This window comes from Phascolarctos cinereus, unplaced genomic scaffold (genome assembly GCF_003287225.1).
Source record: "Phascolarctos cinereus isolate Bilbo 61053 unplaced genomic scaffold, phaCin_HiC Scaffold_9;HRSCAF=440, whole genome shotgun sequence".
Lineage (NCBI taxonomy): Eukaryota > Metazoa > Chordata > Mammalia > Diprotodontia > Phascolarctidae > Phascolarctos > Phascolarctos cinereus.
Window position 1 is genome coordinate 250,274,250 of NW_027556402.1, and position 143,786 is coordinate 250,418,035.

At 42.4% G+C, this 143,786-nt stretch overlaps 5 protein-coding genes across 9 annotated transcripts; 2 read left to right on the forward strand and 3 right to left on the reverse strand.

The window, feature by feature from the left end:
* Window positions 1-18,215: 18,215 nt before the first annotated feature.
* Window positions 18,216-42,870, reverse strand: LPXN (leupaxin). 3 transcript variants are annotated; one of them, XM_078148236.1, is made up of 9 exons: window positions 42,624-42,870; window positions 35,502-35,644; window positions 33,861-33,907; window positions 31,560-31,659; window positions 26,803-26,970; window positions 23,242-23,418; window positions 23,053-23,134; window positions 19,563-19,711; window positions 18,216-18,853 (listed from the first exon to the last, which is right to left on the reverse strand). In XM_078148236.1, the coding sequence occupies exons 2-9, from the start codon at window positions 35,505-35,507 to the stop codon at window positions 18,584-18,586; spliced, it is 999 nt and encodes a 332-aa protein (XP_078004362.1). In that variant the 5' UTR covers window positions 35,508-35,644; window positions 42,624-42,870; the 3' UTR covers window positions 18,216-18,583. The 3 variants fall into 3 exon arrangements, with proteins under 3 accessions (XP_078004362.1, XP_078004361.1, XP_020831850.1); XM_078148235.1 differs by lacking the exon at window positions 42,624-42,870 and adding an exon at window positions 38,642-38,778 and having other exon boundaries at window positions 19,593-19,711; XM_020976191.2 differs by lacking the exon at window positions 42,624-42,870 and adding an exon at window positions 38,642-38,777.
* Window positions 42,871-43,669: 799 nt separating this feature from the next.
* On the forward strand, window positions 43,670-82,902 carry ZFP91 (ZFP91 zinc finger protein, atypical E3 ubiquitin ligase; the record flags this gene model as incomplete). The annotated part of the gene is made up of 11 exons (XM_020976163.2): window positions 43,670-44,142; window positions 50,681-50,712; window positions 69,475-69,684; window positions 69,873-69,909; window positions 71,146-71,247; window positions 71,950-72,084; window positions 74,423-74,473; window positions 74,748-74,826; window positions 75,268-75,382; window positions 78,570-78,669; window positions 79,023-82,902. Coding segments are annotated over 11 exons (1,845 nt in total), but the record flags the coding sequence as incomplete, so codon positions are not given.
* Window positions 82,903-83,993: 1,091 nt separating this feature from the next.
* Window positions 83,994-87,215, forward strand: CNTF (ciliary neurotrophic factor). The gene is made up of 2 exons (XM_020976132.2): window positions 83,994-84,534; window positions 86,060-87,215. Exons 1-2 carry the CDS (start codon window positions 84,421-84,423, stop codon window positions 86,549-86,551), a joined length of 606 nt encoding a protein of 201 aa, XP_020831791.1. The 5' UTR covers window positions 83,994-84,420; the 3' UTR covers window positions 86,552-87,215.
* A 22,011-nt stretch (window positions 87,216-109,226) lies between these two features.
* Window positions 109,227-115,813, reverse strand: LOC110200708 (glycine N-acyltransferase-like). Its single transcript, XM_020976121.2, is given in 4 exon segments — window positions 109,227-109,669; window positions 109,672-109,841; window positions 111,591-111,765; window positions 113,609-115,813. Coding segments are annotated over 3 exon segments (579 nt in total). The 5' UTR covers window positions 111,704-111,765; window positions 113,609-115,813; the 3' UTR covers window positions 109,227-109,373.
* A 101-nt stretch (window positions 115,814-115,914) lies between these two features.
* LOC110200706 (glycine N-acyltransferase-like) lies at window positions 115,915-127,595 on the reverse strand. 3 transcript variants are annotated; one of them, XM_020976119.2, is made up of 6 exons: window positions 127,519-127,595; window positions 127,145-127,244; window positions 122,869-122,976; window positions 122,574-122,700; window positions 121,489-121,663; window positions 115,915-116,530 (listed from the first exon to the last, which is right to left on the reverse strand). In XM_020976119.2, exons 2-6 carry the CDS (start codon window positions 127,220-127,222, stop codon window positions 116,062-116,064), a joined length of 957 nt encoding a protein of 318 aa, XP_020831778.1. In that variant the 5' UTR covers window positions 127,223-127,244; window positions 127,519-127,595; the 3' UTR covers window positions 115,915-116,061. The 3 variants fall into 3 exon arrangements, with proteins under 3 accessions (XP_020831778.1, XP_020831777.1, XP_078004348.1); XM_020976118.2 differs by having other exon boundaries at window positions 127,145-127,240; window positions 127,519-127,589; XM_078148222.1 differs by lacking the exon at window positions 122,869-122,976.
* Between the last annotated feature and the right edge of the window lie 16,191 nt (window positions 127,596-143,786).

Here is a 143,786-nt window from a genome sequence, read left to right on the forward strand (position 1 = left end):
TGAGCAGCCAGACTTCAGAAAAACATGGAGAGATGTGTATGGACAATGCTGAGTGAAGTGAGCAGAACCAGGAGAGCATTGTACACAGTAACAACCACAATGTGCGGTGACTAACTTTGATAGACTTAGCTCTTCTCAGCAATGCGAGGATCTAAGACGACTCCAAAATCTCATGATGGAAAATGCCATCCACATGCAGAGAAAGAACTATGGAGTTTGAATGAGATCGAAGCATACTATTGCTCTTTTTTTCTCTTCTGTTTTGTTTTATTTCTTCTTTCTTGTGGTTCCTCCTGTTGGTTCTAATTTTTCTTTATAACATGACTAATATGAATATATGTTTAATAGGAATGTATATGTAGAGCCTATATCAGATTGCATGCCATCTTGAGGGAAGTGGGAAAGGAGGGGGAGAAAATTTAAAACTCAAAAGCTTATGGAAGTGGTTGTTGAAAACTAAAAATAAATAAATTAATTTTTTTAAAAGGTATATTTTAAAAGAACATGGGACCTTAGAACTAGAAGGGACCTTTGACCTGCTATGTTTTATGTTCTAAGCTCCCTTTCAGTTCTATCATTCTATGTCTTAAGGTCTCTCACAGCCCATACTTTGTATTCTAAGGTATCTTCTAGCTCTGACGTTTTATGTTCTATGTTTTGAGCTGGAAGGAACTTTTGATGCTGATTTAGTCTAGGCCTCTCAATTTACAAAAGAGAAACTGAGACCCAGGTAGAAGGCACTTTGTCCAATGTTCTCCCCACTCTAAAATCATAAATGAGTTTATATCAAGAAGGAGCTCTTTTATCAACTGGTTTCCAATTGTTTGGTAGAATTAACACCCCCTCAAACAAATGAAGTGTCTGACAAGGATGCCTGATGTCCATTATGTGAGAGATGGCCTAAAGTGCAGTTCCCTCAGGCCTAAGCCCTGAGTTGAGTTTCACCTTTCTCAAAAAACCACGTCAGCACAAGCAGTTCCTGGTTGTTCTGCCTCCTGGCGCACGCATACATCTAGTTCCCAGATACGGGTATGTTTGCTTCTATTGGGCATTAGTTGCCGCGTTTAGATTGTACGCCTTGAGTAGCCAGCCAATGGGGGAAAGAGGTAAGAGAGTAGGAGGGGGCACAAATTATGGCTATAAAACTTTGCTTCTCACAGCCAGCTGGCCCACTTCCTGGCTCCTGCTGCTTCAGCAGCGACAAGGGCTGTGCCCTTTCTCCTGAGAAAGAATAAAGACCTTTTCTGATCTCTAATTCAGACTCCCAACTCTTGATTTCGGTGGTCACTGTCCCACACAATTAGATTAAAATTATATAGCACTTCACAGCTACAAAGCACTTTGAGTGTGATATAATCAGAGAATATTAAGAAGATAAATCACCTAATCCAAACCTCTAATTTTACAGATAGGGAAACTGAGACCCAGACAGATGACTTACCCAAAGTCACACAGCCAGGTGTAGTTTCAAGACCTTGATTCTAGTCTCTGCCACTAAATCTAATCCTCTGTACAGTGCATTGACTTCCTACTTTCACACCCTATTTCTTCATTTCTTGATCCTAATAACAATCCTAGGGCAGCTAGGTGACTCAGTGGATAAAGCACTGGGCTTGGAACCATGAAGACCTGAGTTCAAATACAGGCTAGATGCTGACTATCTGTGTGACCCTGACCAAGTCACTTAACCCTGTTTACCTCAGTTTCCTCATCTGTAAAATGAGCTGGAGAAGGAAGTGGCAATCCACTCCAGTATCTTTGCCGAGAAAACCCCAAATGTGGTCACAAAGGGTCAGACGTGACTGAGTAACAACAAAATAACAGTCCTGTGAGATAGAGTAACGTACATATTAATAACTGAATTTTACATGTGATACTATTTGTCCTGAAGCTCCCCCTTGCTGCCTGCTGTGAGAATTATTAAGGGTTTTAGGAGAGGGGAGCAAAAGAGGAAGCAACATGACAGTGAGATTGCAGAATGATGGTGAAGATTAATGAGAAGAAAAATACAGGATGCGCATGAGAAAAATGGCCCCTTGTGGGGACTGGCTATTCCATTCATCATGTTCTAGAATGAATGAATGAAGGAATGAATGAACGAATGAATGAATGAGGTATTTAAGAACACCTACTATGTGCTAAGTACTCTGCTACATGCTTGGAATACAAATAGAAAGTGAAACCATCTCTGCTCTCAAGATGGTCATACTCTGATGGGGGGAGACAATACATACTCGAGACTTCAGTTGAAGGGCATCAGGAAAGGCCTGGAAATCTTAAGGGTCCATAAACAGCTTAGATAAGAGTCCCAGGCGGGTCTGTAGGGTGTAGCAGCAAGACAGATGGTAAGACCCAGAGGCCTCTATGAGACAGTGGCAGGTGAATTGGCCAGGCACAGTGTCCCTCTATGCTACTGAAAAGACTGTAGTGGATGACTCACGGTTCATCAGAGCAGTATGCACAGTCATGTCCTCTCTGCTTGGCAAGGGGGCCTGAAAAAGCCTGGTCCACCACTATTGAGAAGTGGGGATTCTTTGCCCCCTACTGCACAAAACGGGGAGGAATAGAATAGAGAGAGGATGCTGGGGGCCAGGGCAGCGTCTTTTATCTGTGAAGGTTATATTTCCTGTTACCATCTCATCACCGGACTTCTCAGATGAGAAGCCTCCCACCCCCTCCCCATTTACTAGGGCCCTGAGCCTTCCATTGCCTGCTGAATGCAGTGTGTCCCTAAGCAAAGGCTGCTGGGGGCTGGGTCTCCCCCATCTGCCCCAAAGCTATCCTTTCCATCTGTACTAGTACAAGGCCATTTCTACCTCCTGCTTCCAGCCAAATCTCTCAACTAGGATATGGAGAACTGGGTGTATCTTATTCTGGTCCCTCTGAACCCCACCCCCCCATGACAGAGAATATAGTAAGTTTATAAGTAGGCAGTATAAAGAAGAAATAAGATTTGCAAAGGAGAACCTGGAAGTCGCATACAAACTGTCTCAAAAATCAAAGCATAATTTACAAAGTGTATCATACATTAACTAAAATTCACATCTTGGTAATATGGGCTGAATCAGCAGAAAACATCCGGCTGGAGCAGCTAGGTGGTGCAGTGGATAGAGCACCAGCCCTGAAGTCAGGAGTACCTGAGTTCAAATCCAGCCTCAGACCAAACACTTGACACTTACTAGCTGTGTGACCCTGGGCAAGTCACTTAACCCCAACTACTGGAAAAAAAAAAAAGAAAACATCTGGGTGCTGCTTCTCCAGGTTTCTGGTCCTATGATTTGTAAATTCCACATATGTTCCAGAGCAGGTGCTGATAATTTTGAGATGTTGTAGACATAGTAATTTAAAAGTTTTACCAACAACTTGGGGATGATTTGAATATGTTAATGAGCTAACCCCAAGGTCACCTAGATAAGAATTAGTCTCTTCCTCAAAAAACCCTACGAAACTGAGACCTCAAACTCCTGTGGCCAAGGATGCTTCTATCCCCATCAAGTCCACAATGCCAAGTGCTCCCCACCCTACTCCATGGTTCTATGAGTAATATTGTCTGCATCTCCCCATCCTGATCCTCTTCCCCACACTGCCTGCCTATCTTTCCCATTCCACCCCCTCACCATTTTGTCTCAGTACCCTCAGTGTCTAACTGAGGTGTGATTGCAGCCCCATTTCCCACAGCCATAGTGGGCTTTCCCGGCTAGTGCCCAAAGAATTGGCCGCGCCTAATCCTATTTCATAATTTCATTATCAGTCCCAGAACCCTTCAATGCAAAGAAGATCAACACTCCCTTTGACTTCAGGCATCCCGTGTCCTGCTGTACCTGTTTTTTGAGGACAGAAGAGTGGTTTTCTCCACTCGATGAAGAGCCTTCTCACACGTGCTAATAACCTTCACATCCCGGTGACCTCTGCTGTCCTGTAGCTCGTCATCCAAACCCCGTGGCCAGCCTCCTCAGCCTTTCCACCCCAAAGTTTCACCCTCACTCCACCCAGCCCTTTCACTGCCCTCTGGAATGCTTGGTGCGTAGGCAGCAAACTTCCCTTTCTCGTACAACTTCTCTTCCCCCATTCCTCCCATCTATTAGATTGTCCTGAACCTTGTCTTCCCTCTTATGACGCAGTTTCCCTGGCCACCATTGACAGTACTGGCTGCACCCTCTCCCGTTCTCCTCGGCTCACTTGTTGAGGAAGGGGAGTAAGAATGTTCCTCGCTCCTCATTGCCGCTCTCACCTTCTCCTTCCTCCAGCACTCAGTAGCCTCGCTTCCTTTAAGGTTGATGATATTCGTCTCTACCACCCAATCAAAACCCTGGAGCTATTGTCTGCAGATTCCCAGATCATTCCCCTTCTCCTTTAAAGATGTGGACATCTGCTTTACAATTTTCCTCCCCTCCTCTCAACTCTTACCTCACACTAGAGGACCTCAGCATTCGCGTTGATTCTCCCTCAAATATTCTAACCGCTCAGTTTCTCAATCTAATAATCTCCCATGAGCCACTCTACCGCCCTGTCTCACACACAGTTAGTCATATCTTTGATCTTGCCATAACCCAAAATGTACCACTTCTATCTTCATACTAGGGGCAGCTAGGTGGTGCAGTGGATAAAGCTCTGGCCTTGGAGTCAGGAAGCCCTGAGTTCAAATCTGGCTTCAGATACATGACACTTAATAGCTGTGTGACCTTGAGCAAGTCACTTAACTTTGCCTCACTTAAAAAAAAATTCTAAAATCCCCTTCTCAGATCATAATCTATTGGCTTTTTACCTCCCCTTTGTCCTTCCTTTACATAATCCTTTTCTTCATCCACTCTATGACCTCCAGTCCTTTGACCCCTCAATTTTCTTCCACGTCATCTCCACTGTCAATTTTTCCTCTTCTTCCCATCTTGACTCCTTGTTGAGACAATTCAATTCTACATTTTCCTCCTCTCTTGAATCCCTAGCCTTTTTATTATATCACTGATTACCCTTAGCCAAGATCAGCCTTAGATCACTCTCATCCTTTGTTGCCTTCACTCCTATGCAGCTGCTTCTGAATGAAAGCAGAGAAAATCACCACCACTGCTACTACATAATCTCAACTCGGCTTCCACTGCTGCTAGGCCATCCTGCTATACTTTCCTTATCGTCTCACTTTCCACAGTGGATCTTCCAGTGACAAGGCTAGTCCAAGGAGAGGCTGAGACTGGAAACCAACTCTTCTTACTTCAGATCCACAGACTCCTATCTCAGTCTCAGGTGCCTCATCCACAATTTTTTTAAACCAAACTTGTGCCTTCTTCGATGTAAGGAGCTCCTAGTAATGGACTTCCTCCACTGTAACTTATGGTTCATTCCATAGAATCATACAGTGTTTTCCTTATGGAGACCTGGAAAATGAGTGACTAGCTAGTCAACCATTTTGGTGCATTGGTGTCATCAATAAATATAAAAGAAGACTCTTTTCTAGTATCTCCAACCCCATCAAAATAGAAAAGAGTGACAGAGGATTTCTTTTTGAAAGGAGATCTTAAAATCGGTTTCCCTGTTATATAGATGAAGTTCATCTCTACGTGACCCTCCTTATTCTGTCCCTTGCTTTATATATTCCCCAGGTTCCAAGACCACAAAAACTCAAGGTTGATTGGAAGGGACCTATCTAGTCCAAATCACATTTGAATGGGAATCGCCCTCAGCCTCTGTTCTTCCCCATCCAGGCCTCCTTTGGAGAAACCATCCCTTTTCATGGCTTCACGTCTGGGTTGTGGCTGCTGAGTCATTTCAGTCACGTCCTACTTTTTGTGACCTCGTCTGGTGTTTTCTTGGCAAAGACACTGGAATGATTTGCCATTTCCTTCTCCAGATCATTTTTACAGATGAGGAACTAAGACAAACAGTGACCTGGCCAGGGTCACAAATCCACATTTCTGGCTCTGTCCTCTCTCTGGAGTTCAAGTTCTATATTTCTATCTGCTTTTATTGATACCCTACTTAGATAGACCATCATCGCCTCAAGCTCAAACTGTCCCAAAATGAATTCATTATCTTTCCCCCAAAATTGGCTTTTCTTCCCAGGGTCACTTTATAGGATTAGCAAGCATAACTCAAAATTAGCCAAATATGACTTCAATTTTTTAATATACTTATAATTTCACTTGTGTAGGCACTCTCAATGAGAAAATTCCTTTAACAAAGGTAGTCTTTCCCAGCTCTGACTAAGGGTACTACTGAGAGATTATGAGCTTTATTCAGGTTTATATAACCAAATCTATCAGTGGTAAGACTTGAACCTAGTTCTTTCTTGAGTCTGCCTTCTCTATTCAGTTGGGCATGGGATCTCTCTATCTGTTAAAGGAATCTTCCTAAAATAACCTTTTTTAAAAAAAAAATCATCACCCAAAGAAATTGGAACACTAATTAACATTGTTGGTGGAGTTGTGAACTGATCCAACCATTCTGGAGAACAATTTGGAACGATGCCCAAAGAGCTGTAAAATTCTGCATACCCCTTGATGCAGCAATACCACTATTAGGTCTATATCCCAAAGGTATCATTAAAAAAGGGAAAGGACCCACTTGTACAAAAATATTTACAGCAGCTCTGTTTGTGGTGGCCAAGAATTGGAAGCTGAGGGGATGCCCATCAATTGGGGAATGGCTGAACAAGTTGTGGTATATGAATGTAATGGGATACTATTGTGCTATGAGAAATGATGAGCAGGCAGACTTCAGAAAAACCTGGAAAGACTTACATGAACTGATGCTGAGTGAAGTGAGAAGAGCCAGAAGAACATCGTATACAGTAACAGCAACATTGTACAATGATCGAATTTAATACACTAAGCTCTTCTCAGAAATACATTGATCTAAGACATATTCCAAAAGACTCATGATGGAAAATACTATCCACATCCAGAGAAAGAACTACGGAGTCTGAATGCAGATCGAAGCAGACTATTTTCACCTTTTGTTTTGTTTTGTTTTTTCTTTCTCTTGGTTTTTCCCTTTTGTTCTGATTCTTCTTTCACAACATGACTAATGTGGAAATGTATTTAATATGATTGTACATGTATAACCTATATCGGATTGCTTGCCATCTTGGGGAGAGAGGAGGGAGAAAAAAGTTTGGAACTTGAAATCTTACAAAAGTGAATGCTGAAAACTATTTTTACATGTAATTGGGAAAAAATACCATTAAATCATCACCCAACCCTCTCAAGTCAATTGCTCCCCACTGCTTATAGGCTAAAGTGAAAATTCTCTCCTCTTGTATTTATTGTTCCCACAATCTGACTCTAACCTTCAGTCTTATTTTTCCTATTACCCCCAAACACCAATGTTTCTTCTGAATCATTATTCCTTCCACTCAATATGCCTTTTCATCTCCCATTTCCTTCTTTTTCTTCTCTCTGTTCCCTCTGTCTGGAGGGCCTTCCCTTCCTTTTATGTTTATCCAAGTCCCAATCATCCCTGGTATTGTGAAAGACATCATAAAAATTGAATTCAAGTCCTAATACTTGCTGTGTCAGGACAGCAGTGGATAGAACACCAGGCCTGGAGTCAGAAAGACCTGAGTTCAAATCCAGCCTCAGACACTTCTTAGCTATGTGACTCTGGCAAGTCACTTCAGTTCCTCAATCTGTAAAATGAGCTTTGCCAAGAAAACCCCGAATGGAGTCACAAAGAATTGGACATAACTGAACAACACTTACTACGTCACATTTCCTATCTCAGCATCACTGCCCTCATCTGTAATATTTCTTTCAGCCAAACTTGTGATTTGTTAGATGTAAGGAGCTCCTAGTAAGATCTTCCTCCACAGCAACTTACAGTCTTGGAGATTTCCCTAGGATACTGGGTGGTCAAAGCACTCCCTCAGCATTGCCCAGCCAGTAGGGGTCAGAGGCAGGATTTGAACTCAGATCTTCCTGATTCCAAGTCCAGCTAGTTATCTACCACACCAGGCTACCTTTCTCCTCTGTAAATGGGTGACAATAATCTACCTCTCAAGCTTGTTGTAAGGAAACTGTTCTGTAAAACTTTAAGTATCATCAGCATGGAAGCTGTGGTTTTTAAATTAAATCCTATCTCTTCCATAAAGCCAAGCCTCAGCATTCTGGTACCATATACCTCTTCCATATACCATCTTTATAACTCTTGTTGTCTGGACCACTTATTATTCCTATGGCCACCACAAACAGAGCTGCTATAAAAAAGATATAATAAAATAATAATAATAGTAGGAACAATAATAATAATAATAATACAACTTAGTTGGAGATATTACAAGAAGCAGATGATACTTTGTGAGGCTCTGGAGAGCAGAGCTTATATCTGAAACCATCTCTTTATATCCCTGAGTGCTAAGCCTAAGGCCGTAGGGATCTGAATAAATATATGTGTTTTGACTATCATGGTCCAATCTCTGGGCTGGGCTCTGAGGACAGGAAGGGAAACTCTGAACAACTTTTTCCCTCAAGGAGCTTCCATTCTACTAGGTTTGGTGATGATGAAGATATAAAGGCAAGAGCTGGTCACCACTAAAACTCCACAGGCCAAGGCCATCCCAGAATTCCAGAATTTTGAGTCTCTCCTACATCAAAAGACTCTATCATGGAATATTAGAGACAACATCAATCAACCAACCAGCATTTATTAAGCACTTCCTACGTGTGAGGCACTATGCTAAGTGCAGGGGATGCAAAAAACCAAAAGTGAACCATCCCTGCCCTCTGGGAGATACCATTCTAATGAGGAATGCACCATGAAGATATATGAGAATTTACAGATTATATATGAAACGGGAAGGGTTGTTGGAGCACCTGGAGGGATTGGGAAAGGGACCTGAGAGGTCATCTCATCCCTTTTGCTTTACACAGGGGAAATGGAGCTCATGGTTTCTTTGACACTTTGATGGATTTTGAGCTTTCATTACAGGGGTCAATGAGGGAGGATGTCTTCCATCAGCACGGACTATAACCCATTTGTGCCTTCTCATATTGTATGAATCTTACCCATATCTTTTTATAAATCCCCCCCCAGAATCCACCCAATACCCTGGAGGCCTTTAAAATTTTACAGCTGATATTAAAACATTAAAGCTGTTCATCCATCATCCCTTGCCCTCACTATATCACCAGGTCCCCTCCTTTTCCAGTCACAGAAGTCCTTGAGGATATCAGTCAGTCAGCATGACCGCTTGTATTGGTATGGCAGGTGACATGGAAGTGCAGACAGTGAGTGTAGAGCAATGCTGTCCAACTCATATCAAGGGGGCTGCATATTGACACAGAAAATGACAAATTAGCATTCTTTGTGTGGTGTTATATTTGTATTTATTTTAGTAGAGATTCCCAATTGCATTTTAATCTGGTTTGGGCTGCCCTCTGAGATCTGTGGCTTGTGGAGGGACCCAAATTTGATGCCTCTGGTGCAGAGGACTCTTTCAAGAAGTCTGACGATGAAAAGGAAGAAAGTTATGAGATGATGGTTAGAAGGAATAGCAGGATCATGTGAAAGGTTTTTTTAGGGATGCCAGAGATCTGGGCATGTTTCTAAAAGGGAATTAGCCAGTAGAGAGAAAAAGAGATAAAAGATGAGAAAAAAAGAGGGTATAAGCCTGTTCACAATTCCACAAGAAAGTCTCCGGCTCTCACACCAGGTAAAGGAGTTGAAGGGTTAGACAGATCCAAATACTGTATTACTTGTTTGCTTCATCTTTGAAGGAATGCTGCCATCTTGAGGTCATTTCAAGACTTTTGTGTTATGGTCTTTACTAGAATTGACTAAAAGCCCACAGAGATGCAATGGTCCAGGAAGGAGGAGTAAAGGCTTCTGGAGGACCCGGGTTCCACTTTACCATCAGACTGGGCATTTGGCTTAAAGAAAATGATTGGACTGGATGGTTTTGGAAGTTCCTCCCAGCTCTGGCTTCTGTGCTCAGTGTTCCAAACTTACTCTCAGCTCAGACAGGATATGTCTTATGTTCCAAGGTTCCTCAGCTCTGATGTTCTATGATTTGAGATGTCTCACACATCTGATATTCCATGTTCTGTGTTCTAATGTGCCTCCAATCTCTGACATTCTATGCTCTAAAGTCCCAGCTCTGACATTTTATATTACCAGGATAGAGAATGAAGCATAGCAAACAGAGGGTTCGCAGGCTTGATTTAAAATCAGTCCTCAGACACAAACTAGTTGTGTGTTCACAGGCAAGTCACCTTTATAACTTTATGAGATTATAGTCAATTAATCAATAAACAAACATTTACTAGGAAGCTGCCATGTGCCAGGTACTCTGATAAGGATACAAATATAAAATATAATGCAATCCCTATTCTCAAGAAGCTTCAGTTCTAATGGGAGGACAACAAATACATATAGAAGTACTTATAGAATAAATAGAAATAGAATAAATACAAACGAATGCAATGTATTTAAATACCAGGGAGTTGGGGGGCACGAGTAGTTGGGGAGATCAGGAAAGGATCTGTATAGCAGGTGATGCTTGAGTTGTATCTTGAATAAAGAGGGGGATTCTATGGGGTGGAGGGGAGAGGGAATGCATTTCAGCTATGTGGCAAAGCCAGTGGAAAGGCACAGAGATGCGAGATGAAATACCATGCGCGAAGAACAAAGGCGCCCTTTTGCCTGACTTGTAAAGAGTGAGACAGGGAAGAATGTATAAACAGTCTGAAACATAGGTTCAGGCCAGGTGGTGAAGACCTTTAAAAAGCAAATAGTTTATATTTTATCCTAGAATCGACAAGAAGTCACAGGAGTTTACTGAGTAGGGAAAGTCGGAGTCAGAGGCATTCGCTGTCCTACTCACCATAGCAAATGTTACAAACCTTTTCTTCTCTCGTAAAGCTTCCCATGCATTCTCTTCCCCAAACTCTTAGCTGAGAACCTGGCTGCCTACTTCAATGAAAAAAGTCATTCTCAAAGAACTCCTTCTTCTCTCCTCTTCCTCATCTCCTATTATTTAGACTTCTTTCATTGTTGTTGTTCAGTCACTTTTCTGTGACATCATTGGGGTTTTCTTACAAAACGAACTGGAGTAGTTTGTCATTTCCTTCCCCAGCTCATTCTACAGATGAGGAAACTGAGGCAAACAGGGTTAAGTGACTTGTCCAGGGTCACACAGCTAGCATCTGAGGCTGGATTTAAACTCAGGAAGATGAGTCTTTTTGGCCTAGCACTCTATCCGCTGTGCCACCTAGCTACCCTTTGAAGGTAGGACCTATGTTAATTTTATGTTCATATCCCCAGCAAGGAGCATAGGTGTTGAAATAATGTTGAGTTGAATTGTGTAAAAAAAAAAAAAAGAATCATGAATAATAAGGAAGATTGACCCCTTGGTTTATGGCTGCTTGTGGTCTTGGGGCTCAAAATTCCATCTCTCAGCAACTTTTGGAACTCCCATTAATGTTTGAAGCCCAAGGACCACAGCTTTCATCTCTTCCACTTCATTTCCCACCCACTTCCCAGAGGAAGCCATTAGCATTTCTGTCCCTGAAAAAGTCCATTGCACTGAGAAAACCTTGGCATACAAATTAGGCAGAGAGGTGCCACATCTCTTTAATTCAGACTGGCTGTTTTTTAGGCCAGCCCTCAGAAAGCAGATTGCCTTAGATTCTGTAAGCTCTGGAAACCAGTCACTTCTGGGAACTGCTTTTCAATATGTTGACTCAGTAGGAGATTATAGGCTCAAGCTCACAACCCGTTTCTAATCTATCGGTAGTAATTCTAACAGTTTTCATTCTGATCTCTGAAAGCTTTTCTGTTTGTTTGTTTTTTAAGAATAACATGAAAAGAACTCCCTGTGTGTTACAGGATCCTTCTTGTTAGTTAGGCCTCATTCCCCTTGCCTTCTCTGCCACATTTGACACTGTAGATCACCCCACTCTTCCAAATAGTCAACAATTAATCAATTAGCATTTAGTAAAAAACCTTCTATGTGTCAAGCACTGTGCTAGAGAACGGGAATATATAAACACAAGTGAAATCATGCCTGCCCCTTAAGAGCCTACCATCCAGCATTATACATATGCAAGTACTCACAAAATAAACACAGGACAATTTTGGGGGAAAGAACTTGCATCTGGGAAGACTGGGAAAGGCTTCATGTTGGACATGGTGCTTGAGCTGAAACTGGATGCAAATTCTAGAAGATTTTAAGACACAAAGACACACAATTCTGGGAGTATATCCCAGAACTGGGGAAAGAGTCAGGAAAGGGAAATAGAAGACAGAATGCTATGTATACAATCAATATGAAAGGAAACAAGCATTTATTAAGAACCTACTACGTGCCAGCGACCATGCTAAGCACTTTCCAAATATTATCTCATTTGATTCTGAATCCAGTGGAAAGGCAGCTTGACCACAGTGTGGATGTGACAAGGCTGGAAACGTAGACTGGGTCCAGGTGATGGAAGGCTGTAAATGTTATACAGAGAGTTTTTTTTATTTTACCCTGGAGGCAAGAAGACCAATAATAATCACTAAGAGCTAACATTTCCATGGAACTTTAAGGTTTATAGAGCATTTTATATGCTTTTTTTCCCTTTGATTGTTGCATCCACCCCGTGGTTCCTTACAGAGAGCTTCTTCAGTCTAGCTAGGGGAGAAAAAATGCTGCTTGCATCCATTCGTGTACATCACATCCTCTACTCCCTTCAGCTCCCCTTTACTCTCTTTTTCCTACATTATAAAATAGAGAAAAGGATCTTTGATCTTGTTGGCATAGGGAATTCCCAGTATGGAGCCTCTTTTCACCCCAGAACTTAGCACAGTGCCTAGAACATAGTAAGCATTTAACATATGCTTGATCAATATTCACTCATCCATTCATTCATCCATTCGTCACAGATTTTAACCCTTAAACACTGAGAGGGGAAGTGACTTGTCCAGAGTCATACAGCTATTGAGTATCAAAGACAAGATCTGAATATAGATTTTCCTGACTTGAAGGTCAGCACTCTGTCCATTATATCATGCTGCCTTTACGTTAATTCAAACATTTCAGTTGGGTCCGACTCTTCATGACCCTATCTGGGGTTTTCTTGGCTAAGATACTGGAGTGATTGACCATTTCCTTCTCCAGCTCATTTTACACAAGAGGCACTGAGATAAACAGGGTTAAGTGACTTGCCCAGGATCACGCAGCTAGTCAGTGTGTCTGAGGCTAGATCTGAAATCAGGAAGATGAGTCTTCCTGCCTTCAGATCTGGCACTCTATCCACTATACCATCTAGCTGCCCCAAAGTTCAGTTTACTTCTTTTAAAGCCTAATTTACTTTATAGCCAGTCACAATACAACTTCCTAACCAAATATAACATTTAGTTTACATTCTTCTCCTAACTCTCCTCATCCCCCCATATCATGCTTCAAAGTCTAATTTGTAGTTTGTATTCATTACTTCATTTGAATCTAATAGCAAACACCTGTGGGGTAGCTACACAAGGTATGACTAGCTCCATTTTACAGATTAGAAACTGAGGCTCAGACAGATTCCATGATTTGTCCAGTCTCACAAAGTGTCAGAGGCAGGATGTGAAGCCACATCTCCAGTGAACTTTCTTCACTACATCATGTTGGTTCCATGCACTGATTGGTTGGCCGTGTCCTTTATAGTCAAAGAGGACCAAAATGACCTCAGTCTATGGGGGTCAATGTACAGTGTGTGTGACCATGGCTGATAAGACCAATATGAGCTCAGAAGGCTCTACCAACATCAGGCACAAATAGTGGGCATAAACATTTGGGAGGGAGCTGTCTCTAAATTTGTACATCTCATGTTTCTTTTGAGCTACTGCACTTCTGCTTTGCTCATAGAGCCCAGTGCCTTCTTTGATGTAGGCACGCCACGCTGGAAGGTCATGTGCCAGTGTCTCCCATGTCCCACAGCCAGTTCTAAAGTTCTTCAGAGGGATCTTGCATCCTTGTAATACTTCTGACCTCTGCATCAGTGCTTGCCTTGTGTGAGTTCTCCATAAAATAGTCTTTTAGGCAAACGTACATTTGGCATCTGAACAACATGACCAGCCCATCTCAAAGTTGCCCTCTCTGCAGTAGGATTTGAATACTTGGCAGTTCAGCTCAAGAAAGGACCTCAGTGTCTGGTACCTCAGTGTCCATAAGTACCTTCTCTTGCCAGATGATCTTCAGAACCTTCCTAAGACAATTCAAATTGAAGCAATTCAATTTCCTGGCATGGTGCTGGTATACTTTCCAGGTTTCACACATACGCAACAATGGGGTCAACACAACGGTTCTATAGACCTTACATTTGGTGGGCTGCCTAATACCTTTTCTCTCCCACACTTTCCTTAGGAGCCTCCCAAACACCAACCTAGCTCTGGTAATGTGTGTGTCAACCTCATCATCCATGGAAATCCCTAGAAAGTATGCTGCCAGGGATCTGGATTCCTAAGCATCTGTCCAAGTAGCAGGTGGAGAATCCCAGTGACTAGCTCAATATTTATGCATTACCAAGATAACTGATGCTTCTCTGCCTAGGTAGCTAGGTGGCTCAGTGGATAGAGCAATGGGTCCAGAGTCAGGAAGATCTGAGTTCAAATCTAGCCTCAGACACCTCCTAGCTGTGTGACCCTTGGCAAGTCACTTACCTCTGTTTGCCTCACTCGCCTCAAATATAAAATGGGGATGATAACAATACCGACCTCATAGGGTTGTTGTGGGGATCAAACAAGAAAATGCTAGCCCAGTACCAGGCATACAGTAGTCACTACACAAATGCTTATTCTCTTCCTTTCTCTCTCTCTCTTCCCCCTTCCATTATGATCCACCTGGGGGTGAGCCATTGAAATAACATGCTGGGCCTAAAGGGAAAAGGGCTTGACTAGTAGGGGTGGGGTACTTGAATGAATTGTACAGAATGCCACACTGCTGGATCAAAGCACAAGACTGGTAGTACAGGAAGACTCATGGGTTGTTGACAGCTACCTCCATACTCACTGAATCAGTGTATTGTCAAGGACCTCAGGAGTTATCTGTTCCAACCTTACCCTTCCTGGTTACTTTAGCCCATTCTCTTCTGGCCATCTTGCCAGCTCCACTGTCTCTCTTCTGGCCTGCTCCAGATTGCCCTTGACCTTCCTAAAAATGTAGTGCACAGAGTAAAACATCAGTACTTCACCTGCAGTCTGATCAGGGCAGCATGAGGAGGAATGACCCCTTCCTTCATTCGGGACACTAGGACTCTCTTAACATCGGATCATAGATTTAGAGCCAGAAGACAACTAACAGGTCATGGCATTTGACCCTCTCATTTTACAGATGATGAACCTGAGGCTGAGGGAAGTTAACGATTTGCCCAGGGTTACACATCTAATAATGTCTGAGGCAAGATCTGAATTCGAGTCTTCCCGACACTAAGCCCAGCTCTCTATCTACTTCATCATCTAAACTAGGATAGCATCAGGTTTTTTTTGACTGCTACATCAATCAAACTGTTGACTTATATTAAGCCTATAGATCACCAAAAAGCTCAGGACTTTTTCATATTAACTGTCATCAAGCTGTACCTCCCTTACTCTGCATTTATACAGTTGAGTTTTTGAACCCAAGCGGAGAGCTTTCACATGGTCTAAAAGGGAGTCACCAGGGGAACCCCTAGCACGGAGCTGGGCATCCACGATCTGGCTCCGCCGGCAGGGACACGTGCACAGCCCCCGATCCCGGATTCATATGCAGACAATCGATCAAGAGTCACCGGTAACTTTAGCAAACGGCCCTATAAAATGGCATCGGCCCATCTGACCTGTGGAGCCACTTTGGATCCTACACCATCCCCTATTCACGTCTCCTGCAAATTTGATATACGCGCCTTCTATGGCTTCATCCAAGGCAATGGTAAAAATACTGAGCGATGCTGTGCCAAGGGCAGTCCTTGGAACATGTCCCTAGACCCTACCCTCCAAGCTGATGTCAATGCCTTAATGCCCATTCTTTGGGTCCAGCCATTCCATCAGTTCCAAAGTGACCTAACTGTACAACAACAACCTCAATAGCTATTATTTCTACAGTGCCTTAATGTTTGCAAAGCATCTCACTCTATCCTCACAACCGCCATGGGAGACAGGTGTCATCCCCATTTTATGGGTGATCTATAATCTAATCCACCTCTTTTCATCTAATCCCCCCAAAAGAGCATACGTGATTTTGTCAAATGATTGGCTAAAATCTAAGAACTCTGTAAATAAGCATTCCCTGATCTTCCGTCTAGGTACCCTGTCAAAAGAAGAAATGACCCGGCTGATGGAGGCTGGGATGACTTCTGATGACCCCTGCTTCCCTTTCTAAATGTTTACAAATGATCCTTTTAATAATGCATGTACAATTGTGCCAACATTTAAAGTCAAGGTCACTTGCCTACAGTTTGCCGTCAATATGCTTTATTTTTTTTTTAATTGGCACATTTGCCCTTCTCCAGCTTCAGAGAAAAATATGACAAACCTGGTCCCCTGGAACTTTCAATAACCAAGGAAGTCACTGCCACGACTGTACTAGCACTTATCTACGTGTGACACCGCTGGTGGAGGTCGCCATATTGGATCTGTACCCAAGTGAACACAGAGAATGCTGGGATCGCTTGGAATTTGAACTGAACAAGCAAAGGTCCACATACGCTCGAGTTGCCAGTTCGCAGACCTGTTACCGTCTGACATGGTTTGGATAGTGTTGGAGAGAAGGAATGAACTAGGTGATTCCTATGGGTCTCATCTACAGGCCACATCCTATTTTAGACAGTATGGAAGAATAGTAGATGGGTACAGACAGCTAAAAAGAGGGTAAAAACATACAGTCCTACTTTAATCCCCAAGGAAGGAGCCTTCCCAGCTCATCTTATCATGAGGCAGCAAGGCAGAATAACTAGATAAGAGTGCTGGACTTGGGACGCCTAGATGGAACAACAGATAGAGTACTGGACCTGGAGTCAGGAAGACCTGGATTCAAATCCAACCTCAGATACTTTATGGCTGTGTGACCCTGCACAAGTCACTTAACCTTGTTTGCCTCCTTTTCCTCATCTGAAAAATGAGCTAGAGAAGGAAACAGCAACGATACTGTAGTATCTTTATCCAAAAAACCCTAAATGGGGTCACAAAGAGTCAGATGTGACTGAAATGACTGAGCAACAGATGGATTTGGGATCAAGGTAAGACCTGAGTTTGAATCCTGCCTCAGACTTAGAGCAAGTCGCTTAACTCCTCAGTTTCTTTCACGTGTAAAATGGTGCTAATAAGAGCACCCACTTCACAGGGTAGTGGCTAAGATCTAACGAGATAAAATACCTAAAAGGTTTCAGAAACCTTGAAGTACTGCAGAAACATAAGCTCTTAGCCTACTGTGAGAAGAATAGAGTCAAACAAGCCTCACCTCCCAGCTTCCCCAATTCTAACAGACCTCACATGTAGCTCAGTGGGAGCCCCAGGAAGCAGAGCTTTGTTTCTGGGTATGGAGTAAATTGATGAGTCAGGACTGATGGACTCAGACGTCAAAAGGAAGAGGAAAAGAACCACACACCCATATCTGCACGTACAGGGTACCTCAAAAGTCTAATGGCCTCAAACTGAACTGAGATTTGGGGTATGCGTATTTATGTGTATATTTGCTATATTTACAAGTCAGTCGATCCCAATTTAAGCACCTTTCTTCCTAAGGGGGTGAAATGAATCTCTCTGGGGCAGCTGCTGCTTCTGCAAAATTGGAGGTTTTCCAGATGACTCCTAGTCACTGCACGACATAGGCACGACACGAGCTAAGGGGCATAACGGCAATGTGCTTTGGAGCAGATTCCTAAGTGCCCCTGAACCCGCAGAACTCGCACTTTGTGTGCACCTGTCGGTGAGCATCCTCATCACTGTCCACCCTGTGCTGCTGGTAAGCTCCCTGAGGGCAGGCACTTGCTTCTTGTTGTCAGTGAATCCTTAGCAGCTTGACTGGCTGGTTGGTTGATCGATTAAATGGACAAAGGACACCTTCAGATTGAGCCACCGTACTTCGTAGATGTGTCCACAGTGGGGCCCCAAAGGTCCACCGATCCCCAAACGTAGCGAATGGAGACTTTTTCACTTCTTCTCATCCTTACAGGGCTTTCCTGCCCTGCAAACATGTGTTCTTCCCTTCCTTCTTCCTTTATTATATACTATATGAAACAGAGGAGGTGGGAGGAGGAGGAAGTGTAACTGGGAATAAAGCAAATAAATCACAACAGCAAGCTATTTTATTTTTCAATGAGACTGGTATCCAAGAGCATACAATTAAGAACTATCCCCCCCCAAAACCCCCTGCAATGTCTGAATTAGTCGAAATTCCAGCAGCCCCAGGAGCTATATAAAAGAGAGTAAAGTAAGTGAGAAAAGGTGGCCTTAAGGTGATCGGCATGCCTGACTTAGTCCCGCCCACACGGGTAATCTCAAAAACTAAATGCACCTGCCATGTCTCCTCACTCCCCCCCCCCCGGCCCTCCTTATCAGCCTGCTGAGAGGATCTGTGGGTTGTTTCACAGCCCCCTTCTCCTCTCTAGCCCTGGGTGATATCAGGAGGGCCCAAGGAGCAGGTTGGAGGTTGGAGCTAGAGAGGGAAGAGCCTAGTAAAGCATGGTTGACAATAGGCCTTGTCATTCTGCTCTCGGAAAATGCCCTTGGACAGCTGTGTCAGGCAGAATGCACACACAAAGTGCTCCGGATGAAACTTGCGCCCCATAGCGCTGATGCAGCGGCCAGTGATGGGCTGCTCGCACCCGTGGCAGATGGTTCCTCGCCGCTGATGGTAGTGCAGCTCACAGAAAGGCTGCCCGTTCAGCTCAAAGAAGGAGGCTGTGGAGAAAGCCTGGAAACAGTCCTGGAGACAAGAGAAAGAACATGCAGATGCTAAGAAGGGGCCACGTTTAACCATTCCCAGAAAACGGAAGCCCAAGGCTGAGAGCCCATAAGCCTATCAGGGGAACAGCTGACCTAAGTACCTAGGCAGTAGAGTTGAGGACATCATCTCTTAAAGAATACAGCAGACAAAAGTCAGGACTGGGGGTGGGGGGATAAGCATTTATATAGTGCCTACTACGTGCCAGTTACTGCACTAGTCACTTTACATATCTTATCTCGTTTGATCCTCACAACAGCCCTGGGAAGGAGGTGCTCCTATAATTCCCATTAAGAAACAGACAAACAACAGTTGAGGGATTTGCCCAGGGCCACTATGTTGTCTAAGGGATCAATCTGAACTCAGGTCTTTCCCACGTCAGGCCCCTTGCTCTGTTTCCCTATCACCTAGATGCCCATCAAGGACACTATCTGTCTATTCTCTTCTAGAGGGGCCTGTCTCACATGCAGATTTGGGGGGAACGCTGGGAAGAAAAGTGTTCTCTTTTCTGAAAGCTAAGTCACAGGATCATTAGATTTGGATTTGGACAAGGATATGATCCAACCGCCCTCATTTTACAGAGGAGCCCCAGACAAACCTGGTGATTTTCAGGTCATAGAGGTGGTATTCAAGCCCCTCCTTACTAGTTCCTATGCTACCTAATTCTCTCTAAGGCCCCAGGCTGACTGACCCCACACACGAAGCACTCAGGGTGCCATACGTTGTCCATAGCAGACAGGTAATTTTCCAACACAGGACGATTGCAGCCTCCACACTTGGGAGCAAACATGGCTAAGAAATCTTTCCGGCAGTATGGCTTCTTGTCCTTTTCATGGAATCCTGGGGAGACAGAGCCAAGGAGTCACTTCACCATGTGAAATAAGAGCCTTTACATTAAAAATCAAAATCGTCTGTGGTGTTGAGACCAGGTTAACTTATTCAAAACAAAATCAGTTGGCTGGGGGTGGAGACCTTTCCTCTGACAGTGAAAAAATCACACTTGATCCCTGCTATCTAGGTCTAGGAGGGCCTACTGTTCGCCACCGACAAGAGGACTGTCTGTCCTTTCCCACTATGGGGACTTGACTGTGATCTTCTTGGCTCCTGAAAGGATAACAAACGCCTTTCAGGCATCTTGAACTGGATTCGAGTAGACATCTTAAACTCAGTATGTCCCCAACCAAACTCATTATCTTTCCTCCTCTTACTTTCCCTGTCACTACAGAGGGCACCACCATCCTCCTAGTCCCTCAGGCTCACAACTCAGGAGGCATCTTGGATTCCTTACTCTCTCTCATCTCCCAAATCCATCTGTTCCCAAGGCCTGTTGTTGACACCTTTACAACTCTCAAATATTGCCTCTCCTTTCCTCCAACATTGCCACCCCCTAGTGCAGGCTTTCATTACCTCACACCTGGCCTACTGTATGTAAAAGCCTGCTGGTGGCCCTGCCTGCCTCACATCTCTCTTACACCTTAATTCAGCCACTAAAATGATTTTCTTGGAGCACAGCTATGACCAAGTCACTCTGCCCCTCTCTCCCACTCAATAAACTCTAGTGCCTTCCTCTCGTCTCCAGGAGTAAATATAAAATGTTCTATTTTGCATTCAAAGTATTTAATAACTAACTCCCTCCTACTCTTCCAGTCTTCTTCTTCTTCTGTTTTTTTTTTGGCTAGGCAACAGGGTTAAGTGACTTGCCCAGGGTCACACAGCTAGTAAGTGTCAAGTGTTTGGTCTGAGGCCGGTTTTGTGCTCAGGTCCTCCTGACTTCAGGGCCGGCGCTCTATCCACTGGGCCACCCAGCTGCCCCCCTTCCAGTCTCCTGGCTGTCCTATGAACAGAACACTCCAACTCTTGGCTCTTGGCATTTTCTCTCGATGTTCCCCATGCCTGGAAGGTTCTCCCTCCTCCTCTGGTCTGCCTACTGACATCCCTGGCTTCCTTTCAGTCCCAACTAAAATCCCACCTTCTGCAGGAAGCCTGCCCTCTCACCTCTCCATCCCGCTGCCTTCTTGTGTTAAGGTTTCCTATTCATCCTGTACATAGCTTGTTTGTGTTTATTTGTTAGCATGTTGTCTTATCAGATTGTGAGCTCCTTGAGAGCAAGGATTGTCTTTTGCCTCATTTTTGCATCCCTGGCACTTAGCCAAGTACCCGGTACACAGTAGGTCCTTAATAAATACTGACTGATTAACTGAACAACAAAAAGTATGGGAGCAAAACTGCAGCCACAAACATGGGCATGGCAAATACGGGCAAGGCGGCCGCCGTGTGTGGCGCCTCACCTTTCACAAGGTGCTTCAGGCACAAAGCCTTTCAGTGTAGGCCTAAGAGCCCCATTTTACAGATGAGGAAACTTGGGCTCTGCATGCAAAGTTTCACAACAGGCAGTCTCTCTTGCCCTTTACCTGAAAAGGACTATCAGAACTGAACTTAGCAGATCCCTTCATGGTCTCTGACCCCTGTGCCAATACAACTAGAAGAAAGCCACGCCAACTGCACTCCAAGTTCTGACTGTATAAATGAGAGAGTTGAAGAGATTTCTTTTCTCATTTTCACCTTTTCTATTGAGAGGAGAAGCCCACCACCGGCAGTTTTTTTTTTTCTCTTAGCAAATCTGGACAGAAGTGGGTAGAGTGAGCAAGGGCTAACTACAGTCTTGGGTAGAGATCCTCTCTTCTCCCCAGAGTCCTTGAACTATCCCCTGGGTCACTCGCTGATGTATTTCACAGTACCCAACTGACACGGCTTTGCTGAAGAGCAGCCGATAAATTAATACCATTTAAAGATTTGCTTTCTTTGTTACCTACTAGTGATGCCGGTTCTTAGATTAATAAATGTTTGTTGGATGAAAGAATGACTGTCCCATCGGATGCTTTCTTCTGGCATTTACTGCAGATACAAGAGGAACTCAAGCCTTCCCCTCCATCATACCAAAGAATTCCATAAATTTCACATGGCCCTAGTACTGTTAACAAAGGCAATTAAATTCACTGAGGTCTGCTATTAAGGTTACAAAAACCTGTTTATCATCACACTGGGCTTCTAACCAGTAGGACTGAACCATGCCTGGTAAATGACTATGAGGGTGAATAAAGCCACTTTTAACGTGGCTTTTGAAAGTAATGACTCAGTCATGTCAAATGACCCAGGAATGGCCCTCTGAGAAGCAGCTGCTCAAAAGAAAGACCCAGGAGTCTCAAGAAAGAGGCAGAGAAGTAACAACAGCCACTTCAAATCAGAAGAGTCTCAGGAGAGGAAGGATCAAAACTAATCAGCTAAACTTTGTGATGCCCCTACATTTAACAATGCAGCAAACTGAGAAAGTTTCAGCACTCAGCCCCTTGAGGCTCTCTCTGTAGCCAATTACCTCTGGAGGGCTGATGAGAAACATTGACAATTAAAAGTACCACAACAGGGAAAGGGGTGTTGATACCCAGCTGAGACTAAGAGCCATGAGGGAAATTAGTGAGCACCTGCAGGGCCAGGAGGGGAAACAGTGAAAAAGAAAGACGGGGATTCACTGTGGGCCTGCTCTCATGGGGCAGCACCTGCACCAGGGCAGGAGAGGAAAGGAAGCTCCAACCTTTAAGGGATGCAAAAAAGTACAGATGAAAGTGATTTCTCTGGAGGTTTAACAGTCAAGCGGGCACTGTAAAAAACTTCATTGTTTATGGTAAAACAAAACATGCTTCCGCTGCTAAACTGACCATAAAGTAGAGAGCTCTAGCTCAGGGCAGTCTTCCTGCAGGCAGGTCTGAATACAGACGTTCACAACAAGGGGCCAGGGGGACCTGGGCTCTGATTCCTGGACAGGCCTTTTGTGGCAAAAAGCCTCCATTTATAAATTTGTTATCATTGATTCTTGTAGGAACACACCACCCAAACAGAAATGAAGATGGTCTCTCCATTCAAATGAGGCCCAGTCTGGGAAAGGAGCTACAGGCTAGGGTCAAGACTGCAAGTTACTGGTAGGAATCTGGGAAGGGATGAACTTGAGCTACATGGCTCATCATGAAAACAAATCTGGCAGTCATTTAGGCCAGGCAGGCTTAAAGCAGGAGTTAGCACAAAGCTACCCTTGGCCAGCATGTGATGAGGATAAAGGAATGCCTGTGTTCTGTTCTTCTGCTAAATACATGCCCAGTGTCTGGAGGAATCTCCAGGGCCACACCTACCTTCCTCATTGAACACCTCTCCACAGCGGAAGCAGAAGAAGTGCTCTGGGTGCCAGGTTTGGTCCATTGCTGTCAGCACCTTCTGCAAAAGGGACATACACACACCCAGTGTCAGAATGTGACGATGCCACCACAATCCAGGTCTGCCTAGTTGGAACAGCGTGGAGGACCAGATGCATTCTTACTTACATCAAGAATGGGGGCAGCACAGTATGCACACCGGGGAGAAAAGAGCTGGTGGTAGTCCTTGGAGCAATATGCCAGGCCACTGCGCTCAAAGAAGGGGCTGCTGCAGCCGATTTCCTTTTTGCAGTGCGTACAGACAAAATGTTCTGGATGCCAGGTCTTCCCTAGAGCTGTGATCACCTGCAGTGGCAAAAAAGATGGCCAAAAAACCCCATGTATTAAATACCTACTATGTGAGAAGCACTCTGTGGAACACTAGGTTACAAAGACAAATAAGAAACAGGTCTGGTCCTCATGCTACTGGGATATGGCACATACACAGATAAGTAAATACCAGGTGAGCTAAGGAGAGAGAACATTAGTGGGGCATCAGGAATAGGTTCACAAGGAGCTGGCACTTAAGCTGAGACCCAAAATAGCCACTAAGCCTCCTCTAGGGCCTAACACAGGGGTGGGGGACCTGCGGCCTTAAGGCCACATGTGGCTTTCTAAGTCCTTGCTGCACTTAAGGATTTATAAGGCCACAGATTCCCACCCCTGGCCTAGAGACTCCACTTAACACAGTCCTTCAAAATGGTGAAGATGAGTCATACAGGTATCTGCTCAAGGGTCCTGCAAGGAAAATAGGAAAGAAAAATCTTTGCAGCAAGTTTCTCTGATACATGGCTTATTTCTCAAATATATAGAGAACTGAGTCAAATTTATAAAAATAAGAGACATTCCCCAATTGATAAATGGTCAAGTGATATGAACAGGTAGTTTTCAGAGGAAAAAAAATCAAAGCTGTCAACAACAGTCATACAAAAAATGTTCTAAATCCCCTGGAGAAATGCAAATTAAAACAACTCTGAGGTATCACCTCACACCCATCGGGTGGGCTAAGATGACAGAAAAAGAAAATGACTAATGCTAGTGGGGATATGGGAAAATACGTAATTTTATGCTAACATACTATTAGTGGAACTGTGAACTAGTCCAACCATATGGAGAGCAATTTGAAACTATACCCCCAAAGCAATAAAACTGCACGTACCCTTTGAGCAAGGAATAACTGCTACTAGCTCTATACCCCAAAGAGATCAAAGAAAAGGGGAAAAGGACCTATTCAAAATAAAAATATTTACAGCAGCTCTTCTTGTGGTGACAAAGAACTGAGAACTGAGGCAATGGCATTACAAGTTATGATTTATGTATGTGATGGAATACTATTTTGATGTAAGAAATGAAGAGGATGGTTTCAGAAAGACAAGAAGACTTACGGGAACTGATGCAAAGTGATGTGGGCAGAACCAGAACAATCTGTACAGTAACAGCAGTACTGTAAAGATAACCAAACGTGAAGGACCTAATAACTCTGATGAGCACAACGGCCCACCACAACTGCAAAGGACTCATGATGAAAAATGCTACCCATCTCCAGAGAGAGAACTGATAGACCTAGATGGCAGAATGAAGCATATTTTTTCTCCTCTTTTTCTTTTTATTTTTCAGAACATGGCTGATGCAGAAATTTATTTTGCATGACTTCATATTTGTAATGGGTTTGATATTTCTTGTATTCTCAATGGGGAGGCAGGGAGAGGCTGGAGGAAGGAAGAGAACCTAGAACTTAAAATAAAACAAAATTAAATTTAAAAATCTTTTTAAAAAATAAAGGATTCTGCAATCATTGGTGGCTACTCCTCTCACCTAACTTCCTCAGAAGGTCGCTACTTCACAGAATCGGGTAAAATGATGCCAAAATAAACATGGGAAACAAATGAAAAAGAAAATAAAGGAAACTCGGGAATTTTTTAATAAAGAAGGAGGATTTTCATTGCCAAATCTCAATTTGTAGTATGTAAGGTGTTAATTTTTAAAAAGTATCTGAAAATATACTTTCTAAAGTAACAGGTTAATATAAGAGAAGGAAAAACCAGATATAAAATCAAAGTTAAGGAACATTAATATTTAAAACCCCTCAAATTATAAAACATGTTGAGGAGGGAAGCATTCATTACTCAGGAGAAAAAACCCCACTGAGATTACTTAGCAGCATAGCAAAAAATAGGATTGGATCCATACTCTATAATAAGTTCCAAGGAGCTCAAAAATCTTACTATTCAAATGAATACCACAAGAATTTTAGAAAAGGAATGATATATTTATCCCAGTTGTGGAAAGAAGGGAAATTCATATCCACCAAACAAATAAAGGAAATGGCTGATGACAAAAAAAAGACTAACCTGACTGCATTTAAAATAAAAACTTAATACAATAAAAAGCAATGCATCCACAAAGAAAAGAACAGATTGGTGAAATCTCTGGTGGTAAAAAAGAAATCTGCTAAAAAGCTGACATTCAAAACCTCAACAGAATTGTCTCACACTTACAAGAGCAGTAGTTCACTCCTGGCGAAATGGCCATAGGGTGGGCACAAGCTGCTCCTGGCAGCTGCGGCTGCTGCTTTTTTTTTTTTTTTGGTCTGTGTATTCTCATTGCTTAGCTTAGGGCTAAAGACAGAATAGGGGCTCAATAAATACTTGGAGAAGAACATGGCAAACCACCCACTCCATCCAGTCCCAAGAAAACTCCAAATGGGGTCACAAAGAGTCAGAAACGACGGAAGTCAATGAACAACAACAGCAAATACTTACTGATCGATTAAAAATTAATGAACACCGAAAAACTCAGTTAGAATTTGCCAAGAATGAGGGGAAAATGCAAATTAAAACAAGTGAACATTTCATCTAAACAATACTTGCCACTTTGATGTAGGTAAGTGGGCTACCTAATGATGCTGCTGCTGAAATAAGAAGTACTATTACATTGTTGGTGGAGTTGTGAATTTGCACAGCTATGGTTACAGGCTTTCCCTTCCTCCACCCCTCCCAACAGTGAGGGAGAGGTGAAAGAAAGAGAAAGATTTTTTTCAATTGAAAAAAAATTTGAATTAGTATACCTTTTCTGGAAAGAAATCTGGAACAATATGCAATGAGTTATAAAACAGATCCCACATTTTAACCCAAAGATCCCAGTAGTAAAGGACATTGCTAATGGGAGGCAAGGAGTAACTATACAGAAATATTCAGAGTGGCTTTATGGGGAATAAGGCATGGTCTATCAGTTTAATGTCATATTATTGTACCACAAGAAGTTAGAAATATAAAGAACACAAAAAATATGGAAGCTTTAGATGAAGTGATCCAGAAAAGAGAAAACATTCATGGAGTAACAATAAACAAAAATAATAACGGAAGCAAAATCTGCTAATGTAAGCAGAAGATCAGAAAGGGACAGAGAAGCAAATCAAGTAGAATGTTAATATCTTGCTTAAGTTGACATATACACCTTGGGTTCATGGTTCATGTACAGTTATCTTCATTTTTGCTTATTTAAATGTCTTCGATAGCTATTCAAGGTGTTTTTTTTTTTATCATAAGAAAGGAAATCAAGACGAGGATAATCCAAAATGTTTACCTTAGAGAAAGCTCAGTCCTTGGTCACACACACACACACACACACACACACACACACACACACACACACGTGTGACTGCAGAGCACCAAGCCTGGACCTTCCTACCTTTCCAGCAATGGGTTTTTGGCAGGAAGCGCAGTGGCCCTTGGGGATGGTGGCAATGCCAAGGTCTTGCAAGTCCTGTTCCAAACCCCCAAGCATAGTGTCCAAGTTGGTGCTGGAATCTTTCTTCTTTGGCAGTGGCTCCTTGGGGCCGTCAGACTTCACCATGACCTGCCAGCAGGAAGAACAATTTTAAAAGGCACAAAAATCAGCAGCCTCATGTACTTTCATGTTCACAAGCCCATCCCACATCGAGATCCCACTATTACTTATGCATAAGAACTGGTGGAAAGGCTATCACCTAGGAAAAGTATTGAAAATAAAGGTGCCTTGCAGCAGCTAGGTAGCCCAGTGGATAGAGCACTGGCCCTGGAGTCAGGAGGACCTGCGTTCAAATGTGGCCTCAGAGACTTAACACCAGCTGTGTGACCCTGGTCAAGTCACTTAACCTAGCTTGCCTCACCCAAAAAAAAGAAGAAGAAGAGGAAGAAGAAAATAAAGGTGCCTAGAGTGGGTCCTTCTAGCCCTGATCTCTTATGATGCTATGTTCTATACTGGTACAGCTAAAAGAACATTGGCTTGGGAGTCAGAGGACGTGTTCAAATTCCACCTGTAACGCATACTACCACGGTGACTTCATTCTGCTGGAGGTGCTTGGACTAGATTTGCCTGAGGTCTGTTCCAGCTCTAGCTCTCTGATTCCATGACCTCAGAACCAGTCTAGTACCTTCCCCATAAACCATGTACACACAACCCCAAAATATCCTGGGATGTTGCTCCCTCATCTTAACAATCTACAATGACACCCTCTCTGTCCAGCCAGTCAAGTGCAACGGCAGATATGTAGTTTAGGGAAGCGAAAGCTAAGGCAAGGATGACAAGCATTTTCCATTGTCTGGAGGCCATGTAGAAGGATCCCAGAACTCAGCCCAAGGGCTAGGGGTTGAAGCAAGACAGCTTTCAGTTCAGTAAAAGGGAAATGGTGCCCAACCATGAAGACAGCAAGCAGGGGTGGCCTCTGTGACCCTGGGGGTATTCTGGGAGATGCCAGCTGATCATCCGTCAGGCAGGTGTCCCTGAGGAGGTTAAGGCCTCCCTGGATGAGCTCTCTCCCTTAACCAGCTCTAAGACACTATGAGGTAGTGGTGATAAGTGCAATGGATTTGGAAATCAGGAGATCTGAGTTCAAATCCTGGCCCTGATATCTACTAGCATGGAGAAGTCACTTTACTTTGCTTGATGATCTCATCAGCCCCTATGGATTTAATTACCATCTCTATGCTGATGATTCTCAAATCTACCTTTTTTTGCCCCAACCTCTCTGCTAACCTCCAATCTCAAACCTCCAACTTGACTTTCAGAAGTCTCAAACTGGATGTCCAGTAGACATCTTAAATTCCACATGGCCAAAACCAAACTCATTATCTTTCCTCCTAAACCCTCCCCTCCTCCTACCTTCCCTATCGCTGTCAAGGACAATACCATTCTCCCAGCCCCTCAGACTTACAACTTAGGAGTTATCTCGGACTCCTCACTATTTCTCACCCCCACCCCCATACCCAAACTGTTCCCAAAACCTGTTGACTTCATTCTTTGCAGTATCTCAGAAATACACATCTTCCTTTCTTCTGACAGTGACACCCCCTTGGTACAGCCCTTTGTCACCTCACACCTGGCCTACTGAAATGGCCTCCTGGGGAGTCTGCCTGCCTCAGGTCTCTCCCCGCCCCACCATCTGTTCAATCACCCATTCAGTGATTTTCCTAAAGCCCAGGTCTGACCGTGTCAATCCCCTTACTCAATAAACTCTAGTGACTCCCTATAATCTTCAGGAGCAAACACAAAATCCTTTGTTTCATGCCCAAAGCTCTTCATAACCTGGCCCCTCCCACCTCTCCAGTCTTCTTACATCTTATTCCCTTTTTACACTTTACACCACATATTCTTTGATCCAGTGACACAGGCCTCCTGGCAGTTCCATGGACAATATCCTCCATCTCTCAGCTCCAGGCATTTACTCGACTGTTTTCTCTACTCCAAATCCTGTACAACCTTGTGGGTTTTTCTCAGATCTACACTTGGCATGAGAGGTCTTTGAACAGAGGCTGGATGACTTCTTGTTAGAAATGCTGTAGACAGGATGTGAGCTCAGGAAGGGGATTGGCGTGGGGAGCTTTTTAACACTTAGGATTCCACAACCAGATTCTGCCCAGTAGGCCCTGTCATCACTAATATCTCACCTTTCTGGCCTTATATTTATTTATCCAATAAACATGTCATATTTATACCATGAGAAATGACATTACATTTGTCTATGTTGGAGTTTTGTCATGTAAGTCAGGATTTTATTTCCCCAACTGGCTCATAGGCTTCTGTCAAAGAAAAAAAAATCTTTTCTGCATTTTAGGCCCAAGTCTGCCAGAAACGACTTTGTGAATTTCACATAATTCTAAATGCACACATTTCTAGCACCTTCTCTTAGTGACTATTCCCCATTTATACCACACACAACTGCTTTGCACATAGCTACTTGCATGTTGTCACCCAACTGGAATGTGAACTCCTTGAGGACAAGGACTGTTTTTCCTTGTTTTGTATTCCCCAATGTGACAAATAGTAGATGCTTAATAAATGCTTGTTGCCTGTTATAGCTCAGAAAATGTCCAAACTGACAGTGCCCCACCCCACCCTTCACCCCACAACACTCCTGGACATCTCTCTACCACACGACAATTGCAGGTTGCACTGCAGATTAGCAAAGATGACCAAAAATGGCAATAGTCAATGCTGGAGGAATTGTGGGATAAGAGGTACACTAATATACTGTTGGTGGAGCTGTGAAATGGTACAACTGCTGTGCACAGCAACTTGGAATTATGCAAACAAAGTGACTAAAACGTTCATATCTTTTGAACCAGAAACCTCATTACTGGCCTCATACTCCAAGGAAGCCATTGACGTAAAGAAAATCCCCACAGACACTGAAATATTTATAGTATCACTTTTTGTGATAGCAAAGAATTGTAAATTAAGTCAATGTCCATGGGTTGGAGTACGGCAAAACAAGTTGTGGTACGTGAACGTCATGGAATATTACTAGGCTGCAAGAAATGATGTGTGTGCTGAATATAGAGAAGTATGGGAAGAACTACATGAACTGATGCAGAGGAAGTCCGAAAGAAAATAAAAGACATAATGACTAAAACAATGTAAATAGAAACACACACACACACACACACCCCAAACTAGAAAAACCACAAACCAAAAAAATCACAAGTGAGTGTAGCAGAATTGTAAAGATCAAGTAGGACTCAAATGAAGAGATGTGAGAGAACGCCTCACCCCACCCCTTGATGGAGGGTGGGATTTCCATAGGTGTTTCATATTGTACAGGTTTGGGGACTTTTTCAAGGTGTTGACTGATGGTACTGATTTCTTCTCTTCATTTTCTCTCTCCATTTCTCTCTCCTTTCTTCCTTCCTTCCCTCTCTTCCTCTCCCTCTCCCCTTTAAAAATCTCTCTCTCTCTCTCTCTCTCTCTCTCTCTCTCTCTCTCTCTCTCTCTCTCTCTCTCTCTCTCTCTCTCTCTCTCTCTCTCTTTTTAAAAAAATTACTATTTGTTACATGGAATGGCTCTTAGGGTGGGGGTGGAGGGAACTGGAGAAAACTCTGATGATGAAAAAAACATGACATTAATAAAAACTGAAAAATTTGTTTAAAATTTAAGGCAACATTTGTAGGAATCTTGAGCAAGGTGAAGTACCCTGTGTTAAAATATAGTTTGGGTTTATCATTCTACTGCATCTTAATCTTCTAAGGCTGTTCAATTCCTTCCTTGACTACTCACCTCAAGGACTGAAAGGGCTTCTTATTCTCTGTGATCAAGACCCTAATCCAAGGGCTCTTAACCTGAGGGCCATGAACTTTTATAAAATATTTCGATATTATGGGGCACAGTAGAAATACTCTTATTTCAAAATAGTTTCCTTATTTTATTTTATGCATGTAAAACCATTCTTCTGAGAAGAGGTCTGTTGGCTTCAGACTGCCAAACAGGTTCATGACACACAAAAAGTTAAGAACTCTTGCTCTAAACTCTTCTGAACAGAAAGGCTGCTACTGTCTCTAGCCAGCTCACAGGGCTGGTACTTTCATTTTCATTTATTTATTTTTCTTTCAGTGAGGTGATTGGGGTTAAGTGACTTGCCCAGAGTCCCACAGCTAGGAAGTATCATGTGTCTGAGGCTGGATTTGAACTCAGGTCCTCCTGCCTCCAGGGCCAGCTCATAGGGCTGGTACTTTCAGGAGATGAAGAAGGCAGGAATCCTGACTGGACATGTGGTCTTGTTGCCTTCCTTGGGTCTCAGGTTTTTGTTCTTGACCTTCTATACACTTTTCCAAAGGGAAAAGAAAAGTCTAGAAAGGACTTCAGACTAGAGAAACATGTATTTCTTGCCATTTTAAGTTGAATTAAAAGGAAGTTTTTCATATGTTTCCACGTTTCTTCATGCTCATGACTATTATCACAGTCTCTTTTTTGTAGCACACTAGCGTGTAGCACAGCTCTAGGGATACAATCCAGCACAACTGAACGGCTTTTGGTCTGGGACACACGGCTGGTGGCACATGAATGCACAAGTCACTCCTTGAAGAAGAATGGAAACCAGAATCTTTACAGAGGTCCTACACAGAAAGCCTACTTCGATCATTATGTATGCCACTGTTCATTGCGAAAGCCTGAGGGCCAGGGAACATGCTTACCTTGGCCTGCATCTGACACAGGTGAGCCATGAGCTCATCTAGCTGAGCGGCTGCTGAGGTGGCCTGAGGCAGCGGCCGGTCATCTGGTTCCTGAATGTCACTAGGAAGGAGAAAAAGTATCAAGAAAAGTCCCCACCGCCCAAATCACTACCAACTGCACTTTGAACTGTCACTTCTCGAGCTCAACATCTGACCTCTAAACAGAAAGTTTTCCAAAAAGAAAAAGTCAAAAAGATGAACTAAAGGCAGGCTGGACGTTCTGTCCTGTGCTTCCTTATTTGGTTTTGGTCTCCATTTGCCACTAATACAAGTGCCAAGAGCTAGTCTCAGTTTCACACAGGAAAGTATGAAGTGTCTAAAGGCCCATTTTCAACAGTGCTATGTAGTACTGAAAGGACCTTTCCTCTTAAAATGGCTTTCTCGAGGAAAAATGACTTACCAATTTATTACGTTTATTTTCTCTTCTGTCATTTTCATTCATTGATTCAATGAACATTAATTAAGCATATAGTGTGTGCTGAGCACTAGGTAAGGGACGGGTGGGAGGTAACATTTCTAGAAGCCATGGTGCCTGGCTTCATGAAGCTTACTTACAGTCGAATATCTGACTAGAACACAGAACACATAGCACTACTGAGCTCTGGTCACTATCCCAACCCTGTCATCGATGCACTATGTAACATAAGAAATTGTTCCACCTAAGTCTCTCTTTTGACATCTCTAAGATAACATTAACTAAATATGGTTCCTCACTCTCGCTCAGGGGTGAATAATATGGCTCTTTCTTATAAGAAAAAGACAAGAATACTTCCCATGGGGTTTGCTCCTAAAGGCAAACAAACAAGGTAGGAGGGACACAATGGATAAAACTATAAAGGCAAGTTTCTTGCAGCTATGTGAATAGGGACTCACTTGTGCAAATACCATTACCTAAAAGAGCCACATGAAGACCATATATCCTGTGGAGAACCACAAATACACATCATAAAAGTATTAAACTATATCCAAATATGCTAATGTTTTCGCCAAATATATTTTCACCATCTCCCTTGAACACAGAGAATTAAAAAGGTGGGAATTTTAAAATGAAGAGAATTATTTTATTATTTAAGAATAATTTACTATTAATCCTTCATCAATTGGTATCGAATCTAAGCATGCAAAAAGTATCTGAGAGGCTGATTTACAAGTGACATATTAATTTATATTTCTACTTAAAAGTCCCTAGAAATGCAGGTGATTAGATGCAAGTAGAAAACTACCAGCCCGGTATAGTCCCTGTCTTTAAAATGATGGCAAAGCTTTCCAGGCCCTTATTTATACCTTATTTCTGTTGCCTCTGATTTCAGGGTAACTAGGGGAAACAGCTGCCAAGCTGTTTCTTAACCCAAAAGAAAAACAATTCACCTAATTGCTTTTCTGCCTCACAGGTAATGGGGTGGATGGCTGTCTGTCTGCACAGGCGCAAGATGGGGAGGAAAATGTAACACTTCTTTCTAGCCTCATTTATTACAATGGAGGAAAAATAAAAAGGAAAAAGACCAACGGATCTTTGAGGTCCAAAGAAGCAGTAATAAAGACAGCACTGTGGAATAGATCAAATGAGAAATTCAGAATAGTCAGAAGATCTTGGTTTAAATCTCAGCTCTGTTATTTATCTCCCTCATGACCTTCAGCAAATTAGTTAACCTCTCTGAGCCTTAGTTCCATCAGCCTTGAAAAGAGGGGGTGAAAAATTAAAAGTAAAAATAGCAGTGTCTCTTCTGCTACTATAGGTACTCTAACACCTGTAAAGTAAAGCTTCTCATGGCATCACCGTCCAGCATTCCCGGTGCTACCACCTGCCTCCAGGGTAGGCTCCCACTGCCATGTTGCTCAAGCACCTTAGCAGCCTCACAGGCAGAACAACAAATAGCCGTGACTAATCAATAGGCGACATAGTCGGGCGGTGGGGCTGTGATCCAAGGATATCAAGTTTATACGCCTTGGCTCTCATACTGTTAGGCAAATCAGTTTCTCTCTGCTTGCTTGCCCAGAGGGGCACAGGAGAAGGGAATATCTGGCCAGCTCCCCATCTGCTAGGCAGGGCAGGACCATATGAATTCTGGAATTCCCTCTGCTTTTCCAGATCTGGAAAAGAACAGCTCTCACTTACCATTATGGGACTCTGCAACCTAGACCTGCTCAGAGATGAGAAATGGTGGTGAGACTATGATAAATGTACGATCACAGATATCATTATCAATCTACACATTCACGGCAACCAAAATTTAAATAAAAAGATCAATGAAAATAGAATACCTGTAGACATTGTCCTCTTCAATCTTTGTAGTATATATCAGCTGCGCCTAAGACACAGAGGTATGGCGAAAGAAAAACAAAACACCGCCATTATTTTGGCATTCATTGACTGAAATCATCTGTAGCTATGGTTCTAATTTCCTAAGAGAACCAACTGATGCCTCTCTCCTATGAGGGTCCTCTGTACCTCAAAGGAGGACTATTCCAATACAGAAAGCCCTTCCTTCTGGATAAGTAAAGAAGGCAAGGAGAGGAAAAAAGTCTGCTCATGCCTATCCTGTCCCACCTAGATTAGAATCATAGGGCAGTTAGTCACGGCTTACCTTTCTATAATAAATTTATCAAGGTTTTAACCCTCTGACTAGCAACCACCTGGAATAATCTTTGAGAATTGCTAACCTCTTCTTAAGATACATCTGAGAAAGTCCCTTTCTCAGATGAATGCACATAAAATCTATGTTTTAGGTTTTTGTTCTTTTTTTGGGGGGGGGGAGTTGTATATATCTGTGGTTACAATGGTTCAAGGAACTGCTAATGAGAAAACTCCTTCTGCCAATGAAGACTAGAACCTTCTCTGAAACTTTTAGTTTTAGCAATCTGCTTGGGGGTTCTGAGACGTAAACCAGAGATCACATGACCATTATAGGTCAGAGGTAGGGCTTGAACCCAGGGCTACTTGACTCTGATAACAGTTTGAAATTTACTAAATTATGATGCTTTTCCTACATTGTATATGTTATCTCACACAGAGGTTGCTCTTCCTTCCCCATCTAATATGGCTGACTCCTTGTGTAAGCTATAATCAATGCTGGGTTCAGAGAAATAGGGGAAGACTTGTATAAACTAATGCAGAGTGAAATGAGAAGAACCAGGAGTAAAATTTGCACAATAACACCACCACTGCAAAGACAATTTTGAATAACTTCAGAACTCTGACCACAGCAATGACCAACCATCATTCCAGAGGACTGATTACCTATGCTACTCTGCTCCTGACAGACAGCTGAGTAATGAACTCAGGGGAGACAATGAGACATACATTTCTGGACGTGGACAATTTGGGAATTTGTTTTGCTATACTATGCATACTCATTATAATGGCTTTATTTACATTTTAAAATGGTATGAAGAGAAAGAAAATAAGTACTTAGTTTCTTTACTTGAAAATTAAATTTTTAAAAATTCAGTGTATACTGAATATAGAGCTGTATCTATTTCTCTTTCAAACAGCTTTCATTTCAGGGTACATCCAATATTGGGAAGACCCCTATATTCTGAGCAATATTTCAAATATCTGTGATTTCTCTTATGTTACTACACCTTCCAGCACAGCACGTTGCAACTCCTCCCCACCTTATGGGGGTCAAACAACTTATTGCTGTGAGTGCCAACCTTTGTCACTGGTAGCCAACCCTGTGGGGCTGAGGCCTCTGCTCAGTCCTCAGGGTGACAGGCACACAGTTCATCACTGAGCCAACAGAGCCTGACGGGCCTTGCCGCAGCTTCTTCTTTGCTAGAACAACCTTCAAGGACTCAAAGTCACGGCCATGATCTAATGAGGCACTGAGGGAAGACTTATTAATAATCACGCACATGCAACCATTTCCCTACATGCCCAGGAAACTGAAGGAAAAAACTCACCGGCATGGGCTGTGAGTCCTCTGCGGCTGGACAGGCCTTGGCTGCTTCCACCACCTTCCCATCCTTGCTGGGTTGCAGGAGAGGTTCGGGATCCTCATTACTTTCCCCCAGGGAAGATCGTTCCAGTTCTTCCAACAAAGCATCTGGACCACCAAAGAATAAGCGACAAAAGACAGCAAGTAACACGTGACTGTCTTCTCACTAAAGCAGAACCTTCCAGCCCCATCTCTCTGGTCTACTCTCCCATCGTTTATTTATTGTGCTTCCTATGGAATGAGATCATGTTTATAAAGTGCTTAGCACAGTGCCTGGCATACAGCAGGCACTTAATAAATGCTTGTTCCCTTCCCCTTCCCTGATTCTATCCCAATATACATACGCTGCTTCTTCAGAGTGGACACTGGCAATGCTTTGTGCAGACCATGGCTGCTTCCTATTGTCTACTACCTATGGTTCCAATATTATAGTCCATGACTTCATTAATGCAATGAGCACTGATTTGGAATCTCAGACCTGGGTTCAAATCCCAGTTCTATCATTTACTTTAAGATGTCTTGGGCAAATCATTTCCCTTTGGGTACCTCAATTTTCTTAACTATACAGGGTGTCTCAAAAGGCTTAGTGCAGTTTAAGCTTTACTAGCTTAAGGAGTTTGGAAACTGTCAGAACTGTAACTGCCCCAGGCAGTAATAACACTCTGGATCTTTAGCTGAGCAGGAACAACAGAGCTTAGCACCTAGTTAGCAAGAATAATTAAAATTGCAAGTTTCCAGATGGCAGGCTGTGGGTGAACTTTCCTATCCCACTGTGTTCTGCTCTTTTCTCCTCCCTTCCCCTCCCACATTAAGCCCTGCAAGCTGGTGTCCCGGGATCTGTGACTCCTCGTCCTCCCACAAGGCAGTATCCCCAAGCCCATCACCTCTTGTGCCAAGTATAGATTGTGGTACCCCCAGGACAAAAATGTCTCCCTTTAGCTCTGGCCTACATGACTGCTGAGCTCTCTTTTAGCTAGGACACGTGGTGATCCCAGCAGAATGGCATTCCATTTTTCTTCCTAGTAGTCATATGGACTAAATAAGCCAAAGTGGGGGAAGGGTCATGGTTAGTTTGTCAATCCTGCCCATTTTTCCCAGTCTCAGGGCAATCAATGCATGAGTTTCAAGTCTCTGATCTCTAGTGGCCTTGTTCCTCTGGGCCCATCACTAAACTCAGTGTTCTAAACAACACTCAGATTTAAATAGCAGAGATGGTGCTGACTTGTACTGCTACAGGGAGTTTCCCCACCCAAGAGTTCCTCATGCCAGTGAAATCACAGCTGGAGTCCTTAAGCCCTAAACTTTACTGACTCCCCAAACATCACGGCTCCCCTCTTTCAATCTGCTAGCTTTGCTTAAAGGACGCATTAGTGATTCCTAGCCTCAAGACAGACTTTTATTAACAATGGAAGCCAGAAAAGCCCTGTAAAAGTATTTACCAAGGAGGGTGTACTAGGTAGCTAGTTCAGTATTGGGGCTGGGGGGAAAAGGGTAGGGTAGGAAAAGAGGGAGCTTCAAAACCCACCTCTGTCCCCAAATCCATTAAACCCAGCTAGTAGGCCTCAATCACCCTGCTTTCCTCTATGTCACTTCTTTTAATACATCATGTTCTCAGCCGGATTTCATAATTTCAGGATGACTATTTTCAGTATTAGCAATGAGGGGGGAGGGGAAAGGGGGCACAGGTTGGGAGAATGAAGTGATATAGCATAGACTGAACACTAGAACACGATTCTACCCACAACTTCTTGAGGTCTCATCAGTAGCAGCTGCTAAAGAACATGGTGGTTTGGGTTTGTTTGTTTTTTTAAATATCTATGGTTTCATTAGATCACCTACATGTTATGTGCACCAGATCACGATGGCAACCAAAGCTTGCTGGTAACCTAAAAAGCAATGGAGAGTGGCACAAAGAGTATAAACTAGCTGCAGCACTTTACATTTTACATGAGGAGCACAAAGGCTCTGTGAACGCTGGTAAAGGAAGTGGGCAGATCATGAACTGAGACTGAGAGATAGCAAAGAGACAGCCTGTGAGTTATACTGGTCCTCACGACATCCACTCCTGCCCACAAAGGCGAAGGCCTCTCGAGCAGAGAGCAGATTACCTATGGAGGATCAAGGAAAACAGAGACAAGATTGGCCCGAGTTCTTGTGGAAGGAGAACCCACCTAGGGATGCCAGGCTCAAAGAGCAGTATGTGGTCTTCTGGCATGAACAGCACAAGGTTCATTCCAAGTTACACAAAGGATCGTGGACTTCAGAGCTGGCAGGCAGGGACCTCAGAGCCACCCAGTACAATCTGTAGCACTGGATAGATGAGCAAACTAAGGCCCAGGAAGGTTGTCATTTGCCCAAGATCACACAGGTAGTAAATGTCAGAGGAAGGAGGTAAAGATGCAAATCCTCCTTTGTTCTCTTTCTTTTTTCTGGCGAGTTGGGGGTAAAGAAGGAGAAGGGCAGACTGTATCCATATGGGGAATTTCCAGTGTGGAAATTCCCTCCATTGGTAAAGATCAACAGTACAACATTAATTTATAGACACAGAAAATTAAATGACTTATCTACAGTAACACAACTAGTATGTCGTTGTAGTAGAGGCAAGATTTGAACCCAGACCTTCCTAAGTGCCAGGATAGTCCTCTAATCACTACACTATGCTGCCTCTCATTGTTTTATTTTTATTTCATTTTTACAACAATCACTATACTTCCTCTCCTTTTGTTGTCTTTTATCCCAGCAGCAATCTCAGCTCTACAAGGCTCTCACCCAATATGACAGGGAAATGGCTGGATGATAAAATCTCAAGCACCTTCCAAGAAACACACATCCTTCTGATATATTAAGGTGACCATTTCAATTCCACTTAATTCAAAAGTGCTTGTCAGTCTAGCAATCTAGATCCTCCAGCTGACCCACCATGACAAGGGGACGCCCAACACAACGTGTACAGTTCTTCCTGCTCTTGGGGTGGGGAACAGAAGTGAAAACCAGATCTTTCAGCTTCTCTGCACAACCTAATTAGCCTTCAAATAAGCCCATCTACAGACAGAACCCAAATTTTCATTCCCTTTTTGCTTCTTCATGGAGAAGCCCCCCACTCACCCAGTTCTTCCATCGTCACAAACCCAAGTGTCTGCAGTCTCTAACTCCAACAGGTCGGAGGGTTGGAAGACCACAAAGCAACTGAGACTGCATGAAGCACTCTCTAGTTCTTCTTTTAGTTCCTGTATTTGCTTAGCACTTCCTCTCTTTGATTCAATTTAGGGAGTTTTTTTCTACTTTTTTTATGAGTCACGTACTTTTCAAAGTATGGTTAGCAGTATCTGAAAAAAAAAATGTGACTGATGAAAGAGAGAGCTAATTTGGCCAAATGGCCTGATTGATAGGTTGGCTCTGGAGCCATGAGGAACCATGTCAAGGTTTGCCAATGACCAAGATCACAAGGAGAGAACTTGGGCTGGATTCCGTGCAAATGAATGACTCATGTATATGCCTCAAAAAGTCATTCCTCATTAACAAGCTTTATTCCAGTGCCACAAAACCTCAATCGCTGACAATGTTTGTACATGCTTGTATATAAACCATTATTATCTGTAAGTCTATTCTATGCCAACTTGATCTTCAGTTCATCAGGGCAATTGTGCCTCCCTTTATACCTCACTAGGACTAAAATGCAAAGAACAGACAATCTATTATTGCTAAAGTTTTTATGAATAGGAATAGAACGTGGATGGAAATTGGGGATTTCCAGTTTGCATTACTCTAAATAACCACTGGATGTCAGTGTTGCTCTAAGGAGCTTCAAGGAAATTCATCAGGAAGGGGATGCATTTATTAAGAATGAAGAAATGTTAATCATATTGGTGGGGAATGGACCAGCCCCAAATACTGCAAGGAAAATATAATTTTGGTGTTTGCCCTAAAACTTTGCATCTGGTCCACAAGTTAAGTGAATGATTTATATGAAACCCAGAACTGTATTCTGAGATACTATTTCAGCAGTCTTCCTGGATCCTGCGGCTTGGTTTTCTTTTGATTCCATCCCTTTGAGGATTTCTCCTTCTCTGATTAGACTTTTGTTGATAAAACTAGCCAAGGGCCAAGATAGGGGAATAATAGAAGGTATGAAAATGTAAGTTTGAGAGATGAGTAAATGTAAATTGTTTTGGTACACCAGGCAGCTCAGGTTTAACATAAACACTTGCTTGAGATGATTCTGGCAAGCAGCTCCTCAGGCTGCTTTCCGGTAAGGTAGACATGTAAAAACCACAGAAACAGGCGGCTCCTGGGAGATGAAGGAAGCTACAGAGGAGAGGGCCTGTAAGGGAGACCCAATTCCTGGTGCCTTCCTGCAAGGCGCCATGACATCGATCCCTCTAATCCAGACTCGATTCCACGTGCCTCCTTCCTTCTCCTAAGTAACCGCAAAGTTGAGTGATCAGGGTCTACTTCCCACTCACCTAGGCAGAGTACAGCTCTCATTTAAAGGAGGGTCCCTACAACAGATATAAGAACTCCTATTTCTCATAACAACTTTTGTAATCATTAATACAGGGACTAGTCCATTTTATAGATGAGGAAACTGAGGCTCAGAAAGGTGAATTGTGTTGCTTGGAGTTAGGAAACTAAGAATAAAGATTAACTTCTCCAGGAGACTCAGAATCTCAGGGTTTTAGAGTAGCAAGAGCCTTGCGGGTAAAAAAAAACCAACTCCCCCATTTTAAAGCTGAGAAAGCAAGCCTGAAGAGGAGAAATGAACCAAACCAAAGGTCACAAAGATAAGTAGAAGGCAATATAGAACAGTAGAAAGAGCCACTGAAGAGCCAGAAGCCAGAGGTTGGAGTTGTGTGCTCTGCTAGCAGACGGACCCTGGGAAAATCAGGATTAAAATTTAGTTTCAATGACCTAATCGGACTGATTCATTTAGTAGATGCCCAAAACGGCGAATGACATGGTGGAGTCACACACAAATAGTAAGTGCCAGAGAGGCTTTGCTAAGTGCAAAGCACCACCCCACCCTATGTCCTCTGATACCAAATCTGGGGCCCTTTGTACAGAACGGTACAATGGGGAAAACTGCTACATCACAGGGACCCCAGTCTGCCACAGCTGCCTGGGGCCCTGGCCAAGTTCCTTCCTCTCCCCTGGCTTCCTTTGCTCATCTGTAAAGTCAAAGGTTGGGCTCAGTAACTTCCAAAGCCCCTTCAATATCCAGCCGGAACCTGTGATTTCATTGGCAGAAGGAACTCCTTGATGAGCAAACCCCGATGCAGGCTGATCACTTCTCTACAACATAAGCCTCTCAAGCCGACTCCCCTAGTGCACTGAAAGGTCAAGTGACTTGTCAGTGTTCCATAGATATTGAACTCAATTCTTCCAGGCTCTGAGGTCAGCTGTCCTAGGTCAAGTTGCCTCTAATCTCTATATCCATAAAGTGAAATGATGAAGATGTTAATAGCAGTAATTAGCATTTATTTAGACAGCACTATGTGTTAAGTACTGCATTAAGAGCTTTTATTATCTCATTTAATCCTTACAACAACTCCAGGAGATAGGTACTATTCTGATCCCCATTTTACAGTTGAGAAAACTGAGGCAAATAGAGATTAAGTGCCTTGCCCAGGGTCACACAGCTTGTAATCATTTGAGGCAACATTTGCAGTCAGGCCTTCCTGACACCAGGCCCAGCCTCACAGAGTGCTTGTGATGCTTAAATCAGACAAGGTATATGTGAAGCACTCTTCAAGGTCTGACAGGGGCCTAAATCTAGCAGTCACCAGGAAACGAATCTCTCAAGTCTGAGACACATCAGGGTTTCCAAAATACTGCTCCTACATGCTTTTGGGATAGGTCATACAAGTATTACTTATCAATCAATATTTATTAAATACCTACTATGTCCCAGGCACTGTGCTTAGTAGCCGAGATACAAAAAGAGGCAAAAGACTGTTACTGCTCTCAAGAAGCCAACAGGAGAGGCCAGTCAAACAAAAATATACAAAGCAAGCTACGTACAGGGTAACCAGGAAATAATTAACAGAGGGAAGGCATTAGAACTAAGGGGGATTGGAAAAGGTTTCCTGTAAAAGATGGGATTTTAGTTGGGATTTAAAGGAATCTAAGAAAGTCAGTAGTTGGATATGAGGGAGAACGTTCCAAGCATGGCGGACGGTCAGAAAAGTAAACTGAGACTTGGAGAGGAAAATATGGCTACCCTACAATCAAAAGGGTGGAAACAGTACCAATCATCAATAGAGCCCCTCCTTTTAGAGATGGGGAAAACTGAGCAGGCAGAGCCAGGATCTGAAGCCAGGCATTCAAGTTCCAAGTCAAAACTAATTCTCCTGCACCAGAGGCAGCCAGGTGACAAAGCGGACAACATGTGGACCTTAGCGGTCAGAGAGACAGATCTGAATCCTTCCTTAGCCATTTATGAGCTGTATGACCCTGGACAAGTCACTTAACCTCTCTTTGATTCAGTGTTCTTATCTGTAAAATGTGGAAAATGATAGCATCCAGTGGCACAGCGGAAAAAGTGGTGGGCCTAAAGTCAGGAAGTTTCATCTTCCAGAGTTCAAATCCGGCCTCAGACACTTACAAGCTGTGACCCCGAGCAAGCCATTTAACTGTTTGCCTCAGTTTCCTCATCTGTAAAATGAGATGGAGAAGGAAATGGCAAACTGCTCTAGTATCTCTGCCAAGAAAACCCCAGGTGGGGTCTCCAAGGGTCGGACACGACTAAACAGCACTCCGCAGGCCGCGGTGACCTTCACCCGGGACAATCGTTGTGAAGCGCTTGGCAAACCTTCCGGGGTCACTGTTATTTCACGTGAGAGGTGAAGGGACAGAGACGGCAAGGAAGGAACTCAGCGGATGTTGGCAGGGCCCGGCGGGAGCCGGGAAGCCCTGGGTTCCAACCCCACCGTGTGATTTGGGGTGGGTTATTTAACCTCCCTGGCTAAATCTTCAATTAACGGAGGATGAGGATGGCAGAACCCCTCCCTCGCCCAAAGCAGGCAATGTTGCTAAAGCGCTTCGACAATCACAAAGCGCAATGTCAACGTCCGTTATCAGCAATAACTACCGCTTCCTCACGCTCCGGTCCAGCTCCTTGCCATGCACGCAGGCCAGAGAGGACCCCCCCCCCCGTGGCGAGGGGGGAAGAGGAGCCACCACTTCCCGGCAAACGTGTCCCATCCTCCATCAGCTCCGCCAGAAAAAAAGCCTCTTGGGAGCCAGACTGCATTTCCCATGGTGTCACGCTTCACAGACTCACTCCCAGAATCCTCCGCACAGTCCCGCTCTTCCTGTACCGCCTCCACCTACAGACTCCAGATTCCAAACTACACGCCCCGGGCTTCCTGGGCGAGGGGGGCTAAGCGCATGCGCCAGCGAAGAGGCGGGCTCGAGAGCCCCTGTGGCTCCGCCCCGCGCGGTGCCGCCGCCATTTTGATACGGACTTTCATCCTCCACCCGATGAGCTTTTTTTTTCTTAAAGGAGAAGCGACAGCTCAAAAAATTTACCCCCATCTCCTCGACAGAACTGGCAGAGCCGAGGGCAGGAAGATCGAGAGAACTGGAAGAGGGGCCCAAGGCCCGGACCGAAGGCCTGCCTAGGACAGCTTCCGTGGCCTAAGAAGTGAGGGGAAGGAGGGGTTGAAAGGGCCCCGGTAGCACGAGCAGCCCCAGCACCTCGAGGCGAGTGCGCGCGCAACCTCCCTCCGGAGGCTGGAGGAAGGAGAGCGCGGGGCGGGGCCTCCGGACGCGGGGAGGGAGGAAAAAAAAGTCACATTGGGACTGTCGCGAGACGCGGTCGTTTAACGGTGAGAGCGGGTGCGCGGGGGGAAGGAAACCTCGCGCGCTCCCCTGGAGTCGCCTCCTGATTGGCCAAAAGGAGAACTGCGGGGTGCGGGGCAGGGGGGGCGCGAAGGGGCTCCTCGCGGGGGCGGATCCCGGGGAGCAGCCGGGCTTCGCTGATTGGTCGGCGGTGGGCGGGCGCGCGCGCGCCGCTGGCGGCGGCCCGGCTGTGAGTGGTGGTGCTGGCCCGGGGGGGGGCGGGAGCCGGAGGGGAAGTGAGGGCCGAGCGTGAACCGGGCGGGTGGACGGACGGACGACGGACGGACTGACTGACGGACGGAGGGACCGGGGGAGGGGGCAGCGGCGCGGCCGGCTCCGCCGCCTGAGGAGGGCCGCAGGCGGGGACGGGCGAGCCCCGATGCCGGGGGGACGGAAGAGCCGCGACCCCCGGAGCAGCAGCAGCCGGAGCTCGAGCCTGAGCAGCAGCGGCCGGAGCAGGAAGGGGCGGAGGCGGCGGCGGCGGCCGAGGCGGCCCCGGAGCAGGAGCAGCAGCAGCAGCAGTCGCCGCCACCCGCCGCGTCGGCCGGCGGGGCCACCGGCACCCGGGTGCTGAGAGGAGGACGCGAGCGGGGCCGGGCCGCAGCAGCCGCCGCGGCCGCTGCCGCCGCCGCGTCCCGCCGCAGAAAGGCGGAGTACCCCCGGCGGCGGAGGAGCAGCCCGAGTGCCCGGACCGGGGACGTCGCGGAGGCGCGGCAGGAGGCCTCGGCGGCGGAGCCGGCCCCGGCCAAGAAGAGCTCCCGACTCTCGTGAGTAACCGGGGCTTGAGACGCTTCCCCCTCCTCCCCTTTCCCCTTGTCACCGCGGCCGGGCCCCCCCTCCCTCTCGGCCGCCGTAGTGCCCGCTCCACGTGACGGCGTGCTGTCTCTGCCCCCTGCTGGCGCGGGGCGCTCCCTGCCTTCCCGGCCCGGGAGGGATTTGACCTGTGCGAGCTCTTCTGCCTGCATTTATTTAGCGCTTGCTGTGTGCAAGATGATAAAAGGGAAAGAAGCCTCTGCTCTCACCGATCTTAGAGCCACTCTTGGGAGGGCAGTGCTTGCAGGCTCATGGAGAGAGACGGTGCGGAGAAGAGAAAGGGAAAGGCGCCGACGCGGCTGGGGGGGGCGGGGGAGGTGTCAGGAAAGGGGCGCGCGGAGAGGACGAGCTGCTGGCGCCTCTGGGGCTCATCGCCTTTTGCCAGCTTTTGAGCTGGAGGTTCCTTAGTCCAAGTCCCTAGCGTGGAGGCGGGAGGCGTCATTTATGGTAACTGTACCCTCAGTGCTCATCGGGGTGGTGCTTAATAAAAATGCTTGTTGAATGATGCCCGGAGAATTTGAAATAGTAGCTTACGTTAGCATGCTTCAAATGCTCTGCAGTGCACGTGTTATATCTCCGTTTTACTGCGGGTACTCATCGAGGCGAGGACCCTGGGGATAAGTGTCCCTCCAATTAAGGACTCCCCGAACGCTACTGCAGCATGTGACAGAGGGAGGGGGAGGATTTGAACCCAGGCTCTCCTCCACACCATACTGGTTCCTTGACTCTCCAGAAAAGAAACCCCCCCCCCAACACTGACGTCTTCCAGCCAGTGTTGTTTTCTCCTCTGTGGTGAACCTGGTAGCTCCTTTCCATAGCTCCAAATTTACTATCGCATGCCTTTTTCTCTCCTCCTGCTCTGGTGTCCAACTTTAGCGTTAGTTCTCTTCCATGAGATCTTACAGCCTTTTCGGTATTTCGCTGTAAATCCGTCCAGTATTTATTAAAAACCAGCTGGGTGCCCTGAAGTGCAAGCGGCACTTGGGAATAAAGTAGGGAGATGAAAACAGTCCTTAACAGCAGAGTTTACCCCAGTATACCGTCTTTTATTGTTGCTAGCCTCAGCTTTCTCAACTTATTTTAAACCTTAGGTTTCTGCATCTCTTAACTGTTAATGTCCACACTACTTAGTGTATCATATAGGTGCCATTTGATTATTCAGTTTTTTCAGATTTTTCCCAATTCACACTTCACTCCTCCCGTTATCTGAAGTTTAGTTCCATTTTTATTTTGACTTACTCAGAATTAAATTTTGTTGTTGTTGTTGTCAAGTAAGGTGGGTGTTAAGGCTTGATTTTTTTTTTCTTTCTAACTCAAATAGTTATTTCCAGGGGTGGAAACTACTATTAAAATAATACCTTTTCTTATTAGCTAGAAACTAAAGCGTGGAAGAAAAAAATGACATTGTCACCAAACAGGGCAAAAGCAGTTAAATGTCACAATCAATACCTTTATATTGAAATAATCCCCATTCTGTTACAGCGACATTTTCAGCTTTTCAAAAAGTTATTTAACCTAGCTGGTTAGAATAAAGTGCTAGATCTAGGGTCAGGAAGACTTAGTTCAGATCTGTTCTCACACTTAACTATGTATCCCAGGGTAAGTTACTTAACTTCGGTTTGCTTCTGTTTCCTCAATTGTAAAGTGAGGATAATATTACCTACCTCTCGGGATTGTAGCGAGGATCAAATGAGTTAAGTATTTGTATGGCACTCATCACATAATAGGCACTTAATAAGGACTTGTTTCTTGTCTTCTGGGCTTCATTTTGTTCATCTGTAAAAATGATGAAGTTGACCTCCTGGTTCCTTCTCAGCTCCCAAAACCTATGATCTGAAAAAAGAAAATTCAAAATGAAAAATTAACTAGTTGAAAATATAGGGAGAGGGGCAGCTAGGTGGTGAAGTGGGTAGAGCACCAGCCCTGAAGTCAGGAGGACCTGAGTTCAAATGCGGCCTCAGACCAAATACTTGACACTTACTAGTCACTTAACACCAATTGCCTAAAACAAATAAAAAGGAAAAAAAAATAGAGGGAGAGTCTTAGGCAAATTTATTTAACAGTTAAATGTTTCATGCTACCAAAAATATGAATGGAAGTAGTTGGAGTGTGCTAGACAGAAACCAATCTAGTTAAAAAAGAAAAGCATATTTGTTTCCAAAATGAGGACAGATTTAAAGTCACTGAATTAATGGGAGTGCTTCATCAGCTACTCATAAGTTATTTTTAGAATGGCATAACCATTTACTCTAGTTAGTACAGTTATTTTTGACCTTTTGTATCAGATTCATCAGAAATTCTATACAGACCTGTTTCTGAAATATGAGGAAATGATTTTGAAAAGATCCACCTCATTTCCTTCTTTACAGAAGAATTGAAATATTTCGGAGGCTCGTAGCTAAGTCCCTGGTGCAGAAACAGACATGTTATACTGGTGGTATATACAAGTATGAACATCACATCTTGCTAGATGTAGTTGCAGTTTTCACTTGGTAGTCAAAAGAGATTTATAGTTCCCAGTTTAGTCTCTTGGAATGGGGTAGGAGGAATTCCCACCTCCTTCCTTCTTTCTTTTACAGTGATGCCCAGCTTACAAACTCACTATATATTGCCCTCAGAGAATTGTCTTCATTCCGTTATTTAAAGTTTGGTTTTTGAGTCAGGTGGTATAAAAAAGTAAGAAACAATTCTTTTCCCATTCACTTCTTGAAAGTATCAGTATTGCCTTTCACCTGCCACAAAATATGTATTTGTTGAATTCTTTTTCATTAAACTTAATTCTTTTAATTAGAAAAAAATCTACTTCAGCTCTCTCACTCCAACCCTGCCACCATTTGAAAACAAGTGAAAAACAAAGCCCATTACAAAGATGTATAATGAAGCAAAACAGGTGCTTTAATTTTCAATATTTGCAGTGTACCAGTCCCAGAATAACTTTGGAGTGGTAACTGTATCTACTGCCACGATATCCATTTCTTTTAGTGGAGGATGCTGCAGCCAAAATTTTGAATTGTCTTTCTACTCATGAAAGACTCAGACAGTATAATTTTTTTAAAGTCCTGCTAAAGATGAATTGTGTAATGCTGTTTCTCATGCATGTTATTGCCAGAAGGGAAGGAGGAGTAGCCTCCATTCTGGTTCCTTATCTCTCCCTCTTATAATTCACCATTTCATAGCACAATACAAAAGAGTTGCATACCTGTGCATATTTTCTACATTATTTCAGCCTCCAGAGTTATCTGCAGAGTTGTGCTTAAAAAGGCTCATACTTGTAAAAGTTCCTTCCGCTAAGGCAAATCTTAATTATCATCTTAATGTTAATATGTAATATAAACCCTTGGTTTCTTGAGTAGGGTAGGAGAATTCTGATTAATCAGGAACTTTGGTTAATGGAAGGTGATATACACCACATTCATTTCACAGAATTAGACTACAGTAACTATACTATAACTTAATCTTTTCGTTCAGAAAAGTTTTCAGCACTTCTGAATCATGATGAACATCAATTGTAGGCATGAGATTGGGGGATTTGCCATTTCTGTAATTGAATTTGGAAAGTGAGGATATTTTCCCCCTTTTAAACAAATCTTAAATATCAGCTTGTTTATGTTTGTCTCCCTTTGTTGAAAGTAGATTGCAAAGAATTTGCAACTACAAATCTCAACCTAGACTACCAGTGAATGGAGGCTTCTGGTTATGAGGAGTGCATAATTAACCAGGTTTCATTATAATAGCGGTATTTAGATTTCTCGTTGCTGTCTTGATTGTTATTGCTTTACTTCGCTTATTACATTTCTAAAGAATTGTCCTCTTGGACTAACATGCTGTACAATTCCAAATATAGTAAACATTTAATAGATGGAAGGCAAAGGAAATTTTGAGATATTAGATCAGTTACTTTCTAAGATAATATTTAATTTTTGTATCTGAAATAAGAACTAAAATTGTGCAGAATTTTTGGTTGGTTTTAGTTGTATTCCCTTGTGGTGCCAAAATCATCCTAGTATTTTCTCTGTGTTGTGCAATGTGGGAATTACTAGAGCTATAAACTTCAGGTTTGGCAAGATTATAATGCAGAAAATCAAGCCAAGGTTTGAAGAATAGTTATGAGTACTCAATTGAGAAAAGCATTTGCTTTTAGCTTGACATTTACTCTCAGGTCCAGCAAGTCCAGTTGTAGGCTATTTGCCTGAACTGGAAGTCTTTTACTGTCTTTTCAAAAAACATAATGTTAACTATAACATGATATGTACTAGAATATGACCCATTTGCATGCATCTTCAGTAAGTGCTTCCCTGTGCTTCCTAATTCATTTAGGGTCCTAAAGACATAGACTTAGATTCATCGAGGGGCTTCTGTGGCTGTCTAGTCCAGCCTATTCATGAAAGGAATTTCTGACCTTGCACACCTGGGAAGTGGTGTTATCTCGTGGTGGCCAGCCTTTGCTGAAAGACCTCCCTCTAGGGGTGATTCCACCGTTTCTTGAGGTGACCCTCTGCTTTTAGACAGCTTGCATTGTTTTCCTGACATCAAGCCTAGATTTGCCTCATTGCAACTTTGACCCAGTGCTCCTGGTTCTTCCCCTTGGGGACAAACAGAACAAATCTGGTCCCGCCTACATGGCAGACCTTCCAGTGCTTGAAGAGACCAATCTATTATGTCCACCGGATCTTCACCTGAAGTTTAACATGTCCATTTCCTTCAGTGTGTCCTCATATGTCATGGACACAAGGCATTTCCCCATCCTGGTTACCTTCCTCTGGACATTCTCCAGCTTATCAATATCTTTCTTCAGTGATGCTCAGAGCTACACACAGTCCTCCAGATAAAGTCTGAGGAGGGCAGAGGACAATGAAACTCAACTCCCTGTTCTTGGAAGCCCTGCCCCTCTTGAACTTTCTTGGCTGCTCCATCTCATTGCTGACCCAGTGAGCTTGCAGGCCGCTAAAACCTTGAGATCTCTTTCAGAACAACTGTTGTCTCTGGCCTTCCTCTGGTTTGTAAAAGTGACTCTTGATATATGAAGGACTTGATATTTATCTTTATTGAATTTCATCTTAATAGATTGGGTTCAGTGTTCTAGCCTTTTTCTTCAGTATCATCTATTCATCAGTCATTTCAGTTTTGTCTGACTCTTCGTGACCTTATTTAGGCTTTTCTTGGCAAAGATATTAGAGTGGTTTACCATTTCCTTCTCCAGCTCATCTTCTAGGTGAGGAAACTGAGGCAAACAGGGTTAAGTGACTTGCCCAGGATCACAGGCTAGTAGTGCCTGAAACCAGATTTGAACTCCTTAAGATGAGTCTTCCTAACTTCAGGCCTGGCACTGCTCTATCTGCTAGGCCATCTACCTGCCTATGTCACCTATTAAAAGTCTTATTTACTAAGCATTGAGGCAGTAGCCTTTGTGCCTATAATTTTTTAACTTGTAAATGCTTATAATACACCTTTTCCATTAATAGAGATTTACAGAAATAATGTAATCTGTAGAAAGCTGAGAGATTAGGCTGTAGGAAACCCTGCTCAATATAAACTTTTAAAAATGTGTAATGTAGCTTCAAAATCACAACTATAGTATTATACTCTTTACGACTTGTGGGATAGTAATTGTTCTGGGAGGAGAGCTATGTCGGTGGCCATAAGTGATTTTATGATTTATTGCTTCTTATGTCAGAAAGTGGTGTTATGAATAACAAGGATGAAGCATGTTTAATAACCTAAATTATAAAACCATGGTTTGGCTGCTTTAGGGAAAAGTTGTTTAATTTATACGATCTCAAGTCTCCTACCCATCTCCACACACAATTATGGTGATACAGGCATTGAACCATTCTTGAAACTTTTTGGTTCTAAAGAATTATTTTTTAGTGCTTTAAATTTTAACGTAACATCACTCTAAGTGCATGGGGATATTTTGAGTCGGTGACTAATGTCTTTATGGAGATACATGGGGCCACTATCTTGATTACTTTTCTGAAATGTGTTAAAAGGCTTTTCTTTTTAGGTCAGCACAAACACAAAATGATTATCCAGCTACTCTTTTAAAGCAAAATGGAATTTGCTTATGTCATGGCTTTTCTTTTTTTCAGGAATTTGTTTGTAATATAAAAGTGTTTGCATTCATTTTTGTTAGATATATTGGCATTTGAAAAAAAACAACTGAGTGCTGTTCAAAAACATCTCATCTGCATTTGTTTAAAGTGCCACATGGACAGTACTACTTTAAGAGCTCCTCTCTGGTTGCATGTCTTGTAAAAAGCCATCTATATTTGAGTCGATTTGTATACGTGAGAGAACTATGCTCTGAAATTTCTGAACTATCATTGAAAAGGGATGAGTTAACCAACCACTTATGAATCCTAGTGATGTTTTCTTCAGTATAGTAGATAGATCATAATCTTATTTGGTTCCTAAACAGTGTAATATATTAATATCATCAATGAGGAAATGCAGAAAATATTCCACTTACATTTAATCCTTTGTTTCTTTCAGATACACAGAAAAAGTAGTGGCAACCAGTAAAGGTAAGACTTTATTACCCCTTTCTCCATGTGTGCTTTACTTTGATTAACTTGTAAGATGAGAGAAAGTTTATAATAATTCATTTCAGTTTCCATTTGAAGAGGCCTTTGCTTATTAGTTGAAAAGTGTCCTTTGTGCTGTAGTGGTTATTCGGGTGCCCTGCAGATTTAGACACGAGCCTCCTCCCTTGACAATAGTCATCCAGATAATCATTGGTAGGAAAACTTATCTCTTGTATGGCACTTTCCTTTTCTTTTATGACTTTGTTTGAAGAATTATTAGTCTCCTAGGTGATATGTCAGCTATCTCAGCATTAACATAAACTGTAACTAGAAATGTAATTTGAGGAATAAAGAAAGAAGAAAAAGATATCTTCATGTATCAAGCCAGTAAATAATTACTGTCCTTTTCTGTTCTAAAAGGTTAGCATAGTCATTCTCAAAGTGTAGTCCAGGGACCCTTAGAGGTCCCGGAGACCCTTTCAGGTGATCCACGAGGTCAAAACTAATTTTCTAATAAGGAGTCATTTTAATTCCTAATACTATAAATATCAATAGATAGCCACATAAACAAAAGCTGAAACATTTATTACTGTGATACTTTATAATATAGTAATAATTTACTATAATTTATTAGTACAAGGAACTGTACTAGATGTTAGGGTTACCACACAAGTGAAATAGTCCCTGCCTTCAAAGAGCTTATATAATGCCAGTAGAAGGTTTACAAAGTGATTAATATGTATCATCTCACCTAATCTTCATAATGGTCCTGTGGGTTAGGTACTACAGGAATTATCCCCATTTTAAAAAGCGGAAACCAAAGAGGCTAATTGTCCGGTATTTATTAGATGAGTCACTATATTAAGTTCTGGAGATACAAAGACAAAACTAAGAGAGTCCCTGCCTTCAAGGAGCTTACCTTCTACCAGGAAGTGTACATAAATATGTACATAATATAAAGGAATGCATTAGCAGCTGTGGGGATCAAGTATATATATCTTTGTGTAGAAGGTGACACTTGAAGAGCATTTAAAGGAAATGACATTATCAGAGATGAGCAGGAGGAAGGCAGTGCAAAGTTAGAGGTGGAGATAGAATTTCGTGCGTAAATAATAGTAAGACCAGTTTGGCTGGACCGTAGAATTCAGGAAAAAGAGTAGGTTATAATAAGTTTGGAAAGACTTCAAAGAGAGGTGTACATTTTGGGCACAAGGCCAATTGAGTAATTTGTTTTGCTTGACTCTGAATATTTATAAAAGTGGTGGCTTTTTTCTCCCCCTCAGTGAGGGAAGGGTAACTGAGAGGGACAGATGATAATTGTATCCAAAAACAACCTATGTTACCTGAAAAAAGAATAAATATGTAAAAATAGAACATCCATTTTTTAAAAGTAGTGCTAGTAAATTAGGTTAGAAAGGTGATATGATAAGATAGGGCTCAGTTGTGTAGGGCTTTAAGAGCCAGACTGAGGAATTCTGTTTGGTCCCAGAGGCCACAAGGGAGCATTGGAGAGCCAGTCTTGGTAAGTGAATTATCCAAGTTCTAACTGTAATCACCATATGGAAGCTCCTCTTTATTTCAAGTCTGATGTTGCCTGTCATTGAGCATAGTCATCCAATCGTCTGTCCATATATACAAAAGATGGGTAAGGACTCAGATTTTTAAAGAGTGATAACTTTATAATGTAATTGATAATAGACTTTGCAGAAAAGTCCTGGATGGATCCCTTGGTCTGAGGCAGTGTGGTGCAGGAGAAAAGGGGCTAGACTTGGAATCAGAGATTCTTACTTTGCATCCTTGGGCAAGTCATCTAACAATGTTGGGCCTCAGTTTCTTCATCTGTAAAATGATGGGGTTAGATTAGATCACTTTAGTGTCCCTTCCAGTTCTAGATCTCCGATCTGTCCTCCCCTATTAGTCATTCACTGGGTTCTCTTTGATGTCAGTTCTAATTGTTAAAGTACCTTAAAATTATATTGTTTCTCTAAAACTGGAAAACCAATAGGATATGTACTCATTCTGTGCTTGGGCCTGTTTTCCTCAGCCGCTTTTCATCACTTAAGAATTTAAGGTTAGTTCTGTGTGACCCTGGGCAAGTCACTTAACCCCATTGCCTAGCAAAAACAAAAACAAAAAAAGAATTTAAGGTTAGTTGACTGGCTTTTGAAGGTGCCTTCACCCTGTTGTTACCTTGTTCATGACATTATTAGCCTTGCCTTATGTTGAGGAATAAGGAAAGAAAAAGAAAGAAAAAAAAAAAGAAAGGAATAGAGTTTTAAAAATGAATGTCATTCCAGCAGGCTTGATTTTAACATGGATATACCATCACAGTTTAGTAGTAACACTTTATAATAATAAAGCATACAGAATTCAGTATTTCCCTCTAAACCAGAAAGTTGTTTAGTCGAGTCCAACTCTTTGTGACCCTTTGGACCATATTGTCCAAGGGGTTTTCCTTGGCAGAGGTAATGGAGTGGTTTCCTTCTCCATTGGATTAAAGCAAATGGAGGTTAAGTGATTGGCCTAGAGTCACACGTCTAGTAAGTATATGAGGTTGGATTTCAACTCAGTTCTTCCTGTCTCGGTTCTTCCACTCTATCCACTGAGCCACTAGCTGCCCTCTAAACCAAACCCTCTAAATTTCCTCTTTCTGTTGAGGAAAGAGGATTGTCGCCCCACTTTATCACACCAGAGTCACCAGTAAGTCTTCCCCTCTCAATCAGGCCATGTAGCCAACTAGTTGGTAAGTCTTACAGGAGTTTTACTTCTTCGACATCTCTTGCATTTGTATCAACTTACCTCTGTAAATATTGTTTTCGTTCACCTGGTAGAAGGTGAGGTCTTTGAGGGCAAGGATGGTTTTTGTTTTTATCTCTATATTCCCAGTGTCTAGCACTATGCCTTAAACCATAGTGGGCACTTAATAGCAGGTGTTGAATTGTTGAAACTTTACAACAAGAGGGATAAAAGAAAAATGCAGACTGAAAAACAGCTTAGAGTTCTAAAAGGAATGATTCCATGACCATCTTCCCTGTTGTTTTTAGCATTAGAAAATTGCTCTTTTGGGGCCGCTAGGTGGCGCAGTGGATAGAGCTCCAGCCTTGGAGTCAGGAGAACCTGAGTTCAAATGTGGCCTCAGACGCTTGACACTTATTAGTTGTGTGACCCTAGGCAAGTCATTTAACCCCATTGCCTAGCCAAAAAGCAGCAAAAAAAAAAAAAAGAAAGAAAAGAAAAGAAAATTGCTCTTTGCCTCAGAAATAATCACCATTCTTACTCTGTGCTTAGTTTGGACTGAACCTTCCCATCTCTGTTGTTAATGTTGTGACCTTTTCACTTGGGCCAGGTTTTTGATGTTTACAAGGTGAGTGTAGTGGAATTCTCTTTGGGTATTTGAGTATTTTTTTTTTCCTGAAAGGTCCAGTATTATACATTTTTAAGATGTTTTTCTGATTTTTTTGAATGTGCCAAAGTATGAAGCTTTAGGATTTTGGGATTATGTGGCCCAGTTTGCTCATTTTACAGAGAAGAAAACATTCCCGGAAAGGTTAGATGAATTACCGGGTATCATGTAAGTGAAGAGTGTGTCGAGCCAGAATTCAAACTGGGATGCTATGACTTCAACTCCAGCTCTTTTAGCATTGCACTGTATTCCACCTCTCACTTTTCATAAGAGAATATTGCTTTCTCTTCATCCTACATGTGCGTGTAATACAAAAACAGAATCTAGTTTAGTTGACATCTCTAATTTACAACATGTATACAGATCTATGTACACATGTGAGTGATAATGGAAAGCTTTTTCCAAGGCATTCCTTATGATCAGGATGAAAAAGTTCCTTTTTATTACAGAATTGGAATGATGAGGGGCAAAAACAGTATCATTCTTCTCACCTCCCTTAATAGGTTCTACCTTTGAAAACCCCTGAAACTTTGACTTGTAATCTTTATTTGCTTCTCTGGATCTCAGGTCTACTCATTTGCTAAATGGAGGGTTTGGACTGGTGATAATTAAATTCCTTCTGACTTCTTTTCTGTGTAAGTGAGGATTGTCTTTTCTGTCAGTAGCAGAACTTGAACCTCAGTCATTGACATAGCTCTGTTGGCAACTGTCTATCATATTGTGGTTTGGCTTTTGATTCTATCCTACCCTTTCAACTACAGCTCTTTGTCATCATCAAAAAAGCATTTATACTTGTCTCTTTCACTGATTTACGTTTTATCAATGTATGCAAATGGGATGCCTACTTTACATCATTAACCTTTACTTTTTGTTTGTGTTTTCTAAAGGAAAGCATTAGGTAATAAGGATATTGCTTGCATTAGCAGTTCTCTAGAAGGAATTATTTTAAACCTCCATTATAAAAGTGAGTATTAAGTCACTGCTTAGGAGCAGAGTAGAGTGGGAGATGGGAAATATAGCCATTCAGTAAAATTCTTGGTGGTGCTTATCTCAGACCCCAGCTTTCCGCCTCCGCAGCTCACTATTTCAGACCAATCCTACCCAGATGCCAGTTCAAGACCCAACTTCTTTATGTCCCCTAAATATTGTTTTTGAAGACCCGTCTTTGACATGTCTCTCTGTAGTCCATGGCTCAGACCCTAGGCAGACCATGCATACACCTCATAAAATATGAAGTCTTCTGATAGTTTTTCAACCAGTATCGAGTCCTGTAAGAGACCATTTGAAAATCATAGCTAATATTTAAGCATCATGTCATATCACAGATGTTATCTCCTGTCTTTCTGTTCCTAGCTACTTGGGGATTAAACACACCTCTTTGGTGTGTTTAAAAATTGCCCAGTGGGAGAATATGCTTTACAGTATTGTTTTTAGGGATACAAATGCAAAGAAGGCTAGGAATGCTTATAGTTGAAGTTCTGAAGAGTTCCATGTGTAGAGAACTCTGTTTCCCAGACACTCTGTATTTCTTTCCAGGGGGAGAATTGATTCCTTAGTTTCCCAAAGTTGTGCTTACAGGAAACCATTATGAACTAAGCTTAAGTGAAATTCATGATCTATTTTAAACTGCGCTTTAAGTATTTTGCAGGTTTCATTTTGTGAGTTTCAGAGTGTTGAAAATGTGGTGAACACCATGTGAAAAAGCAGAATGAGTATATGGCAGTGCCATCTTTCTCATCTTTGGTCATTGTCTTATTTCTTTAAGGTACATTACCAACAAAGGAAAGTAACTCTTGAGTCCCATAGCCAGACAGAGTGAGGCCAGAATGGTTTTCAGATCCAGCTTCTCACAGACTCTGGTCCTTCCATTGACACCCCAACCCCCACCCTCAGCCCCTTTCCTTGACCTCTCTTTACCTCTAGAACTTTGGGGTATTCTTTTGCTCCTGTGATTTCAGCTATGATAAATGTACAGCTATCATTCACCTCTTCCTAGGTCAGTTGTGTTCTAAGGTAAATGTGATAATGGCCCTGCCTTTGGTTTTCCCTTCTTCTCTCCTCTGTCTCCCTTAACATCTGGCTCCTCCAGCTTTATAAGCAAGAACCTTAATATTACAAAAACCTGAAAATCTTTGCAGCTTCTAGTCTGTATTCTTGGTGTTCCAGCTGGCCTTTTTGTAGCTCCTCAAGCCAGTCTTTAGTGTGTGCAGAAGTAATTTTCCTGGTGTCCTTTTTTTTCCCTTACCACGTTGGCAGACATGCAGGCCAGAATTTCTCCAGACCTTAGCTTTTTTGACTTGCTCTCTCCCACGAATTCGTTTCCTTTTGATGATGACCATCTCTAAATCTAGCTATGCTAGTCCACTCTGATAAAAAGACACACCCTTTCTCTGGGCCTGAACACATCACCTCTCCAGCTTCTTGTAGGACCTTGCTAGAGTCTGCACTCAGCTGACACTGCCATCGAGAATTCAGAGTAGCACTTTTGTGACTTCTGTATGGATACTAAATAGTTACTAAGTAGTGATAATTTCAGATAAGGGTGACTTATTGGATGGGGAGTTGGCCTGGGAGCCAGAGTGACTTGTATTCAAGTCCCATACTGACACTGCTGATTTACCCAGGGCAAGTCACTTAAACTCTGGATATTCTAAGTGACTCACTAAGAGTATAAATTGAAGAGAAAGTGCTGACTTTTGGTGGCACCTTCATTAGTGCAGGGAGGTTCGTTTTCTGGAATTTCTACTCCTTAACTTCAGAGGATCTAATAGGAATAATTCAAAACACATCTTGTAAATAACTCTAAATAGGACATTTAGGAGGAGCAGAGTTAACATCAACAAAGCATTGACTCAAATTACTGATGGATAAAATCTATGGCAATACTTCCTTCATTCCACCTATCCTAAATGATTGATTCATTGCTTTAATTACAGCTTCTCTAGTGGAGTTTAGTAGAAGGAAGTAAACTGGAGAATTTTTTTTTAATTGAGCCAGTAAACTTCCGTGGAAGTATAAAATTCCTTCTGGCAATTGTGCCTCTTTTGCGTTAATGACTGAAACTTTATCTAAGAAATTTCTTCACTGTATAGACCTGTTTCAGAGTCTCTCTATTGGAGATAATGTCTAAAGAAAAAAATACTGATTGAAGCATTCTTAAACAGAATGATCTGAGAGCATCAGAGATTAACCATACGTAATAATTAGCAAGTTTGAAATTGCTTAGGGACTTTTTCTGTTCATGGAATTGTTATTTACAGCTATTTTATGATAATAGCTTTTTAAAAATACTGGTTTACAATTTTCAAAGCGCTTTACAAATATCTCATTTTATTTTCATGGCTAAAGCATTAAGCAACTCTGAAAGCCAAAGGCATTGGAGCCACCAAGTCTGCCTTTGTCAGCTCCTTAACTCCGTGATGCTTTGCCCAGATTTGTTGCTGATCATAGAATGCTTATGTGTAGATTTGGGTGTCCTCTGATCTGAGCTGATCATTTGCCGGTTATTGGAATGAGGCTTAAAAAACAGGAAATGTGTTCAGAAGAACATGTGATTGGTAAATATATATATATATATCTTAGTGCAGCTAAAATTCACACAGAAGCCTGGATTGCCAAAGAGTTTGGAATAGGCTAGAAAAATAAATTACTTCGCCTTGTCCTCAGCCTGATTCTGACCCAGTTCAACTTAGATTATCAGCAGGAACCTTATGCAAATATCTTAGGAATTCTGAAATGTCTGTTTAAAATACGCGCTCACGCGCGCGCGCGCACACACACATACATATGCCAAAGAAAACATAATTTCTTAGGAAGTGTTATGACCCACTTTCTTATACAGCTGTTCTTTGAATTTTAATTTCTTTCCTGATCTGTAAAAAAAAATAAACCGAAGGGGTTGGTAGAAGTACTATAGGAATCTATAACTACTTTCAGTTAATGTGATCTTGAAGTGATTTTCTGATCTTTGCTATTCATACACCAAATAATTGTCCCCAGTCTTGTGCTATTGCTAGGGAGAACAAAAATAAGACATAGTCTCTGCCCTCATGGAGGTTGTATATTATCTCTTTCAGTAGTTGGGATATAAGATGTGTACTCAAGTAACCATAATGCAAGGTACAATGTAAAAGTGCAGTAAGCAGTACAAAGTCCCATGGTGAGGTAGAAGGAATCAGGGAAGGTTTTGTGAAGGTAGTATTTCGAAAGGTAGGCTTCTTAAGCCTTATTCGTCACCATGTACTTTTTGATCCAGTGATACTGGCTTCCTGGCCGTTCCGTGAGCAAGACACTCCATGTCGGCATTCCCTCTGGCTGCCCCATGTGTCTGGAATGCTCTCTGGCCTCCACTCCAACTACTAACCTCCCTGGCTTCCCTTAAGTCCAAACTACAGTCCACTACAGGAAGCTTTCCCTAACTAATAATTCCAGTGGTTTCTCTCTTCTAATTATTTCCTATTCATCCTTCTCCTAGCTTGCTTTGAATACATTCGTTTGCGAGTTGTCTCTCCCCCACCCCATTAAATTGTAAACTCCTTGAGGGTAGGGAATGTCTTTTGCTTTGTTTATATCCCCAGCACTTAGCACCATGAAACACTGAAGTAGGAAAGCTCTGGGACTTGTTCTAGGACAAGCAGTTAGGCCCCTTCGTCTGTTGTAATAGTTGAACAGATAGGTGGCTATCAAATTGGGGTTTTTTTTCTTAAAAGAAGGTAGGAAATATGGTTTGAGCTTTAGTATGGTTCCTAAGACATAGTGGTAAGAACTAAAACAAAAATCATTAGTTAAGTATGTGTGCAGTGCATTTGAGGTCAGAGGCGATCCTTTTCTCTCTTTCTAATTGATTAAGGACATGTGAGACATCTGTTCCTTTAATACCTAGTATTTCACGAGTGCATCAGAGTTTTTTAAAAAAATGACGTATGAGCTCCAGCCGGCCGTTGTTAGTCTTCCTTTCCTGCTAGGTGTCAGGGAAGGGCATCTTAAAGAAGATGGTATTTGAGATGGACTTTTAAAAAAAATAAAGGATTTTAGCAAATGATTGTTTATTGATTTAGATAAAGATGCAGAGATGAGGACCTTGCAGTCCACTGGGGCTGACTAGCTATGAGCATGATAAGAGGACAAAGAGACATCTATTTTGTCTTATATAGACCACTTGGAGGAGGAGGCTATTGTGAGATAAGGTTGGGAAAATAGGGTGGTGCTAAGTTGTGGAGGGCCTTGACTGCTAGGCTGAGGAATATGAACTAGGCTTAATAGATAGTTGAAGCTCCTGAAGATTTTTGAGTTGAGTGGTGGTGTGACTGGGTTCATGTGTAAGAAAGATTGTTCTGGAAGTGATATGAAGGCTAGCTTGTGAATAGAGGAGTAGGTCAAACTGGAAAATCTGTGTTAGAGTGATAGCAGTAGGAGTTGGGAGGGGGGGTTGTTTTAAGGGTGGTTCCTGGATGGAGAAAGCATGAAAGAGAACCCCAAGTTTATGAACGTGGGAGGCTAGGTGAATAAGTATTTGTCACTAACTGAATTGGTGAAATCAGGGAGGAGAAAAGGCAAGGCTTGTTAAACTTGAGGTTGCAGTTGGAAATCAGTGTGGAGGTGTGCTGCAGCTACTTTGGAGAGGTGAAGCTGGACCCTGTCACCAGGAGAAGTTACAACTGGAGAGAGACATGTTGGAGCCTAGGGTTGGAAGTTCTGGGAGTGGGGGAGATTTCCACAGAGTGGAGTATTGAGAGAGAAAGAAGGCCAAGGATAGGCCCTTGAAGTGCCTGCATTAAGGAGTCAGGAGATTAGAGGAGACGGTCATTTCCTTATATTTTAATAGTTCTTAATTGGCTACTAAGACCCTGTTTTTGTTTGTTTTAGTATAAGACTGAAATCAGCATATACAATAAGTGTATTTTTATATTTTTCTGAGCACTTGTTAAAAGGTTATGGGAAGAATAAGAAAAAATAAGAAAAAGAATTCTACTTGGTTTTTGGGTTCCTTCTTGGAATGGTTGTTGCCAGTGATTCTGAATCAGTCTGTTGTGTTCTTGGCATGTGGACCAAGTGTCTCTTTGTTTTTTAGCATTGTGAAAATGACTGGGTCTTTGATACTGATAATTAACAGGGCATCGAAAATAGCCTTAGTATTTTCTGATTCAGGGTTAAAACGGGACTTTTTACTGTCTGATGACATTTGTTCTGTAACTTATAAGGTTGTATTCAATTTCTGAATCCCTAACAGCCCTCATTGTTTTTGACAGAGTAGCGAACACCAAACATTTTAGTATTCTCTCATGTGATTTGTTTTTCTGCCTTAAATGCTTTTATAAAATGAAACAATAAGATGCTGAAGCTCATGGAATGAATGCTGGTTATATTATTTGGGGCAGTAATGTGAAATATTTTTTAAAAGGTTACTAGTAGTTCACGGTACAGCACTTTGAGATTTTTCTCTGGCCAGTGTTCCAAGGAACCAGTAGGGGTTCCTTGGTGTGTGTTAATCCTTAGCTATTTAAAAAGGAAGTGAGCATCCATCAGTCTCTTCTTATGTTTCTTTTTAAAAATTTCTAAATGTAGAGTTAAAATATTCAGAAAGTAAAATCAAAGGCTAAAAAATTTTAAAAGAATGAAAGGATCAGTTTTCCAAGGCATAGGAAAAGGAAGACAAATAATAAGATAGTATCATAGTCCAGCATTTTAAATTTCTTAATATTTACCCAACTGAAAGCCTTATTTTTTGATGCATAATCATTTCATAATTATGTCTAAAAGAATTATGTTTGTATTTGATATGTTTGTTTTCTTCAAACATTTCAGAAAAAAATATGCTTCAGTAATTAACCATAATATCGTCATTATGGATACTCCTCTGATAATAGATTTAGAGCTTTAAGGAGCCATTAGAGGTCATCTGCTCTAACCAGTCACTTTATAAATGAAGAAACTGAGGCCCAGAGAAATGAAGTGGCTTTCCCAGAGTCCTCAGGAGGGAGTGGCAGAGCCAGGAGCCTCCAAATCCAGCGCTTGTCCCACTATTCCATGCCCCTTCCACATCATAATCCCTTTATAACTTAAATGTATTGGGGAGTTTCTGTGGCCAAAAACCTTTCAATTTAGTTTGGTTATTCCTTAAACAATGGACTTTCTCATCCACAGCTAGGCTCATGTTTGAGGTTTTTCCAGCATTGCTGAGTCATAAGATTATAGATGGAGAGCAGGAAAAGCTTGTGTTCATTTTGTCCAGCTCTCTTGTTTTGCAGATGAAGAAACTGATTCGCAGAGGTCAAAGTCACTTGGTCAGGGCTTCCCATGTGGTCAGAAACAGAGCAGGGAGTTGAGACCAGGTCTTGTGGTTTCAGTGCCCTTCTCACATACTGGAATGTGCTCTCCTTTATCCTGACAGAGTCAGTGAGGACCCTGGCGTCGTATCCATGAAATGAGGGAGATGGGGAAAAAGGATTTAGTAGAGTGACTTCAGTTGGGGATGGGGTGGGGGCAGGGAGAACCTTTAATTTATATACAGAAAGTTGTTGAATTTAAATCAGATAAGTTAAATGTTTAGGGAGATTAGTTGTGTATCTTAACGTAGCCATGGCAGAACTTCAGCAATAGAGACTGACAACAAAAGCAGTTTTTTAGTTGATTTTGCTTTAAAAAATGTGCAAATTAATTGACATTGGTATTTTGTTGGAGCTTCAAAATTAGTCTAAAAAGGAATCATTGATTCAAATGAACAAACGTCTGAGCTCATACGATGTCCAAAGTTTGATGCATTGATATAGAAATCATCCTTGTTGTAGTTGAGGTGTCAACACTTTGGTCACTAGAAACCCGGAGGAAGATTCCCTCAGGGAAGGTGCAGTGTAGATGAGAAGACATACCTGCACACACATAACTCCAAAGAAGGTAAAATGGGTTAAGTGTCATAATAGAGATAGAAACCAAGAGCCATGGGAATTCTCTGATTTAGTATCATAATTTCTTCCTAATCTTTTTAACATTTTTTTTCTTTTAAAGTAGTTCACTGATATCTCTTTAAACTTTTGAAATGGCCACATGATGGCAGTACTGCTTTGGGGGTAAGACCATAGGGAATGATGAATCTTTTATAACAGGGCTGCAGAACCACAGAGAAATCATCTGCAAGTCACATAAGTTGAAAAAAAATTTCATTTTGTTTTTAAGAGAAAAATATAAACTGCCTCCTCCCTTTTAAAACTAAGACCAGGAAACACAGCTCAGTGAGTACAGCAAATGTGTGTGACCTTGGACAAGTTGTTTCACTTCTCTAAGACTTTGATTTTCTCCTTTTAAAATGGAGTTGGTTTGAATGATCTTGTGATGTCTCAAACACATACAGGGAAACAAACAGAAGCGTTTAGAGAGATGTACTAATACTGATTTCAGATTGGTAAACATTAAGATTTATAAAATCATTTTTATCCCTTTCTAAATCTTTGAAAGAATATGTTCTTAAAATTCTCTCGTTTATTATTTTCAGAGGGGAAAAACCACAACTACTTGTACTGGGAGGAAAGGAATGGCACATCATTTTAGTAGCCTTGAAATGACAGTATTGTTGCAGAAGACACTAAAAGTCATATTGTATTTCGTTTCATGGGTACATGTGGTTCTTTCATAGATAAGATTAAGCCAAGTGCTGAATTGGAAAAATTGGTGCCCTCCCTCTGCTTTGCACATTTAATGACTTAAATTAGCTTGTGAAGAAACAGTTGCTTTATAAGAAAGAACATAGGGTTTTAGGTCTGGAAGTGACGTAGGACACCATCTAGATAGTCTCATCTGACCTTATTTTACAAGTGAGGAAACAGAGATCCACGCAAGTCAGGTGATTTGTCCAAGGTCATACAACTAGTTATTGGTTGGTTTGGGGCTAGAACTTGAGTCTCTTAAATTGTAGCCTGGTTAGCCTTCCATTATAACATGCTCCATTCAATTTGAATGAATGAAAAGGCATTTAATATGTGTTTCCTATGCACAGTACTGTGTGAAGCCCTGGGAAGCTCACATACTTTGGGAGAAATGACCTATTACAGGAGGTTTCAGCTGCAGGTCAGATGGGAAAGGTCAGTTAAAGGTCTTTAGGATTCAGTGATAAAGCAGGTAATTGTTCATCTTCTTCATGTCACGTCCAGTGATAAAACCGTTTGACAGGGACAAGAACAGGGTTTCCTGTGTCTGTGGTGGCTATGTCTCCTGACAACGAAGGGTTATAACCTCTGCAGAGGGACTTGGCAGGATTTCTCACTGAGCAGTGACTACAGAGACCTGGCTGGACCAGAATTAGAACCAGAGCATTGTCATTTGGTATCAGTTTGGGTTCTAGTTCCTTCTCTGCTTCTCAGTGTTATGACCTTGGGCATGGCACTTAAGTGTTCTGGCCTCCAGAGATCACATTGTCAAAACACCTTACATGCTTCAAGGCGGATCTCTTGAAGTACTGTCTAGCTCTGAGGTATAAAATCTGATTCAACGTGTATTAAATTTCTACTTGTCCAAAGCTTGGTACTAAGCAGTGGAGATACAAAAAACAATTGTCTCTGCCATCAAGAAGCCTACATTTTACTAAGTGGTAGGATATGGACATGTAGGATTATTGGAGGGGAGAGAATAAACACGAAATATTAAGCAAATCAGCTTGTATGTTGTATATCTGAGCTTTAGCCTCGAAGGAAGTCAAGGATTTTGAGAAGTACGGGTGAGGGGTGCATTCCAGGCATGCCATGTGCAAAGATGCAAAAATCAGGAATGGAACATCAAGAGCAAGAAACAGCTAGTAGAACAGTAAATCTCTAAAGGTAGATGGGAGCCAGAGTGTAGAAGAAGATAGGTACCAGAATCCTAGGCATTAATGAGCCACTGGAGCTTGTGAGCAGAGAATTAACAAGGTTTGACCTGTGTCTTGGGAATAATTGGGCAGTCGTGTGGAGGAGGGACTGGAGAGAGGCCAGACTAGAAACTGAGCCCAAATAAGCTGCTGCAAGAGTTGAAGCAAGAAGGAATGAGGCACTGTGTTATGGTAGTGGCCATGAGGGGTGGGGGAAGGGGTAATGGATTTAGAAGATTGTTTCAGAGGAAGGATTAACAAGACATGGCATTCTGTTAGATCGGGAGGGTGCTGGAGAGGTAAAAATTAAAGTTGTCAGCATGGGTGGTGAGAAAGATTATTATTCCTTCATCAGAAATTAGGAAGTTTGGAGAAGGAGGTAAGTTAGAGGGGAGAGGATTTCTGTTTTAGATGTCAGTTGGAGGTGCTGATTGGACATCCAGAGGGAGGCGTCACATTAGTGGTTGGTAATGTGAGACTAAGGACCATTAGAAAGATGAGGATTAGATAGATACTTCTTGGAAGCAGCTGAATTCCATTGACTTGATGAATTCAGGAGTAGAGATTATCAAGGGAAAAAAATGCCCAGGCCAGATCCTTAGGGATGCCCTGAAGAGCCACTTAGACTATCCCAGCCAACATTTAATGGTTATAGATGATGGTGATGGTGGTGATGACCCAGTAAATGACATTGAGAAGGAATGATCAGATAGGTAGGAGAAGCAGGAAAGAGTAGTATTATATAAACTTCAGAGAATATCCAGGAGAGAGAGAGGGTGTCAGTGTGTCACCTCCTTTCTTTCCACAGTATCAAACACAGTGCAGTATCCACAGCTCTATGGAAAGGCCAAAGAGAATGTGAATTGAGGGGGAGAAGGACTATCACATTTAGCATTAATGTGATTACATTGGAGAGAAAATTTTTGTGCGTGTTATAGTCAGAATGCAGGTTGTAAGGGGTTAGAGGGAGCACAGAAATGGTGGACAAGTGTGGCTCGTTCTTTTTAGAAGTATGACCAGGAGAGATACAGGATGATGGCAGCATCAAGTTAAGGTTTTCAAGGTTGAGAGAGACCTGGGAATGTAGAAAAGGAACCAGAAGATAAAGAAGTTGAAGAGAGGAGAAAGAGAGGGAATAATAGATGGGTCGAGCAAGGGCACAAAATGAAAGCTTGATATTGGCAAGAAAGGCCACTTCATGAGACACAGGAGTAGAGCAAAGAAGAGTAGGGATGTTCTGTGAAATATGAGAGAGATGGCCTTGAGCTTCTCAATTTTAACAAAAACAACAACAAAGACTCACTCCTGATGAGAGAAGAGAAACATGTATAGGGATGCATTTAGAATCAAGTAATAAAAATATTTTAAGCATATTTAAAATCGGCTTCACAGTTACAAGATCTGAGAGGAAATATTTGGAGCGTAGTTGGTATGAAAAAGAATCTCCAGTGTGGCAAAAGCAGCCAAAATACTGGAAACCAGGCACACAGATATATTGTTGGTGTAGCCAGCATTTAGAAAGCAATTTGGAACTACACCCAAATAAAGTCAAGTCAGCAAATATTAAACGTCTCCTGTGTGCCTGGCACTGTGCTAATAAATGCAGGGGATGGAAAGAAAGGCAAAAGACGGTCCTTGTTTTTGAGAAGCTCACGATATGATGGCGGCAACATCATGCAAACCAGTGTGTGCAAGCACATATACGTACATCTGCGCACAGGATAAGCTGAGGGTAGTCTGAAAGGGAAGGCACTAAGATTAAAGAATACCAGGAAAAATTTCTTGCCCAAGGTGGGCCTTTAGCTGAGGCTTTTTTTTTTCTTAAGCATGCATTAGGCACGTACGGAGCTATGCTAAGTGCTGGGCATACAAAGAAAAGCAGAAGACAGTCCTATACTTAGAGAGTTCTCAGTGAGTTGAGAGAAATAGAATACAGCCAGCTATCTACAGAATAAATAGGAAATAATCCAAAGAGGAAAGATACTAGAATAAGAGGGATTGGGAAAAGTTTCCTGTATAAGGTGGAATTTTGGCTGGGACTTGAAACCAGGAGACAGAGATGAGAAAGGAGGCATTCCAGGCATGGGGAACAACCGGAGGAAGATTTTGGAGCCAAGATGTGGGAATAGCAAGGAGGCCATTGTCCCTGGATCAAAGAGTATATGTGTGTTGAGGTGAGGTGGGGTACATAGGAGATGTAAGAAGAATAGGGGGAAGGGAGCCTTGATCATGAAGGACTTGGAACACCAAATAGGATTTTGTATTTGATCCTGGAGGTGATAAGGATCAGACCAGCAGTGCTTTAGGGAAATCATTTTGGCAGCTCAGTGGAATATGGAGTAGACTGGGGAGAGACTTGTGGCAGGTAGCCCAACCAGCAATGCTGTTGTAGTGGTCTACATGTGAAGAGATGGGACATTGCCCCTGGGTCGTGGCAGTGTTAGAAGAAGGAAGGGGGGTATTGGAGAAGTGTTAGGATGGTGAAATTGATAGGTCTTTATAGCAGGTGGGATATGGGAGTGAGATATAGTGAGGAATCAAGGATGACAATTAGGTTACAAGCCTGGGAAGCCAGGAGGGTGGAGGTGACAGTAATAGGAAAGATTGGAAGGTGGGGAACATTTGCAGGGGAAAGATAACAGATTCAGTTTTGGATATGTTGAGAGGGCAAGATGTCTACGGGACATTCAGTTTGAAATGTCTGATGCGTGGTAGCAGATGTTGAAACTCGGGGTCAGCAGAAAGGTTAGGGCTGGGTAAGTAGATTAAACAGTCAAGCATAGAGATGATATTTGAATCCATGGAAGATTGTGAAATCATCAAATAAAGAAGAGGGCTCAAGACAGAGCTCTGTGGGATATGCGTGGTTAACTGGCATGACCTGGGTAAAGGTAAGCAAAGGAGACTGAAAAGGAGTTGACAGTCAAGAGAACCAGAAGAGCAGTGTCATGAAAGCCTACAGAGAAGAACAGAATGATTGACAGTGTCAGTGGCTGCAGAGCGGTCAAGAAAGATGAGGATTAAAACAAAGCCGTTGGGTTTGGCAATTAAGAGATCATTAGTAATGAAGGGAGCAATTTTGGTTGCATGATAAGGTCCGACACCAGATTGTAGAGATTTAAGAGAGTGAGAGGAGGGGAAGTGGAGGAACCTATTGTGGATAGCCTTCTCAGGGAGTTTAGCCACAAAAGGCAGGAGAGATACTGGATAATAGTGGAACAGAAGGATCAAGTGAGGATTTTTTGAGGATGGAGGAGACATGGGCATGTTTGTAGGAAAGCAGCCAGTTGTCAGGGAATGATTGACGATACATGAGACCGTGAAGATGGTAGAGGAGACAGTCTGCTGGAAGAGATGGAGTAGAACAGGATCATCTCTTCATGTGAGACCAGGGCTATTGGATATAGTAGCAGAAGGCTCTGAATGATGAGATGAGAAGGAGGGAAGTAGGAGCTCATGGCAAATAGCCTCATTTTTTTTTCTTTTGTTTTTCATTTAAATATGGAGCAAATTTCTCTCAGCTGAGTTTGGGGGCAGGGAGGTAGAGGGAGCCTTGGAGAGGTTTGAGGCAAGATGAAAGATTTAGAAGAGAAGACTCGAAGGAGACTAGAAGGAAGAGAGAAGGGAAGGTTCCAGGCATGGGAGACAGCCAATAAAAATGCATGGGAATTGGGGGGATAGAAGGTCTTGTGCGGAGGCCAGTGTCTCTGGATTGCACAAGGTAGTTCTTACCCAAAAGAATCATTCAGTTCTGCAGGCCCTTTGACCCTACTGTGATAGCACTACTAGGCCTATAGCCTAAAGAGAGGAAAAGGACCCTCATTCTGTACAAAATTATATATAGCAGCTTTTGTTGCTCATAGTGGTTTGTGGTGAAGAACTGGAAACTAAGGTTATGCATATCAGTGGAAGAATAGCTGAACAAAGTATGGTATATGAATGCAATAAATACACCCGTGAAAAATGATGAAAGGGCCAACTTCAGAGATGCCTGGGAAGACTTTTCTGAAAGCATGCAGAATGAAGTGAATAAAACTTAGGGAATACATTTTAACATAGCAACAACCATGTAAAGAAGAAACAAAAGACTTAAAAACTGATCAATGCAATGACCATCTGCTATTCCAAAGCACCATTGAGATTGTGCACAATTAAATATTTTCAGATGTAACCCTTTTGTTTGTTTTTTCCCTCGTCTGTATGTTTAATAGAAGGGTTTTATTTTTCTTCCGTGGAAGAACAGGGGAAGTTAACAATAAGATTACCAAAAGGAGAAAGGTTACAAAAGAGTTACTGAAGGTTATTATTTTAAGATAATAGAGGAAACAAGGGTTATTTTTAAAATGTATGGGAAGAAACGCAAAGTCATTTGGCGACCCAGACAAGCATGTGGCTTTGAAAATAGCCTGTTGCCTTTGGTGTAGGGTGGCAGAAGGCAGGTGTTTGTGGCATAGGCTTGTGTTGCATAGGTTCTCTGTTTTGTCTATAGAAGCACTCATTTTATGTTTAATATAAAGTTCAGAATTTTTAAAAACTGAAGTGGGAAAAAGGATAATGTAGCAAAAGAAAAAACCCTGAATCTTAGGTTGCATTAAGAAAGACCCAGTGTCCACGACTGGGAAGGTCCCACTGTCCTGCTCTGAGGTGAATACCTCTGGGTTCATATTTCAAAGTAATGGATTTCCTTCTATTAGGAATAGCTATGTTGAGCATTTATAAAGAGAGGGAGAAGGGAGAACTAAGCAGTAAACCAATGTGGTCTTGCATTTAGATTCAAATTTCGAGTTCTTGAACATTTTTCTACCTATTCTTTTCTTTGTATTGGCATTTCAAGCACAGGCAGAAAGGCATGGAAGATACAGTGCTAAGCTTGGAATCAGGAAAACAAAGTTTAAGTTGTGGATCTTTCTCTGACACTAGCCATGTGACCCTGGGCAAGCTCCTTATCCTGTTTGCTGAAATAGACATGGACTCTTATTATAATGCTGCCTTTGGGTGATGTCACCAAATGACAGACCTTTAGGACATCATAGGTTACATGAAGCAAAGTTACTATACTTTATGGCTTTATGTATATATTAATGGAATACCATGGTGGGCACATCAGTCAATCAGTGAGCCTTTATTAAGTGCCTACAAATATGCTAGATAGGCTTTAAGATCACTGGATTGTTGAAAAAGAAAAATAAATTCCTGTCTTGTTTTTCATTGATAATTTTAAGAGCCTTTTGCTTTTGTGATCTTCCTGTGATCACCACTTAATTTGATTCCTTCTATTCTTGTTAGTCCAGAAAAGGTTAGGATGAAAGAATTTGCATTACACCTGATTCTTTCCATTCCTGTCATAGTGTGGCATCTTTTTAGCAGGCCAGATGATGACTAAAATGATGGGCTTTTTTAAAAAGCAGAATGTGTAATTTGTATCTTGCCTTTGTTGGATGTAAAAATGGTATCATACGTCATGGCTATGTTTCACATAACTGTTAACTCACAGAAGGATATTATGTGTCCTGTTTTATCTCAGATCCCAAGGAAGAGAAGGAGGAGGAAGACAACTCTACCCTTGCTCAGGAAGCTCCCATCGCTGCTGCGCGGCCCAGCCGGGGCTGGCGTAGCAGCAGGACCGCTGCCTCACGCCAGTGTGATACAGAGAACACGAGAAGTTCAAGGTCCAAGACTGGCTCCTTGCAGCTGATCTGCAAATCAGAACCCAATACAGAACAGCTTGAATACGGTATAGTGAAAGCGGGAAGTGGTTGTAGAATAACCAGCTGCCAGATAATTTCGAGTGTGTAATAACACTGAATATTGGCTAAAGTAGCTTAACTTGGGAAAAGAAGAGCTTGCTCTTTTGAAATGATAACTTGTGGTTCTTTTGTCAGCAGAGGTAGAACTAATAGCATGTGCATATTTTTTCTCCAGAGATCGCAGAAGAACATCAGTCTCCTGGTGGAGTAAGGTAGGAAACTCCTTGGACACGCTTTTATTTCATTTGAGACCCTGGAATACAGTCATATTATATAAATATTTTCCATTCAAAAGGATTGAACTGTCAGTGAGAATTAGATGTCTCTGTTAATTCAGATTTTGTTTTTCTCCATTTTTGCTCTTACTAATTGATAAATGATATCTAAAGCTTCATTTTCTTTGTCTACCAAACGAGAGGCTTGGACTAAATCTCTTTAAGATCCCACCATTAAAACCCCATGGTCCTAGTTGTTTTCTGGAATAAGGACTCTTTACTCTTGGAAAATTTAATTTCAATATTTTTTAAGTTGGCTGTCAAGCCTTTCTTAAAACAACCGTGCAACTTCTTTTGCCTCCTAGGAGTTGGTAAAGGAGAACATAAAAGATTAATGGGGTGGGGGCTGTCATTTGTTTCTCCCGTTTCACTTAGAGGACAGATATATTCAAATACAGTAGCATTTCCAAAACTGATGTTAAATAACCCTAGAATGTTTCTAATAATATAAAGGGAGTATCTCAAAATTCTCAGAACAGTTCATTTTATTTATTTTTTTTAACACTTGTTACATTATTCTGGTGAGAAGAGTTGAAGAGTTGCCACTTCAATGTTCAACATAGTAAAGAGTCAGAATTCTGAAATGTTTGGAGATCATTGGAGAGAACAGGGAATTTAATCTTTTAGGAGAGTGGGATACTGTACCCAGATTCTCAGCTACTTTTCTTCGATAGATTTTTGAGATACCCATTGATAAGTCAGAGGAGAGTTCATCAATTCTTGGAACTTCCTTTTTGAGTTTAAGCATTATAGTTTTGTTTGTTTGTTTTTGGCTAGGCATTGGGGTTAAGTGATGTACCCCGGATCACACAGCTAGTGAGTGTTATGTGTCTGAGGCCAGATTTGAACTCAGGTCCTCCTAAATCCAAGGCTGGTGCTCTATCCACAAGCATTATAGTTTTGCAAGGGACTTTAAACTATATTTTTTATACATATGTATGTATAAAACATACATAAACACACATATCACATGCTTTTATGCTTTTGCTAGTTTCATCTTAAAAGTAAGGCCTTGAAAAAACAACTGACTAGATTTCACTTTGGCAAGATTACGAGAATTGGAAGCCTGGCTAAATAATTAGGCTCGTTGAATGGTGACCTTTAAGAGATCAGAAATTAAATACAGCTATAGAATTTCCATCACGTCTTTGTTGTTTGACTTTCTCCTTTTAGTAGTGATGAGGAGGAGGAGGAAGAGGAGATGTTGATCAGCGAGGAGGAGATACCCTTCAAAGACGACCCAAGAGATGAGACCTACAAACCCCACTTAGAAAGGCATGCTTCAAATTCCATTTGAAATGTAGTGATTTTTGTTATTTTTTTTTAATGTAAAATAATTGAAGAGCTTCGTCTGATATGTTGCATGCTTTTAATTGTCTTTTATCATGTTGGTTCAGTGTATGGGCATATATTCAGTTTCAAGTGAATGCACACACACTTGCTTGTTTACGTATCCATTTTTCTCTTCTTTTACCCCTCCCCAGTTTGTCTTTCATTCAGATTGTTTCAGGAATAAACCTGACCCCCCCCCCATTTGCATTGTCCACACCTTTGCTACCTGATCAAATGTTGTGAACTGCCTCGGCACTTAGCAGAACTATGATTCCTTCACTACTTTATTTAGTGAGATTTGTCTGTGTTGGGGACATTTTCAGAATGGTGCCAAGTGCTACTTTTCTAGTAACTGAGATAGTAGAAAAATAATAATAACTCACATCTCTATAACACTTTTAGGTTTGCAAAGTACCTTGTACCTGGTTTAAATGGCAAGTCTGTAAAATGGCTGTTGTGGCAACTGCTGAGCATATCGGGCAGAATACATATTGTAGGAGATTGGGAGGAAAGGAAGAAGGTGATACAGAACTCCCAGGAGTTAGATGAGGGTGCTTTGGAAGGAAATATGTCATCATAGTATCTTGAACTCAGCCTCATCCCCTTCCTAGAGATGGTCCCTTACTGTCATGTATTTGTGTTCAGGGAAGCCCCAAAGCCACGGAGAAAATCAGGGAAGGTGAAAGAAGAGAAAGAAAAGAAAGAAATTAAAGTGGAAGTGGAGGTGGAGGTCAAAGAAGAAGAAAATGAAATTAGGGAAGATGAGGAGCCTCCTAGGAAGTGAGTAGGAGATAATAATTAGAGATGTAAAATTACTGGAAATTTTGAAGCCTTGGGGGAATTTCTTTTTCCTGTGGGTTTTTAAAATATATGAGCTTGAAATTTGGGGTGAAAATTGAAATGTATGCGCTACAATTTTTTTTTTAACTTCTGACTTTGGTGGTTGCTCAAAAGTATCTTTTAGGTCAATGGTATGGCAATTTTAATTTACAATCTTCCTAGCAGTAGAATGGAGTTTCTAGTAGCTGTTATGGCTTTCTAGAGGAATATACTATTCTTATGAGAGTTCGGTTAATGTTTTCTTCAATGGGTCGGTAGGGTGTTTTCTAATCCTTCCCCCTCTGGAATTAGAACTACTACTTTTATCTCTGTAAAGACTCTTTATCTTTATCAGTTGTAAAGTTTTTTCTGTAAGGTTTGATAAAAGTCTCTAATAATATGATGTTGGTTCTTTCCACATCTGACGGAAGAGTTCCCCAAGCTAGGGTGGCACAAGCACTCAGCTGGGAGCCAGGGTTTAATCTGGGCCATGCTCTTCTGCTCTGCCATTAACTTGGAGTTAGACGAGATGAGCTCAGGTCCCTCTCTCTCTGCCAGTCTGTGTGAGCCTTAAAGATGTGGTCTTCTAGTGTGAAAATTGACCCTTCCTATAAGAAGGAAGGAAGAAAACAAGCACCTGCAATATGCCAGGCACTGTGCTAAGAGCTTTACAAATATTCTCTCATTTAATCCTCACCAGAACACTGGGAGGTAGGTACTATTATTATCTCCATTTTATGGTTTTCAGGAAACCAAGGCAGATAAGTTAAGTGGCTTACCCAGGGTCACACAGCTAGTAAGTGTCTGAGGTCAGACTGGAACTTGGGTCTTCCTTATTCCAGGCCCAGCTTCTTCTATTATTAGGAACTTAAGGGGGGAAGCACTTAACCTTTCATGCCATTAATTTAAAAATAACATAAAATATAAAGGGAGCTATAAAAAGGCCAGGTGAAAGTTGGGCTTGTACTAAGTGTTTTCTAGTAGTAACTTAGTAGATTTTGTAAATAATGGGTAAGGATCTGCTGTCATGGAAACTGCCTATTATGCAGTGAACACAGTGAGTTGCCCTATACTTAGAAAGCTGTGATACTGTGTATTGGTAACTTAACTAGTCCCATGGTCTGTAAGTAATAGAGAAATGCCAAATGACTCTTAGTACAAAGAAAACAATAAGTGAGGAGTTCTTGTATTGAAAGCCAAATAGGAAATTATTTGAATAAGCTGGGACTGTATTCCTGAAAGAAAAAATTTTCGTATTAAAGTATGAGCAATGGTCACAGTTTTAATAGAACTAAGTGTCCTCTGAAGTTACTAGTACTGCAGTTCTTCTGTGCATTTTGCTTTTCTAACTGAATCAGGTGTTACCATGGGGTTGGTTCCTGATGTCTCCTGATGATTTTTTATCTACTGTGCTATCATTTTGACTTCTTCAACCAGTGTAAGCCATACTCGCACCCACAAAATCATAGCTCACTGAAGTATTGGCAAAGTACACTTTTTTGTATACCTTTCATGGCAGGGTTATGTGCTTGTGGGAAATGTATAATGTGTTAAGCATATAACTTAATTTGTGTGATTGAAATAATAGTATCCTAGTATTTTAGTTTTGTGAGGTACTTAGCGTTCATCTTATCCTGCCCCACCTGAAACATAAATCCAGTTAATAATTTTAAATGATGGTGAATTCATTGCCTCCCAGAGAAGCCTGTTTTTGTTTTGTTTAGTTTTGTTTTGTTTTGACAGTTGTTACAAAATTTTTGTCCATTTTTTTCTTCCATATGACTCCCACTCACTTCATCCTAATAGACTGACCAGTTTCTCTTCTGAAGAAATGTATGTATAAAAAGGCAATTTACTACAAGGCTAGCAATCCTGTGCTTTTGTGAGCATAGAGACACTGAGCCCTGGGCTTTGGGGCACTTGGACTTTGGGTCTGTTGGAATAGTGAGATTTGCCCTATTTGTTTTGTTTTAATGAGAGCTCTTCTTAAAGTGCATGTTTTATTGAGGAAATTGAGTTGTTCGTTTCTACTAGAAATAGAACTTTCTTGTAACAGGGTTAGAAGCCTTTCAGAGGAAAAAACACCCCCACCCTTTCCAACATTACTGAAAGTTTCAAAACTTGTGCAGATCATTTGATTTGTGGGTTGTTTTTCTTGCTGCATATGTGTTATCTAGCATGTCTCACATGTCTTTTACTCTTGATTATATGTCTTCAGACTCCCTTGGTCCTATGGGAATACTTTTTCAGCTTTATTCTGGAATACATTGAAAATCATTCTGTTTGTCTCTAATTTCAGGAGAGGAAGGAGGCGAAAAGATGACAAAAGCCCACGGTTACCCAAAAGGAGGTGAATAATTTATACGCCATTTTTTTAGATCCTTCCATGGTATAAAGCAGTTTAACAGCAACCTCATAGATCACTGATACTAAGGTTGATATTTTCACGAACTGTTTGTTTGGCTTGTTTGGGCTACTGGATTAATGTGGTATACAAGTTCCACATTTGGGACCTTTCTGTTATCTCTGTTAAGAATTGTGTGGTTGCTACTTACAAGTATGTCCCAACTTTTCATCCCTTGATGATGCCATTCTTTTTTTTTTTTCTTTAATTCTCATAACAGGAAGAAACCTCCAATCCAGTATGTTCGTTGCGAGATGGAAGGCTGTGGAACCGTTCTTGCTCACCCTCGATATCTGCAAGTAAGTAAAGTAGTGAAGTGCCAAGCTCACCTCAGTTAGACCCAAGGAAGTTTTCTCCTCTACTTCCTGAATGATTGTAAGCGTCAGTTGAGTTGGGTCAGGGCCATGCATGACTAAGAAAACCTGGGTTGTTATGGAGCAGCTTTTTTCTCCAAATAACTAACTCTAAGCTCTTTGGGATCACCTGATTGATAAAGTTATTCTGCGAGAGTGACTCGACTACATGGATTTTCTAGTCAAGTGGATGAGACTGGAACTAAAAAATCTGTTTTCTGGACACTTGTGCACTCTTACTACCCTGGCCTACTTGTGTTTTAATGCCTTTAATTCCTACTTGCATGGCACATATTCAAAAAAAATGAACCACTCTTATTGAGTGTCTTCATTCAAAGACCAATTTCTTCATTTTCATCACATTATATTTCCTTTCACATTCTTTAGCACCACATTAAATACCAGCATATGCTGAAGAAGAAATATGTGTGTCCTCATCCTTCCTGTGGACGACTCTTTAGGCTCCAGAAGCAGCTGCTGCGACATGCCAAACATCACACAGGTAGCAGGACAGCATCTTGCAATTGAAGTTTACTTTCCATTGATAAAGCAGAAAATTGGTTGACTTATTTAGGCTAAAATATGGACATAATATTTAATGTCATAACTGGGCACTACCTGCTAATCTTTTATTATCCCTCTTTAAAAAGCCAATTTTTTTTTTAACGGATGGACCCAACAGCTTTAACGTTAAGCACCTTCTGTGTGCAGAGCATCGTGCTAGGCACTGGTGGAAACAGTATTCCAAGTAAGACAGCCTACAATCTTAAGTACCCAAGTACCCAAACTAGCTCGTTAGTGTGATCTTATTTTTTCTCAAATCTTACAGACACCACCATTAACTTAGTACTCTTGTTAAAAATAGAATAATAAAATCAGCATACAAATTTGGAGTGTGTTCCTCCTTTCACCTTTAAAGGCAAGAAGTCTTAAAACTTGAGGGAATTGAAGACCTCATTTGGTCTGCTTAGTATACCTATCTTTGAGTATCAATCCGGAAGTCTTTATTAAGTGCTTGCTTAGTGCCAAAGTTCACCCAGAATGAAAGATCCCTACAATCAAAGAGGCAGGGGCAGCTAGGTAGGTAGAGTGCCAGGCCTGAAGTTAGGAAGACACATCTTACTAGCCATGCAACCCTGGACACATCACTTAACTCTGTTTGCCTCAGTTTCCTCATCTGTGAAAGGAGCTGGGAAATGGCAACCCACTCCAGTATAAAGATATTGCCAAGGAAACCCAAAATCACAATGGGATAACAAAGAGTCAGACAACACAGTCCAGGAGCAAATATATTCAGAAGAAATAGGAAGAGAATAAATAAAACCATAGTTAAGGAAGGAGAGAGTACATGTGATTAGAGAGATCAGAGTAGAATACTTCAGGTATAACCTGAAAAGGGCAATGAGATGAGGCAAAACTGTATCTCGGGCTTCAGGATACAAGTTACTTTATGAAGCATGGAGATTGTGAGGTGGAGGGCTGGGTGTGCAGAAAAGAGACGACCGGTTTTGTCTTCTCATTAAGGGAAGTAATTGCTCTATGATGAGGCTGTCAAGTGAGGAGTTTGTATTTGGACCTGGAGGCAACAGGGAGTCTCTTGAATTGATTAAATAAGGGAGTACCAGGGTGAGATCTGCCTTCACTTTGGCAGCTGAGGAAGGGAGATCCTGGCGAGAGAAGAGACAGATTTGAAGCAGGGAGCCCAGTGCCAAGGCCATTTCACTAGTCTAAGTGAAAGGGGGTGGAAGCCTGGGCTGCAGTGCTGAGTGACACATCATCTGCTTGGAATTGTCTTAACAGTGAAGCTTATTGCCGAGAATGAGTGAGGCTGTATGCAGGAGGAGCAATTGACAAGGTTTTGAATGACTTAGAATAATGATCTAGTGTGCTTGAAATTCACCATATTTGTTTAACCCATTTAAGTTTTTTGCCCTGAATCATTTTCATGGAAACTCACTTTGTCCATAAACAAGTGACTTTAGCAAATAATGAATATTATGGATCAACGGTTGTCTGAATGTACTTAGAGAAGTGTGAATTTGGGAAAGGGCCTCATCTTCTGTTGGAAGATAATCTTTTTAAAGGAGTTGGTAATTAAGTGACACTGGCTGACTTAAGTTTCCACCTCATAAAGAACTTTTAGCAGATAAGTTTGAGGGGACAGACTGAGAAGGGGGGCAGTCCTTGCTCTTCTCGCTCTGACTACAAAGTTGCAAGGTTGGTGCTCATCCACCACTAAGTGACATTTGTCCCTATGGAACCTTGCCTGATTCCTGCTAGGCTGTGGGGACAGAGCTGGGAATTGTGAGGGTGCATCTTCTAGAGCCTGTCACCAAAGACATCAAGAGGCTCCCTGGGAAGAGAGGAGGTAGGGAGATGCTGGTTGCAAACTCAGTGCCTAATTCTCAGGTGAAGTTTGAGCCATTGAAAGTGCACATTCTATCTAACTCTGCAAAACCCCAAACTGACACTTCTTTTCCTCTTAGATGCATAGGGCACCATCCTGCCAAGGTGCTTCCAAGCTCTTTGCATTCAGGTTTCTTTCTTTCTTTCTTTCTTTCTTTCTTTCTTTCTTTCTTTCTGTCTGTCTGTCTGTCTGTCTGTCTGTCTTTCTGTCTTTCTTTCTTGGTAATTGGGATTAAGTGACTTGCCCAGGGTCACACAGCTAGTAAGTGTCAGGTATTTGGTCTGAGACCGGATTTAAACTCAGGTTCTCCTGACTTCAGGGCCGGTACTCTATCTGCCGTGCCACCTAGCTGCCCCTGCATTCAGGTTTCTAATTTTGTTGTGAAGTATTACAGTTTTAAGAAAAAGATCTTAAAATATGGACTGCATTCTTAGGGACATAAATAATTCTAAGACTAGAATTAATAGTAATAATAATAACAATAGCATTCATATAGAGTTTCAAGCACTTTACAAATAATATTTCATTTTATCTTCATGACCATCCTGGTAGGTAGGTGCTTTTATTATCTCTATTTTATAGAAGAGGAACTTCAGGCCAAGCACAGTTAAATGACTTGTCCAGAGTCGTGCAGATAGCAAACTCCTCAGGCCAGATTTGAATTCAGGTCCTTCCTGACTCCCAAGTCTGACCCTCTCTCCATTGTCATGTCCACAACCCTAGTGGTAGGATTAAGACTAATTTCCAATTCTTTGCCACCATGTGATAGAGTGAAATTTATTGGATGACACTTTGTTTCAGCTTGTAATTCTTTCTCACTGGATTTTACTTCAGAAGGACCTTTTCTAGATAAATAGTTGCCTTAAGAGATGTTCTCTTTCATATTCAGTAGTGCAGACTTCAAAAAATACAAGATTTTATTGATATGGAACCCATATCCCAACTTAGTGCTTCCCTGATTTTGAGTATACATTGAGTTGTTGGGGCCATATTTCAGGTACTGAGCTTTCTGAATTTATCTGGGCTGTTTTTTTGGATAACAAATTGCTGTCCTGTATTTTAAACCATTCATTCCATCTTGGAAGGACCTGACAGCATTTCTATTCTGCTGACATAACTTTTGAAAATCCAGTCACTGCTATACCATAGGGAATCATTGGAGTGGGACTTGGGTAGAAAATGTTGGAGATTAGGAAAGAAAAAAAGCATTGAAAGAAATGAGCATTCTGACTCCAAATGTACTTCTGAAGTAGCAAGCTCAACACCCTTTCTTACCTTTTAGATCAAAGGGACTATATTTGTGAGTACTGTGCTCGGGCCTTCAAGAGCTCCCACAACTTGGCAGTTCACCGGATGATCCACACTGGCGAGAAACCACTCCAGTAAGTGAATGCAGTTCTGAGTAAGAGATGCCAACCCCATACTCAGAAGGGCTGGTGCTCATGTGGGTTCAGAGCGCTCTTTGCAGATGTGCCACCAGCCAGTTGTATTGATGCTGCCCATTTACAAGGTGGTTTTCTTCTTGGCCGATGAATTAATTCCTCCTCATCCTTCCTCAGTTTTGTCACATACCTCAGAGTAAGGACTGGACCACAATTCAGATTCATTTTCCTTCTAAGCGTTCTCCCTTTTCACGTGAGATCTCAGTTGTTGATCACTCCTAGACTGTGTGAGCACCATTTTTTTCTTTTCTGTTCCCTTTTTGACTTACTGGTTCTCATGCTTCTCTGCTTAGGTGTGAGATCTGTGGATTCACCTGTAGACAGAAGGCTTCCCTCAACTGGCACATGAAGAAGCATGATGCAGATTCCTTCTACCAGTTTTCTTGCAATATTTGTGGCAAGAAGTTTGAGAAGAAGGACAGCGTGGTGGCCCACAAAGCAAAAAGCCACCCAGAGGTGCTGATTGCTGAAGCTCTGGCTGCCAATGCTGGAGCCCTAATCACCAGCACAGATATCCTGGGTACTAACCCAGAGTCCCTGGCACAACCCACTGATGCCCAGGGCCTTCCCCTTCTTCCAGAGCCCTTGGGGAACTCGGCCCCTGCAGAGTGCCTCCTGCTAGATTCGGAAGGGATGCCCAAGGCGTTCTGCAGTGGGGCAGAGCGAGTGAGCCTGATGGCGGATGGAAAGATCTTTGTGGGAAGTGGCAGCAGTGGAGGCACAGAAGGGCTGGTCATGAACACGGAGATTCTCGGGGCCACCACAGAGGTTCTGATTGAAGATTCAGATTCTACTGGACCGTAGGGGTCATTGGGACAATTCAGACTTTGTATTTAAAAAAAGGAAAAAAAATGGAAAAAAATTACCAAGTTAAAACAGATTTAAAATACTAGTAAAAGTAACTGAAGGGCCTGCTCCTCCCAGTGTGGAACATAGCACACCCCCTTTCCTTCCATCCTTCCGCCATTGGCCCCTTTATGAAAGTAATGCTGCTTTCACCAATGATAAACAGAAGAAACTCTCAAAGCAAAGTGAGGGAAATCCTCACGCCCAATTCAAGCCAGACAGACTTTTCCTGACCTTTGGCAGACCTCTTCCTTCTCCTTTTCCTTTCTTAGACTGTCGTTTTGATGTGTTTGGCTTCTTACTCTTTTGACAGATTCCTGTCCTCCCAATCTTATCTCCTTTTCTACTGCAGCCCTGTCATTCTTCTTTCTTCCCTATTGCAGCACTCAGCCTCACATTGTTGTATTCCCCTGGATTAGGAGCTTACCTTGGCACTTTAGGGCCCCTCCTCAGGGTGAGCTGTCCAACAGCCCACATCTTTCATCCCCATTTTCTTTCATTTCCCACTGAGCTTTTGAAAGAAAGGCTGCATGGGGACCTCCACCTCCTTCCCCACACCTCCATATGGCTCTCAGTGGTGCTCACTTGCTTAACAGCAGGTTTTTTGGAGAGGGAGGGGCTGCCCTCTATACATTCTCTGACTGGAAAACAGAGCTCTATGTTGGAGAGACACAAGAGTCCCAGACTGATGACAGAAATTTGCACTTTGAACATATGTGTTTTTGTGTTGTAGAAACACAATTCCTTATTTATTGACAAAAGGTCTGATTTTTTGTTTTTGTTGTTATTTTTTTTTTGTGGGGCTAGGAAAGTGAACTATTCTGATATGGGATCCTTCCCACACTAGGTACTTTTGGAGGCAAGACTGTAAGGTATAAGATATAAAGCCAGCCCCTCAAATCATAGTTTTCTAGTGGCCTCTAAGAAGAGCTGGTCCTCAGCACTAAGAGAATCACTACATTAGCTTAGTGATCATTTGAAAAATCTTTTCAGGGAAGGGTGGAAGGCTTGATGAGAATTAGTGCCCTCTTTGGATTTCTAGAGCAGTGAGCTTTAGTGTTTTTGAGAGAGGGAGAGAGGAGGGCTGTTTCAGGGTATGAACTGCAAGAAACAAGAATTTCTCTTGTAAGTCTGTCTTTTTCCCCTTAGACCTTCTTAGGTCATTTATTCCCATCTATTGCTATGGTAATCATCGCTTTGTCATTGTCTGCTTCATTCCAGTGCCCTCCCTCTGTTAAGACACTGCCGATTGAGGGGTCAAAGCATGGCATCTTGTAATTTAATTTCATAAAAATAAGTGCCCGGCTCTGTTAGTTGCTCTCTGATGGTTTTGCCCTTTCTTCAGAAGAGTGAGGCTACAACAGATGTAGGGATACAGTCAACTTGTTGCCTTTCATTTTGAACTGGAATCTAGGGGCAGGGGAGGAGGGTTCCTCCGTTGTCCCTTCTAGCAAATTTGTGTACCCTAAGTACTATCCAGGGGTATGCTGCTTTATGGACTAGTGTCTGGTATAACTTTAACCTTCAAAAGACTGCCTGTCCAGTCTCATTTTTAGAGCATCAGAAGGGCAGTGGTTGTCCTTGAGAAAGGCTTTATTGTGTACCTGAAGTGGTAGGGCGTGAAGGTTTGCTCTATCTCTTGTGAGAAATGGGTGGTGACTGTTAGAGGAAAGAAGGCTTGTTGGAAAAGGTGAGGAACAGCTGTTTTTCATGAACACTAAAAATACAAAGGTTATCAATTTTCTATCTTGATTTTTCTTTTTTTTTCTTTTCTCTCCCTCCTTCCCCCCCTCACGTCCTTGAAGAAAAGGGTGACACCAAAATGTCATCTTTGAAAGAAGCTTGACTTTACCACTCGTAGCAGAGCAGGCCTGCCAGGAGAATGGGGAGTGGAGCTCCCACAGTGAACAAAGTCTCAAATGCTCCATTGTTTCTTAGATCTGCAGGCCCTTGGCTGTGGGGGTAGAGAGTAAAAGGGGACAGGGATGGGGCCTGATGGGGAATATGCTTCCCTTCAAGCCCTAGGGGGTGGTCAGTAGATTGGTATGCTGAGAACGTTTGAAAAGGCCATGAAAGCTGATCAAATGGGGCCACCCACATGAAGGCCCAGTCTGTACTGGCTACACCAGCTAGCATCCATTCTGCCCCTCCTGTGTTGTCTAACCCTTTGCTTTTTTTCCAGTATATTTCAGTTGTAGTGGTTAGTGTCTTCACAGATACCACTTCCGCTCCACTAGAAGCAAACTCCACACATAGCTTGTCTAAGGAAAGGGAGAGAGAGCTGTGTCAGATTCCCCTCCCGCCCCTCACAACTGACTAGTTCTAATACTTAGAAACTTCCTACTTCTCTCATTCCTTGTCCTTTTCTCTGCCACCACTCGCATGCATGCAGTTTGCTTCAATTAAATTATTGTAGTAGTTTGCAATAAACACTTTGTATTTTTCATGGGCTTTATTTTATTTTTCCTTTTGGGAACATTTGGGGAAAAGAACATGATATGGAATTGGGAGTTGATTTCCTGCTCTCTTTTTAAGTAAACTAATATCTTGCATCCTTCCCCTTTATGTTTTCTTCTCCATCCCCCCTCTCCTTTCCTTAAAGTTGACTTAAGTGCACTTCCAAGGAGCCTTACATGCACATCTCCTACCCCTGGTCCAGAAATAGCCCGATCCTATTTTATTTAAATTGTGTCTATTTTAGCTCCGTGTTCTCCTTTTGAATGGACACTTGTCACATTGCACTGTACCTCAGAAGTAGATGTCTGGTTGGCATGAGGCTGCAGGTCGAGCAGGGAGCTGTGTTTTCTCCTTGTCAAGAGGGACATCTTGTAATCATTTTTGCATGATTGAGACACCATCTTAAAATGAGATTCAGATAGAGGTTTGGATATGAGGAACTGGGCTTTTAGGATGTGAAGCAGCTTCCGTATGGAAGTACCCATACCAGTTCCATATCTGCATGGGGCAAAGAGTAGAAGGGACACAATTGGCTCTGACTAAGGCGTTTGATGAACCATCTTTCCCCTGCTCCCTCTTTGTCCTCTTCTCTCATCCCAGGTGTAGTATTCAAGGGAAAAGAAGTAATGGATCAATTTAAAATATTTTATTTCTCAAAGACCTCTCTTTTTGCCTGTTGAAATATGCAGGACCCTTCTTAATTGAATGGGGGAGACAGGTACTTTAACTGAACCTAGGTTGGAAAAGTTATGTAAAAAAATTATAATAAAAGGGATACTCTGCTTTTCAACTCCTGTTGTTTTCTCTTAATCTAGGTAAAACATAATGAAAATAAATGTATAAAGAAAAATAAAAGTTGTCTTCATGGAAGCAACTTGTTTTCCTTGGTTATATGGGGTTGCAGTGATCCCAGGGGGAAAAGATTATGTTGTCAGATTTGAAGGCAATAATTTGATAGAAATAAGTTACAACATGCGGGGTGGGGCGGGGCGGGCGCAGTGGGAAGTGTGGGGAGGAGATGGGGGTAGTACTGGTTCTTGTTGGCTCAGTGTAGCCACCATTGGTAAATCTTTGATTTAGACTGGAATCTTGGTTTGTAGTTGTTGACAACAGTTACTGATGGTTCAGAACACTACAGGAATTACTTTTGGATGGTCAAACTTTCTACCAGGGGCAAGGGTGGAGGAATAGATTTCGTTATGGTTGGGGACCCCTTGTGGCATCATTGGAAGGAAGATCCTGATGGTTCTTCTGTCATATATTTGAGGGGCTAAGCCTCAGGCACGGGTCAGAGCTATTATGGTAACCACTGTCGCCTCCTCATCCCTCTGCACCTGTGTTAGACCTCACCTTAAAAATGATCTCCTTTGCTGATGAAGAGAAACAGATGCTGCTGACCAACTATTGAGAGTTTGTCCTTGTGAATTTGGCCAATTTTGTACTGATCCTTTGGCATGATGCCAGGCAAGGTTAGAACTAGTGTGGCTGGCATGGACTTTTATTTGGAAATCAAACTTGAAACGTCATCTTCTCTTAGCTGACTAGTAGATGGCCAGTGTCCAGTGCTGCGCCTCCACACACACACACGCACACACACGGAATTCTTAATTCACATCATCTCCCTGGTAATGCCAAGGACCTGGAGGAAATACCTTTAATCATAGGGCTGCTGTTCCTCATTTCAGCAACTGCCTTAGAATTATGTTCTCAAGCAGTGGTGGGAGGATCTTTGTGCTTTAGAAGCTAGAGTGAAGGCCACAGGGTAGGATTCGCAGACTCATCTTGTAATTGATTTGCGTCCAGAGTGGATTTAAATCTTAGGTTTTAAAGATAATTCTAAAGAACTTAGGCATTATATACTTAACGAAGAATGGCCCATTTCAAAACAAAACTTAATTTCTTTAAATGGGGTGTGTGGAAGAAAAAATGAGGTTGGAAAAACTATGCAGTCCTCTGATGAAATCAGCTATCTGTGTATATAAAATATATTACATCAGGCGGGAGTTTCCTTAGAGGATTCCAGTGATCATGACTTTGTTGCTAAGTGCAAAGGGAGAGCAGTAACAGGAAAACAGTATGCCATGCAGTGCATTGGGAGGGAGAAACAAAAGGAAGGCAGGGGTAAAGGGCGATGGGGTAAAAAGTGCCCTTTGTTAATTCTGTAGGGACTGAAATCCTTGTCTAGGAATGTGCTGCCACCTCAGAACCAGAGGGACGTTTTCTGTGTCTGTTGTTTTTGTGTGTACGATTGGGGGAGGTGGGGCGGGGAGGTGCGCCGCAACTCAGAGAAGCTGAGAAGAGACCTCTTTGGCTGCAAGACACAGCTCAGGTGGCTGTAACCCCTAAACTGAATTGCTGTTTTCTGGAGAGAGACTGCCGCTAAGAGGGATGGCTTTCACAGAGCACACCCCACTAACCCCCCACCACCGGGACCTCTGCACCCGTTCTATCTGGCTAGCAAGGAAGATCCGTTCAGACTTGAATTCCCTCCTAGAGGCTTATGTAAGTATCCAGTTGAAATGAACTGCTTCTTTCCACACTAGCTACTGTTGTCTCTGTTCCTCACCACAGTTACTGAGAGCTCAAAACATACTAAATGCAATTAGGAAAAACATGGTCACTGCCTGTTAATAAAAAAACCGACTGAATGTCAGGAAATATTACAAACCATGGTTTTAAAGTCTTGGTTATCTAGGGTTTGTTCAGGTCTGATTTAGGATGGGGGGAGGGATTGTTGAGGTGATGAATAGGCAGGGATGGAGACTGCCAGTGCTCTGAGGGAAAAGAGATGTTTGGGAGGATGCCTGTGGCTTCAACTTCTTAAAGGGTTATTCCTCTCCTGTCTTCCCTTTGAACCCCCTTTTCCAACCTCTTCTGTTAACACCTAGATCTGTGGGAATGTGAAGGTGAGAAGGACAATATTTCTTCCTTTTATCCTTCTAGGGATATGATTGAAAACATCACAGGAGATCCAATTCGCCTGAGAGCTTTGGTTGATAGGATCATACATTTCGCCCTTGAAAGGGATTAGACATCATTTACATGAAACTCCTCATTTTATGATAAGGCCAGAGAGTTGCTGACTTCCCAGAAGATCACACCTTGGCAAAAATTGGGATTTGAACTCTGGTTCTATGACTTCAAATCTATTGTGTTTTCCACTGTATCATGCTGTCCCCTCTCTCCCCACCATCCCCACCATGAATTCGGAGTTGTTTAGGAGACTTGGCCAATAAGAAATAGCCTGGGAGCTCTTGGTGGGGTGATATGAGTGCCTCTTACAACTTCGTTGTGAATTTATGCAAAGGCACTTCACATAAAATACCAGGGTGTGGCATATGCCTTCCAAATTTAGCTTTGTTGTTATTTTTGAAGTTCATTTTTTCCAGATGCATTTTTAAATGCCTTCTGTATGCAGAATGAGGGGGAGGAGTGATTTGTCTTAATTTGGGAAAAGAGCTGCATGAAATTAGAAAAGGTTGGCAAATCAGACTCTCCCAAATTGTGATAGTACACGTCCCTCTCACTTGCTTTTGGACTTAGCACACAGAAGCCTTACATCTGTTTTCCCTCCTGCCCCCCCCAAACAAAAAACAAACACACACACAAGCATTTTACTATAGAAAGAATCACCTAGGAGCAGAGCATCCTAAATCCCTGAGGGACTGTGCAGGTTCCTAAGCTGGGAAAACCTCAACAACAGCCTCCCATGTCATCCTTGGGAAAACAACTGATGGGAAGTGTTGTTCTCTGTGACTTAAGGGACTTTCCCATTCCCTAATCATATCCTCCAAGGAGGAGTCCTAGCTTACCACTCCATCCCTGGAGGCATCCTGGCTCCACCTGAGTGAGCACAGAGATAGGCCTCAGCTTTCTAGATGGAGAACTTCCTTCTTTTAATTTCAATTCTGAATGGTGTCTATATCAAGACAGACCTTTTTTTTTTCTTTTCGGGTTTAAGGGCGTACCTATAGCTGAGTTTAGAAGATTTCATGCTTTTCTGTATTTCCTCCCTACCTTTGCCCAGGTTGAATATCAGGGCCTGAACAAGAATGTCAACCTGGATTCTGTGGGTGGTGTGCCAACAGCCAGCACTGATCGGTGGAGTGAGCTGACAGAAGCAGAAAGACTCCAAGAAAATCTCCAAGCTTATCGCACCTTCCATGTGCTCCTGACGGAGGTCCTGGAGGACCAGAGGGTTCAGTTCACCCCGACAGAAAGAGATTTCCACCAGAACATCCACAGGGTCCTGCTCCAAGTGGCTGCCTTCGCTTACGAGATAGAGGAGTTGATGGCGCTGCTGGGACATCAGGCCCCATCTCAAGAAACTGACAGCATGCCAGGTGGGGGTGGCCCCCAAACCTTCTTGGAAAAGAAATTGTGGGGCTTGAAGGTGCTGCAGGAGCTCACGCAGTGGACAGTAAGGTCCATCCATGACCTCCGTCGGATCTCCTCTCCTGGCCAGAACAAGGTCCCGACCCGTGGGAGCCAACAGCTCGCTGAGGCCCAGCAGATGTAGCTTCTCCCTTTGCTGTTCTCCTCTCATCTGCAGTGTAGCATTCATCGTGTGGAAAAGATGCAGTTCTCATCTTCCTCATCTTGATGACCTTTATTGATTTAAGACGAGCTGGAGACACTGGGAAGAACGTCATGCTGAAAGGTCCATTCCATTCCTGCCTTTCAGGAACCACGAGCAAAGCTTGGGTCAGTGGGCGACCCTGACTCTGCAATGCTTTCTCACATAGTTTTCTTCACCACATCACTAAATTAAGAGACCATGGGGATCTCCAGGCAATCCAGACATCCAGGATCACCAGTCACGATCCTTTGACTTATTCCACTCCAGTTTCCTCTTATTTGCCTGTTGCCATGGGACAGAAGGAGACCGAGCTTATGAATGCATAATTACATGTCTTGGGTCAATGAAGAGAGTGTAGGTGATTGCACAACTTCTCAGTACAACCTGTTGACAATGTATAAGGACCTCAGGATTTGGAGTAGCAAAGAGCCTTGGTTATGACCTAGACCAAAGAAACGCCGCTTATCATTGCTAGGAAACTGAGGAAAGCTACAGACACCTTTTGGCCTCTTTCAGGAAAGGACTTCCAAGTCTTCTGACCCTACTCGCTGGAGTGTTGGGATAACATATTTCTAATTTCTTAATGAAGTGTCTCTTATTTGTAGTTATTAAGTACTAGGTTAGGCACATACTAACCATATAACCTGACCCTTTTTTTTAGGTGATTGAATATACTTATGAACAATACAATTAAGATGTTTTAACGTGTGATAGATGATGTTGCTATTCAGATAGAAAAGCTTATGGAACTCCTTGGTTGCCATATTTCTGGACTAGGTCACAAGGCAAGCGCAAGGCATTCTCTGAGAATGTGATGCTGAAACACCAGAAGCTCCAACTAATGGATTAAGTAAGGGTAGGCTGAGAGGGGAGGATAAATCCTCCAGATTAGTGAAAAAATCTTAACTGTAGAGTATTGGGAATGAAATCCTTGTATTACTTCTGAGGGTGATATATGTTATAGATGACCTAATTGGTTAATCAGAATGGATGAAATTGGCAGGTTTTATGTTGCAAAAAAGTCCTGGGGTATGCCATTTAATTTAAAACTGTCTTTCTACTATGTGAGATGCCCCTATACAATGTCTGAATCATTACAAATTCTCATTCAGACCCAGACTGCTATAAGGATGGTTTCTTCCTCCTCTCCCCCCATCTCCTGCCCCCAACACATATCAGAAAAGAAGATGCAATTCACTTCTTGATCAGATAGAAAGTAGGGCTATAGGAACTGAGAGGAGGGAGATGGTGAATCCTTGTGTGGTCAGGGAACACTTCTCAGAGGAGGTGAGGCTGCAGTTTGGCCTTCAAGATAAGTAGGGCTTGGCTGGGCGGAGGAAAGCCCTGAATATAGAGTCATGAAATGAGAATACTCTTGATGTGTTCACAAGGCAATGTGAACACTGGCCTGATAGGAGTCAGAAGTTATATGTTGGGGGGGAAAGGGTAGAAAGGTGGTCTTGTATTCCTCTTGTGGGGAGAGGGAGTCAAACTATAAAGTTTTGATTTTGGCCCTTTAATTTTATATCCTGTTTACGATTTTCACATTTTCTATAAGGGAATCATTTGTTACCATCACTGGTGCTCAATATCCACAGTGCGTGCGCGTGTATGTGTGTGTGTGTGTGTGTGTGTGTGTGTGTGTGTGTGTGTGTGAAAAGCTTTCCTCGTTAATGAAGAAGGAAATGACTAGAAATTCTTAATGAGTGGTTATCAATTTTGAACTTGCTGATTCTGAGCAAATCCACCAGAGATGACCAAGAAGGAAGTCTGCAGTAGCCTCTGGATACAAGAGATCTCGGATGTATGGTAGATGAGAGGCAGAGTTCAGACTAGACAAAGGGGTCTTGGAAAGGCAGGGGAATTAATTATAAAACAGAAGAGGCAGGAAAATGACCAAGGAGAAATGTTAGTTACTCAACAGCTACTGAGCATGGTAGGTGTTCGCTTGCTAAACCACAGGGGTGAAAGTCTGCATCTTTTCAAGTATGTAGCATAATAGTGTTGATAACTTTTAATGAATCAATGTCTCATCTTATGTATGTTATAAAGAGATAATCTACTTCCTCTAAGGATTTTACAACCTAGCCACAAGAAATGTGAAGACCTATAGATAAGGAAGAGAATTTTTGTCTTCTTTTAAGAAAAACTTGAGGAGGGTGTGTGTGTGTGTGTGTGTGTGTGTGTGTGTGTGTGTAATGAATGAGATTACACCTTCCATGGAATGTTAGAACTAGAAGGAACTTTAGACAGCAATCTTGTCTGTTTGCCTTAATTTTATAGAGGAGAAAATTAAAGTCTAGAGAGGTTGTGACTTGGCCCAATGTGTCACACAGAGTTAAATATCTACTTGGAATTAGTGCCCAGTCCTCATGATTCCAATCCTGTTCCTCCCCACTCCCATTCCATGCTGTTTCCTGAAACAGAAGGCCTAACCATAGGACAACATGGAGTGTAGTATAGTAGAAAGAGAACTGGATTTGTGATCAAAGGATGTGGTTTCAAATTCTGGTTCTAAAAATTACTACCTGTGTGACCTTGGCCAAGTCACTTAACCCCTTGAACCTCAGTTTTCTTCATATTTAAAATGAGAGGGTGATTTAGTTCTAAGATCTCCTGAGCATGTGTCTAAGTTGGGATATTGAAGGAAAAGTTGATTCTGACCTAAAAAAGTTGATTCTAGAGTGTGTTTTGTTAGTTTTATTTACACTCCTTCAACTGAAATGAGTTCTTGGCCTGAATCTTAGTGTCTGCATCATTGAATATTATTATGTCTATTCAACACATAGGGTGCTGCAAGCCCCAAATTGGCTGTACCCCCAGAATGTGAGGACGAATCAGTAGCAATGACCTGCCTTCTGCAGATCTCTGCACCTTAATTTCTAGTCCACTTTCCCCCAAAATTGAAGGAGGATCCCCTCCTTCCTTGGACCCCCAGGGCCTGTGAGAGTCTATAGGGGTCAATCAAAGCAATATCACCTAATCTTTTTTGAATTGGATCACGAAGATGACTACGAAGAACCAGGACCAAAAGTCCAATCATGGAAATAACATGATCTTACAGAAACTAGGCTTTTCTGCATCTTCGGGTGTCAAGAACAGGAAAAGTCTAGTAGACATTTTAGAATGATTTTTGTATTGATAATCATTTCCCTGCCTCTTCCCCCCTCCCTCAACCCTCAGCACCTTGTGAGGGCAGCTCAGCATGATGAGCAGAGACTAATGTAATAGATCATTTTTGAAGTGAGAAAAAAAAAGTGGGATGTTTTGGTTATCTCCTTTGGAAAAAATAAGCAAGTGAGATTTGTGGGTGTCGTATGAGTTAGGGAAAGGACAGAAATGGCATATTTTGGATGTTACTTCCCCAGGAAAATGTAAGGGGGTTATGTTGGGTTTATTGGAGAAATAAGGAGATGAGTTTCTCATAAACATGGAAGTCTTCTAAAAGGTAGTGGGATGGTTTCAGGCCCCCCTGAAACAAAGTCAAACGGTTTATCATCCCTAAGCAATGAACTAAGGCAAGCTGATGACCACAGCTGAGGCCATCTCCCTGCTCTGGTTTCTTTGTTGGGAAGCAGGAAATCCCTGAGTTTTTCATGAAGTCTAGCAGAGACCTGAAAGACTCCACTTAATTTAAATTTTTCTATGTATGTGTCATGCATAGTATGTAACAAGTTCAGTTTCACCTGTTGCTCTCCCTTTAATGTGTGGAAAACAAGAGATGATAATTCCTAATTAAAAAAAAAATTGTCACACCTGCAGGATCCAGACAGTAGTTTTTTTCTTCTAACCTGACTTTCTGTGTTAGGTGGGACAAGAGAACTTCACAAGTGATATGGCACTGGGCTTCCTGAGTTACATTTTATTGTGTTGTCTGAATCACTAGGCAAACCATTAGCACTATTAGACCACTGGGCAGAATGTCCAGGGCTGGGCAAATATATGGCCCCTAGGAAGACTGTAGATTTCTCCTTAAACCATCAGGCAGATGCTAGATTGCTCCCTGGGCTGGTCTCTCACTGATTTCCACTTGGGGTACCCTATCATGTAGAAGAGGCTGGCACAGGAAAGACTAATTTTCATTAGTTCCAAGCGTCCATTCACTTCCAGTTGTGAAAGATCTCACAAGCCACCTGAAGATGGCATTCCTGGACCAGCATCCTACAATCAAATCTCATTGCCCCTGCCCAGTGCCCACAGGAGGCCTGGGAAATGGTTATTCAGCCTCTTGCCCATACTGAAGCATTCCTTTTAGGGGCATGATGAGATCTGCGAAGAGTTGACGATATCTAAATACACCAGGCAATCAGTCACACATACAGAAACACACAGGAGCCTCTGTATACCATTATCCTCAGGTCCAAATGGCACAATGTCTTCAGAGGGGAAGCACAGACGAGCCTTCAATCCTGTTAGGTGGAGTCCAGCCCAGACTCTTCTCTTACTTTAATCTGAACCTCTGAGTGAAAACTTAAATGCCAGCCTAGACCTGGGTACAATTTTAACCTGTGGTTTACAGCATAATGCTATAAAACCATTATTGGTGGGTAGCTTCAGGCCAGGGCCCTACTCTTGTTCAGACCCTAATCTAGTGGCATTGTAATCTCCATGCGAGGTAAGGAGGAGAAAGGGGGACTGGGGTATGGGGTAGCCAGCCTTTCCCTAAGCTTTGACAAATTACTAAACGACTCATTAATTAGCATACCCCATCTTCTGATTCTGGGTGCTTTGCTGATGTCCATAACCCCCATCCCCTATCTACTGAATCATTAAGTCATGTGCTTTCTCTCTCCCCCTACCCCATCCCTCCCTTGTTCTGGGTGGCCCTGTAGTCTTGCATAAATCCTCCTGAGCTCTTAGCTTTCCTCTCTTCCTCTGGAATTAGTTTGTCTTCCTTCCTCTTTTCACAAGTGGAGCATACCCCTAACTCTTTACTCTCACTCTTAGATTTCTCTTGAATGCTGCTGGTCCCATAAAATGAGCTTCAACACTGAGCTTTAATCTGTTTACTTAATTTAATTTAATTAATAATAACAGTTTAATCTGTGACTTTAAGAAAGCTGCTTCATCACTTGACCTAGAGAAGAATCAGCTTATTGTAGTGGGAAGCACTGGGCTAGGAGTCCCAGCTCCGCCACCAATTAGCAATGTGACCTTGGCAAAGACATTTCACATCTCTAAGTCTCAGGTCCAAAAGATGATGAAGATGATGATGATGATGCTAATTAGCATTTAAATACAGCCTTAAGGGTTGCAAAGTACTTTGCAGATATTTCATTTTATTCTCACAACAACCCTGGGAAATGGGTGCTATTGTTACCAGGCAGAGATTAAGTGACTTGACCAAAGTAACGCAACTATTAAGTGTGGCTGAGGCTGGATTTCAATTCCATTCTTCCTGACTCCAGGTCCAACACTCTATTTACTGCACCACCTTGCTTCCTCAAAATCTGAGTCCAAGCTGTATCCAGCTTGGTAGCATAGATGTCCAAACTGGTGTCGACTCCCATGAACCAGGTCCCTCCCACTTCTGCCACTACCTAGATGCGGCCCCTTGAGCAAATGAGTTCATGTCTGTAAGCCTCAATTTATTCATCTGTAAAATGGGCGAACTGGAACCAGGTGATCTCTGAGGTCTGTCCCAACTCTGACACTATGTTCTGTGACACAAAAGTGGTGTCTCTTCTCCCCAGTCAGCGGTGGTTAACAGACTGGACTGTTTCAGCTTGTGACCACTAGAGGCCGCCCCAGCCTAATTGATGACAGCTCCGGAGACAAGCAGAGGGAGGGAGGAGACAGAGAAAGAGAGGGACTGTGTCTCTATCCATCTGTCTGTCTGTCTGTCTCTCCCACCCACGCCCTTTTCAGACCAGCCATGTAAGCATCGACCACCCTCCGTGCCCTCGAGTCCACTTCAGAAACACAGACCTGAGATGCTACGAAGCTGCACAGTGATGAAGAAGCTTGATCTTTTACAAAGAACGCTGGGCTTACCCAGGAGAGACCCAGGTTCAAATCTTGCCTCCGAGGGTCACTAGCTGCAATCATGGGTAAGTCGTTTAACCAATCCAAGCCTCAGTTTCCTAATTTATAAAATGAAAAGGCAATGTTTGCACTCTATACCCCAGAGTTGTGAAGAAATCAGTTTACTGACCTTAAAGATGCCAGTTATTATCCATTCCCCTTCCAGAAAGTGGGGACAGAAAACAAATAGATCTCACTTTAAGCAAATGAAATCCACTAAAAATCTTGATTTGTTATTTGTAGCTATACTTATGTTTTTCAGATGTTAGTCGGGGAAAAGTCTTAGAGCTGACATGAATCTCAAGCAATGGTATCTTTCCAGTAAGCTTGGTACCTTGGTTTTCTGGTCCATTCTTATATTTTTATTACTGTAGGAAGCCCCAGCATGGAAAAATCCCTCCACTAACTCAGAGCAGCAATTCTTTTATAGGTGATCGTTTTAGACAATTACCTGGAATAACATCAAAATGTCAAGTGCCAGGAGAAAGGACTTCTACTCAGGCCTGACCTTCTAGCCACACGGTATTGCGCCTCTCATGCTTATTGTAAAGACAAGGTAGTGGGGAGAAAATGTGAGAGCTAGAGGGATGTGCAGTGAGGACCTGGTTCAGCCTCACAACCTCAAGACAAGTGGTTGATTTCTACTCCTTGGCTTAAAAAGCTGAGATGGATCGAATATTCCCCTCTTCCCCTTGTCAGAATCATAGAATCATCCTAAGGGTTTACATCTTACTCACTACCGTGGAACCCCATTTCCATAAGCTGTATTTGGTGGAGACGAAGAATGGCTACTCAGTGGATTCGGGGACCTGCCTTCACTACACCTGAAAAAGTAACATATTTGTATAGCCTTTTAAGGTTTCTTTGTAAAGTGCATTTCCTGCAAATGGTATGCATCAAGGATATTGAAGGCCCCAAAATCATCTAGGTGGTGAAGTGGATTGAGCACTGTGCTGAAATCAGAAAAAATCATTTTCCTGAGTTCAAATCTGGCCTTAGACACTTACTAGCTGTGTGACCCTTGGCAAGTCACTTAACCTTGTTTGCCTCAGTTTCCTCATCTGTAAAATGAGCTAGAGAAGGAAATGGCTAACCACTCCACAGCATCATTGCCAAGAATACCCCAAATAGGGTCACAAAGAGTTGGATATGACTGTACTGAAGTCCAAAAGTCACACAGATAGTGGCTAGGATGAGATCCAAAATCCTGACCTCTGATACCACATTATAGCCATGGTAGCACTCTGCCTCTGGAAGGGACAAGAGGCTGTGTCTCTCAACTGACTTTTCCCTTTTCTCTCTCTCTCTCTCTCTCTCTCTCTCTCTCTCTCTCTTCTCTCTCTCTCTCTCTCTCTCTCTCTCTCTTATCTCCTTGATCCAGGATTCCAAACCTAATGTCTGTTCATCCATTCTTTCAATTCCATTCTATTCCAATACATTCAACTCTTCTGATTCTTCCATCCTACCTAGTTTCTAACTTGAGGAAGTCACCAGAATTTTATCCTGTAAATAGAATATGGACCTAAGTCCTGGCTTAAAATTTGAAGTTAATGTGGGAGAATGGATTGAATGACCACTACCATTGTCCCTGACCAGCTTTCACCGTGTGACGCTATGATTCCCTCAGCTTATAGTGACATCCCTCCTCCTTCCCCTCACATTCCTACAATTCAGAAAGACAAAGCATTTAGAGAACCATAGATTTTAAAGCCTAGAATGAACTGAACTCAAATATGGCTTCTGACGCCAGCCATGTGTGACCATTAGTAAGTCACCTAGCATCTCTGAGCCTCAGTTTCTTCATTTGTAAAATGGAGATAATATGTGACATAGTGGAGGACAATCAGCCTCCCTCCAAGCCAGGAAAACCTGGATTCTAGTCTCATATCTCACACACACTTGCTGTGTGGCTCTGGGCAAATCACTTTACCTCTCAGTGCTCTGGGAAATTCTCTAAAGCTAGAAATTGCAGAGAAGGTGATGACCTATGTTAGTTTAAAGAGAGTTTCCTCATCTGGGTGTTCTAATGAAATCACAGAATTTTTTTTTTCAGTTTCCAGCTCTTATTTCTCTCGAGAGCAGCAAATCCTTGGACTTTTGGCAATGACAGACCCTTTCTGGCTTCTCCCTTCATACGTGCTTCCCCAAAGAAAAGCACCGTCTGGCTTCTGTTCATGATGAAATGAAATTGGAATCCTGTGCCTAGCACATAGTAGGTTTATAATAAATGCTTGCTGAATGAATTAATCCACAGAAACCATGTAAGACCGTTGGAGACAACAAGAGTACAGGGATTTGGAATCCAAGGTCTTGGCCTTGAATGCACCTTTTGTTACTAACTACCTGTGCGACCTTGGACAAGTCAATTCCCCTCGCTAGGCCTCAGTTTCCTATCTGTAAATGAGGAGTTTGAATGGGATGATCTCTGAGGTCTCTGCCAGCTCTAAATCTTACAAAACATTAGATCAAGGTGTTTCCCAACCATCACATCGAATTCTCTGACTTTCCTCAATTCCATTTCTCTAACTTAGGAAGAAACTGTCAAAGGGGGTAGAGGGAGCAGCCATGCATTTATTAAATATCTGTTATATATCCATCCTGGGCAAACAAAAGCTAAAAATCAAAATAGTTCCTGCCTTCTAGGACCCTACATAAGTCAATTGTTCCAGAACCAGCCTCTAATCCGTGGGTGTCCAGAGGCAAACAGAGCAGGCTAAAGATAGGACAGTCAGGACAAAAACAGAGGTGTAATTAATTTCAGAGGGAAGAAAATGATGCATGCATGTGGAAGCCCCCCCTCCTAAGAAGGAGGGCTTGAGGCTGCTAAGGCTGGGGCCACTTATATTCATGAAAGGGGTGGGCCACAACACGATCATTCTTAGATCTTGAGAGAGTTCCCATGGTTGGCATTTCTTGGGACAATACAGGCACTCTTGGGTCGCATGGGAATAGCTATTGTCTCAGATCTTAGGGGTCTTGGACGCTCTGCCAGGTATAGAACCAGAGCTCTCTAACAAGAACAGGAGAATAGTACCTGTCAGTGACAAGGAACAGGGATTGTGAACATGTGATGGACGGTCCTGGGAAACAGGGGGAGCTAAATCCCTCAGTGAACACCTGGTGCTGGTCCAAGTAATACACTTTGCCAGGGGGTGATATCACCCTGAGCACAGAAGATTATTGTTATGCCAAGCTCAGGGCACGGCCTGTTTGTTAGGCCTTAGCTCTGGAAAGCAGGGTATCTCCAAAATATTTTGACACATTCTATTGTGTTAGAAAAAAACAACATATGCGCATAATAAACTGGACAAAGGAATATAGAGAGTGGACATTAACAAGTGAGGTGGTCAGGAAAAGGCCTACCACAGAAAATAGTCCTTAGTCTGAACCTTAAAGGGAGTCTAAGGTAGACATATCATTTCCAGAAATGGTGAACAGCCAGTACAAAGCATTGAGAAAGGAGATGGAAAACAGGCCCATTTGGTTGACACATAGAGTGCATTAAAAGGGACAAGGTGCATAAGCCTACAAAGGTAACCTGGAGTCAGAGTCTAACGGGCTTCATATGACAAACAGAGATGTTTGTATTTCACCACAGAGGCGAGGAAGCCACAGAAACTTCTTGCTCAAGGGGTCAGACCTGAGTAGGAATTTGGCAGCCATGTGGATGATAAATTGGATGGAGGAGATTAGGAGCAGAGGGGTTGTGAACTGTACTAGAGTGGAGGCTGTGACTGGAAGAGAGGATGGATATGAGAAACATAGCAGGTCAAGGTGACTGTGTAAGTGTCTCTATGTGGGTGGGAATGTAAGTTGTGGCTGATAGCATCCCAGACAAGGAATCAGGCTTTTGGTCCTGGACTCCTTGGGCAGCAGTGTGGGGACATCCATGGGCCCCTTCTTAGAATCAGATTTTTAAAAAAAATATGTATTTAATTTCCCCCCTCAATTACATGTTTTGTTTGCATGTTACAATTATTTTTAACATTTTTTAGGTTTTGAGTTCTAAATTCTGTCCTTCCCTTCCTCCTTCCCTTTACCGCTCCCTGAGACAGTAAGCAATCAGATATAGGTTATACATGTGCAATCATGTAAAACATTTTCAAAATTTATCAAATGCAATAAAAGAAAAAGAATGAAAGAAAGTGAAAAATAGTATACTTCAGTCTGTCCTCAAACTACCAGTTCTTAGACATTAGTGAGAATAAAGATGCAATTTTTGTCTCCCATCCAAGTCCGTGGACCCCCTAAAATCTATCCAGGTCCACCCATTTAGAGCCCAGGTTAAGAACCCCTGCTGAAAAGGGAGTTGGCCAGACGGAAGTGGACAGATATTACTCAAAGGCCTTCATTGTGCATCCTAAATCAGGATAACTGGCTGTGTCAGTTGTAGTTGTAGTGGGCGTCAGCACTCACGTTGATGTAGCACTTTAAGGTTTTCCAAGACCCCTGCATCCATCCATTATCTATTTCTCATTACTCTAATGCCATAGGGTTTGCATCGTGCATTCTTCCCAACAGTCCTGTGAAGGGTGATCATCTCTGTTTTATGATGTATCGGAGCCTCTGGTCCCTGAGAGTCCCTCACAACTAATAAGTGGCTGAATCAGGATTTGAACCCAGATCTCCTGATAGCTAACCTAACAAGCTCATTTTAGTGTTCTCTTCTGCCTCTCTCGATCTCTCCCCTTTTTTTTTTTTTTTGCATTTTGGTGAGGCAATCGAGGTTAAGTGACTTGCCCAGGGTCACACAGCTAGTAAGTGTTATGTGTCTGAGGTCGGATTTGAACTCAGGTCCTCCTGACTCCAAGGCCAGAGTTCTATCCACTGTGCTCCCTAGCTGCCCCTTTTCTGCCTCTTTTTGGCTCATAGGAATAATCTTACCATTTTGAATATCAAAGAGAGTTATCTAGGGGAAGCAGTGGTTTCCAGCCCAGAGGCCAGGCGCCTCAGAGAGGGAGGGGGGAGGCATACTTTGGTGTTTTGGTAGCAAGCAGCACCATTAGAAAAATATCACAAACATTAGCAAGGCCCTAATTGGGGAGCATTAGAATGTCCTTTGCCTAATTTGGAAAGGAGCTTGGGGTGCTGGAGTGAGACTGAGGGATAGCAGCCTAGTTCCAGCACTGGTACCCACAAAAATGCCAAGTGAAATGAACAGAAACTGGAGAGCCATTTCGACCGTCACAACACCATAAAGACAAACACCTTGGAAAGATTTAAGAGCTCAGATCAACATCATGTCCACAAGCCTAGCTCCAGAGGACCAAAGATGAAGTAGACCACCTGCCTTCTGCCTGAGAGGGGATGGATTCAGGATGCAGAAGGAAGCATACATTGTCAGCCATGGCCAGTGTGGGAATATGTTTGGCTTACCTATGAATACTTGTTATGAGAATATTGTTTTTTTGTTTCCAGTAGGAGGAAGAGAGAGGGAGAGAAAAAAGATCTTTGTTCTTTGAAAAAGCTCACTTAAAAAAATGGAAATGATTTTAAAAAATAAATTTACTGGAAGACATTTGTAAGAATAGGAAGGACACAGCGTGAGAAGGCCAAGAAGTGAGCTAAAGATTTCAAGAGGTAATGATTAATTTGTTTCAGATGTTCTAGACCATGGCCTCCATAGCAAGGACCACTTCATGTCTTAACTTAGTGTCTCCTCCCAGCACCCAGCCCTGGGTTTGGAATACAATGCTCAGTAAATGTTGAGTTGAATTGAACTGAAGTATTTTGAATGAGATGACACCATACAGAATTACAGAAGGAATTCAGCTGAGAAAAGACATTCTTGTGGGTCTTTCCACCAAGTTCAGGCACTTAAACGCACCAAGATATTTCTGGAATAAATTTCAACTTACTCTAAAAGGGATTTCTGGCAAGTCCTGAGCCCTGAGAAATTTAATGCACCCTCCTTCCTTTTTTAATGTTTTGCCTCTCCTCAGCCCCCATGAATTCCTCCAGTATCCCCACTAATCCAAGTTTCCTTACACACAAGTTGTTTGGTCTTCCTGGGTCAGGTTAGCTCTGGCATCACTTTTTTTGCTGTGGAGATTAGAGGAGATTAGATTTAGGTATCAGAGGATCCCTCAGCAATGCCTCTCATCTTGATCCTCTTTCTTACTCAAGAATGCAAGTAAAGGGAGAGGAGACAAGAGACTCAAAGCCCCTTCCACCCACCTCCAATTCAGTGAACACTTGATTCAGACACACAACACAAATCAGAGGCAGAGAAAGCCAGGACAGGAATCTCAGTTCACAGGATAAGCATGCCAAACAGCCCTTGGTATCCAACTGGATCTGCCTTTGTATTTAACTGGCTGCTGCCAGTTCCAGTACAATTTATGCTCTACAATCCCTTTATTATTCTATCAGGCAGAGGAGGACACCGAAACACAGAATTGGGCTGTAGAAAATCACACTAAAATTAAAACCACTATCCAGAGGTGCCATTCACCAGGCTGAAATAGTATTTTTAAATTGCCCTGCCCTTTGGACAAACAAGACTCCTTACATGTCAAGGGACCTTCAGGCCAGATGGTTTATTCCTAGTTCAAGACCATACCTGTATTCATTTTTTTTTGGGGGGGGGTTGTGGTTAAAACTAAAGAGCATTGAGGATGTGGTTGAAGGGATGCTGAAGGATTATTTGAAAGAACTGGGTATGGGGGCTGGAGAGACTGAGGATGGGGACAGGACACCTGCCTTCCAGTACTCAAGGAGATGCCCCATGAAAAAGAGACTGGGCTTGTTCAGCTTGAACTCCTAGGACAGAGGTAGGAAGTTGTCAAGTGGCTGATTTAGGCTTGATACAAGGAAAGACAGCCTACAGATTGGAGCTAGCCAGGAGTGGGCTGCCTCAGCAGTCTTGTGTTCTCTCTCACTGGTTTCCAGTGCAGGCTGGATTGCCCATTTGTTAGGAATAGTTTAGAGGGCCCGATTCCTTCTCAGGCGCCTTTAAGCTTATGTTTGACCCTGAAATCGGGTTTGGTTTTTGTTTTAGAAAACCCCCAGGGTTTGAGGCTGGTCTCCATGGATCACTTATTCTGCGGTTTTATAACTCTATGATCTGACTGCAAGCCACTCCACCATCTCCCCTTTCTAGCTCTCTTTTATGCGTAGTTTTCCTCCATCAGAATGTAAGGTCCCCAAGGGCAGAAACAATAAATATCTATCTATCTATCCATCCATCCATCCACCCATCCATCTATCTACCTATACATCCTGAGACCCAAGAAAGGAGAAAGCACCTGAAGACCTCAGAAGTTGTTAGAGGCCCATCTCCCCCGTGGGTTGCTTTCTGCTTTACTAAGGTACCTCCAGCAAGAATTTGAAGCTTGGACAATAACCTTCTTTCCCATGGCAAATGGAGTCCAGGGCCTTGGGTAGGATAAAGAAGCACTCTGAGTTCTATTAAGGCTGAAGGAGAATGAAGGAGAATTGGCCAGGGTGGGGATTAGGAGGTGGGGGGAGGGTAAATGTAAAATAAGGGTGGGGGAGGGAAACTCATGCCATATTGATCTGGGTGTCTTCTACATTCCTTCCCCAATGTGAACACAAATTTCTTCCTTGCAATTCCAGATATTGCCTGTTCTTGTAGAATCTGATACTCCAGACTACCCCAACAGCAGCAATCACCAGGGCAAACATTAAGGACATCCAGACTCCAGCAATGGCCTCCACACTGCGCCCTGAAGGCTCCTGGTCCCCCAGAAAAGAAGGCTTCTATAGGGCCCTTGACAAAGTGCCAGGGTTCAGATGTGCCCTTTGAACTCACCCAAACCTGGCTTCCGTCTGAGTCCACCGGGGTGGTGGGTGTTTGGGTTGCTTTCATTTAGCATAGGAGGCTGGAGAAAGGGAGGGAAGGTAAATAAGGGCCACCTGTTGGGCAAGTAGCCTATTGGCTTCGAGGCAATAGAGGATTCGGTGCCCTTCACTGAGATAGGCCTGGTGCTGGCTGTAGCCAGAGGGGCACTTCATGGGGTAGTCCATGGTGCTGTGCCAATAAAAGAGCTCCTTCAGGATCCCTGGGCTCTGCCCCTGCAGGAAGCCGGCCACAGGATTGCCCATCTGAAAGTTGAAGAAGCCTCTGAAGAGAATGGCAGCCTTGGTAGCCATCTCAGGGTCACTGCTGACACACGCTCTTGGATCTTCAAGGACCAGCAGGGGTGGAAGTAGGTGGGGCACGATTGGGTCTTTGTAAGTGGGTCCCCTTGCGTACTGATGTACAGTCCCCCAAAGAGGAAGCCAGAGTTGGGGAATACAGGTGACTTGGTGGGAGTGCACGAGGAGGTAGATAAGCACATCACATTGGGGTAGTAGTGGGTGCTGCACAGGTTCTTGCATCATTTGAAGAGCAATAGCAGCCGGTGCACTGCTGCCCACACCCCATCTTAGACGTGTTGCTCACTTCAACAGGACTGCAGTGTAGTTCCAGGGGCAGGGGGTTCTGGGTACAGTAGAGTTTGCAGAATGCCCCTGCGTCTGGCCCAGACACTGGCTGGCACTCCTGGAATGACCCTCCCCCTGCCCAAAGTGAAGTTGTTCTATGCCTCCAAGCACAAACAGTCTTCTGTCTTGGCCTGGAAGATGACATTGGAGGGTTTGGGCTGCAAGCAGCTCAGGCAGATGTTGACTGAATTGTACCGGCAGATGGCATCCTGCACCGAGAGAAAGGTGTTACAAGACCAAAGAGCAAACCTTGTCCCAACTAAAAACCAATAATGGGGTGGTGGAGGTAGTAAGGACAGGGAGGGAAAATGGAGTGTTCCAACAGTGATCATGCCCAATTCCTGATCAAATTCTAGGACACAACATTAAAGCTTGTGATTGCTTGGAAAAAGACATCAGGGATGGTTAAGAGCCAACTTGGCTTTGTCAAGAACAGATCATGTGAGACTAAACTTACTTTTTCTGGTGTTACTAGATAAGCAGATCAGGAGAATGCTGGAGAATGCCTTCCATTTTTGTGGACAGAATGACAAGATCTGGGCTAGACTACAGTACAGTTAACTTGATTTTTAATTGAAAAGAAGAGAGGTACATCTTTTCTTCTCTTTGGGGCCAAAATGGATAATTATGATTATGCATTGTTCAGTTTAGTTTTGATTTTACTTGTTCTTTTGAATCACATTGTTGAAATCATTGTATTATCATCTTTCTACTTCACTTTGTTTCAGCTCATACATCTTCCCATGGTTCTCTGTTTTCTTCATTGTCATCAGTGATGGCGTGCTTGTGCTCGGACCCCAGCCCTAGGACCATATCTCTCCTCAGCCCAAAGACTCTATCTCTTGCAATATCTCACGAGTGGCCCCAGTGAGGCAAACTGTCTCTCCCTGTTACAAGACCAAGCTGACCTCTGTAGAATTTCCCTCGGATGAACAGGGCTGTCTTATACCAGCAGGACTATCATGTACTAATTCCCTCAATTACCATATATAATCTAGAGGTCAAGCAATAGACGTCAACTCTCGAGGATATCTTGCACAAACAAGACAGCCATGCCAGTAGTGAATGTCGCCTGTGCCCAAGGTACAGAAACTGTGTGTTCACCACCTAATTAGCATGGTTGGCAGACAATGCACTGAACTTTTCCTATATAAGCTTTAGCATCACCCCCATTAGGTTGCAAATTCCCCAAGGAACTCTGCCTGCCTTTATTAGCATTATAATAAACTTTTTGCCACTTGATTGGAAGACTGCTTGAGTCTGAGAATTCTTTCTAGACAACTCTGCCCTGAACCTCAGTATTCTGGAGTTCCTGCATCCCTAAACCACATCAATTAGTTATTATGAATATTCTATTACAGTAGTGTAGCACATTTTGTTTTGTCATCTAATTTTGATTCTTTGCTGCTACAAAACCAAAATTCTGCTACAAATATTTAGTTACATAGGGTACCTTTCTGCAATAGATGACTAGCAGTAGAATCTCTGGGTCAATGAGTAGGGACATTTTAATAACTTTAGTGATATGAAATTTAATAGGAATAAATGTATATTCTTATATTGGCATTAAACAAATCAGCTTCTCAAGTTATGAGGTCAGAAGAGGCATCTGAAAAAAGTTCTGGGGGTTTCAATGGATTCCAAGATCATGAGCCATATGTGATATCACACCCAAGAAATCTAATAATGGCCTGAGGCTTCTGAGTTGAGAGGTAGCAGAGTCCAGGATTAGTAGATAGGAGTGCCCCATCTGTGAAGTCACAAAAACTTCATATGAATGACAAATTCTGCAACCTGTGGAACTCTGGACAAGTCATTTTACTTCCCTGGGAGTCAATTTCCATAAAACTATGGTATTGGATTAGATAATCTCTAAATTCTAGGATCCTATAGTCCTCTTGTCCTTTGCCCTGGTCAGACCACAAAGAATCAGAGATGTAAAGCTGGAAGGGACCTTAGAGGTCACTGAGTGTAAGCCTTTCATTTTTACAAATGAAGAAACTGAAAAGAGAGATGTTGTGATTTGCCCAGGGTCACAGTGTCAGAGCCCTGGTACAGCTTTTTCTTTTTCCATTTTGTCCTCTATATTTTAGAAAGGATGCTGAGAAGCTGGAGAGTGTTTTTTACCAGAGTGACCAGGACAGTAAAAAGCCTGGAAGAATATGATACATACATTTCATGTAATCATAGCCATGAAGATGTTGTCTTCTCTTCTCTGTCTCTGTCTCTCTCCCTTTGTCTCTGTCTCTGTTTCTCTGTCTCTGTCTCCATCTCTATTTCTTTTCTCTCTGTCTCTCTGTCTCTGTCTGTCTGTCTGTCTCTCTTTCAATGTCTCTGTCTCTGTCTCTCTCTGTCTCTCTCTCTCTCTCTCTCTCTCTCTCTCTCTCTCTCTCTCTTCTGTTTGGTAAGATAGCAGTTTGAAGAACTGCTGATGTAGGGCATTTCTAATGTGAGAAAGGAATGGGATAAAAAAAAATCTCTGTAAGGGGAAGTTCCTCTGAACCTCAGTTTCTTCTTCTGCAATATCCTTTTATTCCCTCTTTCATAGGGCTGTTGCGAAGGCCAGATGAGTTACTATGTCTTAAACGTACTGTAACAATTGAGGGCAGGGTTACAAGATGTCTTTGAAGTCCTAGCTCTCCATCTTCTCTCTCACCTATTCTACCTTTTTAGCCTGCTTTACACCCTACCCCAATCCCAGAGCTAGGATACAATGAGACTGGCCTTCTTTCCATCTCTCTAACTCTGAGCACTTTCACTGGCTTTCCCCTATACCTGGAATACTTTCCCTCCTCATTTCTTTTTTTTTCTTTTAAATTTATTTATTTTTAGCTTTCAACATTCACTCCCACAAGTTTTTGAATTCCAAATTTATACCCCATCTCCCCCCTCCTCCCACCCCAAGATGGCATGCATTCTGAATATCCCTTTCCCTAGTCTGTCCTCTCTTCTATCTCTCTCCCCTTCTCTTATCCCCTTCCCCTTCTATTTTCCTGTAGGGCAGGATAGACTTCTGTACCCCATTTCCTGTATTTCTTATTTCCCAGTAGCTTGTGAAAACTTTTTTTTTAAACATACGTTTTTAAAACTTTAGGTTTCAAATTTTCTCTCTTCTTCCCTCCCCACCCACCCTCATTGAAAAGGCAAGCAACTCAATATAGGTTGTACATGTGCAGTTATGCAAAACACGTCCATAGTAGACATGTTGTGAAAAACTAACTCTATTTCCCTTAATCCTATCCTGCCTCCCATTTATTCTATTCTTTCTTTTGACCCTGTCCCTCCTCAGAAGTATTTACTTCTGATTACTCCCTTTCCCAATCTGCCCTTCTATCATCCCTGCTCTCTTGTCCCCTTCTCCCCCTATTTTCCTGTAGGTAAGACAGATTTCCATACCCAATTGAATGTGTTTGTTATTCCCTCCTTAAGCCAAATCCTATGAGAATAAGATTCACTCATTCTCTCTCACCTTCCCCCATTTCCCCTCCACTGTAAGAGACTTTTCTGTGTTTTTTTTGTGAGATAGTTTACCCCATTCTACCTCTCCCTTTCTTCTTCTCCGAGTATAATCCTCTCTCATCCCTTAATTTTATTCTCCAGATATGACCCCTTAATCTTCAACTCACCCTGTGCCCTCTATCTATCTATCTACTATACATACATATAATTTTTTTCCTCCAACTACCCTAATACTGACAAAGGTCTCATGAGTTATAAATATCATCTTTCCATGCAGGAATGTAAACAGTTCAATCTTAATAAGTCTCTTATGATTTCTCTTTCCTGTTTACCTCTTCATGTTCCACTTGAGTCCTGTATTTGAAAGTCAAATTTTCTATTCAGCTCTGGTCTTTTCATCAAGAATGCTTGAAAGTCCTCTATTTCACTGAATGACCATTTTTTCCCCTGAAGGATTATACTCAGTTTTGCTGGGTAGGTGATTCTTGGTTGTAATCCTATCTCCTTTGCCCTCCGGAATATTATATTCCATGCCCTGTGGTCCTTTAATGTAGAAGCTGCTAAATCTTGTGTTATCCTGATTGTGTTTCCACAGTACTTGAATTGTTTCCTTCTGGCAGCTTGTAATATTTTCTCCTTGACCTGGGAACTCTGGAATTTGGCTACAATATTCCTAGGAGTTTTCCTTTGGGGATCTCTTTCAGGAGGAGATCTGTGGATTCTTTCAATTTCTATTTTGCCCTCTGGTTCTAATATATCACAGGGCAGTTTTCCTTGATAATTTCTTGAAAGGTGGTCTAGGCTCTTTTTTTGATCATGGCTTTCAGATAGTCCAATAATTTTTAAATTCTCTCTCCTGGATCTATTTTCCAGGTCAGTTGTTTTTCCAATGAGATATTTCACATTGTTTTCTAATTTTTCATTCTTTTGGATTTGTTTACTGTGTTTGATTTCTCATAAAGTCACTATCTTCCAATTGCTCTATTCTAATTTTTAAGGAAGTATTTTCTTCAGTAATTTTGGACTTCCTTTTCCATTTGGCCAATTTTTCTTTTTAGGGCATTTCTCCTCATTGGCTTTTTGGACCTCTTTTGCCATTTGGGTTAGGCTATTTTTTAAGGTGTTATTTTCTTCAGTATTTTTTGGGTCTCCTTTAGCAAGCTGTTGACTTGTTTTTTGATTTTCTTGCATCACTCTCATTTTTTTTCCTCTACTTCCCTTACTTGCTTCTCAAAATCCCTTTTGAGCTCTTCCAAGGCCTGGGACTGATTCATATTTTTCTTGGAGGCTTTGGATGTAGGAGCTTTGACTTTGTTGTCTTCTTCTGGTTGTGTATTTTGATCTTCTTTTTCACCAAAGTAAGATTATAGTCTGACTCTTTTTGCACTGCTTGCTCATGATCCCGGCCAATTACTTGAGTTTTAAACTCTTTGTTAAGGTAAGAGTCTGCTTCCAATGTGGAGAATGTACTGTCCCAAGCTTCAGGGGTTTGTACAGCTGTTTTCAGAGATACTTGTGGGGACCTGTAAATTTTCAGTTCTTCCAAGGTGGTATGATGAGGGGTGAGGTGTTTACTCCTTTCCTGGCCTGTGACCACAAGTATTCCTTTCTGTCCTGTAACTGTGAGGAGGGGCTCCTCTCCACAACCACTGCAAGCTACACCACCAGTGCTTCTCATCACCCCAGCACCGCCGCCCAGAACTGTGACCCAGATCCACACACGGGCAAAGCAAAAGATCCCTGCAATCCCTCTCTGATCAGCCACTGGATTCCCCCTCAGTCTGTGGGCCGGAAGCTAGGGAAGCAGCTGCTCCCCCCCTCCACTCCCCACTCTTGGGGAATGGAGCTGAAACCTCACCTTCCTGTCTCAGCACCGACAGAAACAGACTTTTCCCACTGACCTTCTAAGTTGTCTTTGGAGTTCGTGGATTGAGGAGCCTGGAAACCTCCACAGCTGCCTGCGATTCAGTCCTCTGAGGCCTGCTCCAGGTTTGCTATGGCCTGCGCACCCATGCTGTGCTGCACTGCACTCCCAGCCCGGCTCAATACACCTTTCTGATCAATCATCCAGGTTGTCTTGGGCTGGAAATTTGTTTCACTCTGTCTTTTTGTGGGTTCTGCTGCTTCAGAATTTTTTTAGAGCCATTTTTTATGAGTATTTGGAGGGGTTTGGGGGAGAGCTTAAGCAAGTCACTGCTTTCACTCTGCCATCTTGGCTCCACCCCCCTCCCTCCTCATTTCTGCCTCCTGGCTTCTCTGGGTTTCCTTCAAGTTTCAGCTAATTATCTGTTCCTCTTAAGGATATTGCCTTTCATTTGTTGTCTTGAATTTATCCCATATTTAGTATAGAGTTGTTTGCTTGTGTTCTTCCCATTAGACTGTGAGTAGGGACTGTTCAGGCCTTTGTTTCTCTCATTAGAGGAGACAAGAGGCTGTTTTTTGCCTTTATATTCCTAGCACTTAGTGGTGCCTGTCACATGTTTGCTGTTTAATAAATACTAGTTGACTGAGACCCAGCTTTGTTTATACTGAGCTCTGGTATAATCCTAACAATCAAATCTGGCCATGGAGAGGAGATGGGGAAATGTACCTCTACCCTTTCACTATAAAGGTGGACTACTATGGGGGTGGAATGTTGCATATGCTGTCAGATTAAGTCAGTGTTATTTTTGCTGAACTTTTTTCCTTTCTTGATCTTTGTCACAAGGGAAGCCTTATTTATAGCTGGAAATGAATATGATATAAAAACAAGTTGTTAAATCTAAAAGTAAGAAATATAATTACAGTTTTATGTCTATTTTTTAGATTGGGGGAAGTAGAAATCGCAAGTGGTTCATGGCTTCATGACCCCAAATTCATATTCAAGGCCAGAGCATGGCCAAGGGGCAAAGAATTGAAGGCCTCTGATGATGCTTCCAAGCAGTATGCTATCCAGAAAAAGAATGGCTTTGAAGTCACTGGAGTTTGAGTTGGGAAATGCCATAGCATTCCTCCAACCTAACTCTTTCCTTTTACAGATGGGAAAGCTGAGACTCAGAAAAGTGAAAAGACTCGCCCAAGTTTATCAAAATAGTAAGTAGCATAGTTGGAATTTGAGCCCAGGTCTTTTGTTTCTCCATCTAGCTTCTGTTTCATCAGTCCCATCTGCTTTTCTGAGGTCCTGGCTTCAAATTCATGATCTGATTCTTACTATCTATTACTGCTATTACTTAATTGTTAATTAATTATTATTACTTACTATTACTAGCTATTGTTTACCAGCCATTCGCCTCCCTCTCTGGGCCTTGTTTTCCTTACTTATAAGAGGGATAGGGGTGGGAAGGTTGGACCAGGTGACTCTTAAAGCCTTTTCCAGCTCTAAATCCAATTTTCCTAAATAAAAGTTGTATTGTGATTTTTAGGATCATGGACCTACCTTAGAGGGGCCATTGAGGCCCAACTAGTGAACCCTGTCATTTTACAGACTGAGCCCAAACGAGTGAAATGTCTTGCGTGGGGTTATGCACCTTAAGGCTTATGAAGTATATTAGGACTCATTGGTCCCAGGGCAAATATCACCACTACTGCTTTGCAAATTATGAAACAGGTTCAAAGGAGGGAAATGATTTCCTCAGGGTCATCCAGATTTTAAATGACTAAGTCAAGAGTCCAACCCAGGTGCCTGACCTTAAGACGGGTGTCCTTCGGGGCAGCTAGGTGGCACAGTGGATAGAGCAAAGGCCCTGAAGTCAGGAGGACCTGAGTTCAAATCCTACCTCATACTAAAACACTTGACACTTACTAGCTGTGTGACCCTGTTCAAGTCACTTAACCCCACTTGCCTAAAAAAAAAAAAGAGAGACTGATGTCCTTCATCGACAGTAGGACCTGTGAGTTTTTCTTGAATGTTGGGGAGTGGGATATAGGAATGCTGAACTAGCAGTAAATACAAAGATGTGTTGGAGATAGCGGGCAGTGGCACAGTGGACAAAACACTGGGCCTGGAGTCAGGAAGACCCATGTTCCTGAGTTCAAATCTGCCCTCAGACACTTACTAGCTGTGTGACCCTGGGCAAGTCACTTCATCCTGTTTGCTTCAATGTCCCCATCTGTGAAATAAACATGCAGGAGAAGGAAATGGCTGGATGATAGAGTATCACAGGATTTAGAACCAGAAGAGACTTTAGGGATCTTCAAGACTCCTCATTTTGCAGAGTGGGAAACTGAGGTCCATGGGGCAGCCGTGCAAACTGTCATGGATTAAAAATCAGAAGACCTGGGTTTCAGTTCCAGCTATCCCATTTACTGCCTGTGCAGCCTTAGGCTGTACCTCTCTGGGCCTCAGTCTCCTCATCTGTAATATGAGGGGGTTTGCTTAGATGGCCTGAGTTCCTCCCAGTTCTGTGATCCTGGCCCCAGGCTACCCAGGGAGGTGGGCAGCAGAGTTCCAGCCATTTGACTCCAAAGGCATCTAAGGCCCACCCTCTGGGTACCAGCAGAGTCTAGTACAGGGAGAAAATTGCTGCTACCAGCTTGGGATCATTTTGAACTGGAAGGAACAGGTATTTACCGTGGACTCTGAAGCCTCCTAGACAACACCCTCCCTCTTTATAGGGGCCGTGCGTCTCCCAGGGACCTCTAAACCTTCTCTTAACAGATAGACCAGGTAGGAGGGGAAATGCCCCAGGAGAAAGAGAGCCAATGGTCTTGATATCATGATGAGATTTATACAAGGAAATCAGTGTGTCCTACTTAAGCTTGATACTCTACAATGAGAGGCCCATCAGTTACATATACTTAACACTCCATCCATCCATCCCTCCACAATCCCAGATTCCTCTGGAGAAGAAGCCTACGCCCTGCCCGCACTGCCACCCTCACTCTTGCTCTGACTTTCGCTCTCCTTGGGTGCAGAACCCCCGAGAGGCTCACAGTTCCACTGCTGCCACTGGTAGGAGGCACGAATCTGTTTCAATTTATGGCTTATCTCTTGCATGTGGAGGTTGTCCTTAGCAATGTGGCCATACATAGGATAGCCCATTTTGTCCACATCCTGGATCTGGTGGTAGACAACATGGGACATTAGGCCCTGTCTTCGATACTTGGGCAGGGTTCCTGCCATCCTCAATTCTCCCGTCTGGTCCATTAGGTCCAGGACACTGGTGTCCCCTCTGGCCCCAGCAGGCAGTAGCTGGGGAAGTGCTGGATACAACGCTGGATGAATTTCAGGCTCCTCTCATTTCCCCCAAAGCTCCAGAGGTCATTTACTAATGATGCATGCTGAGGTTCCAGTGAGGACATCTTATATATCTCTGTGTTGCTGTAGAGGAAGGAGAGAAAAGTAAACATCACCGACAAGTTAAGCACACTAGGTCAATCATAGATCCCTTAGCACAAACCTAAGTGCAAACCTCACTTGAGGCATTTGCTAGCTATGTGACCCTGGACAAATCACTTGATCTCTCTGGGTATTGCTTTCCTCATCTGTTCCCTTGTGTGGGACAGCTCTAATAATTGGGAAGTTTTTCTTCATATTGAGCCAAAATTCCTGCAACTTCTACTCATTGGACTAAGGTCTCTTCTCACTCTAGATCTGGGAGCCTGGAGAACAGGTTGTCCCATGGTCCTGAAGGGCTTTCACCCTCTCCCTCACCATTTATTTAAAACCTCCTAGCTTTGTTCAAGGAGTAGATCAAGTGTGCCTCATTACCTGGAGAAAGTGGCAAGCCCCAAAGGTTCTGCTCATCTCATCTTTCCTCTGGCTTGATTCTCTGTCTTCTGCATAACCCAGTCTTACCAGAGCACATGGCCTCATTGGGCTGTTTTTGTTACCTTTGCCTTTCCTTCCTTCTCTGTTTCTGCCACATTGTTCTGGCCTCTTCGAAACAGTTTGGATGTCTTTTCTGTCTCTCAGATCCTTTTTTTCCCTCTTTTTTTTCTCTGAAAGCAATTCCATTCTTTCTAAGAACCCTTCATTCTCCCTGACAAATCATTAGTCATGCCTCATTACCTTTTCTTTCAGGCAGAAGAAAAACGCGTCTTTCATAGAAATTTACTTGTTACTTAGCACTGGCGGAAACAATCATAATGAATCCTCAGGTCAGATCCTGAGTTCCCCCAACTAGAGACCTTGGGTTTAAATCCCACCTAATTCTGCTTACATGGTCTTAGAATGGTTGACTTCCCTGGGTCTCAATTTCCTTACGTTTAAAATGATGGAGATGGACTCCTGTTTCAGCTCTCAGTTGGAGTCAATATCCCATGAGGTCCCTTCCAATTCCAAAATTCTGTGATTCCTGTGGTTTACTACAGCAGCAAAGTTTACTATACCCTGGAGATCTATGGCTGAGGCTCCTGGGTACATTAGGCTTTGCTATCTTTCTTCTCCCTCCTTTCCCCGCCATGCCTTTTCAGATGACTTCAGTTGTCATACTTCTTTCTCTTCTTTTTTTTTTCCTTTTTTTTTTTTGTTAGGCAATGGGGTTAAGTGGCTTTCCCAGGGTCTCACAGCTAGTAAGTGTTATGTGTCTGAGGGTGGATTTGAACTCAGGTCCTCCTGAATTCAGGGCCAGTGCTCTATCTACTGCACCACCTAGTTGCCCTGACATTATTCTTCATAGGGAAATATGCAATGACAGTATTGTTCTAATGGGCAATATGAATATCCAAGCAAAGAGTGAAGAAGAGAAGAAAGATGAACAAATTCTAAGATTTGTGCCCACAGAGTCTGGAGATTATCATATTTATAAGATGGTCATATAATCTCTGCAAGGTCAATAGGAGATGTCAGGCATAAGAAAATCCCAGAACAGGAGCAGCTAATTTATAGCACTTATGAGAACACAAGAGTAGCAAAGGCCTGACTGACCACTGCTTTGGTCTTTACCATGCTAGAAGTCCTCCCTTTAATCAGATGGGGAAAGGAGAGGGTTGTTCTACCTTTGACATGGAAATCAGTGGGAAAACAGAATTTGACATATAGAAATTCACTTTCTAGCCAACTAGACCACAACACATCTTCTACAGAGTAAGGAATATCTGTGCATGACTCAACTTTTAGAGAACTTACACTTTTGTTTTTGGTTTTTCAGTTTTGGTATATAATTGATCCAAATTTTGCTGAGAAGGTGCATGTTTTTTCATTGTTTCAGAAATCAAATAGAGATATCGGTGTGTCGCCATGACCTGAACTGATTTTTCCTTTGCAACATTATTTATCACCTCGTTTAAGTCAGCCTGTATACCTATAGGGGAAAAAAAAATTCCACAAGTGATTATTCAGACACTCAGGAGAAACATTATCAGCAGAATTAATGCCTGAGGAAAAGACCAATGCATGGTCTCACAAAAGGGGTCCTGGACATTTCAGAAAATGTAATCGGCTCCTGACCTTGGAAGTGAAGACATTCAACTAGGAAGAGTCACAGGATCTGAAAATCAGATGAGACTTCAGAAACCATCTCTTCACCCTCATGTATACCTGACTGAATCCTCTCTATACCCTCCCCAACAATGATCATTCAGCCTTTGCTTCAAGACCTCCACTGATGGGAAGCTGGTTACCTCTCACAACAGCCCATTCCACTTTCACACAAGGTCTTATTTCATCTGAGAAGTTTTCCCCTGAAGATGCTAGAGATGGCCCCCCTTCAATTAGGAATTCTGGGAGGCAATCTTCTATCCACCTGAGATCATCCTATGTGGAACTTTTTCTCCTACAGCTAACACTGTGATCTTCAGGGAACTGGTAAACTTTGGTAAATTCCCTGTGAGAAATAACCTGTATGTGATGACTGTCTGACCTCCAAGCAGGATCAGGGAGTAAGCCTAGGCTAGCTGCTGCTGCCCACTGCTTGCCTGGTTGCAAGCCTTACTGGGGTGGCTCCTCACACATAAAGACTGCAAATAATAGAGTGTAAGGAGGAAGGCATTTATTTCTGTTCTTGCCAGAAGCGGGTGTCCTGTTCACACAAAACATGCACACCTCTACAGAAGTGAGAACAAACTTTTGTAATAGTCCTGCTCTTGACATCAGAATCTGAATTGGTCCAGACTCTTCCAGGTTAAAACTCTTCCTTATTGATCCCTAACATGGACTCCCCACTATCTTCCCCCTCATATGCCTTATCGAACAAGTGCATTATTGGGGTGATTGTGACCGGAGGATGACTGCTTGGACTCGAGCTGTTTGTCATGTCTCAGCTCTCTTAGTTCTTTCTTGGTCAGGATGTATGCAAACATTATATTTTCCAAACAACATATGCTTATCTAAGAGCATATTCTTTTATCCACCTGCGGCTTAACCCTTTCTTAAGACAAGAATATCTGTGGAAGCGTAACAGCTTGGTTTGCAAAATTCCATCTCCTACATTCTCCAAAACTTCCAGTTTTTCATTTTCAGTGTCCTTAGATGGTCTACTAGAGCCTAAAGATTCTCTATAAATGAATAGTCAGCAAAATTTATACCCGCTTTCCTTTCAAACTTCCTAAAAATTTAGCTTTAATTATCAGCAACTGACTTAATCCTGAGAATCTAAATGATAATAACCTTACTAACTAAGTGAAAGAGAGCCTTGTCTTGTCCTCATCTCTGTAAAACTAAAATGCACCTTCTTCTGAGATCGGAAAAGGGGGGATTGTTCACAGGGTGGTCACATGTCTTGAAAGCTTACCGAGTTTCACCATCACACTGTTCTACTGTTGACAAAAATTATTTAATTACTCTTTGTTAAAAAAATTTTAAGGTAAAAAAACTATCTATTTTCACCCTGCCAATAGGAAATTTCAAAATTAGCTAAGTGACCATCTGGGTGAAAAATAAGTAACTAGCATTCCACTACTGAATCTTTAACAAAATGAAAGTAAAGAAAATGGAGGGAAAAGGGGAAAAAAGTAACCCATGTTTAAAAAGTTAAAATTATAGCTACATAACTTCTATAAATATGAAATTTGAGTGATCTGGAGCTTACACATTTAGAGAAATTAGTCACAACGTTAAACACTCCTTCTTAGGGGCTCTCCATAAAAAATACGAATTTAGGGTAAATCATGGCAGACTCACCCAACATTCAGTTTAGAAAGACTTACCTCAGGGTCGGAGAATTTGGGTATAGACAGTGAGAAGAGTCCAACCACCCTGGGCTGGCGTTCCTGGGGAAGCCATTGGCAAAAATTCAACCTGGTGTGCACTTCCCTTTTCGGTACCCTGCAGAGGCCGTCCTAAAGAGACTGAGGTCCATGCATGACTGTCCCATCTCTGGATGCCACCAACATGGGGATTGAACTGGCCCAAACTACAAGAAAAACCACTGAGGAAGAGCTCTCAGACAATGGCACTTTATTAAAGGGTCCAGGGTCCCCACTAATGAAGTGGAGCTCAGATCTTCCTCATGGTCTGAGATGCCCCTTTCCAGAACCTTGTTTTTATAGGATTTGTAGCCCAAATATGCAAAAGAGATGGTAAAATATAGAATCACTTTGACTGATAGACCCTACTCTTAAGGGCCAAAAATTATGTATGAGCAAGGAGGTCACAGGTTGGGTGAAGCATGGGGCATTGCCATTGATTAAGTGGTCATAAGATGGTCACCTCCTCGTGTTGGACAAAAGAGAGTGTTCTGGAGGTACTAAAATAAGTTAGAAGACTTTCCACAGCATCAAGGCATCCCACCCATGCTGGATTTGGATATGGAACTTGACTAAAATGGATATGGAACTTGTGGTTATGTAAATGAGCTTCATAACTGGTAAACAAGTAGTGAACATTACATTAAAGTTTGAGGCCTACTATATTAACCTATCTCATCTGATTATCTCTAAGTCAGAATACATTGGTCCTCTGTTCTACTCCTAGCATTTCTCCTGGAGTTGTCAGGTAGCAAACACCATATCTACCATTCCTTGGCCCTTTCTGAAGCCACATGGGCTCTCGGGTAGGTGATCATCTCCAGGTGAAGGATCAGTTCATTAAGGAGAACTCTGGAAACAATCTTGCCAGCAATGACTAAGGTATCTTCATTCTGAATGGTTAGGGTGGGTCCCATTGCCATTCAGCTGAGATAGGCAGAGAACAATGAGATGTAACAGACTAGAGTTAAGTTTCATTAATTTGATTAATTCATTTTCCTGAGAAAAGCTTTTTGATATACAATTAATTACCCACCTTTCTAGTGATCTTTCCCTAGGATTTGGAAAAGGGCTTTCTAGAGCAACAAAACATTATTTAATATCTCTAGATACATTAAGATGAGAAACTTTAAAAAACATTTTAAAGGCAATAATTTCTAAGCATTTTCTCATCCTTACAGCCTGCAAGGGCTAAGCTGGGAATCCTTTGAGAAAGAATATTGTCTCCATCTTATACTTATCTGGTTTTATTATAACTGTAATCAAGACAGATAATGAAGAATGAGCCAAGAAACTACCAGAATTAGTGCAAATTCCCAATGTGTTTTCTAAGGATCTCATTTTATCTTCACAACAGCTATATATTTTACAAACGTGGAAATTGAGGCAGAGGGAAAGTGACTTTCACGTGACTGTGCAGTTAAAATTATTATCCCAACAATTATTTGCATATCTGAGACACAATTAGAACTTGGGTCTTCCTGATTCCAAGTCTGACTCTGTAGCCACTATACCATCTAGATACCTCACAATTATAACAAGAGAGGGCCAGCTGGGTGGTGCAGTGGATAGAGTGTGAGGCATGGAGCCAGGAAGACTCATCTGAGTGAGTTCAAATCTTGCCTCAGACACTTGCTAGCTGTGTGATCCTGGGCAAGTCACTTAATCCTGTTTGCCTCAGTTTCCTCATCTGTGAAATAAACAGGAGAAGGAAATCATAGGATTTAGAACCAGAAGAGACTTTAGGGATCTTGAAGACTCCTCACTTTACACAGTGGGAAACTGAGGTCCATGGGGCAGCTGTGCAAACTGTCATGGATTAAAAATCAGAAGACCTGGGTTTCAGTTCCAGCTATCCCATTTACTACCTGTGCAGCCTTGGGCTGTACCTCTCTGGGCCTCAGTCTCCTCATCTGTAATATGAGGGGGTTCACTTAGGTGGCCTCTGAGGTCCCTCCCAGTTCTGTGATCCTGGCCCCAGGCTACCCAGGGAGGTGGGCAGCAGAGTTCCAGCCATTTGACTCCAAAGGCATCTAAGGCCCACCCTCTGGGTACCAGCAGAGTCTAGTACAGGGAGAAAATTGCTGCTACCAGCTTGGGATCATTTTGAACTGGAAGGGACAGGTATTTACCGTGGACTCCGAAGCCTCCTAGACAACACCCTCCCTCTTTATAGGGGCCGTGCGTCTCCCAGGGACCTCTAAACCTTCTCTTAACAGATAGACCAGGTAGGAGGGGAAATGCCCCAGGAGAAAGAGAGCCAATGGTCTTGATATCATGATGAGATTTATACAAGGAAATCAGTGTGTCCTACTTAAGCTTGATACTCTACAATGAGAGGCCCATCAGTTACATATACTTAACACTCCATCCATCCATCCCTCCACAATCCCAGATTCCTCTGGAGAAGAAGACTATGCCCTGCCCCCACTGCCACCCTCCCTCTTGCTTTGACTTTCACTGTCCTCGGTTGCAGACCTCCTGAGAGGCTCACAGTTCCACTGTTGCCAGTAGTAGGTGGCACAAATCAGCTTCAAGCTGTGGATCATCTGCTGCATGTGGAGGTTGTCCTTAGCAATGTGGGAGTACATAGGATAGTCCTTTTTGTCCATATCCTGGATATGCTGGTAGATGATATGGGAAATTAGGCCCTGCCTTCGATACTCGGGCAGGGTTCCTGCCATCCTCAATTCTCCCGTCTGGTCCATTAGGTTCCAGGACACTGGTGTCCCCTCTGGCCCCAGCAGGCAGTAGCTGGGGAAGTGCTGGATACAACGCTGGATGAATTTCAGGCTCCTCTCGTTTCCCCCAAAGCTCCAGAGGTCATTTACTAATGATGCATGCTGAGGTTCCAGTGAGGACATCTTATATATCTCTGTGTTGCTGTAGAGGAAGGAGAGAAAAGTAAACATCACCGACAAGTTAAGCACACTAGGTCAATCGTACATCACTTAGCACAAACCTAAGTGCAAACCTCACTTCAGGCACTTGCTAGCTATGTGACTTTGGGCAAATCACTTGGTCTCTCTGGGTATTGCTTTCCTCATCTGTTCCCTTGTGTGGGACAGCTCTGATAATTGGGAAGATTTCTTTATACTGAGCCAAAATTCCTGCAACTTCTACTCATTGGACTAAGGTTTCTTCTCACTCTAGATCTGGGAGCCTGGAGAACAGGTTCTCCAGTGGTCCTGAAGGGCTTTCACCCTCTCCCTCAACATCCCCCTTTATTTAAAACCTCCTAGCTTCATTCAAGGTGCAGATCAAGTGTGCCTCACTACCTGGAGAAAGTGGCAAGCCTGTGAAGTAGCCCCAAAGGTTCTGCTCATCTCATCTTTCCCCTGGCTTGATTCTCTGTCTTCTGCATAATCCAGTCTTAGCAGAGCACATGGCTCATTGGGCTGTTTTCGTTACCTTTGCCTTTCCCTCCTTCTCTGTTTCTGCCACATTCTTCTGGCCTCTTCGAAATAGTTTGGATGTCTTTTCTGTCTCTCAGATCCATTTTTTCCCCTCTTTTTTTTTCCTCTGAAACAATTCCATTCTTTCTAAGAACCCTTCATTCTCCCTGATAAATCATTAGTCATGCCTCATTACCTTTTCCTTCAGGCAGAAGAAAAATGTGTCTTTCATAGGAATTTAGGTGTTACTTAGCACTGGTAGAAACAAACATAGTGAATCCTCAGGTCAGATCCTAAGTTCCCCCAACTAGAGACCTTGGGTTCTGCTTATATGGTCTTGGATTGGTCGACTTCCCTCAGCCTCGATGTCCTTATCTGTAAAATGATGGAGATGGACTCCTGTTTCAGCTCTCAGTTGGAGTCAATATTCCCTGAGGTCCCCTCTAATTCTGAAATTCTGTGATTCCTGTGGTTTACTGCAGCAGCAAAGTTTACTCTACCCTGGAGATCTATAGCTGAGGCTGCTGAGTACATTGTGCTTTCCTATCTTTCTCCTCAACCCTCCCTGCCTTTTCAGATGACTTCAGTTATCATATCTCTTTCTTTTCTTTTCTTTTCTTTTCTTTTCTTTTTTCTTTTCTTTTCTTTCTTTCTTTTCTTTTCTTTTCTTTTCTTTTCTTTTCTTTTTTCTTTCCTTTCTTTTTTTTTTCTTTTCTTTCTTTTCTTTCCTTTTTTTTTCTTTTCTTTCTTTTCTTTTCTTTTCTTTCTTTTCTTTTCTTTTCTTTCTTTCTTCTTTTCTTCTTTTCTTTTCTTTTCTTTTCTTTCTTTTCTTTTTTCTTTTCTTTCTTTCTTCTTTTCTTTTGTTTTCTTTTCTTTTTTTCTTTTCTTTTTCTTTTCTTTTCTTTCTTTTCTTTCTTTTCTTTTCTTTCTTTTTTCTTTCTTTCTTTTTTTTCTTTCCTTTCCTTTTCTTTCTTTCTTTCTTTCTTTCTTTTCTTTTCTTTTCTTTCTTTTCTTTTCTTTTCTTGTCTTTTCTTTTCTTGTTTTTTTTTTTTGGCTAGGAAATGGGGCTAAGCGATTTGCCTAGGGTCACACAGCTAGTAAATGTTGTGTGTCTGAGACCAGATTTGAACTCAGGTCCTCCTGAATCCAGAGCTGGGGCTCTATCCACTGTGCCACCTAGCTGTTCCTAGTTATCATATTTCTATTAATGCTCCAAGGCAAAAAGAAACAACTCTTAGCTAAGTGTCTCAGTGGCTAGTGCATGCGCCTCTATTTCCTCATCTGTAAAATGGTAATAAAAATGAAAATGGAATGAGAAAATATTCCTTCAATAATAATGAACCTTAAAACCTTCCGTCAATGCTAACTATCAGTATAGCTTAGTGATTCAGTGACGTTTTCTCTTTTTGTTGTTCAGTCATCTTCAGTCCTGTCCAGCTCTTCATGACTCCTTTCGGGAGTTTTCTTGGAAAGGTTATGGAGTGATTTGCCATTTTCTCCCCCAGCTCATTTAACATATGAGGAAACGAAGGCAGACAAGGTTAAGTGACTTGCCCAGGGTCACACAGCTAGGAAGTGTCTGAGGCCAGATTTGACCTCAGGTCTTCCTGACTTCAGGTCTGGTACTGAATCACTTTATCCATTGTGCCACCTCACTGCTTTCTACACAGCCTGGCTGTTCTTATCCCTAGAGGGTCTTTTGGAGTAGCATAGTACATTGGAAAGAACACTAGCTTTTGAGTCACAGGCCTTGGGTTCAAATCCTGACTCTTGTTTATTACCTGTGTGACCCTGAGGAAGTCACTTCAGAGAATTTCCAAAGCAGTAAATGAAAAGCTTCCTCTAAATGACTCTAAATGGATGATTTTATGGAGATCTAACTTTCAGGCACTGTGGCATCTTTCTTTTTTCTCCTCTCTTTTCACTTCCTAATGTGACATGAGACACCAGTTAATCTTATCTTCTTTGGGGGCAGGGAGGAGTTGTGAGTGTGTGTGTCTGTCTGTGTGTGTGTGTGTGTGTGTGTGTGTGTGTGTGTGTGTGTTTTGCCGTCTTCTGTAGAATCCAGGCTTTGCAGAGAACAAGGTTTCATTGCACTGTTCCATCATGGGGTGGAAATGACCTTCTGTCTTCTTCAAGGTTAAGCCCAGCTAGCATTACGAAGCTAGAAAGGCTTCCAACCTGGGCTGAGTGAGAAACCATGTATCTTTTATACAAGGACCTAGGATCTGGAGTGGCTCCACCATCAGGGGATGAATTTTTTAGGGGATCCATTAACCCCAAATCACTATCAGACCAAGAAGACCAGGGTTGGCATATGTGTCTGTGGTAGAAGTTCCCATGTTCCAGTCAAACCACAGATCTTTGAAATATGTCTCGTGTCAATTTCCTCTAATGGGGTACCAAGGCAGTTTCCTTGAATTTACACATATGCCTATTTGAAGAAAGAGGGTGGGCTCTGTAAATACAAAGGCCTTTTGGTGTTCCTAGAGCCTGAGACTGTAGGCAGTCTGGCTGCGTGCTCTGGCTCATAAGACCTCTTTCTTTATTTTATTAAGTACACACGATTAGTAATTGCTGAATACAGAGCATACGCAGTTCATGTAAGACACACAGTCTTTGCTCTTCAGGAGTTTATAGCTTGGAAGAGGGATAAAGCACCAACACAGGCAGTCTGATTGTTATCCTTAGGTAGATGGGCCCTAATTCTGCAAGCCCAGACCTACTTTCTTGCCTGAGCTCTCATATTACCAACTGCTCATAGGACATTTTTAAGAACTCACACTGAGCAAGTCCAAAACAGAATCATTATCTTTCCCTTCAAATCCATCTCTCTTCCAAACTTCTCAATTTTAGAAGGGAATGAACATTTATATGGTGCAAGGCCAAAAGTTAAAAGGTGCTTTTACAAATACTATCTTATTTGACCCTCACAACAACCCTTCAAGGTAGGTGTCGTTCTGTTATTATCCTCATTTTGTGGTTGAGGAAACTGAGGAAAATAGAGATTAAATAACTTGGCCAGGGTCACCGCACAGCTAACAAGTGTCTGATGCCAGATGGGAACACAGGTCTTCCTACCTCCATGCCACCTAGCCCCAGGTCACTCAAGTACATAATCTTAGTGTCCTGACTCTTCACTCTCCCTCACCCTACATATTCAGTTGCCAAACTGTCCTTTCTATCTACACGTCTCTCACATTTATTTCTTCAGTCCTACTCACACAGCTACTACCCTTGTATAGGTCCTTATTGCCTGACCAGGGCTATTTCAATGGCCTCCTCATTCATCTCCCTTGCCTCCAGTCTTGATATTCTAAAACATTCTCCACATGGCCAGCAAAGTATTTTCCTAAGGTGAAGATCTGACCATGTCACCTTCCTACTGAATGAACTCCAGGGGCCCCCTATCATCCATAGGATCCACTATGAACTCCTCTGGCGGGCATTTAAAGTCCTTCACATATCCCTACCTATCTCTCTTTCCCTTCACAAAATCTATGGTCCAAAATGATGGACCTTCTTGTGAAATTTCTCCTCTACACAAAACACTCATGATTTGGTTGTTTTAGGGACCAACACACTACCACTGCAGACTGTCAACTGGTCTGCAGCTTGTAGCCTCAGAGAGTTGTCTGGGGGCACTCAGAGGTTGACTTACTTGCCCAGGGTCAATAGTGGCCCTTGAACCTTCCTGACTCCAAGGCTGGCTCAATTTCTTATGCCATGCTACCTCTTGTTCCACACCAAATTGCTATGAATTGTAGCATTTTTGAGTCTGAAACAGGCCTTGGTGATCCCCCCAACTACTTTCTTATGAGAGTCATTAGTCTTTTTTTGTTTTTGGTTAGGCAATGGGGCTAAGTGACTTGCCCAGGGTCACACAGTTAGTAAGTGTTATTTGCCTGAGGCCAGATTTGTACTCAGGTCCTCCTGAATCCAGGGCTGGTGCTCTATCCATTGAGCCCCCTAGTTGCCTCAACATTAGTTTTTCTTCGTAAATACACAATGACAGTATTGCTCCAATAGGTAATGTGAATATCTAAGCAAAAAGTGAAGAAGAGAAGATAAATGAACAAATTCCAAGATTTGTGCCCACAGAGTCTAGAGACTATCATATTTATAAGATGGTCATATAATCTCTGCAAGGTCAACAGGAGATGTCAGGCATACGAAAATCCCAGAACAGGGACAGCTAATTTTTAACACTTATGAGAACCCAAGAGTAGCAAAGGCCTGACTGCCCACTGCTTTGGTCTTTACCATGCTAGAAGTCCTCCCTTTAATCAGATGGGGAAAGGAGAGGGTTGTTCTACCTTTGAAATGGAAATCAGTAGGAAAACAGAATTTGACATATAGAAATTCACTTTCTAGCCAACTAGACCACAGCACATCTTCTATAGACTAAGGAATACCTGTGCATGACTCAACTTTTAGAGAACTTACACTTTTGTTTTTGGTTTTTCAGTTTTGGTATATAATTGATCCAAATTTTGCTGAGAAGGTGCATGTTTTTTCATTGTTTCAGAAATCAAATAGAGATATCGGTGTGTCGCCGTGACCTGGACTGATTTTTCCTCTGCAACATTATTTATCACCTCGTTTAAGTCAGACTGTAAACCTATGGGAGAAAAAAAAATTCCACAAGTGATTATTCAGACACACAGGAGAAATATTATCAGCAGAATTCATGCCTGAGGAAAAGACCAATGCATGGTCTCTCAAAAGGGTCCTGGACATTTCAGAAAATGTAATCGGCTTCTGACTTTGAAAGTGAAGACATTCAACTAGGAAGAGTCACAGGATCTGAAAATCAGATGACGCTTCAGAAACCATCTCTTCACCCTCATATATACCTGACTGAATTCTCTCTATACCATTTCCAACGATGACCATTCAGCCTTTGCTTCAAGACCTCCACTGATGGGAAGCTGATTACCTCTCACAACAGCCCATTCCACTTTCAGACACCTCTAATTCTTAGGAAATTTCCCCACAGATTAGGCCTAAATTTGCCTCTTTGCAATGCTGGTCCATTGTTGATACTTCTGTCCCCAGGGCCAAGAAGAATAGAGTGCCTATTCCACATTCCAGCTCTCCAAATACTTGAAGACAGCTTACATATTCCACTGCCACCTCCAACCCCACCCCAAACTTTTTTTTCTTCAACCTACATATCCTCAGGTCTCCCAACCACTCTTTGTGATGGAATGTTTATAAGACCCATAACCAACCTGGCCTCTTTTCTCTACATATTGCCAATCTTCTTCCAAGAATGTGGAGAAGAGAACCGGTGTAATCAGGGCACATTACATGGGTGCTGTCACTTCCCTAATCTTGGACATTCTGTCTTCCTTGATGGAATCTAAGATCACCTTAGCTCTTGTGGCAGTCATATTGGCCTGTAGAATCATACCGAGCTTGCTGCCCCTAGGAACTAGAGAATCTAATAGAACCCAAAGTCAGCTCTGTTAAATGATGACTGGAGAAGAGTTTATTGACTGGCTAATGCAAATGCATGACATTCTTACCTTGAATCTGCAGGTGTTGCTTCCAGTTGATGACATCTGAAGACTTGAGGATTTCCTGACAATTCTGGAAATCCTTGGAAAAAACTTGGTAGGTGTTGGTATAGTGATCTAAATCATCTGTCATGTCCTGAGTCGGTCGGAAAAAATGAAAGAAAGCCAGTGATCAGAATGTAGGAAGTGACTGGAGCATTGGAGAGAGTTGTTGGCTAGGGAATAATACAAGCATTCTAGCTCTGCCACTGGTGAAGTGCAAGGGGGTGAGCTCAGCCCCTGTGAGATAAAACAAGTGGTTTACCTGCTCTGGAGGCCGGACGATGACAGTTCTAAAATCTGGCCACCTGTCTACCAATGCCTCCAGCTTGAATGGGTTCCCACGGTTCATATGGAAAATGGTGCCATAAATCTGGAGAGGTAGTCCAAGAAAGCCAGAGAGTCAGTCCATTGGGCAAGGGTGACAAAATCAGTCTATTCACATTTATTACGTGCTTACTATGTTCCAGTCACTGCACTAAATGCTAGAGGTATGAAGAAAGATAAAAGATAGACCCCGCTCACAAGGAATTCACAATCTACTGGGGGAGGCGACATGAGGCTAGCAAACAAGCAATATACAGTATGGATAAATGGTAGATGGTCAGTAAAGGGAAGGCACTGGGATTAAGAAGAATCAGGAAAGGCTTTCTATAAAAGATGAAATTTTAATTGGAACTTGATGGAAGCCAGGGAAGCCAGGAGGCAGAAATGAGGAGGAAGAGCATTCCACTCATAGGGGCAGCCTGTATAGAAGTCTGAAGTCTGGCGATGGAGTATTATGTTTAATGAACAAGGAGATCTCGAAGTCCACGGTGGATGGAAAGGAGAAGAAATGAGACTGATGGGGTGTAAAGTATGAGAAGCCTGAAGAAGGGCATCAGGTTATGAAGGGCTTTCTATATAGGAATCTGGAGGTAAAAAGGAACCATTGGAGTTTACTGAGTAGAGGTGACATGGTGAGACTTGCACATAAGGAAGACCACTTTGATAGTGGAAGATGGATTGTAGTGAGTTGATGTGGGCCGAGCATGCCAAACAACAGGATCTTGCAATAGTCCAGGGGGAGAATGAGTGAAAACACAGCCACCATTGGAAACATGTTCAGAGAGGCTCTGCCATCAGGAGGGAGAAGTTAATCGATTTAGTCAGTCACATAGATGTCAAGTAGCTGAGCCCAAACTTGAACTTAGGTCTTCTGAATGAGTCTCATGCTCATTTCCAGGACAAACCCATTTTGGACTGCATTTTGGAGATGTGACCTGCATTCTGGAGAGTGGGCTGTGTTCTACTGAGAAGCATGCACACCAGACACTGAATAGGATAAGAGACCTCAGAGTAAGGCAGAGCAAGCAGATCCCCATGTTAAAAGAAGAAGACTCTGAGCGCAGAGCCTTTGAAGGACTAGTCAGTGGTCTCACAACTTGGAAGTGAGAAAGGCCCCTCCTGAATGTTAGTCTAACACTTGCCACAGGTCCTTGCTGAATGCCACCCCCAGGGACACCTGAGAGGAACAGGGGAAAGGCAAGAATTGAATTCCTGAATTCACTTCACTTCAGTACACATTTATTAAGCACCTACTGTGTGCTAAGCACTGCGGATACAAAGTCAAAAATGACAGTCTCTACCCTCCTGGAGCTTGGATTGTCCTGAAGGGATAGTAAAAATGCTTTGCTTTTATATAAATTTACATAATATCATAGATAGAAGAGACTTCAGCGTCATCTTGTCCAGAGGTGTCGAACACCCAGACTGGTGGGTGTCCAAACCAGATTAAAATGCAATTGGAAAACATTTAACAAGATAAAAATACAACAAAGCATAATGTTCATTCGGTTTTCTAAGCCAATATGCCCCTGCACGGACTGAATCCTTGTGTATGGCTTAGTGACTGTGTCTACTTGAGTAAGACACCACTGATCTAGTCCAATGTGTCCTGGAATGAATCAAGTATTGATTAAGCAGCGAGTAAGTGTCAGGCATTGTCCCCAGTGGGGAGGAGGAGGGACTACAGATCAGCGTGGTCAAAGCCAAAGCAAAAACTTATTATACACAGAAAGAGAAAAGCAAGCTGCCTAACAGAGACCGCAGGGTCGTCGACAATCCACATGTTCTTTTCTATTATGAATATGAAAACACCCATTTGTTTGGTGTTGGTTAAAGCCAGGATTTTAAAAAACTGAAAAGAAGATAAAAAGAGGGCGTTGGAGTGGAGCGTTGGTGAATTGATTTTCAATTCTAACACCTATCGTCTGTGGTTCTCTGAGGATGTACCAAAGAGAGTGGTAGTGCTCATGTGTCTGTGAAGTGGGGAACGGGAAATGAAGAGAAGACAAAGGGAAGGAAGGAAAGCAAATAAACATTTATTAAGCACTTGCTACATGCCAAGCACTGTATTAAGGACTCATAAATATTATCTCATTTGATCCTCACAACAAACTCTGTAAGATAAGTGCTATCCTGTCATTATCCCCATGTGACACCTGAGGAAACTGAGACAAACAGAGGTTAAATGACTCGCCCAGGGTGACACAGTTAGTAAGTGTCCAGGGTTGGATTTGAACTCCAGTCTTCCTGACTGGAAGCCCAGTGCAAAGTGCACTGTTGTGCCACCTAGCCGTGAGAAATTCCAAAGGGAGCCCTTGATGACAACTTCCTTTGTCCAGGGAGGAGTGCTCTGGGAAAATGGTCCAGGAATCTTCAGTCTTCTCTTGGAGGAGAGAGGGCATGATTTCTAGGGAGAGGGGACTATTGCAGAGCCTGGGTCAGGCTAAATGGAGGAAAGCTTGGCAGGGATCCAGGATACAACGAACAGAGAGGACCAGCCAAGGAACACTTTGTAATAGGATGTTTCAGATGTTAGAAAAGTCAGTGACTGATAAGGATTCATTCTGCAATAAGCTGCTAAGTCAAGCTGTATGTAATCGGGGATTCAAAGTCTCCAATGGCCAGTCACACACAAGAGGGAAGGATTTTCTAAGCATGTCCAGGGCAACCTCATATTATGGACTGTCAGGCTTGGGAGTAAGGAAGACTAGGGTTCTAACTCCATCTCTAGCACAATACACATGTCTCTTAACCTGTCATAGTGCAAATAAGTATAATACTAACCTCTCTGAGCCTCAAGCAACCTCCTAAGACTTAGGACCAGGTGATAGAGAGGTTTCAATTTTCCCTATAAAGAGTTCTCCTACTCAGAGTTCCCCCAGTTTGTTTTGCATATCATCGAAGGATTCTAGACCATATTACTTGGAAGGAGACCCACAGATCGTCATAACCCAATCTACTCATTTTCCGATGAGGAAACTGATGTCCAGCAAGGTAGTAACTTTCCTAAGAACGCATAGCTAGGAAGTCATGGACCTTTGCTGTATTCTCCCAGGGTATGCACATTCCTTCCTGGGTTCTTGCTTCTAAAAAGGAACTGAGTTGACAGCCTAGTATGCTAGAAATCATACTCAAATTGTGGGTTCAAACAATGGCTCTTCCACTTACTATCTCAGGGGAAACATCTACACATAAGAGTTATTCAAGTTTAAAATGCATGAGGATTTTTAAGTGTTAATAGTTAGCAGGAAGCCTTTTGGAACACCCTATGATGCATGATATATACACAATGAATACACTGTGGTTTTGGGAGGGAGGTCACAAGCAGCTGGGGTTAGGAAAGGCCTCATGTAGGAAATCTTAATTGGTTGTCTATGAATGTGTGTGTGTGTGTGTGTGTGTGTGTGTGTATGTGTGTGTCTGTGAGAAAGACTGAGAGAGAGAGACAGAGAGAGAGAGAGAGAGAGAGCTGGACCCCTTGGGCAATGGCTAGTGAAGCCCGTGGACTCCATCGTAGCACCACATTTTTTTAATACATAAAATAGACAGGATTACAAAGGAAAACTAATACTGGAATGCAGTTATCAAAATATTTGTAAACACAAGTTCGGACAGCCCAGGTTAACAACCCCTGATATAGATGGTGGTGCTTCAGCTAAATTTTGAAGGAAACAGGAGGTTCCAAAAGGAGGAAGTTAAGAGGAAGTAGATTCTGGGAATGAAGGAAACTTATGAAAAGGGATGAGTTGGGAGACAGAAGCTGAACTGTCATATGTGCAGAGTATAAGGCATGCCAGTATGACTGGAATGCCAAGTGTGTGGAATCAGTTGGCCGGTCAAGCACTTCTTAAGGGCTTACTGTGTGCTAAGCAGTGGGGAAGGGAAAGGTGAGAAGGGCCCTTTTGTGAAGAGTTTTCAATGCCAAACAAAACTGCTTATATCTGAGCCTAGAAACAAATAGTTAAGCACTAGAGGTTACTGAATAAGGAAATGACAAGATCAAACCTGCATTTTAGGACTATCATTTTGGCAGCTCTGTGGAGGAAGGCTAAGACAGCAGACAGGCTAGTAGAGAGGGCTGCTGCACTCATCCACGGAGAGGAGGAGGGTGACTGAAATAAGGCACTGGCTGCACGAGTGGAGATTAGGTAATATTCATGAAATGATGGACATGAATGATTCTGTTGAAGTCGGCAGTCAGTGTTCATGCTTACCTTCAAAGACTCAGGAATGCCCTTCCTCAAGGCTCCCTCCAGGGTCTGCAACATCTGCGAGCTGCGGAGAAGGAGCATCTTGGGCAGGTGCTCAGCCTAGCTTTTAGAGGAATATCAGAAAGGGAAGAGGGAGAGAGACCGAGGCAGAGATATGTAAAAAGAGAGCCATGGAACTGTGTCCTGACCTCCCTTGACCTTACTCAGCGAGACTGCACCTGGTGCGTGCCATGCCAGGAGCAGCTCCCTCCTGCCCACTCTGCTCTGTGCTCACTGGTGCCCCTTAGTGCTCTAAACTACCCCCACTTCTCTCTGTTGACCAACATCCTATACTCAGGCCCTCATCTGAAAGAACACAATGTTTCCTTTGCTCCTACCCTGCTGTTCCTGTTTCTTCTGTCCAACCTTAGGGTACCAAACTCTGACGCTTTTGAAAAGGATTTTAATACTAAACCAGAAACCGCAACAGGCACTGGGTAACTGGAGGAGGGATTTGGGGAGGAGACAGTCACAAGTTAACAGTTAACACTTTGAAAGATTATTCCAGGCCTTTGGCCAGGTCCAAGACCTTGGCCAGTTGCCTTAGCTCCATCTTGCCATTAAACTGTGCTTCTCTGTTTACCTTTGGCCCCAGCCCCAAAGGACATGGAATGGGCTGGACCACCTTTCACCATCTTGTACAATCTGCCTAATAAAAACAGTAATAATAATAAGAATCCCTGACCTATACATAGCACTGTATGTTTTATAAAGCACTTGACATAAATTGTCTCATTTGAGACTCATACTTGACCTATGAAGTATGAGGTTATCTTCATTTGATAGACCATAGCTTGTAAACCTAAAGTTGAAAGAAATTTCAGAGGCCATCCAGTCCAGTCCCCTCATTTTACACAGGAGAAAACTGAGGCCTGAGGAGATTAAATGACTTGTCCAAGGTCATATAGAGAGTAAGCTCTAGAGGTATAACTTGAACCCAGTCCTCTGATTCTAGAACCAATGCTCTTCCAGTGTATTATATACTCTCCTTTATTTGATATTTACACTAGTGAGGTTAGTGCTACAGGTATTATTGTACCCATTTTACAAATGGGCAAACTGAGGCCAAGAGAAGCTAAGTAAAGTGTCAGTGCTAGTAACTGGAAGACATGCAGCTCTTTCTCCTCCTTTCCCCCTGACAAAAGCTGATAAGACACTTGCCCTAATTAACTCTCTCTATCTCAAATGGAAGGGAGTCATCGCTCCTATTGGATTCTGTGGCTAAACAGCTCCCTCCACATCACCTCTCCAGGGAGTCAATAAGATGTCATAAGTGAGCGCTGCCTGCAAGGCACCATGGTAAGTGCTGAGGTTACAAAGGATTGCAAAGCCACAGAACCGACCACTGCCCTTTCGGAGCTCACCACTAATGGGGAGATAATGGGATGATACAAAGGCATCTACAAGATCCATAGAGAGCAGAAAGCAGGGGAAGGCTCAAGTGGCTGAGGCACCAGGAACAGGCTCCTGCTCACCCGAGGTGCGGCCCTAAAACCTGCAAGTGACATTAAGCACAAGGGCACAGATGACTCCAGCACACGGTGTAATGCAGCACGTCCCCCAAGCCTCCTCCCTCACCAGCAATCAGGACTTCCCCAACACTCCTGGGGGTGGCAGAAGTACCCACGAGGTCTGCAGGCAGGAAGATTGTGCAGGAGGAGGGACATCACAAGTCCTGAAGTAAACATCTCAGAAGACCAAGGAACACTGAGCACTCAACATTCCTGCGGTGCATTCGAATTTGTCAAAACGGCTTCTACCTCAGCCCTGAGACATGAAAAAGAAGCAAAAGCCTGAGACGGAGAGAAAGTGTGGCCTGCTCCCCAGCTCTCACAGCTGGTGAGAAGTGGAACAGGGTCTTCTGATCAAAAATTACTACTTGCCAGCCTATTAAATCAGGGCAGCTGTGTGACGCAGTGGGAGAGTGCCAGGCCAGAAGTTAGGGAGACTCATTCGTCTTCCTGAGTTCAAATCTGGCCTCAGGCTCTTACTAGCTATGTGAGTAGCAGACAGAAAGATGGTCCTGGTCCCTCAGCCATTTGAGCCTTTCTTCAGGACCTGACCTTCCTTCTGCTCTGTCTGGATCCTGCCTAGGCCTCTTTTATTACACCTATTGTCTCCCTATTAGTGGTGAGCTCCTTACTACCTGGGTAGGCCACTTAACCCTATTTACCTCAGTTTCTTCATCTGTAAAATGAGGTAAGGAAGGCCATGGCAAACCACTCTAGTATCTTTTCCAAGACACCCCGAATAGGGCCGTGAAGAGTCTGACATGCCTGAACACAACAATAATTACTGGATTATATAATACCATATTGAAATAATTTGCTGTGAGTTATCTGGGAGGAATTGTAAAGGTGAGAGGTGGTACAAGACTAGAGATGGGGCAAATATCCCCCATTTTCATAAGGGAGGAGGTGGATTAAGCAACCATAATATACCTGTTTTCCGAGTGTTTTTGCATTTGTTTCCTCTTCCCCCACTATATCAAACAGGTTCTCTGACTTTTAGCGTCTAGTCTAGAAGCATCATCCCTATGCTGTACATTATAGCTATACTGAGGATCACCTATGCCTTCAAGCAGTACTCCCCAGGTTCACCTGCCAGTGGTCCAAGGAGAGGAGACATCTTTTTAACTCTGTCCCTTGCCTGAACAGATATCTTGGCTCCAAGTGCATTTTCCTTCCAAGGCAGTCCAAGTTCTCAAAGTAGTACCCTAAATGTCTTCCAAGTATTTTTATCTCATTTGATCCTCACAATAACCCAATAAAGTGGGTACAATTATTACACCCAATTTTCAGATAAGAAAACTGAGTATCAAAGACATTAAATGACTTATCATAATGGGTTACAAAGGGATCCCAGGTTACCCTTTCACCCACATGTGGGAAAACCTAAATGCAAACTATGTTCTGAGACTTTCTAGAGTAAAGTCAGAACATGGGCTTAATAAGCCACAGACAGATATACTTTTTTTGGGTAGCCCCCAGGATTGAACCTGTTCTATGTGATCGCATAGGCTGGAACACTGGACTACCATGTTGTGCCTTTCTCTAGAACCGACTTTGTTTTTGTGGCCAACACAGACAAGCTTTAAAAATTTCATTCTGTATCTGATTGAGATCTGCCTATTATAAACTTATGTGGTTTTTTTCCCCATTCAATGGAAAGATGTGAGAGAAAATAAAACCCTTGCTGGGAAAACAACCTGACTGCAGCACAGTTGACCCTGTAGGATTATAGGAATTATGAAGGAATAGATGAAGGTAGAAGATTTTATGGAAAGCATGGAATATCTCTCTTTGGAATTGGGTTCTCAGCAGGATCCTACAAGAATACTAGCTGAGTAGTTTTTCTTCCTAGGGATTTAAGTGGATCCAGAAGTTTCTGTACTGTTTACCTTTGCGAAGTGGTCACACATGAGCTCTCAGGTTTAATAATCCTAAGGGTTGGATGACTTGGTTCAGCAATAGTCCTGGACTGGGGGCAGAACCAAGTTGGACTCTTGGACCTTAACCTCTACTCGGAGGTCATATGACTGCTGGTCTGATCTTTAATTAATTATCACAAAAAGAGAGAGCTGGGAGAGACCTTAGGGGACAACTCACAGTCCCTTATTTTAGACAGATGGGCAAACTGAGGCCCACAGAGGTTCCATGACTTGCCGTGGCCATGCTTTTATCACCAAGGTAGGCTGCTAGTGATCCTCTGGTGTAATAGAGGCAACTGTGGTACATTTAAAAAGAATACTGAAATTGAGAAACATGGATTTGAAACCAAGCTCTGCCACTTAACTATCTTGATGGCCCAAAGCGACTCAATGAGTCTCAGTTTTTTCATTTTCATTTTGAAATTGAGATGATGATGATGATAAATATGCCATCCAATGTGCCTCATTGTTTTGAAGATCAATTAGATAATGCAGATAATGAGCTTTATAAATGTCAACTTGTTTTTTTAAATTCTGTCTTCTGAATGAGATACTGACTATGCTTTCTTGTCTTCCTATTCTTACTCTTGGCAACATCCTGCAGGAAAAAAAATAGCATCATGTCTTTTATTTCGAAACAGCAGTCAGTTTTTTGGATATCTTCTTCCTCTCTGTCTTCCCACAATTTCCCAGATAATGAGTCCTCTCCATAAAGAAAATTATTCAGCAAAGCCTATTGATGCAATGACTCCACCTGAGCATACATGCAGTACTCCACCGCTGTCATCTTCCACATCTCTGCTTTTGATCTTTTCCTTGGGGCCAACACGGGTCATTAAAGTTATGCAATGTTCCATTTTCTCTAAACTTTCATTGCATACATTCTAAGATATTAGGTCAGTACAAATTTTGCATCACCTATATTGCAAGTGCTCATGAAAATTAGTTTTTTTTGGTGGGCAGTTGAGGTTAAGTTACTTGCTTAGGGTCACACAGTTGATGTCAAGTGTCTGAGGCCAGATTTGAATTCAGGTCCTCCTGACTTCAGGGCCAGTGCTTTATCCACTGCATCACCTAGCTGCCTCCTAGGAAAATTTCTTTAAAGAGAAAAGAAGCACCGTAAAAGTAATGGTAGCATTTGCATCACCATGTATCACAAAGGATCAAGAAGTAGAAAGATTATCGAAGAATTTGCTAAGATCTTTGAAATTAAATCCACATACATATTCATACATGATGACTTCAGTATAAAGCTAGAAACAAGTAAGGAGAGCAAAAATGTATATTTTTTCTCAAAGACAATGCACGTGATCCAGGTTCTAAGACTATTTTTTATTCTGTACATCTTTAGCATTGTCAGGGGCATTGTCTTTGAGAGAAGAGTTAACTAAATGCTGACGTGATGAATGTTGAGTAACTTTTGAAAGATGACATTTTAACAAATAAGAAATGACTTCTAACTGATGTGAGAACCATTCCTGATTTGGCTGGCCATGTATGGCCAGATTACCAATTTATTAGTGCAAAGATAAAAATTGGTATAAAATTAAGTGAAACGATAAGAAAAGATGGCATTCTGTTGAAATAAGTTAGTAATGATGAAAAAATAAATTACGGATGGAAGAAATACTAGAGGCACAGAAGTTTAACTGATGAAAATCAATTGCTATAACAAGGTTACCAAGAGAGCCTAAAAGACATTTCAGGTAGCAAACATGCTTTACTTGACAAGAGGAGAGAGACGAATCAGCTAAAGAGCATATCACTTTAGATTACAAACTCATTTTAAAAAATCTTACGGAGGATGCTGGAAGGTTAGGAGCAGCATTGTGTTTTAAAGCATGTAGAAGCAATGAGGGATGAAACCAGTTTTAATAAAAGCTTAGTGAGAAGCTTAACCAAACAATATCATCCCTGGGGCACTTAAAGATGAAAATAGAAGGACAACAAACAAAGACAAGAACTTTGGAAATTAATCTATAAAAGTAACAAAGCTTTACCACCAAGAACAAGAAATCAACCACACTTGGGCTACCTTTCTAGATGTGGTTATAGATGAAGTAGAAATAACACTAAAGTGAAAGTGGTGTGGTGGATAGTGGCCTGGAGTCATAAAGACTCATCTTCCTGAGTTCATATCTGGCTTTAGACATTTACTAGGTGTGTAAACCTGGACAAGTCATTTAACCCTGTTTCTCTACATTTCTTCATCTGTAAAATTTGCTGAAGAAGGAAATGGTAAACAACTCCAGTACCTTCCCAAGAAAATCCCAAATGGGGTCATGAACAGCTGGACACAACTGAAAAGTGACTGAAAAATAACTGCGCAAAGATGGGGAAACCATCCAGATTAGATCAAATATACCTATGACAAATCTGTACTGTAACAAAATTGTGAGGGAATGGCTTTAAAAAAATCTGAAAGAAAGGAAGAGACCAAAGAGGCCTAGAAAAAGAATCTCACATCTTGTTAATACTGAAAAAAAGCAAACAAGAAAACAGGAACAGCTCCCAAAATACATGCCTTCTTTCCCATCTGTATGTAATTTTAATGAAAATGGGGGCATTCTCCAGGAGGGAAGTGGGCAGGCTTTCACAAACGGCATTCCCCAATAGATCTAACTTACCATATAATTGAAAGATGCAAAGCTTTCTAGACTCCGTTATGCCTATTGCTTACTTCAAATCAAATGGCCCTGTGATTTGCTTGAGTTGGGAGCTCCCTCCAATGACACCTATCAAAGCTATCCATGCCTGAATGTCCTGCATGACTCCATGTTTCCTCAATAGTTCACCAAGTGGTTCCACCTAAGTGGTAGAGTACTTTGACTGAACTCCTATTATCCTTTGCTCTTGCCAAGTGATGTGGCTAGAGCTCTATCATTCCTTGATGACGGCATTACTCCTGTTCTTTGAAGTTTCTTGTTGTTAATATGATGCATCCTGCTCATGCCTGCCATATGACTTTCTATCGCTCCCTGCATGATGCTCATCTTTAACTCTTTGAAGGCAGTGGCATCCCATGTATTCTTGCCATTCAGCAACACCAATAAAATGTATACATTGGAGAGTATGTATATAAGTCAACACCTATTTATTAAGTACTTACCATGTTCCTGGCTAAGCGTTGGGGATACAAAGAAGGACAAAACCAGTATCTGTCCTTGACGAGTTCAAAACATACAAACCACTATGTACAAAGAAACTTTATATTGTCATGACTCAAATTAAGGTAAACTGAGGCACAAAGTTCTAAGCACGTTCAATTTATTGGTTCTCAATATACAGGGTGAAATAAACGTCACCTCAGAGGGAAGGCATTAGGAGTAAAGGAGACCAAGAAAAACTTCCTGCAGAAGTTGATGTCTTTCAGATAAGACTTGAAATAAGCCAGGGAAGCCAGGAGGAAGAATATTCCAGGAATGAGGAACAGCCAGTGAAAATGTACAGAGTCAGCAGTCAGAGTGTCTTCACGAGAAGAATAGCAAAGAGACCACTTTTAGTGTGTCATAGGGTTTGGGGAAGGAAGTAAAAGAACAAGGCTTGAACTTAGGAAGACTCCAGGTCATGAAGGACTTTAAATGCCAAACAAAGGATTTGATATGTGATCTTGGAGGTGATAGGGAGCTACTGGGGTTTGTTGACTGAGGCAGGGGTGGGGAGGAGGTTATATAGATGCCATTTGTGTTTTTAGGAAGATCAGTTTCACAGTTGAGTAAAGGATGGACTGGAGTGGGGAGAGACTTCAGACAGGGAGCCCAGCCAGAGGGCTATTTCAATAATTCAGATGTGAGGTAATGAGATTGGATAATGGCAATTTCATACCAGAGTGATGGGAAAGTGGACTCAACATGACGTGTCAACTGATTGGCTATGGGGTGGGGAGAGGCGGTATGAGAGAGAGCAGGTCAGTAGTTACTGATGTTCTACCATTCACCTTTTTTTCCCAGTATTGACAGAGTCTGACATTTTCCCACACCTTTTTCTGTTCCCTTCCTTCATACACCTTCTATATCAGTCTCACAATACATTCGTGTGCATCACCTCTAGTGTCAATCTTCTCTATATATACTTGGTCCAATCTAGCTGCTTTCTCTGTCCTTATTCTCGTTAGTACTTTCCTGCTCTATAAACCCCTCAGGGACTGTGATTGTCTGATGTGTTGATTCCATTCTCCTCAAAGGAGAAAACACTTGGTTGGAATGATGTTTTGCAAATCTTTTCCATTTTTCTCTCTTTTTTCTTTATGTTATTTTTTTTTCTGGCAGTCTGCTTTCCATTTTCATTGTTGAAGGTCTGGTTGGTTAGCTGGCTGTCTCGCCAAGGTTTCTTTAGAATAGTCTTTCCCTCCACTGCTTCTCTCTGCTTTATGGAGCTACACTGCTCAGTATCATCCATCATCCTTCTTTGTAAAAGTTTACAAATGAATTCATATTTAAACGTGGTTTAACCTTTGGTAGTCATCTGTCTTTGTTGGGCAAACAGGCCATGTATTTGTTGACTAAGGCAGTTTCTGAGGCCCTTTGATCTCCCTGTTGTGGCAATCAATTTACATTAGTTTAATTTCTGGATGAAGTCATTGTAGTAAGTGTCAAAGTCTTTTTGGTTAGCCATTTTCCATTTTTACATTTTCAATAACTTGTTTAAGCTATTCAGAGAAAGACCTGTATGAGCCAATAACTTAACTGTAACAGCATTAAGGAAATGTGTGTGTTCTGATTGGGTTCAAAAAACCGTCTTCAAAAGTTCAGAATGGGGTAATATTAATTAGACAGAAATTTATCTAAAAATGATCTGGGATATTTAGTGGACTTCAAATTTAGTATGAGTCAGCAAGTTGATGTGGCTGCCTGCCCAAAGAGCTAATCGATAAATAAATCATTTAGGAGGTACCGAAACAGGAAAAACTGAACAAGCTAACAACACATTCTCTGCCCATGAGGAACTTTTGTCTTCTCAAGTAGGGGTGGGGAACACCACCAGCAATGTAGTCTTGGGTTGTATTAAAGGCTGAACACATTTTCCAAGAGTAAAGACGGTCTGTTTGTGATGTGCTTTCATCAGAACTCATCTTTAGTCTTGCATTCGAATCTAGACTTCATGGTTCAAGGAGGCCATCGATAAGCTGGAAAACATCCAGGGATGGGCAACCAGGCTGGTGAATGGTCTTGAGATCCCCCTGAAGTTCACATGGTTTCAGTTAAAGGAAGTGGGCACAGTAGGCCCCGAAAAAGAGACAAGAAGGTACATGATAGCTGTGATCAAGTATTTCAAGAATTGTCAGATGAAGAGGGAATTCACCTCTGTGGGGTCCCAAGAACGGCACTTGGAGCTGAAAGGAGGTACGTGTCGGCTTGATGAATGAATGAGTAAAAATATATTTTACTAATTTTTGCTTTGTGCTAAGCACCAAGCATACAAATACAAAAAGGGTCACAGACCCTCCCCTCAAAGGATTTACGTTTGAACTGAGGGTGACACTTCCCTGCAGAAAGTAGTGACCAGCAAGGGACATTGGAGTTCAAAAGTCTGAAAGGCTGTTAAGTGGAGATCATTCAAGGCAACAAGAATTTGTGTGCTTCTTATGTCTTAGGTGCTATGCCAGATTCTGGACATACAAAGAAAGGCAAAAAAACCCCTTAGTTTCTGTCCTAAGGAGCTTACATTTTAAAGTGGAAGATAAACTATAACTAATTAAGAGATGCAGAGTAAATGAAGAGTAACCTGAAAGGGAAAGATATGAGCTTCTGAGTGGCATCTGGAAGGGCTTCCTGCAGAACATGGGACTTGAGGCGAATCTTGAAGCAAGTCAAGGAAATATAGAGGTGAAGGGGCATGTTCAGAAGCACAGAGATGGCTGCTAGACATTGAATTGGAGGGCCCATGTAGCTGGATTATGGAATGAGTGAAAGTGATTAAGGTCTAAAAAGATTAAGGTATGGAAAGATATGGGGCAGCTAGGTGGCACAGTGCATAAATTGCTGGGTGTGGAGCCAAGAAGACTTGAGTTCAAATCTAACCTCAGACAGTTACAAGGACTTAACCTTGTTTGCTTCAGTTTCCTCATCTGTAAAGTGAGCTAGAGAAGGAAATGGCCAACCACTCCAGTGTCTCTGCCAAGAAGGCCCCAAATGGGGTCATGAAAAGTTGGACACAACTGAAAAATGGCTGAAAGACAACATAGAAAGCCAGGAAGAGGACAGGGTATGATGAGCTTTAATGTGAAATTATATTTAGCCTTGGAGGTAATAGGGAGCCAGCAGAGTTCACTGAGCAGGCTCTGACCAGGCTACATGACCTTGGGGAGGCTACTTCACTTCTCTGGGCCTCAGTGCTACAGGGGAAAAATTAAACAGATATCACTTCAAATAAAAGAAAAATAGGATTCATCTACAAAAGCAAAATATCTAAGGCTTAAATATTTAACTGGGGGATGCTTCCTCTCTATTTAAATGAGATGTTCAAATTGCAACAAGGGTCAATTCATCTAGTTTCTTCTTTCTAATTTAATACTGAAAACATTTACTGATGTGTTACAGGTCCCTGACTATTGACTTACGTCTTTGGGATGTCAGCCTTCAAATGTGGACTTGTTCAAAATTCCCTTTTGTTTATATTTGTATTTACAGTTGTCAAATATTAGGTTTTAATTAAACATTATCCCAGCGTGTTTTAAGTACAGAATTCAACAGAAGAAATGTAAGTAAACGTGTGCTTCAACTTCCAGATGGACAAAATGGCCCCAACTTCTGCTCTTAAATTCATCTAATTAACTGCAAGAAATGGGGTCCAAGCCCTAAAGGCTTTTTATTCCAGAGCTTTCAGAAAGTTGAGTGTGAAAGTACAAATATTTTCCATTTAAAAAATCTTACAACCCATCCCTCCCTTATCCTGTCCCCCTGCCCATTCCCTTTGCCCTCTTATTTCTTTCTGTATTTAGAAGACTTTTATACCTTTATAAACCATGTAGTCATTTTAATTTGATCTTTTCTAATTTGAGCACCCTCTATTAGGTGTGCATGCACTTAATTTATTCCTATATCTATCTTTTTTAATACAAATTCTTGTTTAATTCTATCTTCAATAATTCTTTCCTTCACTTACTACAAATTTATTCATTATACAATTTATACTGATTTCACTAAGCATTGATTTCCACCTCTAATTTACCTAAACAATTGATTTAAACTGCAGCGTTACCATTACATTTCATTTACCTTCTGTCGCTTTCTGATTTCAAAACAAGTTTTCCTTTTTCTGGGGCCCCTTTTGAGCTTCACCTTCAACGGCAAGCCCCAGTCAGGACTTGCTTGGTGCCCTGAGGTTGGTTGTTCAAAAGCAGTAAACGTTGGAAGGGTAAATGAACTCCAATTCTACCCACTTTTATTCTTTTCTGAAATTTCCTTGTTCTGCCTTCTAATAATAAAAATTCCTTCCTGAAATGAACTTATCCCAAATTTAAATACAGTTTTCTTAAAGTATACCTTTATTCTACACCAAAATTAAAATCCATTTCCCAGACTGATACCCCAAAACTGCAGACTTAGAGACTGGCTAGCCGAAGCTTCTTCAGGCTCAGTGTGAGAGATGGCCTGAAGTGCAGTTCCCTCAGCTCTGAGCCCTAAGTTGAGTTTCACCTTTCTCAAAAATGCACAGTTCCTGGTCGCTCCCGCTTCCTGGCACATGCATACATCTAGTTCCCAAATATGGGTATATTTGCTTCTATTGGGTATTAGTTGCCGAATTTAGATTGTATGCCGTGGGTACCCAACCAGTGGGGGAAAGAGGTAAGAGAGTGGGGAGGGGGCATGCATTAGTGCTATAGAACTCTGGCTTACTCCCTGGCTGCCACTGCTTGAGCGTGGACAAGGGCTGTGCCCTTTCTCATGAGAAAGAATAAAGACCTTTTCTGATCTCTGATTCACACTCCAAACTCTTGATTTCGGTGGTCACTGTCCCACACATCAGGAAATGGGTTTCCTTTTTAAATTCTGGAATTGTTTAAGCTCACAAGAGTTCTAATTTTTCCTACACTCTTTCCTGAGCATTTGCTATTTAACACTTCCATGAATTTCTATTTTACTTAATCTCTTCCGAACATATCTCATAATCAATACAACGTTTCTTAAAATTCAAATGACAGTTTTAAATTAGTCCCTCCCTGGTCATTTTAAAGGCCCCTTTTAAGGAATAACTGATATGTGAATTTTTGCTTTTCCTTAACTCTACAGTTTGCTAGTATCCCAAAAGCTCATCAAAACACTTTATAAAGACATCTAAATTATAATTTAGAAATTAAAGAAATTAGTTATTCCTTTTTCAGTAATTTGGTTTCCAATCAGTTTTCATATCCTAGTTTTTAGTTAATTTCTGCAGCTGTCTTTCTTCTCAACAATCTCCAACATGGCCAGTGTTGGAAACAGAAAAGAAAAAAGATGTCTTCTTTTCAGCCTTTTTTGAAAGTTTATTGCTCTTATAGCCTCTTTCTTTTGTTGATCACGAAAAAAGAAAAGGCATAGGTAAAACACCCATTAGCTAGGGCTTAGCGCAAAGCACAAATAACATAGCACAGACAAAAGAGACACTTGTTTCCCAGTCTCTCAAAGATTTTCCAAATTGCATAAGGTACCTTTCTATCTGAAGTAAGGGACCCACCATTTCTAAACTTAGTTTCCTCATTTACAAAATGAACACCCACAGAATATATAACCAGGCGCACCATTAAATCAGGCTTGAATTATTCCTAAGTTTTTCTCTAAGAGATTTTGAAGTCAAGGTCTTACCTACGTTCTCTGTTAATATAGAACTCATGACTGTCTTGTAGCTGGATACTGTCAGCTTAAGATAATTCTTCTGTTTCCCAATTCTGTTAATGCTTTTAGAATCTCACAAAAAAAATATAATTTGGTAACAATACAAAATTACTCTAGTCTATTTTGCCAATTGGGTTCACACATTTAAAGTGCACTTTGTATAACAGATAGAATAATAATAAAGAGAAGACCTGGTTAAAGTTCCTTTCCTCTAGACTGTTTGCCAAAGTATAATTACAGGAAGAAAAATTGAGAAGGATGAAGAATTTAACAATATCAATGGTTCATTTCTTCTAAGCTGATTTTGGGGGATTGTTCAATAAAATTTCGTGACCTTCTAACTAATCAACAATTCCATGCTTTGGCCAAAAATATCCCCCAAACTCTTTGTATCCTCCAACTAGACTTTACACAGCTTAATAATTCTTCCTTTAGTCATCCCAGACAGCGAGTCCACCCTTGTCCCAATGGGGATCCTGGAGGATGCATTTCTCCTCTTATGCCCGACCCCATGTCTCCTGGGGGCGTCCCCAACCAGGAGTGGCACACCTCCGAGGAACTTCTCCTGAGACAATTGCATGAGATTCCCAAGGTCTTATTTCATCTGAGAAGTTTTCCCCTGAAGATGCTAGAGATGGCCCCCCTTCAATTAGGAATTCTGGGAGGCAATCTTCTATCCACCTGAGATCATCCTATGTGGAACTTTTTCTCCTACAGCTAACACTGTGATCTTCAGGGAACTGGTAAACTTTGGTAAATTCCCTGTGAGAAATAACCTGTATGTGATGACTGTCTGACCTCCAAGCAGGATCAGGGAGTAAGCCTAGGCTAGCTGCTGCTGCCCACTGCTTGCCTGGTTGCAAGCCTTACTGGGGTGGCTCCTCACACATAAAGACTGCAAATAATAGAGTGTAAGGAGGAAGGCATTTATTTCCGTTCTTGCCAGAAGCGGGTGTCCTGTTCACACAAAACATGCACACCTCTACAGAAGTGAGAACAAACTTTTGTAATAGTCCTGCTCTTGACATCAGAATCTGAATTGGTCCAGACTCTTCCAGGTTAAAACTCTTCCTTATTGATCCCTAACATGACTCCCCACTATCTTCCCCCTCATATGCTCTATTGAACAAGTGCATTATTGGGGTGATTGTGACCGGAGGATGACTGCTTGGGCTCGAGCTGTTTGTCATGTCTCAGCTCTCTTAGTTCTTTCTTGGTCAGGATGTATGCAAACATTATATTTTCCAAACAACATATGTTTATCTAAGAGCATATTCTTTTATCTACCTGGGGCTTAACCCTTTCTTAAGACAGGAATATCTGTGGAAGCATAACAGGTTGGTTTGCAAAATTCCATCTCCTACATTCTCCAAAACTTCCAGTTTTTCATTTCTAGGGTCCTTAGATGATCTACTAGAGCCCAAAGATTCTCTATAAGTGAAGAGTCAGCAAAATTTATACCCGCTTTCCTTTAAAATTTCCTAAAAATTTAGCTTTGGTTATCAGCAACTGACTTAATCCTGAGAATCTAAATGATAATAACCTTACTAACTAAGTGAAAGAGAGCCTTGTCTTGTCCTCATCTCTGTAAAACTAAAACGCACCTTCTTCTCAAGTCAGAAAAGGGTGGGATTGTTCACAGGGTGGTCACGTGCCTTAAAAGCTTACTGAGTTTCCCCATTGTATTGCTCTACTGATGACAAAAAATTATTTAACTATTCTTTGTTAAAAGAATTTAAAGGTAAACAACATATATATATCTGTTTTAACCCTGCCAATAGGAAATTTCAAGATTACCTCAGTGACCATCTGGGTGAAAAATAAGTAACTAGCATTCCACTACTGAATCTTTAACAAAATGAAAATAAAGAAAATGGAGGAAAAAGGGAAAAAAAGTAGCCCATGTTTAAAAAGTTAAAATTATAGCTACATAATTTTTATAAAAATAAAATGTCAGTGTTCTGAAGCTTACACATTTAGACAAATTAGTCACAAAGTTAAATATTCCCTCTTAGCCACATCAGGGGCTCTCCTTAAAGAAAATGAATTTAGGGTAAATCATGGCAGACTTACTCAATCTTCAGTTTAGAAAGACTTACCTCAGGGTTAGAGAATTTGGGTATAGACAGTGAGAAGAGTCCAACCTCCCTGGGCTGGTGTCCATGGAGGAGCCATTGGCAAAAATTCAACCTGGGGTGCATTTCCCCTTTCGGTACCCTGCAGATGCCGTCCTAAAGAGATTGAGGTCCATGCATGACTGTCCCATCTCTGGATGCCACCAACATGGGGATTGAACTGGCCCAAACTACAAGAACAACCACTGAGGCAGAGCTCTCAGACAATGGCACTTTATTAAAGGGTCCAGGGTCCCCACTAATGAAGTGGAGCTCAGATCTTCCTCATGGTCTGAGATGCCCCTTTCCAGAACCTTGTTTTTATAGGATTTGTAGCCCAAATATGCAAAAGAGATGGTAAAATATAGAATCACTTTGACTGATAGACCTTACTCTTAAGGGCCAAAAATTATGTATGAGCAGGGAGGTCACAGGTTGGGTGAAGCATGGGGCATCGCCATTGATTAAGTGGTCATAAGATGGTCACCTCCTCGTGTTGGACAAAAGAGAGTGTTCTGGAGGTACTAAAATAAGTTAGAAGACTTTCCACAGCATCAAGGCATCCCACCCATGCTGGATTTGGACATGGAATGTGACTAAAATGGGAAGGGGCTAACTTGTGGTTGTGCAAATGAGCTTCATAACTGGTAAACAAGTAGTGAACATTACATTAAAGTTTGAGGCCTACTATATTAACCTATCTCATCTGATTATCTCTAAGTCAGAATACATTGGTCCTCTGTTCTACTCCTAGCATTTCTCCTGGAGTTGTCAGGTAGCAAACACCATATCTACCATTCCTTGGCCCTTTCTGAAGCCACATGGACTCTCAGGTAGGTGATCATCTCCAGGTGAAGGATCAGTTGATTAAGGAGAACTCTGGAAACAATCTTGCCAGCAATGACTAAGGTATCTTCATTCTGAATGGTTAGGGTGGGTCCCATTGCCAATCTGTTGAGATACGCAGACAACAATGAGATGTACCAGACTAGAGTTAAGTTTCATTAACTTGATTAATTCATTTTCCTAAGAAAAGCTTTTTGATATACAATTAATTACCCACCTTTCTAGTGATCTTTCCCTAGGATTTGGAAAAGGGCTTTCTAGAGCAACAAAATATTATTTAATATCTCTAGATACATTAAGATGAGAAACTTTAAAAAACATTTTAAAGGCAATAATTTCTAAGCATTTTCTCATCCTTACAGCCTGCAAGGGCTAAGCCGGGAATCCTTTGAGAAAGAATATTGTCTCCATCTTATACTTATCTGGTTTTATTATAACTGTAATCAAGACAGATAATGAAGAACGAGCCAAGAAACTACCAGAATTAGTGCAAATTCCCAATGTGTTTTCTAAGGATCTCATTTTATCTTCACAACAGCCATATATTTTACAAACGTGGAAATTGAGGCAGAGGGAAAGTGACTTTCACGTGACTGTGCAGTTAAAATTATTATCCCAACAATTATTTGCATATCTGAGACACAATTAGAACTTGGGTCTTCCTGATTCCAAGTCTGACTCTGTAGCCACTATACCACCTAGATACCTCACAATTATAACAAGAGAGGGTCAGCTGGGTGGTGCAGTGGATAGAGTGTGAGGCATGGAGCCAGGAAGACTCATCTGAGTGAGTTCAAATCTTGCCTCAGACACTTGCTAGCTGTGTGATATTGGGCAAGTCACTTAATCCTGTTTGCCTCAGTTTCCTCATCTGTGAAATAAACAGGAGAAGGAAATCATAGGATTTAGAACCAGAAGAGACTTTAGGGATCTTCAAGACTCCTCACTTTACACAGTGGGAAACTGAGGCCCATGGGGCAGCCGTGCAAACTGTCATGGATTAAAAATCAGAAGACCTGGGTTTCAGTTCCAGCTATCCCATTTACTACCTGTGCAGCCTTGGGCTGTACCTCTCTGGGCCTCAGTCTCCTCATCTATAATATGAGGGGGTTTGCTTAGATGGCCTCTGAGGTCCCTCCCAGTTCTGTGATCCTGGCCCCAGGCTACCCAGGGAGGTGGGCAGCAGAGTTCCAGCCATTTGACTCCAAAGGCATCTAAGGCCCACCCTCTGGGTACCAGCAGAGTCTAGTACAGGGAGAAAATTGCTGCTACCAGCTTGGGATCATTTTGAACTGGAAGGAACAGGTATTTACCGTGGACTCTGAAGCCTCCTAGACAACACCCTCCCTCTTTATAGGGGCCGTGCGTCTCCCAGGGACCTCTAAACCTTCTCTTAACAGATA

Coding starts and splice junctions, on each gene's coding strand:
- LOC110200706 (XM_020976119.2), bottom strand. CDS start 127,222: ATGCTCCTTCTCCGCAGCTCGCAGATGTTGCAGACCCTGGAGGGAGCC. Junction 122,977..127,144: donor GCATTCCTGAGTCTTTGAAG/GTAAGCATGAAC, acceptor CTACCTCTCCAG/ATTTATGGCACCATTTTCCA. Junction 122,701..122,868: donor TCGTCCGGCCTCCAGAGCAG/GTAAACCACTTG, acceptor CGACCGACTCAG/GACATGACAGATGATTTAGA.
- LPXN (XM_020976191.2), bottom strand. Junction 33,908..35,501: donor AGGACTCACAGCCCATGCCG/GTGAGTTTTTTC, acceptor TCTGTGTCTTAG/GCGCAGCTGATATATACTAC. Junction 23,135..23,241: donor GTGCTGCCCCCATTCTTGAT/GTAAGTAAGAAT, acceptor TCCCTTTTGCAG/AAGGTGCTGACAGCAATGGA.
- CNTF (XM_020976132.2), top strand. CDS start 84,421: ATGGCTTTCACAGAGCACACCCCACTAACCCCCCACCACCGGGACCTC. Junction 84,535..86,059: donor ATTCCCTCCTAGAGGCTTAT/GTAAGTATCCAG, acceptor ACCTTTGCCCAG/GTTGAATATCAGGGCCTGAA.